This window comes from Corylus avellana, chromosome 3, assembly GCF_965113065.1.
Source record: "Corylus avellana chromosome 3, dhCorAvel1.hap1.2, whole genome shotgun sequence".
Classification (NCBI taxonomy): Eukaryota; Viridiplantae; Streptophyta; class Magnoliopsida; order Fagales; family Betulaceae; genus Corylus; species Corylus avellana.
In genome coordinates this window covers 10729704-10859396 of record NC_142492.1, presented here as the reverse complement: position 1 = coordinate 10859396, position 129693 = coordinate 10729704, and the positions used below count along the sequence as shown (strand labels likewise).

Below are 129693 nucleotides of genomic sequence, written 5' to 3'. Positions count from 1 at the left end.
GAATGGGTGAATCTACTATTGAATTTGTGTATGATTCACATGAGTTTACAAATTAAATGACACAGGGCCGGCTCAATAAATTTAGTGGCCTATGACGGCAATTTTAAATGGGGCCTTTTTCCTTTATTTAAATATTAATTAAATGCTAATTAGTTATATTAATCTAACGTTTGTACTAGGCCCTACGCAAATAATTAGTTATATTCCTCATATATGAAAATTCACCAATCCTTTTATGAAATGATTTTAAAGACTTGAAGCACGAGTTAGGAAATCATGAAATTAGAGAAGAGAATTTTCAAATGAGACTTTCCATCTTCGGATTATTTATTATTATTATTATTATTCCATTTTGAACTATGAGACTTTCAAAAAAAATATAGAAGGTTGGAGAAGATATGGGGATAGCATAGCATTAATATCGATTTTTAATAGTTTAATGCTATTGATTTTTAATACTATCTTTTTAAGAAACTTTTGTTTGTGTCTTGTGTATAATATTAATATTATACTATAATTGGAGGCTTTAATTAAGAGTATATTAACCATAATTAAAGACTTATTTATTTATTTAGGAAATAAATCTTTATTATTTGTTATTATTTGGAGGCTTTATTAAATTGAGAGCCTTAGGCAATTGCCTAATTAGTCTAATAATCTAGGTATGCAAAGAAAGAAAGAAAAAATAATGATTGAAAGATGATTGAGAAAATAATGTGTAAAAAAGAAACGATCATTGTAATTTGAGATGTAGGTAACTTTAATTTTTTTTTTTTTTTAATTATATCTCATAATCCACTAGTTATATTAATTATAGGGAGAAAAAAAAAGGACATCAACTATGATTTAAGTATATGATATAAGGACTTTTTCTTACCATTTGTATCCTCACCCTTTAACTCGAGTTGGGTAGCTTAAAATTTTGAAATTAATTTGCTTGTTATGAAAGGACAAAAAAAAAAGAAAAAAAGAAAAAGAAAGAATTCCGATGAAAAAAGAATGATTTCATCCACCAATCAAACTACGGCAGCAAGAAAATTAAAGAGAGATTGTACGTGAAAAAGACATGAGTTGTGACAGATCACCCATCACCCATGCGTACACAATTAATTACGTGCACGCGCAGAGTATATGCTTTAAAAACCCTCCAACTGATTACTTTAACAGCCGTTTACATTGATAATTAATGATAATAATAATAATAATTAATAACAATCAGCATTAAAAAGATTAAATGATATGACCTATTCTGGCTTAACAAAGATTCTTCAACCTTAGGAATTATGGGTTCATTTGTCTTTCAGTTTAGTTTAGCGGAGGTTTTAAAAACATGTGATAAATGCAAAATTGGTCCTTGTGGTTGGCCTAATTTACAAATCATTCACTGTGGTTTAAAAAATAATTTATAGGTCCATAGAGTAGGTCAAAATAACATTTTATTCCCTGAACTCATTTTCTGTTAAATGACTTAACAGAAACCGTTACATTGCCACATCACACCTAATAAAAATAAGATATGTGTTATTTTTTATTTATGCTTTTAAAAAATGACAAATAAGCTTTTTCACGTTATTTTGAGGCTCCAACACACACTCCACGTAAAATTAAATAAACCTAATCCCTCTATATCCCCTGTGCCGCCGTCGTCTTCATCTTCTCCAACGATTCTTGCCGTCGTATTCATCTTCGTCTTCATGTTGTCGTCTTCATCTTCCTCACAGATTCTTGCGTCCATCTTCAGGTGAGCTGTTGGGTTTCGTAGTACAACTGAAATCGCCGTTAGAGAATCGTCGGAAACGTCATGACGGTAAGCCACCTTGCTTTGGAGCTTTTTTACTTTCACCTTGATTTGAGTCGTACTACGAAACCCAACAACTCACCTAGAGATGGACACAAGAATCAGTGGGGAAGATGAAGACAACAGCATGAAGATGAAGATGAATACGACGGCAAGAATCGTTGGGGAAGATGAAGACGACGGCGGCACAGAGGATATAGAGGGATTATGTTTATTTAATTTTACGTGGAGTGTGTGTTGGAGACTCAAAAATGACGTGAAAAAACTTATTTGTCATTTTTTTAAAAGCATAAATAAAAAAGAACACGTGTCTTATTTTTATTGGGTGTAATGTGGCAATTTAAGGGTTTCTGTTAAGTCATTTAACGGAAAATGAGTTCAGGGAGTAAAATGTTATTTTGGCCTACCCTAAAGACCTATAAATTAATCTTTGAACCACAGGTAGTGATTTGTAAATTAAGCCAACTACAGGAACCAATTTTACATTTATCCCTAAAAATATAGTTAAGCATTAATTTGTTGTTGTCTATGCTTTTTAAAATGCACAAAGTATTTGGTCTTTGAAATTGTGCACTTTCCCACCGTTTTTTTTATTTTCTTCAAATGCTATATTTTTCACGATTTTATTTAAAAATACATGTTTGACTTGCTAGATCGCGTGGCCAAACTCAGTCAATATATCTTTTTATCAAATGCACTTATAAATGAATATATTTTTTGCGATTTCATTTAAAAATACGAGCTTGACTTGTGAAATCGCGCAGCCAAACTCAATCAATATATATCTCTTAATTATTTTCGTCAGCTTCACAACATAAATAACTCGGGAAATCTTCATCATCATCGTTGCCATTTAATCCATATATATCGGTCAATATTGAATAATAACTTTGTTTGATGATACTTTTTTTTTTTCTTAAAACAAAAATAATAACAAATAACTCAAAACACAAAGCATTCAAAATTATTTCATTATTAGATAAAAACATATTAACAAATAAAGTCGACTCTCCGGAGAAAATTCCTATTTCTAGAAAGTGGGAAAAAGGTAGCTTTTATTTTTTAATTTTTCTTTTTTTTTTGGATAAGTGGAAAACAAGTAGCTGGGTACAACGTACCTCAATATATGCTTGATGCTGCACATAGTGGGAGTAGATACGAACATATATATATATATATATATATAGCTGTTAAATCCCAAATCATGTCCTGATTCGATTTTCAATATTTTATTGTATATCTCTTTATATCATGCGTATGACCTTAAGATTTGAAAGCACTTTGGATGTAACTAAATGTTATAATTAAATATATATTTATTGACAAATGAAGCATATAGTAAAACATAGTTGTATTCCATATAATTACTGATCATTTCATTCTATCTTAATTAATTCCTTTACCTTTATCCCATTATTCACTATGTTTTTAGCATTTTATAACATTATTTCATTGAAGCAAGATCCGAAGTATCTGTCTTATTGGGTAGAATGATAGGAGAGAAAATAAAATTTGTTTTTTTTTTCCCTTTTTTTTTAAAAGAAAAAAACAAATAAATAGAGGAGTGCTACACATCCCAAATTTATTTATAAAAAGTTGGTTTCCAAATGATATGTTACCATCTCATGAGATTTATTATTTCGGAAAGTGTGTCACCAACTCAGGAGATGGTGACACATCATTTGAGAACCAACTTTTGAAAAACAAATTTGGAATGTACATGTAGCATTTCTCGATTCAAAAACCTCCAATTGATTTTTTATTAGGTATGATTAAGCCTTATAAGTGATTTTAGGGAATTCTAGTCTTAATTTTGACTACTTTTAGGGTAATAGTGCAAGAGAGCCCCATCTATCAGGGTGTGGTATAAAACCACATTTAACAGATTTCAATAGACATTTGACACATAAGGTAAAAACACAAAATATAATAGAGATGAAAATATCATATATTTAATTCAAATCAATCTCATAGACTTTTCCATTTGTTCTAACCCAATGCCCACCACCTATCGCAGAACCCGCCACCCACCTCCAACTCCTCAACATCGGAGTCTTTAAAACCAACCAAGATGGTAGATCCAATGACTTTATCAATGAAGTATTTTGTCAAGAGAAGGAAAATTATTTAGTGTGAAATGTTATATTATTTTTTGGTGTTTCAAGTTGAAGTGTTTACTTCCCATTGACTATTGAGGATGCAAAACACCAAATTTATACCACGACCTGATTAATTAAGGTTATAGTTTACAAATATGACTAACTCTTTTCTTAGGCCGTAGGACTCAATATTAGCTTTGGTAATATTTCATTTCCATAATAGTAAAAATTACTTATATTAGTCCCATGAGGTTTGCAATTGTACACTGCTGATTCCTAGAGCAAAAGTATCTTAAAGATCCATACCCCGTAAAAAGAAAATAAGAAGGAAATGACAGACTTTCTACGTACGACTTTTAACATTTCCAGCTTGACAGATTAAAATTGTAGGACCAACCCATTACTAACATTTGTGGTTTGTTATTTTGTAATTTCTATTAAGGACAAAATATATTTGACCAAAAAAAAAAATTACATGCTTTTTTTTTTTTTTTTAGGTCTCAAATGTTTAAAAATTAACAATATACCCGTATCAAGTTTCTGAAATTGTCGATGTGGCAATTTCGTTAACAAAATCTGTCTTCTTTGAGGGAAGAAGGCCCACGAGTACCACTCGTGGGTTTTTGGGGATGAAAAGTCTAAAATGCTTCCCTCCCAAAAAATTAAAAAAAATAAAAGTAAAGAAAAATAAAAGTGGCTACGACAATTAGGGGTGAAAATGTGGATGCATATGTGATTGTTAGCAATATTCGCATTCGCATCCACATAATGCGGTTATCACTTTTAGGTCTCTGTATCATGTGATTACTATCCACATCGGTGCGGTTATTATCCACTATTGGCATATGATGTAATATGTTTTTTAGACGTTGAAGTTATAAATCTTGCTTTTAGTAAATACGTACAAAAGGCATTATCTATAATTGAACACTATTATTCAGATCACACATGCTAATCATTTTGCTATAAATTACAACTCCAACAAACACAAAAACAAATATATCTGTAATTCAAAACATAAATTAAGTCTAAATGTAACACATTCATTAGTGAATGTTGATGGCAACATATCTACGGCAAACCATGAATGCAAATCAATACCCTTGCAAGTAGATATTACAAATCAATTAAATGTAAAATATAATGACAATTGTAATATAAGTAAAATATGATAATATAATAACCTTCGTTACTAATGAACTTCTAAGCATGAGCAAGAGATCATTCAATCATTGAATTTGAAGCTTAAATATATATGATATATATTATATTTAAAGGGAATGTGGATGCGGTTCCCTAAGCATGGCTTATCAAACCCTCTTGATCATGTGTCAGTTAAAACCGTTATATAACAATCATTCATATAATCATAGTAAATATGAAGGATTGAGTCCAATCAAAATAAAAAGCTTTCTAAGACAAGAGAAGAATTTCATAATGATTTAATATATATATAAACTTTAAAACCAAATCTATAAGTTATACAACTATCATGCATATAGAAAATCCCTAAATGAAAAATATAAATAAACTATTGTTACTTGAAAAGGGCTACATCAACACCCTATTACGAATTTAGCTGCTCAAGGTGGTGCTAGAATGACCTCCTACCATATTTATCTTCTCTTCAACTATTCAATCCTCCAAGAAGATATTTTCTGTCTAAAACTAAGCACACATCTCTTCAAGGTTGAAAGACCTATTTAGAGGGTGTAAAACAAACCCTAGAAGCCCTAAAAATCTAAGAAAAGCAGTAATTTAGTCTCATAGTTGAATTGGAAAACCTAAAAAAGCTTTCCTTATCAATTTCAGTATTTTCTGGACTTTCAATGCGAGTGTGATCGAACTCACTTGTGGTGTGCTTGAGTGCACTTACGCAAGTGTCCTGATTTGTGCTCAATCCCATCAGAAGTGAACTCAAGCCCACTTCTTCAGCATATCAAAAAATTATGTTTTAAGCCTTTGTATTCTCCCTAAGAACTGGAAAACATGAAAACAACACAAAATCAAAAAGATAATGATGCTAAGGAATTAATATATGCAAGTTAAGGGGCTTGAATGTACAATATTCAGTGTTTATCAGTTAAGTTCTTATCACAGGCAGGGAATGGGGTTCTTCTGAAAGCTGTTGTCCAAGCTATTCCAACTTATAGTATGAGTGTATTTCAATTGCCAGTTATTATGTGTAAAGAAATAAATGGGATGATGCAAAAGTTTTGGTGGGGGCATATAGAGAATGAATCCAAAATTCACTGGATGAGTTGGAAACATATAAGGTTTTTAAAATCTCAAGGTGGAATGGGATTCATATATCTAGTGATTTTCAACAAAGCCCTCTTGGCTAAACATTGTTGGAGGCTTCTACAAAACCCAAACTTTGTGGCAGCAACTATTATAAAGGCCAAGTACTATCCTTTGCTTGGAGGAGCCTATTTTTTGCTTGTGAGGTTCTAAAAAATGGACTAGTAATTTGGAGAGTGGGTGATGGTAGATATCAGGATTTGGGGCGATAGATGGCTTTCGACTCCAAGTTTGTTTAAGGTCCAATCTCTAAGACGGTTTTTATTGAAGGATGCAAGGGTGGTGGAACTTATTGACCAAGATACAAAATGGTGGAATCACAATTTAGTTCAAGCAAATTTTCCGGAGGAGGAAGCACAAGTCATTTACCAGATCCCTCTAAGCCTGACACAACCTAAAGACATATTAATCTGCAGGTGCACAATAAATGGAGAATTCTCAGTTAGAAGTGTGTATCACATAGAGAAGGAACTACAGACTATGAAGTAGGGTGGAGGATCCGATCAGCCTGATGAAGATGTGGTGTCAAAGGCAATTTGGAATTTTAAAATTCCAAATGCGACAAAAATGTTTATGTGGAGAGCATGTCACAAGCTGTTGCCTACAAGGTATAATTTACTAAGGAGTGGTGTTCAGGGGCGGACCCAAGGCAATGGTTGGGGGGGACGAATGTCCCTCCAAATTTTTTAAAAAGTGTCTTAAAATATGCATATTTATAAATTTATTCCTTCAAAATTATACTTTTGTCCCCCCAAAATTATATTTGTGTCCTTTAATTTATTTTTTTTTTTTTTAAGTTTTGCCCTCTCTTCCAACATTTTTTTTAAAAAAAACTTCAAATACCCCCATTTATTTAGTTTCCCTACATATTCAAAGCTACATTTTTCTTGGACCCAATAAATCATGTTTAGTTTATTTTGCTATTTGTTTATATTATTATATGTTTGTGATGTTATAAGATTAAATTTAAGACTTATATGCTTTTATTTTATATAAATACGCACAAACACACATACACAAAGATTATATGTATCGATGCATTTTTGTATTTATAATCTGTCTTCCTAATGTATCTAAAAAAAAAAATTCGTCCCCCCACTCTATAAATCCTAGTTCCACCCCTGGTGGTGTTGTTCTTGACATGCATTATGCCCAATCTTTGGAAGAGATGATGAAACAGTAAAACATATTTTATGGAGTTGTCTTTTTGCAAAAGATGTATCGAGTTGTGGACCAAGAAAAATACAGAAAGGTACGGGTGAGGGTTGTTCTTTCTTCCATGTAGTAGAGGAGATGTTGGGCAAATGTGAGTTTGAAGAAATGGAGGTCATGGCGGTGGTGGCCCAGAAACTATGGTTTCGAATGAATGATTTGGTACATGGGGGTGAATTTTCTCATCCTAATCAAATATTCCGAGAAGCCAATGCCTTTATTGATGTATTTAAGAGGGTCAACGCAAATGAGTGTTACGAGAAGATTCCCAATCAAGCAACCACACCAATATTATGGGGTAAGCCTCCCACATTTATGTTGAAAATAAATTGGGATGTAGCTGTGGATGAAAGTGTCTAGGCGTATTAGAATTGATATTATAGTAAGGGACCATGAAGAAATAGTATTGGTAGCTCGTAGTGTGACAAAAAATTTCTTGGTTGATTCTACTGTAGCGGAAGCTTTGGCAGCGTTATGTGCCTTGGATTTTAGTAGGGAGATGGGTTTATTCAATATAATTCTAGAGTGAGATGCCTTGCAAATTGTTAATGTGGTCAAAGCGGGGATAAAAAATTGGAGCAAATATGGTCATATAGTAGATGGAATCAAGGAAAGGATGCGTCTTTTACGGTCTTGTAGAATTGAACATGTTAATTAAGAGGGACGTGAATTTGGCTACCCATGTTTTAGCAAGCACTACAAAAAATCATTTTTTTACTGACCAGAGTTTTTTGACGTGTCATGGTGTTTGACACGTCAAAATTTTTTTTTTCTGACATGTGTTGAAGGTCAAAAACATAGGTGTCAATAATTTTTTTTTACTAACGTGTTACTGTTTGACACGACAGTAAATTTTAAAAAATTATTAAAAAAAATAATTTTTCTTTTTTTAAATTTTTTCTGGAATTTTTTTTTTCAATTAAAAAATTTATTAATTTAAATTTTTTTTCAATTAAAATAATTTTTTTAAAAAAAAAAATTCACCAATTTCATCGTTTCTCCATAGTCTAGCCCTCTCCCTCTCTTCATTTCTCCATTTTCTCACTTCTCTCTCTCTCTTCTTTTCTCCATTTTCAAAAACCCAAACCCAAAAAATCAAAAACCCAAATCAAAAAATCAACTTGAAAAATCAAAAATCCAAACGTCAAACCCAACAAATCTTCAAAAACCCAAAAAATCTTCTTATATTCTCTTCTCCCTTTTTTTTTTTTTTTTTTTTTTTTCTTCTGCTTCTCATCTTCTTTTCTTTTTCTTCTTCTTTTTCTTTTCTTTTGCTACTCTGCAGAGAGATTGAGAGAGAAGAGGGAGATTGAGAAAGGGAAAGAAGATCTGGAAAGAATAAATAATAAAAGAGGGAAAGAAGAGAGAGAAAGTTGAATGTCCAGCTCATTTTTTTTAGTGACGTGTTAGCATTTTACCACATTAGAAATTTTTGACGTGTTAAAAAACCACGTCAGTAATTACTGACCTGCCAACTTTGCCATGTTAGAAAAATATTTACTGACGTTGCATTTTTTGTCACGTCAGTAATTAGTGACGCAGCAAAAAGTTGTGTACTGTAGCTACGTCAGAAATTGATTTTTTTGATTTTTGATTTTTTTTGATTTTTTTTGATTTTTTGATTTTGATTTTTTATTTTTTTGGTAGTGAAGAGAAGCTATTTTTTGTGTTGTGGATAATGTTTGAATCGAAGAGATTCCAAATAACTTCTATATTGTAATCCGAGTGCAATCTGCCCTAGTTTGATCTTTGATTTATCAATAAAGTATATTCTATGTTCAAAAAAACATAACTTAATTAATACCTTTGACATAACTTAATTAATACCAAATATTATGTGATTGCTCAATCGTAATCAAGCAAACGTACATACGCGCGTCGACTTTTCAGATTGCTTGTAACGTAATTTCTAGAAATATTTAATAATCTTTTAGTTTATGGTTCGGCTGTTTTCTGATGTACACAATTAAATTACAATATATGTTGAGGAAGCAACCCTTTACGTAATCAGGAATCTATAAAATCATGCTTGGCCACCTCATCTATCTCAAGAGCTTAATTTTTAAGACAAGTTGATGATTTAATAGTACTATATATTATTTCAATTTGCTGCTTGTTTTGGTCTTCCAAACCAAGATAGATGTTGAAATATGATTATGAAATTATGTTGAAATAACAGCGAAAGCAAGAAAGAGAAAAAAGAGACAAAGAATTTATAGAGAAAGAAACAACCACGTGGTTTAATATTCTTAGACAGAATTTATAGAGAAAGAAACAACCACGTGGTTTAATATTCTTAGACACTTACATTTACCACTCTAATAGCCCCTAGGACTACATTATGTTCTCGTTAACTTAAATTGATTATTTACAATACATATGTTCATCTTTATAGTTGTATATATATATATATATATATATATATATATATATATATATATATATATATTGTAAATTGTAGGAATTTTATTGTAAATTAGTTCAACTATAATTAAAGACTAATTTTACTCTATTATTCTAAAAGATCGATAGTCCGACTTTGCTAAAAGATGAGTTATATTTGCGTTATTATTCTAAAAGGATTGTCAAAGTTACAACCAGAGTTCCTCAACTTGCCTTCAATATTGTATTACAAATTTTTAGTGTGTTTGAGAAAAAAGAATAAAGTCGAATAATGTTATAAAATGCTAAAAACACATAGTAAAGAATGGGAAGAAGGTAAAGGAAGATAGAATGAAAAGATCCGTAATTATATGGAATACAATTAGGTTTTACTATATGCTTCATTTTTCAATGGATGTATATATATATATTTTAAAAGTGCTTGCGAATCTCTAGATCATAAAAGATTGAAAATCGAATCATGATCAGGACATGATTTAGGATTGAACAACTATTTTCGTACCTACTCCCACTGTGTGCAGCATCCAGCATATTAGCAATATATATGGATTTTACTCAATTATCCAAAAAAAATAAAGAGAAAGAAAAAAAAGAAAAAAGAAAAAAGAAAAGCTACTTGTTTCCACTTTCTAGAGAGAGGCATGGTATGCAGAAGCTTAATAAGTAATGTTATATATCACATTAATATTTTACTATTATCATATTATGTTGTCCTTAAATTAATCATTATTAAAAAAAAATGGATCAGTCCTCATTAAGAAAAAAAAAATTAAAGATTAATTAACAATATCATATCAACATAATAAAATAGTGATATGAGATATTAGTGTGGTATATGACAATATTTTTATTCAATATTGACCGTTAGAATATATATGATTGTTGTTAGAACGGAAAATATCCCGAACCAGCAATACTGCTCGATCAACAGCCTCCTTCCTTTGAAGTATCTTCATAAGTTCATAACCTTCATCCACACTCGTGGGCTAAATCTTTTAATAAACTTGTAATGAAGGGAGAAAGGGGTGTCAACAGGCCGTCGGTCCTCTGACCATATGCAGTCCGACGCCCAAGTAAGCGTTTCAAAGCTATGAGGGAGAAAATTAAGAGACACCATGTGAGAAAGCTCCTTCTTAATAAAGAAGCCCCCTTGTTTTTGTGTAAAGGATGGTACCCGGAGAATGGAGGGGAAGGAGACCTTATAGGTCCTCTTGGGCCCTCCAGATGTAGGCTTCCCTTGAGTTATAATGAATGAAAAAAATTAGGAAATTGATTTAAATTTAAGATACGATATTTTTATTTTTATTATATTTAGTGTTTTTTTATTAATGTTTTCATCACTAATATTTTACATTACATTTTGATAGAATATGCTCTTTAAATAAACACATAAAATGCCTAAGGTTCAAGAGTCTTTTAATTTTAGACCACATCCTGATACGGGATTGCACAAATACAATGATGTATTCAATTTTTTATTTTAATGGGTTCATATATCATATGATTTTAATTAGTATTATTATTATCAATGTAAACGGGTGGTCCCATTTTGGAGGATTTCCTTAAAATAACAAAAAAAAAAAGTAATCATTGCGTTACTGGCGTACACGTAACACATCCACATTGGTGATAGGTCTGTCTCAAGTCATGTCTTTTTCGAGTGCACTCTTGTCTCTCTCTCATTTGCCAAAATGGGCGGGAAAGGTTAATGAATCTACTTTCCTTGCTCTTGTTTGATTTCCACTAATCCCCAGTCTCTTTTTAATAGATTTTTCAGTTGTTTTCCGCTAGGCTTTCATTTCATTTGTTAGCACAAATCAGACGTGCAGTTAACAGAGCTTATCAATTTAAAATGAAATAGAAAGTGTATATAAGATTTAAATTATTTAATTAACAATGTATATAAAGTCATTGTTCATAAGTTTTTTTTTTTAAAAAAAATTAAATTAAATAATGAGAAATTATATACAATATCATTAGATACATCAACATTAAATTTTGACAAGAAAATTATGGAATTCATCGTTCTTACATGGAATTAATTCCTTGGACAAAAATTTGCTACAAATTAGTTTGTAGCTAATTCATACAAACTCATCTAATAAATTTACATGTGTGCTCATAACTATTATAAAAAAAAAAAAAAAAAAAAAAAAAAAACATGTGAGAAACACGTGCTTCTCACATGTTTATGGACACATGTCACTTTATTAGATATGTTTGTATCAATTAGCTACAAACCAGTTTGTAGTAAATTTTTATCCGAATTCCTCGATCTCCTTTCCATCATTATCTAGGTTTTGTTGCCCATTTATTTGGAAACTAAAATTATCTTTTAGTGGGTTCAATTGAAAACACTTTTTGAGATTTTTTTATTTTTTATTAAAACTTCACAAAACCCTTATGAATTTTCAAGTATTTTAAAATTACTTCCTCAAATTCAAAAACTCTTAGTTTAGGGTATCGAGCTTTCAATTTTTTGTAATGTTCTCAATTCGTTAGGATTTTCTGTTAAATCTTATCAAAATTTCCAAACTACCCATGTAAAAAATTGCAAAGACTCATGCGCAAGTATTTTTTACAAATTCCATTAAGTCATGATCAACAAAGTTTGATACATTTAATTGAGAGTTTTTAAAGGTTGAGAGAATAATTGTAAAAGTGATGAAGCTTTAATAGAGTTAATTATTATTATTTTTTTAATTTTAATTTTTTTTACACAAAACAGTAATAAAGTACATATTTTTTACTTTTATATCACATCATACTCTAAAAACAAAAACCTTCAAAAATTAAACCCATAATTCCATGAGGTGATAATAATAATAATATGGGATGGTTGTGGGTGACAATGATCATTATATCCAGAAAAAAGATATCGATGGTGATAATGGTGTTCATGACAACACGGCACTAATTAATGACGTATGGCCATGTTGTTTCTGTTATGTTAGGAGAGTTAGGTATGCAAGTGCTCACTTACATATTAAGTGGTCTGGGTCCGTTTAGCAAATCTTTTCTGTTTTTACTGTTTAAGTCACTTTTTTTTTAAAAAAAAATAATAATATGGAGGCAATTAATTAAGACAATCACTGAAAGACTCTGGATCGATGACCAAGTGTACGTACGTTGGCCCAATTAACATGGTCGAACGTACAAATTAAAAATATTGGTTGACCTTCAAGTTATTATTATTTTGCTTTTAAAAATGAATACTCAAATCATTGAATCTATCAACCGCTAAATTAAATGTCAACTCGTTGGCTGGCTCAGCTAGCTAGCTGTGTTTGAGGATGATGAGAACTATCTGTTGGAGCTATAGCAGAGCTTTCATGGCTTCTTGAACCATTCAAAGGTTATCACTTGTGTGATCTTTCGAAGCATAAAAAAAATAAATACAAATAAAAATAATAATTAAAAAAGAAAAAGAAAAAGGAAGAGGTGCATGCACATTGCGCACCCAGCCAGAACTTTTATGAATAGGACACAGTCTCGACCACCTTTATGTTTTTTTTTAACCGTTAAAGACAATATAATTCATTATACGTATATGATTCTTTCTTGTTCTTCATTGCATGCAGATCATCCTATTAATTAAACTGATTTTCCAGATAGCCTAGGAAGATGTTACTTTAAATTTGTTTCTGATATATATATATATATATATTGATTAATACCGTTTATCTCAAGAAATGGTATGGTAGGACCCAGAAGAACTGGGCATTTTTTATTTTTATTTTTTTACTGTAAATTATTCCAGCATCATAGAGTATAAAATGTCTGCAATTATGCCATTTTATCATAACTAAATTATAAGCTTATATATGCTCATGGCTGCCGCAGCTACCAAGTCTCAGGCGCCGTCGACGTCGAGTTACATTTGCAGTAGATGTTGGGGGGGACGACACTTGTCGCCAAGTCCACAGAATCCGGGGCCGGCGGCCTGCAGCTCATCAACGGATACGCGCCGCCGGCCAAGAGCCATGTCAACCAAAGACGAAAACAAGGTGGCAAAGGCCCTCTTCTCAGTCAACGGAATGACATACTCTCCCTGCGCCGGAGTGATCGAGGAGGCTGTCAACCGGCTTCCGGGGATACGCAGCGCCGTCGTTGATTTTCTTAATTATAGGGCCCAAGTCCTCTACAACCCTGGTTTTGTCGACGTGAGTTGAATTACTATAGCATTTTTTTTTTTTTTTAAATAATTTCCAAGAAAAAACATATTTATCCATTTAATTTAATTACTTATCATGTTCGATCTCTTTAAAATTTAAACCCACATAAGTTTGTAGTACTACTCTTCTATTTTACTTTTCTTTTTCTTTTTTTTTTCAAATGCCTGCTCATTTGTTTTTGTTCATCACCGTTTTATTTTAAATAATTGTTATGCTTTTTTATTTTATATATTTTATTTAACTCTCTTCTATAAACTTTAAATTTTGTATAGAGATATATAGATGATTAAGTGGAAATTACTGGATTTTATGTTTATTGAAGGATATATATGATCTATGCTGATTGTGATATGCATTGAATATGATTTTCACCATTTGTATGGGTACAAAATTTTCATAGAAAATTTATTATCAGAATAAAAAATATAATTTTAAGTTTAAAAAGGTTTTCCACTTGAAAACTATACAAACATGAAGACCTTTCATTTAGGCCTTTTGACATTAATGTACAGAGAAAACCAAAAACTCGAAATTATTTTTACCTTTATATCACATCAGAACTTATTATTTTTTAAAAAAAAAACAAAACACATTAATAAACATTTATATTATGAGAGCTCTTACATTTTCATATCGTTCTCAACAATTAATGGACTCACAATATTGTAAAGGTAGAAAACACAGAGGCTTTTATGAGACTCATTTTTAGTTGTTCAATAATTCAAGATGTAACTTACTTCTTGTGCTCTCTATTAATTGGCCCCTCTCTTTTCCCTGTCACAAGCTTTTCCTTTCTTTCATGTTTTTCGTTTTCCAAAGACACTACTCCAGCAAAAACTGGAAATAAACCAGAAACTGCAAGCCTCTCACTTCTGCAACAAACTATACACTAAAATCAAATCAAGAACTTCACATGAATTCCCCACATATTTTCCCAAGTTTTACTAAATTTTCCAATTGCCAGATATTGCATGTAGATAGTAGTAGTATATATAGCACACCAGCCAAGTCTGCATAACATAGTCTTCAAAGTCTTTGTCCATAATTCCTTGAATCCCCAATACATCACATCATCCCAACGAATAAATTGATAAATTTCTTTTCTTTCTTGATTGCTAGAAGATGATTGAGAGACTTATAATGTTCCCCATTATTATTAAGAAATATATATATATATATATATATATAATACCACAACAAAAGAAGATTAAAGGGTTCTAATCCCCAATCTTCACTTGATATCCTTCATCATCATTATTTCTTTTTCCATTTTTCTGTATCAGACATACCATTTTACTTAATTTGGTGTCCCAAAGCCAAAGGTATGTGCTTTAATTATAAAATCATTACATACTTCTTCAAATGATCATCCTAAAAAAAAAAAAAAAAATAGAAATGTTTGGTTTTCATCTTTTGCCTATCTCTTGTCCATCTCATGTAGGTCCTACAGATTTAATGGTGAATTTAAAAGAAAATGAAAAAGAGATTTGTAAAAGAATGACAACCAAACACACCTCATAAAATTTTTTTAATTCAGTAACGTAATTTGCCAAAGTCCATGGAAGTCATTCTTTACCACCACTTTGCAGGAAAATTTGGATTGCATAGAATTGCTCAAGGTAATTGAACTGTATATTGGCTTGACATTTTATAGGAGGAAACAATACGTGAGACTATTGATCATGTTGGATTTCAAGCCACATTGATCAATGTTGACATAAACGAGAGATCATCCAGTGCAGTTCAGGTATGCAAAATACACATAAATGGAATGACCTGCACTTCTTGCTCCTCCACCATTGAATCAGCTCTCCAAGCAATTCCTGGAGTGCAGAAGGCCCAAGTGGCCTTAGCAACAGAAGAAGCAGAAGTCCATCATAATCCCAAGACTGTGAGCCATAATCAACTACTGCAAGCCATAGAAGATGCTGGATTTGAAGCCATACTTATCAGTACAGGGGATGATAGTATAAGTAAGATAGAGCTCAAAGTTGATGGCTTAGACACTGATGATCATACTGTGAGAATGATTAAAAAGTCTCTCCAATCACTCCCAGGGGTTCAAGAGATAGTAATATATCCTGAACTCAACAAAGTTTCCATTTCATACATTCCAGATATGACAGGACCCAGAATTTTCATCAGTATTATTGAGTCAACTGGGAGTTCTAAAGCAATGCTATATCCCAAAGCCAAAGGAGAAGGAAGAGAAGCTCGTAGACAGGAGGAAGTTGATCAATATTACAGATTCTTTTTATGGAGTTTGGTTTTTACAGTTCCTGTGTTCTTAACATCTATGGTTCTGATGTATATCCCTGGAATCAACCATGTGTTAGACATAAAAGTAGTCAACATGTTGAGTGTTGGTATGCTTTTGAGGTGGGAGCTGTCTACTCCAGTGCAGTTCATTGTAGGCAGGAGATTCTACACTGGAGCCTATAAATCTTTGCGCCATGGTTCTGCAAATATGGATGTGTTGATTGTCTTGGGAACAAATGCAGCCTACTTCTACTCTGTCTACTCATTGTCAAGGGCTGCTTACTCTAAAGATTTCAAGGGCACAGATTTCTTTGAGACAAGCTCAATGCTTATTTCATTTATTCTGCTTGGGAAGTATTTAGAGGTTTTGGCTAAGAGAAAGACATCGGACGCCATTGCCAAGCTCATGGACTTGACACCTGAAACAGCAATATTGTTAGCTCTGGATGATGAAGGAAATGTGATGAGTGAGCAAGAGATTGATAGCCGGCTAATACAAAAGAATGACGCCATTAAAATCATCCCTGGTGCAAAAGTGGCTGCAGATGGTTATGTTCTGTGGGGGGAAAGCCATGTGAATGAGAGCATGATAACAGGAGAAGCACGGCCGGTGGGAAAAAGGAAGGGAGACATGGTGATTGGAGGAACTGTGAATGAGAATGGAGTGTTGTATATTCAAGCAACACAAGTAGGATCAGAGAGTGCTCTTTCACAGATTGTTCGACTTGTTGAATCTGCACAGATGGCGAAAGCTCCTGTGCAGAAGTTTGCTGACAGCATTTCCAAATACTTTGTGCCTCTGGTAAGTATTATTTTTAGTGCATTTGACACTGAGATTTCGCAGATTAAAAATGCGATTTTAAACTAATTCGCAGAAAATATATTGTTTGGGAGTGCATCTTTAAAAATTGTGATTTAACGTATAAAAATCTGTGTTTTCAAATCATTGGTAAGGAATGTGTTTTTTTTAAAAAAGCAGGATTTTAAACGCCAAACTACTAAACACTTAACTGCGTTTTTAAAAATCGCATTTTCAAACTTGGTTTATCAAACCCAAACGGACCCTAGTATATAAGAAAAATGTTTTATCCTCTTTCTGGATTTATTTTTCTGAAGTTTTTCTTCTGATTATTATTTTGTAATTTGTAGAGGCCTTCCTGAGAAGAAATAGCTTTGTTTTGCAGGTCATTATGCTTTCATTTTCAACTTGGTTTGCCTGGTTTTTGGCTGGGAAGTTGCATAGCTACCCAAAATCCTGGATACCATCTTCCATGAGCAGGTTTGAGCTTGCACTTCAGTTTGGGATCTCTGTCATGGTCATAGCCTGCCCTTGTGCTCTAGGCCTAGCAACTCCAACTGCTGTCATGGTTGGTACCGGAGTTGGTGCATCTCAAGGTGTACTGATTAAAGGCGGCCAAGCTTTGGAAAGTGCACATAAGGTATAGCAGAAGAAATTCATCTCAAGATCAGTTTCCTGCTTTATATGAAAATGGCCAAAATGGGATTCCATCGACACTACTTATAGTGCATTTGGCACCACAATTGCGATGCTTAACTACGTTTTTAAAATCTCATATTTTCAAATTGCACTTCCATTACCAACTCAAATGCTTGGAGGTTTCCTAAATTTCTTCTCTTTTTATGCTTTATGTATTGCAACTACTTGACTTGGAAACAGTCCTAGCTTTGCTTCATGTGTATCTGTTTTATCTTGTAGGTGAACTGTATTATATTTGACAAGACAGGGACTCTCACGGCTGGGAAACCGGTGGTAGTGAACACACAACTTTTGAAAAATATGGCACTTAGAGAATTCTATGTGCTTCTTGCTGCAACTGAGGTACGTTTTCTGTTTTTCTGCAGAACACTCACTCTTTAAGAGAACTTATCTTTGTAGCAAGGACGGTATTATAAGTCCATTTGAGTTTACAATTTCAAAACATGCGATTTTAAAATATATAGTTTGAAAACATTTTAAAAACACAGGTAAAATTGCAGTTTACCTTTAAAATTGTGTATTTTTAAAAAATACATTCCCTTATCTACAATTTTCCTATATTTTAAAATCGTCAATTTTTAAAAACTCACTCACAAACGCGACTCAATTTAATATCTCACTTTTAATATGCGAAATCGCAATACCAAGCACATGCATTGATATGTTTGCTTGATATATATGTCTGTACTAGGTGAACAGTGAGCACCCATTAGCCAAGTCCATAGTGGAGCACGCCAAGGGATTCGTAGAAGATAAAGAGAACCCTGCTTGGCCGGAAGCAAGAGACTTCATCGCCATCACTGGCCATGGAGTGAAAGCCATTGTTGAAAACAAGGAAATAATTGTGGGCAACAAAAGCTTGATGTTGGACCAGAGCATTGCCATTCCATTGGAAGCTGAAGATATGCTTGCAAAAGTTGAAGGGATGGCTCAAACTGGCATCCTAGTATCTATAGATGGGGAAGTGGCTGGAGTTGTAGCCATATCTGATCCACTTAAACCAGGTGCTCAAGAAGTCATTTCCATTCTCAAGTCTATGAAAATTAGGAGCATAGTGGTGACTGGTGATAATTGGGGAACTGCAAAGTCTATTGCCAAGGAAGTAGGAATTGAAACTATTATTGCAGAAGCCAAACCAGAGGATAAAGCAGAGAAAGTGAGGGACCTTCAGGTATGTAAAGAACTTAGCTTCAAGAAAACTTTTCACTAAATTCAAGCTTACGGGCTGACAATTTTTTACACGACCCGCAAACTCAATAAGAAATTAGTAGATTATGGTTAAAGATCTGACCCATTTAATTAAATGAATCGTGTTAAAGTTGATTTATATAGTCTTATACTTATCCCTTATGAACCTGACAAGCAACATAAGGGTTGACAATTTTTGACACGACCTACGAATCCAACACAAAATTAACATGCCATAGTCGGATAACCTGGGGGACCAACCTAGGATTTCTCCAAGTGTTGACTCATCCAAATAAAGGTTTTGTCTTCTTAAAAAAGGAACTTGATGAAGGCCATATATATCTCTTCCTCCATGAATAGCTTTTTGTTGCTTAAATCATGTAAGTTGTTTTCTACATTCACAGGCTTCAGGCTACATAGTGGCAATGGTAGGAGATGGCATAAACGACTCACCAGCACTTGTGGCAGCAGATGTTGGAATGGCAATTGGTGCTGGCACAGACATTGCTATTGAGGCAGCTGACATTGTTCTAATGAAGAACAACTTGGAGGATGTGATAACAGCCATTGATCTTTCAAGGAAAACCTTCTCACGTATACGTTTAAACTACTTCTGGGCTTTAGGGTACAATGTACTTGGCATCCCAGTTGCCGCTGGAGTCCTTTTCCCGTTCACTGGTTTCCGTTTACCACCATGGATTGCTGGAGCTGCAATGGCAGCCTCTTCTGTCAGTGTTGTTTGCAGCTCCCTCTTGTTGAAGAACTACAGGAGACCCCGGAAGCTGGATAACCTTGAGATACATGGAATAAGGATCGAGTAATCAATAATCCTGGTTTTGATCCTTCTTTTGTTTTTTGTTTTTCTCTATATTTTTCTAGGAGTGAAGGTTCTCCTAGGAATCAATTTAGCAGCTGTTAAAGCTATATCTCACGACAGTATCATATGCTCCGGAAGACAGCATAGCCGATCCTCAAACTCAGCATAGCTGACTCTCAAATTCACCCTCATTCCTTGATTTCTGGTTCCTTGTTTCATGCTGCCATTTGAGCTCCTGGTTTCGTGCATGATATCATGGCTGCTTCTCAGCCTAAGATAGAAGTCTCTTATTTTCCTTCCCGAGTTTGGTTTCTGTTGTACACTACCTAGGCTGCTTTTGTACATAGGCACATGGCATTTCCTCTTTGTAATTTGCTCTCTCAGCACTACACACTGTTTTGGTAAGTTAAACAAATCAGTGCTTCTCAAATTCTATCAGTATCTTGGCTGATTGATGAAAAATTTGTAAATAGAGTGATTGGCTGATTGGTATTCCATGTACATAAAGGATTGTGTGAGAATTGATCAATGGCTCTTGTTCAGTTTGAGAGGTTGTGTGTGTGTGTGTTTTTTTTCTTGTCCTCAAAATGAGGAATATTTATTACTCCTAAAAAGAAGAGGAATAGATATTCCTTTCTTATTAGAATAGTACATTAATCTCAATCAGTTGAGACCATGCCTAATGAAACGAAGATCACTAGTTCGAACTTCCCTTCTCCTCTTGTTCGAACATGTAAAAAAAAAATAGTACATTGATTAATATCCCAACAAGTGCCTTCAATAGATAAAGACAGAGAAAACCAGTTCCTCCTCGCTCATTTGGGCCACTGAGACTTCCAAGCAAATTAACCAACCACCATGCATGCATGTCCCTCCTCGCTCGCCTTTGCCAAGCTCTTGCATCAAACCCCATCACCCACCACCTCCACCATCGTGGCAATTAGGGGTGTAAATGAGGATGCAGATACGGTTATTGGCAATATCCGCATCCACGTAATGCAATTATCACTTTTAGAGTCTTTTGGAATTTGAATAATCAAAGCACTTGTAACAAAATAACACTCAAACAGCTTGTTTTTCAGAAGATGAAAAGAAGTAAACATAACCCTACATTAAATCTAAAACGACGTCATTTTAGTGAATTTAGTTTATACTATATAAACAGTAAAAACCAATACAAAAAAATTGCACACTCAAACAATTGTCCATCTTCTCTTTAAGTAGTTTTCGTATCCTAACTTATGGCATTTAATCTTTAGTAAGTTTAATTTGATGTTAATATTAGTTTGGCCTTGTATTAGTGGCTTAATGATATTGGACATACCATGTGTTGCATGAGGCTTATATAGTACCACGTCGGAATTATGTAGGGACCTTAGGATGTGTCTGAAAGGAGGTTTAGAAGGGATTTTATATTTGAAATGGATTTCTGCCTAGAGCCGGAAATTTCAACCCCCTCTAGACGAACGTTTGGCCTCTTCTATCTGAATGTTTGATGGTTAGACAATAAGCCTATTTTGAGTGGTTTAGCTCGAGGTTAGAAACTAACGTCATGTATTTTTCTCATATTTTGAGGCTGTGTAGCCTCAAGAAGACCCTATGGAGGAATCGTATAACCCAAGTGAGTAAAACTCACACGGATACCTGTTATTATTTATTTTCGCATGGTATGATTATTTTATGTATCAAATGTGCACGTTTACAACTCACATTAAATATATTTTGATTAATGTGATCTTCATTTAGTGAAAATATACTTTTGTGAGTTGCTTACCATTTCTAAGGGATGGGATTTTTATCTTGAAAAATTCTAGACTTTCAATTATTTTGTTACTCTTTTACAAATTTTGACATGTATCGGCATGTGATTGAAGGGTGTTAAAAAAAAATTTGTAGGGGCCAACGTCTAATTTGACATGTGTCAATTTGTAAAATAGTTCTGTCTCTATTAACCAGAATTCAATGTGCTTCTTACAAAATAGGTTATCCACATAGTTTAAAGATCAAAATCCATATTTATTATATATTTTACAATCCTTACTGCATGAAAGATACATCCATTCTACAGATTCCTCTAACACCAATCTAATGTACATGGAATGCCATCTGACCAACTTTGCTCAGATGATATTTTATCTTCTTCAACCAACACACTGCCTAGATTTGTTCCTAAGAAAACATTACACCTGCATACATATATATACTGATATACACCAAACTGGATCAAAGCCATCATTAAGAATCACTCGATCCTTATTCCGCGAATTTCAAGGTTGTCCAGCTTCTTGGGTCTCTTGTAATATTTCAACAGCAGAGAACAGCAAACAACACTGACAGAAGAGGCCGCCATTGCAGCTCCAGCAATCCATGGCGGTAATCGGAATCTAGTGGATGGGAAAAGGACCCCGGCGGCAATTGGGATGCCAAGCACATTGTACCCTAAAGCCCAGATGTAGTTCAGCCGAATGTGAAAGAAGGTTCTCCTGGAAAGATCAATGGCAGTTATCACATCCTCCAAGTTGCTCTTCATGAGAACAATGTCAGCTGCCTCTATAGCAATGTCTGTTCCAGCACCAATTGCCATTCCAACATCTGCTGCCACAAGTGCTGGTGAGTCGTTTATGCCATCTCCAACCATTGCGACCACGTAGCCTTCCGCCTGTGAATGAAAATATATATAGATGTTATGACTAACAAGCCTTTGAGAATTGAGTGAACAACTTCTGAAACAATGTTCTTCTATCTACCTGAAACTCCTTAACTTTCTCTGCTTTCTGCTCGGGTTTCGCTTCTGCAACAACAGTTTCAATTCCAACTTCCTTGGCAATGGAATTGGCAGTTCCCCAATTGTCCCCTGTCACCATGATGCTCCTAATTTTCATCGACTTCAGAATCAAAATGGCTTCTTCTGCACCTGGTTTTAATGGATCAGATATGGCTAAAACTCCTGCAACTTCCCCATCAATGGATACCAGAATCCCAGTTTGGGCCATCCCTTCAGCTTCTGCTACTATTTCTTCAGCATCCACTGGAATGGCAATGTTGTGTTCCAACATCAAGTTCTTGTTTCCCACCATTATTTCCTTGTTCCGGACGATGGCCTTCACCCCATGGCCAGTAATGGAAACAAAGTCCCGTGCTTCTGGCCAGGCAGGGTTCTCTTCATCTTCTCTGAATTTCTTGCCATACTCAACAATTGCCTTTGCTAATGGGTGCTCGCTGTTCACCTGATGAAGACATTTCAAACCAACATTATTAACTGTCATCATGTATTATGGAAAATACTTTTGTCCAGCCAACTTTGTCGACTCGACGTACATGATAACCTCAACATTTTCTAGAAGAAGGCATACCTCAGTTGCAGCGATAAGTTCATAGAATTCTCCAAGTACCATATTTTTCAAGAGTCTTGTGTTAACAACAAGAGGCTTCCCAAGTGTGAGAGTTCCTGTCTTGTCAAATACAATGCAGTTTACCTGAAATATTGTTAATCAGTCCAAGAGAAGCAAATATTAGATTGCTGAGAGCCTCACGGGTATGACTTAACCTAGACCAGATGATTTTACGACTTAACCTTCCATGAGTTACTATAGCTAGACAAAGCCGACAGCATTGTCAGGTGAGTACAAACTATAATTTTTCATTTTCTTCAAAACTCCCTAGCTAGTGGATGCCAAAAAGAAGAAAGAAAAGAGAACATAGAAACTATACAAGCCTAGAATATTAGCCAATCATATGATACTTAAAATAGCCCCAAATTTCCCTCTATAAACTTGGTAATGAAGTAGAAAATAATGTTCATCAGCTTAATCACACAGCTAAGAGTCATTAGAAAGGAACCAGCATCACTTGAACAAAAATAGCAAACAGTGAGATGAGTGTAAATGCAAACCTTATGTGCACTTTCTAATGCGTGACCCCCTTTGATCAGTACACCCTGAGATGCACCAACTCCAGTGCCAACCATAACAGCGGTGGGTGTTGCTAGGCCTAGAGCACAAGGGCAGGCTATGACCATGACAGATATCCCGAACTGGAGTGCAAGCTCAAAGCTGTCCATGGAAGATGGAATCCAAGATTCTGGGTACCCATGGAATTTTCCAGATAAAAACCAGGCAAGCCAAGTTGAAAATGAAAGTATAATGACCTGTGAAAAAAATAATCCATTTGCTAACGAAAGCCTCCACAAACATCATATTGACAACTTTAAGCACTCTACAACATGACCACAGAAATGATGTAAATCAGTATATACTCACCAGGGGCACGAAGTATTTAGAAATGCGGTCAGCAAACTTCTGAACTGGTGCTTTAGCCAACTGGGCTGACTCAACGAGTCGTACAATCTGTGAAAGAGCACTCTCTGATCCTACTCGTGTTGCTTTTATGTGCAACACCCCATTCTCATTCAGAGTGCCTCCAATTACAGTATCACCCTTCCTTTTTGCCACTGGCCGTGCTTCTCCTGTTATCATACTCTCATTTACGTGGCTTTGACCCCAGATAACAAAACCATCAGAAGCTACTTTTGCTCCTGGAATAATTTTAATCACATCATTCTTTTGTATCAACCGACTGTCAATTTCTTCATCAGTCACGACATTTCCCTCAGCATCCAAGGTTAACAATATTGCTGTCTCGGGTGCCAAGTCCATAAGTTTAGCAATGGCCTCTGATGTCTTTCCTTTAGCCAAAACCTCTAAATACTTGCCAAGTAGAATAAATGAGATAAGCATTGAGCTAGTCTCAAAGAAATCAGTACCCTTGAAATCTTTAGAGGTAGTGGCTCTCAACACAGAGTAGACTGAATAGAAATAAGCTGCATTTGTTCCTAATGCAATCAAAACATCCATATTAGCAGAACCATGGCGTAATGCCTTGTAGGATCCAATGTAGAATCGCCGGCCTATGATGAACTGCACTGGAGTTGATAGCACCCACCTCAAAAGCATACCAACACTCATCATATTGACTACCTTGGTATCAAATCCATGCTTGATTCCAGGAATATACATAAAGACCATGGAGGTAAGAAATACAGGAATTGTAAAAATCAGACTCCACAAAAAGGATCTGTAGTATTGCTTAATTTCCTCCCCTCTATGAGTTTCTCTTCCTCCTCCTTCAGGATATATACTACCTTTGAAACGTCTTGATCCAGTTGAGTCAATCACGTTAATGAAAGTTCTCGGTCCTGTCATATCTGGTTTGTAAGAAAGGGATATTTTATTGAGTTCCGGAAATATTATTGTATCTTGAACGCCTGGAAGTGCTTGAAGAGACTCTTCGACTATTCTCATGGAACGACAAGTACGTACACCATCAACTTTGAGCTCTATTTTGCTTATGTCTTCTCCTGAACTAATAAGTATGCCTTCAAATCCAGTGTCTTTTATGGTTTCCAATAGCTTGTTGGAGCTCACAATCTTTGGATCATAATGAACCTCTGCTTCTTCAGTTGCTAAGGCCACCCGCGCCTTTTGTACACCATGGATTGCTTGCAAAGCTGATTCAACAGTGGAGGAGCAAGATGTGCAAGTCATTCCATTTATGCGCATTCGGCACACTTGAGTGGATCTATCATTCACCTCATCTTCAATCAATGTGGCCCCAAATCCAACATCTTCAATAGTCTCACGAATGTTCTCCACCTACATGATGTTAAATAGCAGTATAAAAGCTTATTGATTCAACTAGAAGCACATCTTTAACTTAATACAACAAGGAACCCAGAGGAAGAAAGAACATAAAATCATTATTCAACTAGAAAATGAACACTTGGCAAAATTGTCAAGAACCCAACCTTCCTAGCTAAGTTGTGAGAAAATTGACAAAGTACTATTAACACCAGCATTCGATCAGCAAGTTCTCTTGCTGAGCTGGACAATAGATTCTGAATGATTCAGTCACCACCTAAGAGTTCACTATCTGTAACAATATGATAGCAGAACGTTGTGTGACAACAAGTGGTGGATTACCAGGATGAAGAGGAGATTTTTTATGTAAAGCAAAAATTCATAATTGTAGTCAACTTTCTGGATTACAAGTTGACAACTAAACAAAGTCTTCAGAGCAACTATTTTCTATTTAACTTGGCAAAACTTGAACTTTGCTGGCATCAAACTGGCCTGTTCACCCCAATGAGCAGAATGAGCAATATCCAGTGTAGTGCAGAGTTAGTGTCCAAAAATCCAATCTAAGGGTCAACTTCAAATAGCTAGACCCTAAATCAGTCTAAACCCAACAACCCAAACTAGGTTGGGTATCAAATAAAAAGTTTCTATTTGGAACCATCAATTAAAGGAAATAGGAGCGATTATTTGTTATATGGAGCATGTTATATTTAATCACCTAGCCCTTATAACTAAATAGTACCAAGGTTTAACCCCATAGAAGAAAGAAAATTTGGAAGCCTACACATTGTATAGCCTACTGATTGTGATTTGTAAGTAACTTAATCTTATCAGCATAAAGAAAACTATTTTATCTATGGATAGTAATCAGTCTCCTGGCCTGGATGGGTTCTCAGCTGGCTTTTTTCATAAGCTTGGTTGATTGTTGGTGTGGATTTGGCAAAGGCTATTCAAGATTTCTTCAAGTTAGGCAAACTTCTTAAGGAAGTTAATGCCACTATAATAACTCTTGTTCCCAAAAAGCAGAACCCTTCAGTAATGGGAGATTATAGGCAAAAATCCTGCTGCAATGTGATGTACAAATGCATAATCAAGATACTTGCTAACAGGCTTTCTTTCTTTCTTTTTTTTTTTTTTTTTTTTTTTGATAACAAGGAACCCCTCCAAGGCAGGGACACTTTGTGTACCCACCTCTGTCGGGTAAACCTCATTTTTGCTGGGGCTGGATGCAATAATCAGTTCCAATCAAGCAGCTTTTATCCCTAACAGAAGCATCTCTGAAAATATTCTGCTTGCTCAAGAATTGGTAAGAGAACATCATAAGGAGAAAGGTAAAGCTAGGTGTGCAATTAAGATAGGTATTATGAAAGCCTACGACTTTGTAAGTTGGGATTTATGTGAATTCTGTCACGTTGATAAAGAAGGTGCTCAATGAGTTTGCTAAGATATCAGGGCTGACAGTAAATCCTAGTAAAAGCTCGGTGTTCTGCTCAGGAGTTAATAGAAGGGAAAAAGAGGAGTTGCTGAGGTGTTTACAGATGAAGGAGGGAGTTCTGCCTATTCAATACTTGGGTGTCCTGCTTATATCCAAAAACCTTTATGCAGAAGGCTGTGGGGTACTCATAGAAAAGGTGTGAATAGATTCATGGTTGTCTAAGCATTTATCATTTGCAGGAAGGTTGCAGTTGATCTCCTCAGATTTGTACAGCCTACAAGTTTTTTGGTGCAGCATCATTATTCTTCCCAAGAAGATTATAAGATTGTTGGAACAAAAACTTAATAGATATTTGGGGTCCGGCAATGACACTATCAAAACAAGAGCAAAGGTAGCTTGGGACCATATTTGTGTTCCTTAAAAGGAAGGGGGATTGGGGTTTAAGAGAGTAGAGGATTGGAACAAAGCTGCAATGTTGATGAGGCACATTTGGAACTTATTTGCTAGGGCAGGCTCTTTGTGGGTAGCGTGGGTGAAGGAATATTTGTTGAAGAGTGGGAGCTTTTGGCAAGTTAAGGTACCGCAGCTTTGCTCATGGAGTTGGAGGAAAAGTTTGAAGCTCCGTGACTTAGCTAGAAAATTTATACAATTCAGAGTTGGAGATGGGAGTAGCATCTTCATGTGGCTTGATTGGTGGCACCCAGATGGAGTGATTTATGAAAAAAGAAAAAAAAAAAAAAAAAAAAAAAAAAGGTGAAGATTATGGCAAAATGAAGATTTAAACTGACCAATGAAAATATGAAATTATGCAGAAGATGGAATTTATCGGCAAGGACGTTGGGAGCTATGAAGTCCAGTTGATGCAGTTTTTGAGAGTAGTTGTTGAGTGCAGATGTGATCTGCTGATGCAGCTGTTGTTCCAGCAGTTTATGTTGGAGTGCTCTATATTGATTAAGTTCTATTCATCCTTTATATATATATATATATAGCAGGCATTAAAACCGGACTGGACTCAAGCCAAACTTGTACTGGCATTATATTATACCCTTCTGCCTTCGGCCTCCTTAGCTTAATCCAAATTACAAACCTAAATCATTTTAGAGTACAAGACTATAAATTTCTGTGTATGTCATAATAATAGGAGACATAACATATATCTCAATCATCCTAAAGCAATCAATAGAAAAATAAAGAAAAATGTAGAAGTTTTGTATGCAAGGGAAAGAGAAGGGCCATTTAATGGCGGTAAACGTTTCTTCATTCTTAATATAAGATGATTATGAGGGCTAAAAAAATATTCCGGACATAATTCAAGCTAATATCCACCTTTTTTTTTTTTTTGGAATAAGATCCTCTCAATTTCAAATGAAATAGAGAGTATTCAGTTAGTATTTTTTATAAAAATAAATTTGTTATTTTAATTTTTTAGACAATTGTAACCCTTCAAAATACACTAACTAGATATTCTCTATTACGAGTCATTTTCACTATTTTCAAGGGAATCGTAGCTCAAGAGTCAAGAATGAATCAAAACGTAGCCATATCATTCAAAATGACTTCCACAAGAAGCTGTAAAGCATCAAATAGTATCAATCATTTTTCAAATGGAAATTTTATTAGATCAAATGAACGAGAATAATTCTTCCATTTCTTTCTGAAAACAATTCCTAAAAAAAAAATCCCATTCATTCCAAAAGAGTCGAACAAAAAAAAGATCTTGTCTTTTCATCTACCTTGTTAAAAATCAACAACAACAAAAAATATTTACACACCCATATATATGGATAGAAAGTAAAACACTTTCCCAGAGAGAAAACACTTTCTCCAGAAACAAACAGAAAACACGAAATCCAACAAAACCCAGAAATGGTTCAAGGAGCAACTTACATTGACGAAGCTAGGATAAAACAAGACATGTGCCTTGTTGTTCAAGACGTCGACGACCGCCTCGCGTATCCCCGGAAGCCGCTTGATGGCCTTTTCGACAGATCCGGCACATGCGGAGCATGTCATCCCGATGACGGAGAACAAGGCCTTGGCCTCCGGCCCCAGCTCCGCACTGCTTTCTTCCCCGGACACACCCTTTGGGTACTTTGGCATCGACGGATAGTGCGGCCGCGGCAATAGGCTCCCATGGCTCTCGTGGCCAATGCAAGCTAATGCCCACAACTTGTTTGCCATGAACGCGTTACTTGTACTACGTATATATATTTATATATGTCTGCCAGTTTTTCAAAAGGTTTTTGGAGGGTTTGCTTCTAGTTCTGCAAATTGAACAACCAAAGTTTAAATAGGAGGGGATGGAGGGTAAAGTTGAAATTTTTTATTTTTTATTTTTTTTAGTTGCGTGCAGATTGTTGACACCATTTTTTTAAGGATGTTTTTGAGGATCTACGCAATGAGAACGGTTGGTGTATGTTTGACCAAACAGGCACAACTTTTAAAAAATTCTTAAGCAATAACATTTTATATAGTCTTTTTTTTATTTGATATTTTAAAAAAAAAATGGTATTTTTCTTCATAATAATGACATTTTAAAAATTAAAAAAAAAGGACCATTTTTATGAAGAAAAATACTATTTTTATTTTTAAAAAAAAAAAACAAAATACCAAATTATAAATAAATAAATAAAAAGGCTACATAAGATGTTATTGCTTCAGAAATTTTTTTATTTTTTATTATTTAAAAAAAAACCCAAAATTGTGCTAAAATATTATGCCTTAATCATACCTCTCGATCAAAACGAGCGTTAGAAAAGGCAAGGGCTGAGGCTGAGGCTGAGGCTGAGGCTGGGTGGATCGTGGGGTGTACTACTACACTGACTTTTATGTAACGCCATGATTATAGTATTAGATGCGCAGGGTCCATGCTGATATGACCCGTACCACAGTATTTATTCCTCAACCTTCAGCTCCATTAATCACAGCATCAAATTTTTTGTAAAAGTAATAATTATAGGAGAGATGTTTGGTTTCCTTCTCTTTGTACATGGTAAGAGATGTGCAAATTTAATATTAAATTTGTGAGAGTTATACGTGAGTTTCATAGATTTAATAGTGAAGGAGAACACCTAACATATTTCTTATTAACCTTTCCAAATCATTCAACACTGTTAGCATTACTTAATTACCGACAATTTGGTGTCTCCAGCAAAGATGCTCTCACATTGGAAGGACAAACACAACAACTGATGTCATTGAAAACAAATTTTTTAGCCGTAACTTCTTGTCTTATGTTGGACAGTTTTCTTAACAAATAAAGGGCAGAGTCAACTAACACCTTAATTATGGTTTAATTACATGGTTCCAGGATCAGGGACAAAAGCACAGAGGGTTGGGGATATATGGCCCCCCTGGTTTACAATTTTTTATTTTTTATTAATATATAATTTAATAGATATAAGTTTTTGGCCTAACAATTAAGTTTGACCCGTCATTTATGCTTGTTTTAACTCTCTTAAAGAAAATCCTAATTCCGTTCCGGTTTGAAAGCTGCCGGCCGGCCGGCAACAATTAGAAGATAGTTTGTCTGTCTTAAATAGTTGCCAAGTAGTATTTTCTTATCTATAGAGTGAAATTAAGGAGTGGCTGAGGGAGGGGCACATCCATTTGTGTCTCATAAATCATGAGTGTGTCTGGGCACATAACCTAAGAGTAATTGGTCTAACTATGGACTTTTTTAAGGTCTTTTTCTTTTCCTTATCAAGATGATCCCAAATTAAAGGACCTTAGATTTGAATTGACTATAGTGCATGTTACTGTATGTGCTCAATTATATGTGTTCTTTTCAACCTTGGATGTAGGTTCTTATAAGTTGAATTACGTAAATTTTAATGTCATGTGTGATTGGCTTGTTTTATTCTATTATTTTTTTGCTTCTTTGTGATTTGAAAAAAGTATTTATCACAACATATACAATAATAAGTTGATATAATAGTGAAAATAAACGATATGTCAGCCCAGTAACTCGAGTAGGGTTCACTTTCCACCAATAATTTGATAGAAGGCTTCACAAAGGTCTTATGTTTTAATATCACTCTAAATTCGGGTCTATAAACCATCGAAGTGAAAAACCGGGGTCTCAAAGTAAAAGGTGCTAAAGCACAAAAAGTGGTGGCATGACTTTGTTTGATAACACTTTTTCTTTCTGTTTTTCAAAAAATAAAAATAAAAAAAATTAACAAACAACCCAAAACGCAAAACACTTAAAACTATTATGTCACACATCAAAAATTTTCCAATAAAAAAGCAAAAACAAAAAGCACCCTCTAACTAGAGGATTTGTCCATCACCAAAAAAAAAATCATTTTTTAAATGGTATATTATATTGTTCATCGACTTATATGGCATTGCTTCCATGGCTATTCTTAGAATATATTAGGACAAAAACAATTGATGTCATTGAATATGAAGTTTTTGGCCTCAACTTCTTGTATTATAATGGTAAAATACATTTTACCCCTGAACTATTCATTTATTTGCACTTTTAACTTCAATGTTTAAAAAGTGACACTTTACTCTCTTCCAAAACTTCCAAATTGTTGGAATTCAACTATTCTAATTTTTTTTATTTTTTTATTTTTCCAAAATTTCCCCACCCCAAGTTAAAAAAAATTAAAAAATTAAAAAATTAAGGGGTGGCCGGCCACCCCAGTTGGGCCTGGGGGTGGCTTCAGCCACCCCAGATCGGCCACCCCTTAATTTTTTTTATTTTTTATTTTTTTTAACTTGAGATGGGGGCAAGTTGGGAAAAAAAAAAAGGTCAGAATGGTCAAATTGCAACAATTTGGAAGTTTGGAAGGGTAAAATGTTACTTTTTAAACTTTTGGATTAAAAATGCAAATGGGTGGATGTTCAGAGGGGTAAAGTGTATTTTTTCCTATTATAATTTAGAGCCCATTGCTGAACAGTTTTTTTAACATAAGAGTAGAGCTAACATAACAACGCCATGTGAATTAAGAACACTTTTTTCTTAATACTCATACCTTGGATTGTGTGTGTATCGTAAATGTCTTATGTGATCATAAGGTTATCTATCAAACCCTAATTTTATTAAGTCAATAAGAAAAGTAAATTTTTTTTTTTTATTTGCTATTTTTATGAAAGTGGAGTTATAATTGAAGAAGGAAATCGGTCTTCTCTCTAAATCAGTTTGGTATATCGTTAGAAATCTAACGAGAGAAATTGATTTTTGGCGTTTATGCGCAATTATTTCAAATAGAGATTTACAAATGAAGGCATACGGACGTGGTTACAGAAAGCTGCCGGCAATAATTAGAAGATAATTAAATTGCAATGATATGTTTCAATAAAGTCTTATCTTGAATAGTTGCCAATTAATATTTTATTTTCTGTAGAGCCAAATTAAGGAGTGGCATAAGGTCATCTCCTCCAATACTTCATGAGTGTGTCTCGGCACATAACCTAGGAGTAATTGGTCCATATATGGCACCTATACATCAATATATGTAAGACTATGGATTTAAAAATAAATAAATAAAAACAAAAACTAGAATAAAACTATGGATTTTTGTAGGTCTTTTTCTTTTCCTTTCCTTCTCAAGGAGTCAAGATAATGCAGGAGGACTTTAGATTTGAATTGACTTTAGTGCATGTTTCTATGCCCAATTTCGGGACAAGATAGGTGTTCTTTCCCAAGTATGTTGATGAATACCTATTATTCCCTTCATTCCCTGTAGATATTTCGATTCCAAGAGTGTGTTTTGCATAGTAATTTTGTAGGTTAAATGCGCATTTTTAAATAAAATTATAAAAGTATTTTATTTGGAATTGTATTTAAAAAAAAAAAATGTGTTTATCTAAGTCGAGATTAGAGATTTTGTGCAATTAACTCTCCGTATTACATAATATTATATACAATTAATATAAGAAGGCAGGTGAGCCGTGCACTTCAAATTGCTCAATACCTGTCAATTATATAGAGCCACTTATCCTCTCACATTAACTATATGTATTACATGCAATACCGACAATTAATTATAACCAATTGAATTTCAAATTTGCATCAAGCTGACATTGCCAAGCTTATTTCAGGGGATTCCAATTACATGGCGGCTCGTAACTAATTGACACTAACCTTAATATAAGTTATTATAGCACCATGTTTGGCATCATTGAGCAACCTATCAACAAAGGGAACATTTGGTTTGGTATAAAAGCGTTGACTACATGTTGTTACTAATTAACCCATTAACTAGTCCAAGTGCATCCTCTAATAGTGAGCAAAACTTTTTGGAGGATGTACTTAACCCAATAAGTTCTCCGGTACATGAATAGTAAAAAATAATAAAAATAATAAAAAAAAATAGTAGTCCAAGTAAATGTTATCTCTATCCCAAAGCCTCTTGCTTTCGTGAAGTAATGTTGTACGTCAACCCCATCTCCCATTAGAGACCGAGAAATAGTTACTCTATTTTTTTTGTCTCTAGTGCACTAGGACGGAGGAAGGGGGGACTGGTATAGGTCATGCTTTCCTAATTCCTAAGAACAACAAAATTTTAAGGAAAAAAAATATTCCACCTACTGGCCCCTAACAGTAAAATTTGTTGAGCTCTGAATGCACAAAAGAGCTTTGCCTTCTTCATCTTTCTGCCCCTTTTTTTTCTTTTTTTTTTTTTATAACTTTTTAACTTTCTAAAAAATCGTCATTTCCAACAACCTCTTTCTCGAATTGTTTGCCAACAAATTATTGAGTCAACCCATTCATTTGACCTCTTCACAAATGTTAGGTTTTAGTCTTCAAAGGGTAGCTCAATCAGCAGTGGATTACGCCTCATGAAGCGGACAGAGGTCACTAGTTCGAATCTCCTTTTCTTCTACCCTTATGTGGGCATGTCAAAAAAAAAAAAAATAATGTTAGGTTTTATCTTGTATTGTGATGTTTGTATTAAATTGGTATTTGTTCTATAAGCTTAAAATGACCATTTAATGAATACTTTAACACTCTTCTTCGGGTATGGGCTTAAAAACAAGTTGAATATTTAATTTAAATACATGTGAATTGACGAAATCAAAGTTCAAACTCAAAACATTTAGCTCTAATATCATGTTAAATCACAACTTATTCTAAAAACTTAAGATGATAGAAAGATATAAATTTATTCATATGAATATTATAACAATTTGTACCGCGGTTTTCTACATGTTTCCAAGCTATGCTTAATTGCGACAAAGCAATTGCATTCATCTGCATAATTAAGTCTTATCAGTTGAGAAAATTGGATAATTTTATCTTGAAAAAACTGCAATAGAACAATAATTAATTAATTGGAACTATATATACTCCAAATTGGAAGCTAAACCATACTCTTGAAATTTGTGCTTTGTCTCGAGTAATTAACTTGACCATTGTTAAACTTGAGGTACACAATACTTTCTCATTTTTTATTTAGAATAATGTTTTTTTAGAAGACTGTTATATATATATATATATATATATATATATATATATATATATCACTCTAATACAATTAAGATGAAGTGACAGTGAAAATTAGTTATTGAATTTGAATTTGTCAAAAAAATAAGAAATAAAATAAGACTTATTTTCACTGTCATGTCATCATAATTATATGACAGTCATATAATAGTCTTCTACTAAACAATACTATTACTTTTTTATATAACTATCATATAACGAAGATGACGTGGTAATGAAAACTAATCATCGGATTAAAACTTGTCAAAAAACAAAACAAAAGAACTAACATTGATTTTCACAATCATGTGATTCTAATTATATAACAGTTTACTAAATAGCTTTACTTTTTTTACCTTATTTTATTTAGGAATGATTATGTTATGGGCCTTTGGAATCCACGACATGTCGTCATGGATTGCGTGTAAAGGACAGCTACCTACTTTGCAAATTGGACTTTCAGAGTGGGCCCCCATTTTCTTTTTTTTTTCCTATAATTATGCTACACGTTATGTTGTCATGGATTGCGTCCAGATCTGGACATCTACGTTATTGACTTTGGGCTTGGCAATAAATAAAGCCCACAGGTTGAGAATTTCAAATGGGCCAACCAGGCCCATCTGATCATTACGCCATTCTTTTGACTTTTAATTTTAATTTTTTTTATTTTTGAGAAAACCATTAAAAAATAATACCTAGAAGATATGACATGAAGACCTTATTGTAAAAATAATACCCACAAATGGTTTGTCGGCCCAACAAGCAAGCCCGCAGGCTTTTGATTTTAAAAATCCCAATTGCTTAGCACCTCATTTCTTTTTCTTTGACAAAAATAATTTTTCTTTCTGGTAAAGTTTTTTTAAAAGCCCAAAAAAAAATTTGGTTGAAGATTTTTTTTTTTTTTTTTTTAAGTATTAACCTAGTCTATTAAAGTAACACGTGTTTCTTCTTAAAAGGGATATGATCTTCTCCATTTCATAATCGAGATTTTATTTTGTTATATTTGACGATGTACATAGTGTCACGTCATTTCAACATATTCATTATGTGGTAACACTAACATATACACCATTAAATATGTAAAATATAATCTTGATCATAAAATAACTCCTCTACATTTTATTTGAAAGGGAGAGGATCTTGATCCGTTCTTAGAGCATGTGGTTCTATTTATCGCATGTGAGAATCACATACTCTAAGGGCCTGTTTGGGAGCGCGTTTGAGGGGTCTAAAATTGCGTTTAACAATCAAAAAGTCAATTTGAATAAAAAAGTATTTATTTGGTAAAAAAAATTGAAAGTGTTTTTAAAGGCCCAAAAAGCCTAAAAATGACAAAAATATACTTTTGACCAAAGCTTTTACCAAAAAGCGTTTTTTAACTTAAAAGCTCTATTTTTCAAATGCAATTCCAAACAGATTCTAAGAATACTCGTCAATTTAATAGACTAGGTCGGTAAAAAAAATTCCTTTCCTTTAAAACCTCTTTTTTCTTTCGGTAAGTTTTGATTTGAAGAACCTCTATTTGTTTGCTGGGCCAGAAAAACTTGGAAATGAACCACTATATCTTTGAACCTAGGCCTTGGTAGTTGAAACGAAACCAAAGGCCCTTGATCTTGGCATGGTATTTCTTTGAAGCAACCCAAAGTTTTGGGGGCCGATTCGCTCCTATTAAAAGTAGACATGATCCCTTATTTATATTTTGGCCCCTCAATTCAAAGACCTGAAAATAACGAGAAATGTTAGTTTTGTTAATGTATTCAATAAATTATTAAATTTACATCATCTTATTAGCTTAAGCTTAAGACAAGTGGTGATGAGTTCGAACCCTACTCCATCAATTCACATTCCTTTCAATTAAATTTTGAAGTGTTGGGCATCACCTAATAAAAAAAATGGACATTTCAATTAAATATGGTGACAAATTAATTTGAAGCAATAGGATCCTCTCCAATCTATTTTGGACCGGAGGGTATCCAGTTAATGGCCAAAATTTCTTATAAGAAATCAAAGGGCTACAAATTGAATACCTATCCTTAAAATAAAAAAAATAAAAAAAAAATATTATTTAAAGTTTAATAAAAATTAAAAATAAAAATAATAAAAGCTATAGGGGTGGCCAGACCACCCCATTGAGGTGGCCGGCCAACCCAAGGGCCAAATGAAAAAAAAATAAAAAAATAAAAAAATAAAAAAAAATAAAAATAAAAATAAAAAAAATTACAGTGTTGGCCTTAGGGGTGGTTCGGCCACCCCCCAAGGGCTGGTTTAGGATGGCCAAAGCCACCCCCAAAGGCAAACCCAAATAAATAAATAAATAAAAGTTGGGTTTGCCTTTTCGGCCACCCCCAAGGGTCACAAGGATGGCTTCGACCATTCCAAACTGGCCACCCCCAAGGCCAACACAATAATTTTTTTTTTTTTCTTTTTTGCAGTTAAAAATGGGGTGGCCGGCCACCCCTATGGCTTTTATTATTTTTATTTTTAATTTTCATTAAACTTTAAATAATAGTTTATTAAATAGTTTATTATTTTTTTATTATAAGGACAAGTGTTCAATTTGTAGCCTTTGGATTTCTTATAAAAAAATCTTGGCTATTAACTGAATACCCTTTAGTCCAAAATAGACCAGAGAGGATCCTTTTCCTAATTTGAAACCAAATTTTTGAAACAATCTTTAAAAACCTTGCATTTTTCAAAAATACTATAACTTGCAAAACAAAAGGCGCCTTGGTTTGAATGGTTACCATGAAAGTGCATATCATGTCACCCACTTACTCCATAATTGACATAAAAATCAATGATAATCTAGATTGTACTACCAAGTTGTCTCTAGAGCCAACTCAATGAAAAGCTATTTGGATGCCTCCACCTCCTTCCATTCTCCATCGTCAATATTGTCTCCTATTATCAACATCATTGACTCTTTATCGCATTCTAAATAGCCTTCATTTCTTTGCCATAAAGAGCTTAATCAGGCATCTCATTACTCAACTGTTGACCCATTACTTTTGCCTGTTTAAGAGACATATTGCAACACTCTAGTCATAAATTGAAAAGATTAATAACTTATACAAAATGAGTAGATTACAAAAGGTACTCGTGGGTGCAGGACGTCAAGAATTTAAATGAAGAGATTGTAACGCCCTAATCTCATCAGAGGAGGCGATTTTGAAAATTTTCCTTTAATCTTATCTATAAAGTCATGGACTATACATCATTATTAATGATTTGAATGAATCAACTAATTAAAAAGTCATAAGCTGACAAACCTCTCCCGTTGAATGCCGACGGTTGTATTTAGGCATTCTAATTCCACTCCAAGTGCAGCAAAGAAGCCACTATATCCCATCTCCATCCATAAATTTTGCTACAAGTTTGGCCAGAAATGCAACCAACTCTTTAGCTCTTACTACTAAACATCTTTTTCTTCGTGGCCAATTGCCATTTTAATGCTTGAAATTTTGTTGCTAGCTAAACAAGTGGTCTCTGGGGGATGTTTGTTGGGCCAATCGCCCAACTATTTGGCATGATTAGACATTATAAGTAGAACTGTAAAAGTGCTTGTTTTTTTGTTCCTTTTTTTACAACTGGGGAAGGCTCTTTCTGGCGTTCATGGATGGTTTAAACTTTTAGAAAGTGCTTGGATTTTTCTTATTCACATCTGCGCAGGCTCTTACTGGGGCATCAACAACCATCAACCTGGTGGCCTGAACCGCGGCGCTCACACTTATCCAGGTAGGTGGGTAGGTGGGCTTGGTGGAGTCTTTCTCATGAAGGGTTTGTATGCATCCAATACGGCACTTTATCCAAATTAGAAAACAAGATCCCCGCCGTGGTGACTATTTGTGTTTGTGTTAAGTTTGAGTCATATCGAGACATGGATAATAAGATTATATAAAATTCGACTTTTTTAATTAAACAGGTCAAACCCCTCAATCATAACTTATTAATTTTGTATTAAGTTTATGTTGAGTTTACAAGTTGCGTCAAAAATTGTAAACCATTATATCGTATATCAGGTTTAGATCATGTCGATGCATGATCTGGATGAAACTATAACTTTTAGTTTTTGGGGAAATTAATTTTTAAATGTTTATTTTAAAAATAATAATTTTTTTGGGGCCATCTTGTAGCATGGGGGGCCCAAGACCCCTTCAAACCATAAGGTGGTTTCGCCCCTGAATGCATAAGTATTAGAATATATAGGTTAACTTTAACCTGACTTATTCTATTAAACATGTCAGACCCCTTAATCTTAATCCATTCATTTTGTGTTAGGTTCGCATCAAATTTACGAATTATGTCAAAAATTGACAGCCTCAATCTCGAATATGATGAGTCAATCCCAAATAAAATTAGTCGAACAAAACAAGCAAGTTCATTGCACCCTATCCAAATATATATATAAACAAAGGCTATCTCGAACATATTGGACCAATCACAAATAATTAGTCATGTAATATGAGCAACTCATTGTGTCCTATCCGTTCCTGCATGTTGGGCCAATCTGTAATTGGTCTAATAATAGCGGATAAGTAATCCAGATCCAATCCATTTACAAGTCTATCATAAAGTTAAGGACGTTACAAATGGTATTAGAGCGTTCTAGAGTGTTACACAATCACCGACAATTAGTACGCATGATTAGACGGAAGTAGTTAGAAAAGTGCTTGATTTTTGAGGCATTATATATTGGCAACTGGGGTAGGCTATTACTGAGAGGCATGAAGATTGAAAAGGCGTCGCTTGGGTTCAATTAGAGGCCGATTTGAGTTTGGGTGTTGTGTTGAATCGTAATTAGTAGTGGGCCAGACCCACCGGCCCACCGCGGTGGCTTGATTGCTACGTCAGTGCTTGCGTTTTACAACTTTACATGCCAACTTTTGCTAACCTTATCAACGTCTACGTCCACCTCAGCCGTTAATTTTTTAATTTTTTTTTTCGATTTTTGGGAGCCAATGAAAATTATAATAAAATATCTGAGGACATCGACATCTGTTGCAGATACATTCCTAGAAGCTTCCCTTCTCACATGAACTAATGGGTTTTTTTTTTTTAATAATGTTAATATTTAAACTTCTTTATCACTTTTATACGACATTGATTGATTGACATAATGTATGTTAAGTGATTTACACTTGTGTTTTTTTTTTTTTTTTAAGTAGCTCAAAATATTTCGCATTAATCATTATCAACCAATATGACATGATAAAAGTGTGAAAAATAGCATTATTAATTTTTTAAGATGGAGTTGAGGTTAAAGATCAATACAAAAGATATTATCTCTCTTTGCAGGGCCGGCTCAATGGCTAGGCCATTGAGACGGTCACCTAAGGCCTCCAATTAGTAAGGTCCAAAAAAAATTTTAATTTTATTTTAACTTAAGGCCTAATTTTTTTTTTTTTTTTAATTTTAAATAAGGCCTAAAATTTTTTCCCATAAAAATTTAAGGCTTCTAAAATAAGGTCTCAATATAATAAGCTCATTGTTAAATAAGGCCATTTAAACCAAAAAAACAAATATGCCACATCAATTTTTTTGGGGTTAGTTAAAAGTTAAACTTAAAAGTCATGAAAAGAATGAAAATAATAATAATATTATTAAAATAAATATTATTTAATTAATATTTAAATATTATAAAAAATAAGGTCCAACTTCAAAAAATAAAGCCTCTAAATATATCGAGCTGGCCCTGTCTCTTTGCTCTGTTGTTAAAATTCTTTTTTTTTTTTTTAATCTTAAAAGGAAAATATAAACAAACAATTCAAATATAAAAACAGTTCTTATTTTTATATTACATAAAATAAATAAAAATTTAAAAAAAAAAAAAAAAAAAAAAAAAAAAAAAAAAAACTCTCTTCATTCAAAACATATTCATGGCATATTGTCTTTGTCATACTGCTGAAACGGGCCACAGTAGGAAGGAAACGTAGGAGAAAGTCATTCTTGAGAGTTAAAGGTATAATAATAAATAATAATAATATACCCCAAATTGGCGGGCCAGTTGTCTGTTTATTATTAGAAACTTCATTTATTATTGTATTTCATAATGAATTCAAACCATCCAGAACTTACTTCTTGATCTGCTGCACAAATACTGGAACAAAGTTGGTGACAACACGCTTTTGAACAATCTTTGGCCTAAAGAAACTGGAAAGAGACCTGACAAGGATGTCACAGAGAGAGAGAGAGTGCCGTAGACACTAGACACTTCTTCTACTTTTTGACGTGGCACTTACACGTCATCCCTCTAAAGAAATTTCTAACTTGTTCAACCAGCCTTCATGGGTGCCCCAATCGCCCCCTCAAGGGGTACAAAATGGTGCTACTACCGACACGAAAGAGTAATTAGACTTGAGATTCATTATTATTAAATTTTAATTAAATTATAATTTTGAAAGTTATCTCATACACATGAAAGGCTTCTAAAATTACTTACCGACATGCGAGTAGGGGCTGGGGGCTGCTACCACTAAATTGAGTGGTTCGACCAATTCTGTAGGGTAGTTGAGAATAATCAATGCCGACAAAGAGATGTGAGAGCGAAGTTTTTTGTTTGATGTGGCACTACTATATTACAATAAATGTTCGGTATAATTCGTTCTTAAAAATTGGGTTGTAAGGAGATGATGTCTAAAAATTTATATACACGCGATTAAAACTATACTGGGCTGATATAAGATAAGTTAAAAAAATAGAGAGAAATTAGTGACATGAAAATGACTTTAGGATTACTCATTATTGTATTGATTACTGTGAAGTGTGGAGATTACACATGGATCCAACCATGCATTGTTTTATGCAAGAATGTCTTCAATTATGTCGGTAGGGAGGGTGTTCCCAGCAAGCAGGTTGATGTATCCAATTCCAATGTGTTGTCCCAACTTACTAGTGCCTAGTGGCAAGTGTTTTAAAAAATTTATTCTATAAGGAAGATTTTCCAAATGACCCCTCTACACATGTACAAGAAGAAGGTTTTTTTAGACTCTATATATGGTGGTTTACGTAAGCTATTTGAATGGTGATATTATTGTTTGAAAGTTTTGAGGTGGGCTTCGGGTTTATCTTATGGAGCAGTGATTTATATAACACCGACGTGCATCAACAATATGCATGCCGGTGTTATAATATTATAAAATATAATTAAAATAATATAGTTAATAATGTGTGGCCTTCGTGCCATGTACAACTCTTTTATTACTTTTGACACTTGTTATACAAAAAATAAAAAAATAGCACTGTCTCATAATCCCTAAGGTTACACGTAATTTTCATTTGAGGAACAAGAAGAAAAGTTTTGTCCAATAGCTGAGGAGCTGCCATAAAACCAAGTAGGTGTTCTTATTTTTATTGTTTTAATTAAAATAACATTCTTCTTCATATGTTTTTCTTAAAGTTCAATATTGGCTTAAGATTTTTTTATTTTCCGCTGTACATATGTCACTTATGTAATAATCTCAATAGAAGATGAATCACACATCAAACAAAATCTATTTAACCATTCATCGATTACTTTTCCATTGGAGTACAATAGTTCACTTAAATAGATGTTAATCCTAATTTGTCTAACTTTGGGCCAAATTCATTATTGAATTTTAAAATTTTAAAATTAAATAAAACATAAAACTATATACTAGTTTCTTACTACCATGCGTGTACGCTGGTTTTGTGGCATGTTATAGAACTGTAGGTTATGTTTGGCAAGAGGCCGGATTAGAAAGAGGACCCATGACCCTAAACCCAACAAATTTTTTTACACTTTTTCTCTCAAAATCAACCATAACATTTTTACTTTTTACATCAAATCAATCATTTTTTATTACTATTCAAATAAAAAAATCACTACAAAACAAATTTTTTTTACTTTTTTATACAAAATATTCTTACTTTTTTCTCTTATATCAATCAAATCTGCTATAATACCGATCCACTTTCTAAGTACATTCCATTGGCAAACTATAATATATTTTTTTTGGGGTAATTAAGCCAGCAGTACTTATCACTACATTGACATGCATTTGTTTTGTTTATCCTCGGAAGACATAAACTTTTAGCTTCCAATGGGTGATAGAGTGAGACATTTTTAATTTGTATATTAGATATGCATTTTGACTTATATGTCTTTTGAGTACGTTGGATATGCATTTAGACTTGTGTTTTTCTAGGATATTGGATATGCACTATGCAATATCTCATTTTATATGAATCATAAAAAGACATTAGATTGGTTTCTTTTGAGATATTGGGGCTTCCATTTTGAAGCATTGTTTTTATCACATTGTTCTACAATCCATGTTAATAATAACATATTTGAGTTTACATTGGAAAATAAGGTTTTTAAAGTCAAAAATAACTTTTAAGAAATAATTTTATTTTTCAGTTTTTTTCTACGAGAGCGTTTTGACAATTCTTAAAGTGAAAAAAAAAAAAAGGAAAATCAAAAGAAAGGTTTTTAAAATTTTTTACCAAACATTTTAGCTTTTTGTTTGACACAGTTTTTTAGATAATAAAAGTACTCTTTAAGTTTCTTAACGCAATTTCAAATAAGCTTTAAGAAATTAGCATTTGTGATTATGGAGTGGCTTTATATCAAATAAATGGACATAACGACTCCTGAGTTCAATGTTAATATTCTTGTTGGACAAGTTATTCAACCCGAGCGCATCGTTTTCAAAGTAAAATATTTTTTTAAATTATACTTGCCCAAGTTAAAAAATGTTAGAATATTTTCTTAATCAGGCTTTCATTTATTGTGGTTTTACTTTGTTAAAGTGGGATGGCCGCAACTTAGAATGATAGGTCAAAATGTTAGTGAATGATTATCAAGTTTTATACATCTTACCCGAGTAGAAATTCAATATCTACTGAATGTGGGTAAACAATATGCTGCTACCATTTTTCTTTATACAATAATACTACTCTTCATATTAGATTTTCACAGGTATGAGAATCTAGATAGTACGTGGAATAAAATTACTCTATTTTATAATATGCTTGATTTAATAACTTTGGTTAATTAAGTATTTTTTTTTATATAATATAAGACGTCAGCAGATTTTTCTGCCCCATCCTTCCCATCTGTTGAAGACTCTCCTTGACCAGGACCTCGGTCAGTTTGTCTTTAACTACTTTTGATTTTTCCTTTTGATCATTTTCAATAAACGGTTAGGATTGGACCACGAAACAGGCTCAAAACACCAACCAATCAGCCATAGTGACGTAGTCCACGCGTCAGACGATAAGACACTGAGATAATTACGAGGAAGCTCGCACCACGCATACCGAGACCTGGCACACACAAACTGACCCTAAAAAAATATCAACGTGCAAAATAGCCACGTGTCAGGCTCCATCCATGCCAGCTTCATGCTAGCCTCAGGCTCTACATATAAATAACCAATCGTCCCTTGCTTTCTCTCCCAACCAAATTCAGTGCAACGAAAATGGAAAACCTAACGCTCACAGGTTTGTTGAAGAGAGCCGCGTTGGATTTCCCAACCCGGCGAGCCCTCTCTGTCTCCGGAAAATTCGATCTCACACACGCGCGGTTGAACGAGCTGATCGATCACGCCGCCTCTCTCTTGCTCGCCGCCGGCATCTCCACGGGTGACGTCGTCGCCCTCACCTTCCCCAACACCGTCGAGGTACAATTTTTTTTTTTTTTTACCTACCGAACAGAAACAAAGATTGTGTTGATGGCTGATTTTTATGAGTCATTTTTGCAGTTTGTGGTGGTGTTTTTGGCTGTAATTCGATGCCGAGCCACAGCGGCTCCGTTGAACTCGGCTTACACGGCGGAGGAGTTTGAATTCTATATATCGGACTCAGGCGCCAAGATTCTGATAACGCCCAAGGAAGGGAACCAATCGGCCCAAGCGGCGGCTTCCAAGCTTGGAGTCCCTCACGTAACCGCCACGCTCGGTGACGGCGAATCCAAACTCTCTCTCTCCTCCACGTCGGACGCGACCGCCGAGTCGAACTCGATCGCTGGAATTGTCAACGACCCGTCCGACGAGGCCCTCTTCCTCCATACCTCCGGGACCACGAGCCGGCCGAAGGGCGTGCCGCTCACGCAGCTCAATCTAGTCTCCTCGGTGCGAAACATCATCTCGGTGTACAAACTCACCGTGTCAGACTCGACCGTTTTAGTCCTGCCCTTGTTCCACGTCCACGGCTTGATCGCCGGCTTGCTGAGCTCGCTCGGCGCCGGAGCCGCCGCGACGCTTCCGGCCGCCGGAAGATTCTCGGCGTCGACTTTCTGGTCCGACATGCGCGCGTACAGCGCCACCTGGTACACCGCGGTCCCTACGATCCACCAGATCATCCTGGACCGCCATCTCACCCGACCCGAACCGGCCTACCCGAAGCTTCGGTTCATCAGGAGCTGCAGCGCATCTCTGGCTCCGTCGGTTATGGCTCGGCTCGAGGAGTCTTTCGGTGCGCCGGTGCTGGAGGCCTACGCGATGACCGAGGCATCTCATCAGATGGCTTCGAACCCGTTACCCGAAGACGGCGGGCACAAACCCGGGTCGGTGGGTAAACCCATGGGTCAGGAAATGGCAGTGTTGGACTTGAATGGTGTGCCCCAGCGAGAGGGTGTGAGTGGCGAGGTGTGTATCAGGGGACCCAATGTGACGAAGGGTTATAAGAACAATCCGGAGGCCAATAAGGCCGCTTTTTCGTTCGGGTGGTTTCATACTGGGGATCTCGGGTTTTTTGATTCGGATGGGTATTTGCATCTTGTGGGTCGGATCAAGGAGCTCATCAACCGTGGAGGTACTTTTCTTTACCTTCCATTCTTTTTTATTTCACTTGTTGTGTGCATGAAAAATGTGAATTTATTAGAATTGATGTCTCCTATTGAAGTTGATTACTGTTTAAGCAAACAGTTTCACATTGATGTAACATTGTAGACATTTTTTTATTTTTGATGAATATAACCATTAGAGTTGATGTTTTTTTTGTTGTTGGCCACCAATTTTACCGGCTAAATGTCCGTTTTTAAACAATATTGCGAAGAGTGTTCTATTTGGTATTAGGTTTGAAAAAAAATGGTGGCATGAAGAAAATGGTTGTTTATAAATGTGAACAAAATTCCATGTTCTCTGTTTTCGCAAACTAGGCAGGTGATTTTAAATAACATTTTGATTATCTCCGTTTTGAATCCAAACCGAAACAATTAAAAGGTGTATGTGTGTAGAGTTAGGTTTGATTATAGAATAATGTTATCCTTCACGCTTATTTATTACACTTATATTGGTTCAGTTCACTTGACGTGTTTTAAGTAACTTATTATGTTACATTGTTTGGAGATGGGGTTTTGATTTTTGTTCATTTGTTATTTAGGTGAGAAGATATCACCAATTGAAGTGGATGCAGTGCTTTTATCTCATCCTGACATTGCTCAGGCTGTTGCCTTTGGGGTTCCTGATGACAAATATGGTGAAGAGGTAAGAAGATGATCCTTTCCCTTTGGAGCATATAAATGTTTTGGGTTGTGAAGTAGTAATTAACTGTGTTGGTGTCCAAATTATGCAGATAAATTGTGCTGTAATTCCCAGAGAAGGGTGTCACATAGATGAAGCTGTGGTGCTGCAGTTTTGCAAGAAGAATCTTGCAGCTTTCAAGGTCCCCAAGAAGGTTTTCATCACTGATTCTGTTCCAAAAACTGCTACCGGGAAGATCCAAAGGCGGTTTGTGGCAGAGCATTTCATTGCTCAAATATCCACTGCCAAAGTGCCCAAGTTTGGAGCTTAAATCTTATATTCCAAACCATCATCGATTAGGGCTAGTTTCTAGTGCTGGAGGGAGAATATTCTCATGTCAATGAAACAAATATCATCCATTTACTTAATTTTATTGTGTAAAGTTAAAGGGATGTGTTAGAAAATTCTTTTGCGAGTTGTTGTTTACATGTGTTGGCTGGTTAATGACTCTTTCTTTTGTTCAATCTTTCTATTTACACGGTGGAATAAGCATCTTTGACCCAGATGCCACTGGTATAATCTGAAGGTTCCTTGATATTGAAGTTAGGTATCCATGACTTGGCCTACAATTCAGGCTATGGATTGAAGAGGGTGGACAAAGATGATCATGAAATTAAAAGAAAATAATACTACAATGAGAGGCAGTTGGGGCTCAACAAATACCCCAATAGGGCCAATACAGTCCTAACAGTAAAAGCGAAAAAGAAAAACTACAACTGATGGATCTAAAATGATTCGGTTTTATAGTTTATTGACCAAAAGGTCGAGGAGAGGACTGCTTTGACGGTGGTGGTATGTGATGTATAGTGCATCGACAATGACTGTGATAAGACATTAAGACTTGCTCTCACTTTAGTGACGAGGGGCGTGACAATGAGGTTTGAAAGGGCTCTCAGAAAGTGAAAATAGCATATATATATATATATATATATATATATTTCAGTAAAATTATTGCTTCAATTCTTAAAATAAAAAATAAAAAAATCTGTTTCATATGATCACTAAGAAACAAAGTGAAGGATAAAAGTTTTACACAAAATAAAAGCAAATGATTAAGAAAATTAAATTTAGCCTAATTAATTATAATATCTAGAGAGGTATGTAAGCATCAAGTAAAACAAATTCAAATATATGAATTAAAAAAATATATATATTAATTAACGGATTTGATAAAGGGCTTACAGGAAAGAACATGAATCAATAAATATTTTGGTTCAGTTTCATCCTAGTCCAAAACTTGTAAACTTTTTTTTTTTTTTTAATGTCTTTGACACGTGGAACAAGTTTAGGACACCAATCCATTGACCACAGCTCAATAGGAAAAAACAACAGAGTTGAATTAAGTATAGGAAAAATGTTTGTCGTGTAATAATTTCCTGAAGAATACAATGCTAATTGTCAACTACAATAAAATTTGAAACGGAATGATCTCATCAAATTGAAATTAGGGAAACCAACAAAATCTTTTATAGTGCAAAATCGTAAATATGAGAATCATAACCGGCATATTTATTTAAAAATGTGTCTTTAGAAGAGAAAAATAGAGATTTCTTTGGTTTGCAAGCTCTCAGAGTCTTAACTATTAAAATTGGGGACTTTTGAGACTTTTGCTGACGTGGCACTGGTTTCCTAGAGTTGGTTAGAGATTGTTGGTTTTCCTGTGGTTTGGAGCTACGCACTTTACTGAATTCGCACGTGAGGGTGCGTGTTTTTTTCGACGACTAAGATTCCAGTGAAGGTGTGCCGGCGCTTTCTGGTACTTGCAAATTACTTTGGTGTAATGCTCAATTGGTGATTCATGGCCAGACGAGCAAATGGGGGTCGTGGCAGGAAGAAGAATTCAAAGTTGATTGTGAAGGAGGTTTCAGTTGATTTGGATGATGCGTCACGGTCTTTGGATTGTGAGGTAGAATTGAGTGAGGACGAGGAGAATTGTGAGCTTTTGGCCAATGAAGATGTAAGTTCTTCGCAGTTGGATGTTCAGGGAGTTCCTGTTGAAAGCATCTCTGGTTTTGGTGAGAAATCTATGGAGAATGTTTATGTTCTTCCTGAGAGGGAGGTTATGAGGAGTTTTTTGTTTCGTGTTGAGGAGTCTGGGCTACGAGCTGCTTATCTTGTTAAGGTTGATCAGAAGAATATAGCTCAGGATTGGAGGCAATTGCTCAGATCGGCGAAATCTTCAGGCGCATTACAATATTTTGCTTCCTCTAGAGAAGATGGAAAAATTGTTGTGAAGCCACCAAAGGAAGCAATTGAGAAAGGTATCTCGAAATGGTCTCCCTTCTTGGTAGGTTAGTTTCTTGATAAACCTCTTCCCTACTATATTGTGAAACGTGTTGTGGATAGTCTTTGGGCTCAATATGGGAAAGTTGATGTGTTCTTGTTGGAGAATGGTTTGTACTTGTTCAGATTTGCTGGTGTAAGGACCTGAGATGAGGTTATGGAGGCAAAACTATGGCATAGAGCCAATAAACCTCTAATTTTGCAAACATGGACTCCAGGTATGTAGCTTCTTAAGATTTCTTTATCTATTGTCCCTGTTTGGATTAAGATGCATAATTTGCCAATTGAATTTTGGAATGCCACATGTTTGAGTTATGCGACTAGTGGTGTTGGCAAGCCACTTTGTGCAAATTTTGTTACTGGAGAGCAGATTAGGCTTGGTTTTGCTAGAGTTTTGGTTGAAGTTGACATGGAATCTATTTTCCCCAAAGAAATTAAAATTATTCGTGTTGATGGGGGTAAGGTAATCGTAGGTATTGAATATCCTTGGATCCCTGTAAAATGCAAGAAATGCAGGACTTTTGGTCATCTACCCCATGCATGTACCAAGGTTGAAAAGAAGGTTTGGATTCCTAAAAAATCTAAACTTGTCCAGAAGGGATGGTTATTTGGTAATGAAGAGTTATGTTCCTAGTACTGTGGCTAAAGAGCAATGAAATGTGGTTAGTAATGCCAAGAGAACCTCGGTGTCTAAAGCTCCTATCAGAGATAGTCAAAGGCATTGGACTAATTCTTTCCATTTGCTGGCTAGGGCTGATGGTGGTGCAGTGAGGGATTCATGTGCTTTTCCTAATTCTCTTCAAAATGTTATTGAAAATGCTTTGAATGAGGAGAGTGCTACTCTATTAAGGGTTAAGGGAAAGGGTAAAATGGGGAAAGAGGAGGAGGTCTTGATGAGGGGTTTCTTTCCTACTACATGAATTTTTTGATTTGGAATGTAAGGGGTTTGAATTATCCCTCTAAACAGAAGGAGGTAAAAAGTATGATCCAAAGGCATAAGATTAGTCTTATTTGTCTAATTGAAACTAGAGTGAAGGAGAACAAAGCTGAAAGGGTTAAATCTTGTATAGTTCCTAAGTGGGATTATGTTTTTAACTATGATCAGCATTTCTTGGGGAGGGTTTCGGTTTGTTGGAAGAAATCTAATTTTGAAGTGACTGTCATTGATAAGAGTGAACAGAGTATAAATTGTGGGATTAAATCTCTTAAGAACAACTATTGTTGGTTCCGTTCTTTTGTTTATAGAGCCAATAAAGGTGTGGACAGGAAGATGTTGTGGAGCAATTTAAGTTCTATGAAAGTAAGAATAACTAATAATCCTTGGATGATTTGTGAAAATTTTAATGTGGTTTAGTCTTTGGCTGAGAAGTGGGGTTCTACTAAGCTCAATTCTTATAAAACTGAGTTTGGTAAGTGCTTAAATGACCTTGAGGTTTTGGATTTGAATTTTAGTGGCTGTTTTTACATTTGGACAATAAAAGTGAGGAACCTCAGTTTGTAGCCAGGAAATTGGATAGGGTCTTAGCAAATGAATATTGGATGAGTTCTTTTGGAAAGACTATTGTTGAATTTCATTCTGGGGGAATCTTAGATCATTCTCCTGCTGTCATTTCAGCTGGCATTCTGTAAAGTTTTGGCCTTAAACCTTTTAAGTTCTTTAAGTTGGAGCATCCAAGGTTCTTGAATTGGGTGGAAGAAGGTTGGAATACTCAGGTTGAGGGGTTTCCTATGTATAAGTTTTATGTGAAGCTTAGAGCTGTGAAGGCTGTTTTGAAGGAACAAAATTTGGTTTGTTTTGGAAATCTAAAACATAGAGTTGTGCAGGCCCGTGATAACCTTTCACTTGCTCAAAAGGAGGTCATTGCTTCTTTTGGAAGGGTTGACTATTTACTTAAGGAAATAAAGAGTTTACATGCTTATGTTTCCATTACTAAGGCTAAGGAATCTTTCTTGAAGCATAAGGTTAGGAACCAATAGTTGCAATTGGGGGATTAGAATACTAGGGTAGAGGATGTTAAGCAGATTAAGCAAGTGGCTAAGAGTTTTTATACGAAGTTATTAGGTTCAAATCAGCTGCAGTTCACTGTTTCAAAGGGAACTCGTATTAGGCAGCTTATTTCTGCTGATCAAGCAACTATGTTGGAAAAGGAGGTTACTGCAGAAGAGATTAAGGATACTCTTTTTCACATGAAGGCAAATAAGGCTCTTGGTCCCGATGGTTTCTCTGCAGATTTTTTCAAGTCCGCTTGGTTTATTGTTAGTCAGGAAATAGTTACTGCCATTAAGGATTTCTTTAATTTTGGTATGCTGCTGAAGGAAGTGAATGCTTACTTTGGTACCTAAGAAGGTTAATCCTTCTGCTATGGGTGATTTCAGGCCTATTGATTGTTGCAATGTTATCTACAAGTGTTTTACCAAGATCATCTCAAACAAGATGTTGCCTCTTTTGTGAGATTTGGTTAGTATGAATCAATTTGCTTTCATCCCTTCTAGAAGTATTTTCTGAAAATGTCCTGCTAGCGCAAGAAATTGTTAGAAATTATCACAAAGACAAAGGACTTCCAAGGTGCACTTTGAAGATTGATTTGATGAAGGTTTATGATTCTGTTAATTGGGAGTGTATGATTCATTGTCTTCACTGTTTTGGCTTTCCAGAAAGACTTCTTAATTTGATTAAGGTGTGCATTACTTCTCCTAGATTTTTTGTGTGCCTCAAGGCCCTCAATGGTACTATGGTTGGTTATTTTGAGGAAAAAAAAGGGGTTGAGGCAAGGTGACCCTCTTTCTCCTTATCTTTTTGTCATAGCCATGGAGGTCTTTTCCAGGATTATGGGTGCTCATACTAGTGGCAGTTCTGGTTTTAAGTTCCATCCTATGTGTGTTAGTATGAAGCTTACTCATCTATATTTTGCAGATGATCTTCTCGTTTTCTCTGAGACTAGTCTTAGCTCTATAAATGTTATCAAGAATGTTCTGCTTGAGTTTGAGGAAGGTTTTTTTTTTTTTTTTCTAAGCAAAAAGGTGGGAAGGGGCGACCAGTGTAGTTTTCCCCCTTGGGCGTTACCATCGGGGTTCCCACCCGCTGTGGAATGTCCGGTTTGAGCCATAGCTACTGCCTGGGAAGGCAAGCCCGTCACCACAACCCCACAAAGGTGTGAGCCAGTAGAGCCCCTTCAAAGTAGCATCTGACTTGTTTGGTTTGAAATCTAATCCGTCAAAGAGTTCTTTTTATTGTTTTGGTATTTTTGATAGAATGAAGCATGCTTTGCTGGATGAGGTGGGCATGATTGAAGGTCATTTCCCTGTGAGATATCTTGGGGTTCTTCTCATCTTTTCTAGACTTTCTGCAGTTGATTATGGGTCTTGTTTAATAAAATCACTGGTTGGATAGACTCCTAGTTGACTAAGAATCTCTCTTATGCAGGCAGGCTCCAATTGATTTTTTCTGTGCTTTACAGCTTACAAGTGTATTGGATCAGTATTTTCATTCTCCCTAAAAGGGTTCTAAAAGCTATTGAACAAAAATTCAATAGATTTTTTTTTTTTGGAATGGGAGGACTGAAGGGACTGCTAAGGCCAAAGTATCTTGGTTTGATGTTTGTTTTCCTAAGAAGCTGGGTGGTTTAGGTTTGAAGAGGCTAGAAGTTTGGAATCAGTCCTCTATGCTTAGGCATGTTTGGAACCTTTTTGCTAGGTCCGGTTCCATTTAGGTCGCTTGGGTTAAAGAAAATTTGCTGAAAAAAAAAAAAAAAAAAACAAACAAACAAAACAAAACAAAAAAGAAGATTTTTTTGAGTGTTGGCAAACCTCAAAATTGTTCTTGGAGTTAGAGGAAGGTTTTGAAATTGAGGAATATTGCTAAAAGATTCTTGAGGTTTGAGGTTGGAAATGGGGAAAACATACATCTTTGGATGGATTAGTGGCACCCTGCTGGAGTTTTGTTTGAGAAATTTGGTTATAGGGTTGTTTATGATGTCCAAAGTAGTTTGGAAGCCAAGCTTTCGACTGTTATTCAAAATGGTAATTGGTTTTAGAGACTAGCTAGATCAGAGCCCTTGGTTGAGATTCAAGCAAGATTAACTGAAGTTGGTTTGGGCCCTTGTGATAAACTTGTTTGGGATGCTTCCAGGAAAAGAGTTTATGTCTGCTCTGATACATGGGAGGTCCTTAGGGAGAAGAAGGAGGAGGTTAATTAGGTGGTGTAAACTGGTCTAGTTCCTCTTGTTATTCCTAAGCTGGCTTTTATCCTATGGTTTGCTATGAAGGATAGACTTATCAAAGGGGAAAGATTGCTGAAATGGGGTTATCAGGGTGATGTTCAGTGCAGGTTTTGCCATCACCAATTGGAAAATTGTGCTCACTCGTTTTTTTGAGTGCAGCTTTAGTTGTAGAATTTGGAGATTTTGTATGATGAGGTGTAGAGTTGAAAATCCTTTTGTGAAATGGGATGACATTGTGCAACAAAGATGCAGTAATTGGGTCCACAACTCTCTCAAGTGTTTGCTCTGCCAACTGGTTCTGGGATCAATTGTCTACAACATTTGGCTCACTAGGAATGAACTCATTCATGCTGGCTAGCCTTGTACATAGGAGCAGTTTTTGAAGAAGATTGTTTGGGAAGTACGGCATAGAATTAATAGGAAAGGAAAATATCCCAGAACTAAGGAGAACATTATGCTCTGTTCCTTGTGGAATTTATCTGCAGAACTGCCCATGTAGTTGTTGGATTGCAGAGGTTTTTGCATTCTGGTGTGCTTGTTTCTGTTTTGGTGGTTTGTTCCTGCAGAACTACTTGTGTAGTTGCTGAGTTGCAGGTTGGTTTGTGTTTTTCTATTTTAGCCTTTTGTAAAGGCTTGTAATGGGGTTTGAGGTGTTGTTTTGTTTGAGTTTGAGCTTAATGAAATCTCTTATTCATAAAAATTAAAAAATTTAATTTTTTTTTTTTTTTTTTTTTTTAAAAAAAAAGGGTATCAAATCTCATCCAATATGGAACTTTTCTTGGGTTTGCTTTGGTTCTTTTATTGGCCACATGAGTGGAATTCTCCGTCTCTGGTGAAGATCTAACAAATCTAAACCCAAAGCAAAATGAAAATATCTTCAACTTCTGGTTATTTCTCGTTGAACTCTTGCAAATTTATCATTTGTAGGACTTTCCGCATTTTTTTTTTTTTTTTTTTTTTTAACATGTAAATTTGTTGGACCTACATCCAAGAGTTGGCGGGGAGGACCAATGGAGAGGAAAATAATCATTTCTCTTTTTAAAATTTAATCATAATGAAAATATTCTAAGTTTTTTGGAAAGATAGTATGAAATCTATGACGTTTCATTTTGATATATATATATATATATATATATATATATATAGAATTTTAGATTCCTCAATATGATTTTATTTGTATTTATTTGTTTCTTTATTTTATTTCAGCATTAATAACACTTGACGTATTAATAGTTGGATACCCAAAAAAAAAAAAAAAAAAAAAAAAAGGACAAAACTTTCATTCAAATTGGGTTGGAGAAATTTTCTTCAACCTACTTTATAAAAGTAACATGTATCCATTTTTTTTAATAACATGTGAGATGCACATGAGTTTTTAATAAAATTTATTTCAACTTTGCCCCTATTATTAAAAATACATGTGCATCTCACATGTTCAAGGAACACATGTCACTTTTATAGTGTAGGTTGAAGAAAATTCTTCCAACTCAGTTTGGAGGAAAACTTTGTTCAAAAAAATTATTTGATTTAAATTTCTAATATATTTAAAATTTTGCTTATATATTATATAAAACATTATAGGATACACATTCTCTTGTGATTCTACTATCATATAATATAAGATATATAATATAATATAATTTAAGAAAAATGTAAAAAATAAAAGTGAGAACAATCACACCAAATCAGAGAAAAAAAAAACCCATAACTGGCAAGACCTAGGCGAGACCCACGGACCCACAGGTTTGGTCGGCGATGAACGCCTCAAACCCCCTCGGCCGTGACCCACCTAAAAATCCGTTTCTAATGCCTCAAAACCCGTTTCTAATGATCCAAAACCCGTTCTAATGCCCTAAAACCCTTTTCTAATGCCTCAAAATTCGTTTTTGGATTCAAAACTAAAATCTAGAGATGAAAGGTTAACCCTTTAGGGCTTTTATCACTAAAAAATCTAGTATATTTTAATCTAACTTATTTTTGTGCATTTTTTATATTTTTGCTTATATGTCAATTATTGATTAAGACTTATAAAAAAAAATCTTATCATGATGGTCCTAATAAAAAGTTTACTGATTATTTTTCAGTCACAATTTGGTGTCGCACTAGATTCCGCGTTTGGATGATCATGACGGATTGACGTATCACTAATGCTAGCGTGAATCCATGTGTCACTGACGCTTACTTATCGTCTAATCAGCACCACAATTTGTCATCCATTGAAAGCTTCATTTCATATGCTTTTTTGTAATGGAATTTGACATCTCCTTTAATATTTTTAATGGTCCAAATTTAACGATGACTAGAAAATAAAAGCATTATTTTCACGGGGGAAGTAGATATTTTAGGGTGGGGGACAAAAAATAATTTTAAAAACTTTGGGGGTAAAAAATGAGTTTTAGAGAGTTATTTCTTTTAAGAGTAATTTTAAAATTTTTAGAGGAAATTAGCCCCCAAAGCTCTTCATAGTTCCCCACCTCTTATCATTTTTACAATATTCTAGGAAATTGAACTTCAAATAGCAGGTTTTCTTGAAAAAGGTAAAAGTGCTAAATTCATATAGGCAAAAATGATCCCTAGGATTGTAACTTGAACAATGTTTTTTTTTAGACCTTAATCTAAATTTTACATGCCTTTTTTTTTAAAAAAAAAAAAAAAATTAATTAATTTATTTATTTATTTTGACTAGACTGTGTAAAAATTTATGTGATAATTATATGTTTTATGCCAGTTTAATAGAGTGTGTTTTAGAAATTGCAAAAAAAGTATACATACTCTTTCAAATTACTAAGCAATTTGTAATGACTCTTCCAAACTATGAATTGAAGCAATTTCCCCCTTTCATAAATAAAAAAAAAAAAAAAATGACACAAATATCCTTCATAAAAAAATTAGAAAAAATTAAAAAAAAAAAAATGGTGACCCAGCCATTGTGGTCCGACTACCCTAAAATTGGCCAAAGCGAGTAGCCGAAATACCCCAAGGCCAAGGGGTGATTTGGCAATGGATTCTATCAAATTTCAAATGAAAGTTTAGACTGAAAAGTTATTTGTCATTTATAGTTACCATAGAGAGTTTTAAATCACTTTTTAAATCCTAAAAAACTTATTACAAATCAATGCAACTAGTGATTTTACATTTTTTCCGTTTCCAAGAGGTAACTCAATCGATTGGAGATTACGACTCATAAAGTAAAAGTCATTAGTTCGAATATCTCTCTCCTTGTGCGGAAATGTCAAAAAAAAGAAAAAAAAAAAGAAGACATTTTTCCCATAAATCAATCCATGGGCTCATTTGGGCGGACTAGCCCACGTCTAGGCTTAAACCCACAATCTTTTTATGGTTTTTAATGCTCCATCAGCTATCCAACATTCCAACGACTCATTCTGAGGCCACCAAAAAGAAAGAAACACGAGTCGTTTTTACTTTCTCTTTTACTTCGAATAATCTGCCTTTTCGCTGCAATACAAGGTTGTCTTTCCCACTGGGAGAAACTGAGTTCAATCTCTGCTCAGAAATGTAAGTTCTTGGAAAACCTCTGAAGTCTTTGACTAATTTCCTCTTATTGGTGGGCAAGATTTCTGTATTTACTTTACGTTTGAAGTATGAGAAGAAAATTTTTGATATGTAAAAACCCAGTCGAACAATTAAAAAAAGAGAACCGTTAAAGATAAGCTTGAACAGCTGGTTCTGGGGCATAATCTTTGACACCCACTTGGTCATATGGTCCAGGTTCACTAATTTGGATCAATAGATGGTGTATTTATTGTATTAAACTTGATCAGCTTCAAGAATCTGATAATGGGTGAAACTCATATGAGCTCATTTGGTTCCCAATATCCTAATATATTTCAATTGATAATTTTGCATTTTTGAATTTAGTTGAAATTGAAGAATCACTATTACTGGCTTATTAATTTAGATTCCATGATGTGTTCATGAAATTTATAGGGAATTCAGGTTATGGGATTTACAGAGAAGATTCCCTAGTGTGCCCATTTATGTATGAGTTCAAAATATGCATCTAGGGAGGGGTGACTCGGAATGCCATTTGACCTGTAGAAATTTATGATTAATAATAAAATATGGAGAGATTTTATTATTATCATATATATATATATATATATATATATATATATATATATATATATATATGGAGAGGAAAAGCAGAAGCAAAGAGAGAAGACAAACACAACAAATTTTGGGGTAGTTTGGTGAGACAACTACGTTCACATGTAAACAAGATTGAGACTGTGACTTACATTTTGCTTGTATTAGTATTGAGACATTGATGCCAATCACATATTCATGCACATGTACTCAATCCACTGCATGTTCACAGCCAAACCCTGAATAATGAATCTTAATGTACTTGAATTTGACAAGATAAGACTAATGTATTTGCATAGGTCTTTACATGATGTTATAAATTTCATTTTGGAAAATATGTTGCTCTGATGTGACTGTAGACAGAAATTGTGATAATCAATATGTTCCCTGTTAAGATAGAGAAACCCCTCAAAACAAGAAGAAAGTGAACTACCGAATGAGAATTAGAGTGATGGGATTTTCTTAAGGTGAAACTATTTATACTTTTTAATGTATTTTGACACTAGAACTACATTAAGAGATCCCAGATGTTACTTATCAGAACAAATTAAGAAATCCCAGGGTGTTATGCTGTTGCTTGCTAGGATAAAGATGAGGATATTCTTTTAGGAGTTACTAAAGTTCCCTAATCTGTTTCCAGCCAATTTCTAAAACCAGATTTCTTATTGGTGGTATAAATATGGAAGAGGGGGGCCAAATGAGGGGAAAATATGTGGCTGATATTTCCTCCATAAGAGAAGCTCAAGCACGCATCAATTCATTCATACACAAAACTCCGGTCATTTCATCTGAATCTCTGAATGCTGTTTCAGGGAGGCGGTTGTTCTTTAAATGTGAATGTTTCCAAAAGGGGTGAGATACTAAACATTTAGAAATGGTAAAAATTTTGGGCTTGTTTGATTTCTTTCAATTAATATTCCGTTCTTCTCTCCTTCCCTTTTGTATTTAACACTCCAATAACTATGGACCTTATCCTTTTCTTTTGGCTATAGTGGAGCTTTCAAATTCAGAGGTGCCTGCAATGCTGTTTTTTCTCTTGACAATGATCAAGCTGCTAAAGGGGTTGCAACTCACAGCAGGTTTGCTATAGATTCATTAGTGCTAGTACCTTGTAGTTAATTTCTTTGACCTGTTTTTCTGAATATCCCCTGATTGACTGATTGTGCCCTCCAAAATTAGTGGTAACCATGCTGCAGCATTGTCTTTGGCTGCGAAACTACGGGGAATCCCTGCTTATATTGTTATTCCAAAAGGTGCTCCAAAATGCAAAGTTGAGAATGTCATGCGTTATGGTGGTCAGGTTATCTGGAGTGAGGCCACAATGCAGTCAAGGGAGAGTGTTGCAAGCAAGGTGTTGCAAGAAACTGGTGCAGTTCTTGTACATCCATATAATGATGGGCGCATTATAAGGTACAAGGCTGACTTTTAATTTGTTTACTGGACCTGTTTCAAAGTTTGTTCCTAGGTAAGAGAAGGGTAAACAACTCTTATGAAAATCAATAGGTTTGTTCTGAACAAGTGTTACTGGAGAACCAGGATGTCTTTCATAGTTTACGCTACAAAGTAAAGGCAACATACATGTTCCTTTTTAGTGAGAGAATGTGTGTGGTAATCAAGGATGACCAAGCTGAAATCATTCAAGATTTTCCTGGCCACTAATACTCCTGCCTCACTTTTTTTTTTTCTTTTTTTTTTCTCTATTCCTTATGCAGAAATACACGTATTCAAAATGTTTGAAATTAGAATCTTTGAAACATTCTGTCAGGAAAAAAGAACAAGCAATGGACTTAAATTTTATGCAAAGAAATTTCTGGTCATTACCAACTCTAACATCTATAACTTTTTCCTGTTCTTTGGTCGTTTATTTTTTCCTGGCCAAAAACTGCAATATCTAAAGTAAAAAGAGATTCATGTGCCTGGAGAAAATGGGACTTCTAACATGAATGAGAATGCAGTGTGACACCTCTAATTGTTCTTGCAGTGGGCAGGGTACATTATCATTGGAACTTCTGGAACAAGCCCCTGATATAGACACGTTAATAGTTCCAATAAGTGGTTTGTTCAATTGCAGTTTTAGTGCCAAATTGTTAATTTCTTTCTGTTCCTGCACAATCTCTATCATAGATTTCTCTTTGTGCTGATTTTTCTAAGTTAAAAAGAAAACAAATTGTAGGAGGTGGTTTGGTATCAGGGGTGGCATTGGCTGCTAAGTCCATCAACCCCGCCATTCGAGTTTTGGCTGCTGAACCTAGGGGAGCTAATGATGCAGCTCAATCCAAAGTGGCCGGTAGAATTATAACATTGCCTGAGACCAACACCATAGCTGATGGGCTTCGAGCTTTTCTAGGAGATTGTACCTGGTAAAGAGAAATCTCATGTTATCAAAGTGATGTCTTAAAGTTAAAGATGTAGTTTCAATTTGTGTACTATTTTGTGGTGCAGGCCCATAGTGCGAGATCTTGTTGATGACATCATAACCGTCGACGACGAGGAGATAATCGAAGCCATGAAACTCTGCTATGAGATTTTGAAGGTTGTAGTAGAACCTAGCGGAGCAATAGGCCTTGCTGCTGTTTTATCTGATAGTTTCAAGAAAAACCCTGCTTTGAAGAACTGCAGCAACATAGGAATTATACTTTCAGGAGGTAATGTTGATCTTGGGGGCCTATGGGATTCATTTAGAAAATGAAAGCTAAAAACCAGTTCTTGTTCCACTGTGAACTGATGATGTCTTCTCTTTTGATGATGTAATGAAAAAATTTGCAAATTGCTTGTTATTTATTATGTACACTGTTGACAATGAATTAACCTCTGCATTTGCTTTTCCTTTTCAGTTACTGCCAGTCAAATGTTTAATATTCTCAAGAGTTCATATCTCCAATGAGCTATGCCTCTGATATTAAAGTTTCTAGGCTCATTTGCCAACGCTTATTAGGGTAGTTTTTTTTTTTAGCAGCAAAACAAAAACATTAACGATCAATGCAAAACTAGTTTTACCTTTATGTTACATTGACCTTGTTTGTTAAGCTGCAACACATTCCCCCACTCCCACGGTACTGTTCCTCAATCAGTAAAATCTGACCACGCTGTAGTGAGACATGGTAAACCGTGTATGTGACAAGCTTTGGTTTTATTAAAAGACATTTATGCCCTTATGAAAGATAGAAAAGCCTCATCATTTCTTCCTTTCAAAGGGGCAAAATAGGAATTACATAGACTTTTTATTTTCAAACCGGCAATTACATACTGTGTCAGTCTGTTTGGCCACAATCTGTACCTGATGGAGAGGCGCTCTTCCTAAGGTGTACAGTGGCGTGTAAAATCAAGGGGTTTGCCAAACACCCTCATTATAACCCTTAAAAAAAAAAGCATCATCTAAAAAGTGTTGTCAAACGAACCATAGGGATTTTGTTTTGGTTGTCTTCCTACTTTTCACTATTGACAAGAGTCAGTTGCCAGATTAAAAATATATATATATATATATATATATATATATATATATGACAGATTTGTTAAATAAAGGGGTTAATACAAATACAAATTTTTAAATAAAGGGGTTAAATACAAATAACTCATTGAGTTTTCAAAACTGACAAATCTAAAAATCTAATGGAACTTTTTGCTACGTGTACAAAAAGCTACATAAGACCTATAAAACATTGCCACGTCTCTATTATTACCACATCAGTATATCACTTATATATATATAACCCTCATTGATCAAATTTGTATTTAACCCAAAAATAAAAAGAAAATAACTATTATATCTCTTCTTTTATTAAATAGAAACCATTAGACATTTATAATATATATTTAAGCTGAATTAACATGCTCCATCAACCCTTAATTAAAAAAAAAAAAAAAAAAAAAACCAATGGTGAATGTAGCATGCTAATTCAGCGAGAATGTACGTGAGATGAATGCTAAAATGCAAAGAAGCATTTTTCTTTTTAATAAATGTTTGATTTAACTACAAAGCTCAGCAAATTTTGAGCTAAAGTAACTAGTCAGATGCAACTACATTTTCACCCAAATTTACATTTCTACTAGCCAAAATAACCTTTGACCAACCGGGCATAAATGCGCAATACTTAAGCTCAATAAGGATTGAGGCTACAAAACAATTCTTTACCATTCCAAGTGTTTGAAAATTGGAACCAACAAAACATTGGAACCAGCTACAAAGGCAAAGCAAAATGGTGCTTAGTTGGCTCGACCTTTCACAATATCCAAGCTCATCTCACTGGGATCAGTGGCTTGCAACTCAAATTGAATGCCGTCCAGTTCCCTCTTAAACCTATCCTTGGAACTAGCATAAACCATTTTATGCCTCACCTTTGCTATATCTGGTGACCTGCACTCACAATAAACATATATATAATTTGCAATGAATAAGTAAATAAACTAAGTATTCTTCTAAATTAAGTTAGGGCAAGAAAGTTGATAGTTATTTTTAGAGCACGTGATTTCATATATATTTTAGAATCACGTACTTTGTGGACAGATGCCACATGGTCTATTAATCATTTTACAAATGTATATGAAAATCCATGCTCTACAAATAATAAATTGGGTTGGGGCTATTGGGAGGAAAACTTTGTCAATTCCCAATGACTTATCTAAATTTCTATCTAAAATGGTTAACCAAAAGCTAGTTTTTTTTAGCTAGTCATTTTTCAAAGACATCATATAAATGTAAAAACTAGGACTGGCAAAATAGGTACCTAACATGACCCGTTTACGACCTGTTTATCATATGCATGTATTTTTATAATAAGGTTCTTGTAGGCGTCATAAAGAATAACCATTGTGGATGTTCTAAGTAAATATAAAGGAAAGAAACAAAATTTTCCTCCAAGCTAGATTGAATTAACATGCATTCAAAATTCATTCGATTCGAATTCTCATATGCATTCTCGAACCCACTTTGGAGGAAAGAAAGTCGTTTAGGGAGGTTGGCAATCATGATTTGTGTGACAACAAATGATCATCACACCTAACAAATAGTTAATAAGAAAAGCCACAATAATTAATTAGCTGTAAAGTGTAATTTGTGATGTGAAATAGTACCATGCAACGAAGAAAATCTTGCTTCTTTGAAAATTCTCTGTTGTTGTGAAATCATAATCATAGACTGCATAACGGCACTCATTGGCAGGCAAACTGGCGGCGAAATCCTCATAACTTTCATTAGGCTCCCCGAGCTTCTCCACCACCACCTGCTGTTGCTCAATCTTGAACACAATGAAACGGTAGCTCCTCTTTGCTTTCAGCTCCAAGAACCTCAGCTTGCAATCATCCTCCACAGCCATTCCTGATGCCGCATTTGCCTGCACAATTCATTTACTCATACATTTCTTCATTACCGCAAACTCTTATTGCTGCAGCTATATATATATATATATATATTACACTCGGAATTCATCAGGGACGGAACTAGGAACTTAACTCTAAACTCTAAAGGGGTCGGGACTGCATTGAAACCTTTTTGAAGGGACTTGCGAGGGGCCATGGCCGCTCTAGTCCCCCATTGGCTCTGTCTCTCTGACTGGGATTATATTAATTGTAAAGCACTTGATGAAACTGATATAATTAATATTAAATGTTAAAGTATTCGGGTGTGATTGATATAATATTTTTAAGCTCAAACGCATCGGTTTAAACTTCTGAATTAAAAACAGAATTCCTACGTAACATAAAGGTGAAAGTCGTTTTTGTGTTTTTCCTGGTGTTTTATGTTTTGAATTGTTTGTTAATATTTTTCTTTAGAGAACAGAGAACACATTTTTTTAACAAACATAGCTTATTTGAGAATTCTCGAAGATATATTATTCATCGGCAAGTGAGTTGATTGAGTTTGGGCTTAGAATGTCTGAATATTTTCTTTCATATTTTAGTTAGCAAAAATGCTAAAATATGAGCGAAAAGAGCAGTATCTGATTCAGCAATTTAGAAAAACATTAGGAGCAGAAAGAACAGAATAATGTATTGCTTTTTGTAGGTGTCCAATTAAAAAAAAAAGAAAAAAAAAAAAAAAAAAGAAGAAGAAGAAGAAGAGATTTTCTCAATTAAACAATCATGGGATTAAACAATCAAGCCATATTTATAATAACAAATGCAAGATTTCTCTATTGATTGATCAAAAGAAGAATAAAATAAATAAGTGCTAATCATATTATGATTTACAAATTCATCAAAAAAAAAAGAAGATTGGGAGAGGATGGAACATACCATTTTGCCACCAATGAGGAAAGGCCTTGGGAAATATGAGGAAAGGGAAGGAAAATGGAGCAAGAGGCAGAAAATGAGCTATTAGAATGAAAAAGAAAAAAAAAACGAGATCCTTGTTCTTTGGGGCACAAGAGGTGGAACTTTGAGGGAGGCTAAGATAGCGGGGGAAGGGAGATTTTGGAGAATAATTTACTTCTTGTCCGTTATGTTTTAGACTTTTACAAGCTCAAATTTTAATAATCAAAATAATTCTCTCTAAATCTTAAAAACTTTGTATCCTAATTGTAGGAATTGCAACCAAAAAAAAAAAATCTCTTAAGTGTCATTAAATTTGTTAAACGGTCGACTACTATAAAAGCTTAAGCTTGGGGTTGGCAATTTGTATTCGCAGGTTCGGATTGTGTCAATGTATGGGTAGAAGACGATATAAGTTAACCATAGTTTGACCCATTTAATCAAAAAGTCAAACTCTTTAATTCTAATTTGTTAATTTTGTATTGAGTTCGTGTCGGGTTCACGGGTCGTGTAAAAAATTAACAATCCTAAATGTTACGTGTCGGGCTCGAGTCATGTTGATGTATGGATATAATATTTTATGGGTCTATCTTAAACTGGCCTATTTAAATAAGCGAGTAAGACCTCTCAACTATAACTTGTTAATTTCGTGTTGGGTTCGTGTCGGATTTACAGATTGTGTAAAAAATTGCCATCCCTATTAAGCCTATAGAAAATGGTGAATTTAATCATTCAATAAATATTTTTACTCACTCTATCTCTCGTATTTGGGTTCAAACTTCTCATCGTGAACAATTAAAACCCAGCACTTAGAATATTTAATTAAAATGAAGGATAAACTGTGAAGTTAGTTAAAAACTGAAGATTACTACTTTTATATCATGTTAAATCATTAATTATTCCAAAAATATAAACTTATAAAAAATTTAATAATTTAATTAATACTCTCCCTCCCCTTTTTGTGTGCACATGTAAAAAAAATAAAAAAAATAAAAATTAATGCAAGACTGTTGAAAATGAAAATTCCAACTTAATTGTGCTTAACAATATTTGGTTATCATAGACTTTAGTTTTGAAAATGTAACAGAACATAGCATAGTCAAAGGAACAGGATAAAACCTAAGCAAATTTAACCATTATATTTAGTAATTCCATCTGGCCACATCACATTATGATATAACTTCCATAAGACCCTTTCCCAAATGCCAGTCCAAGGGCCCAGACGTTACAGACCTTTTGAGTGCAGTAAGAAATACGTAACACTATTTTTATAAAAACTTACCTAGAATTCCCTTTTGAAAATTGGCTCGTAAAATAATATATATAAATACATCTGATTAAGATTATGATCCTAATATGCTTAGGGCTAGCTTCATGGTTTAGGCCAATTAGATAGAGATGTCAATTCATGTTCGCGTGTCGAGTTCGAGTCATGTTAAGGTATGAATATAAATTTATATGAATTAATAATAATCCGACTCATTTAATTAAACATGACAAACCCCTAAATCCATCGATTCCAATTGAATGATTATTCTTTGGGATATATATGCTTGAAATTGATGTAATTAGCGGTTGATTTTGTCATAACCACCAATTCCAAAGATAGGGTTGGCTGTGGCCTGTGGCTGTGGGTGGTTTGCTACTTTGCTTGGCTCCCAAGGCTCAACTTCTTTTTTCTCTCTTGATGATCGTTACGTCTGCGCTGCGCTCACTTGATGACCTGTCAAATTTGCAACAGCTTTTTTTGTTGCCTTTTTCAGCTCCTCCTTCTACTCCTTTTGTGGGGCCCACTTTAATCACTGCACAACGCATGAGTAGAAACCAAGTCATCGCACAAAATCGAGTACCACATCTTCCATACTCCACCCCTCATCCAATCACTACCTTCACTTCACACAATTATATTTCCATTTTCCACGAACAATATATATATATATATATATATATATATATATATATACAAATAATATTCTTCATTACTATTTATTTTGATACCACAATTTTTATTATGAGTATAGGAATTCACTTTATTGTGTTTGATAATTTTTTATATGATTCCTAAATTTGACACAAATTTAATATAAAATTATGGTTAGAATTGATGGGTTTAACTCATATAATTAAATTGGTAAATTAGAAAGTAAAAATGACTTATAATTTTATACAGATATCTCGATACGACTTAAAATCGATACTCAAACACTTACATTAGCCACTAAAAAATTAAATTTACCTGTCAAATCTTATAGCTTAATTTTTTTACTCATATTAGACCATTTGACACTTGTATACACTGTCATATAAGTTTTGGAGGCCCTTCATCTCTCAATTTTTTTTTTTTTTTTTTTTTTTCTTTCCTTTGTTTATGGTATAAAAATAGGTTAAAAATGAATGAATTTACCATTTTCTAACTAGAATTTCATCAATCAACCCCAAGAGATAGGCTGATAATCAGTGGTGGAGCCACGTGGTACCTTGGGGGTGCCGTGAGAATTTAATTTATTTATTTTTTTTTTAACCCACGGCACCTTCAAACTTAACACACATCACATGTTTGATGTAATATCTCAATGATGTGTAGTTGGTCAAATTTTTTTTGTTTTTCTTGGAGTGATTATGGCCAGAGACCATAAAGTGCAGTTCTAGATACTTTTTTTTTTTTGTATTTCTATCTTTTTGATATAGTGTCGACATATTATATTTTTAATATATCAATTTCAGTATATATTTATGAACTTTTATAGATATTTTTTGTGATGCATATATTGTGTGAATTACCAAATTTTTAGGATGAAGAAAATTTTTAAGGCACAAAAAAAAATTTTAACGGCACCCTCAATATAAAATAGCTAGCTCCGCTACTGCTGATAATATATATTTTTTCACTACTGGACTGAAATCATAGAAATGGGTTTTTTTTAATTTTTATGTATTTTTATTTTCTCCTCTGAAACATCCCAGAACCGTATCCCACAACCAGTAACTCCCACGTAACAATATGTAGGGCAACATGGTAATTTCAGGATCTTATAAACTAATAGATTCACACCACGTACCCAATCTCCCCTAATTCCAACCCCTCACTCCACCACAAAAACACACCCCAATTTCAAAATTTTCAATTTCCCACTAAAATCCAACGGCCGTTACTATCCTGCCGTTAACTACTAACGGAGACCGTCACGTCCTAGACCACTATAAACCCCAGCCTCTCTCTACCCTCCTCTCTCACTTCACACACACACACCCGCAAACTTTCTCTCAAGCTTTCCATCACTTTCCCAAGAAAAGAAAAAAACACAGCCAGAGAAAATGCGTGAGATTCTTCACATCCAGGGGGGCCAATGTGGGAACCAGATCGGAGCGAAGTTCTGGGAGGTGGTTTGCGCCGAGCATGGGATCGACTCGACGGGTCGTTACCAGGGAGACACGGAGCTCCAGCTGGAGCGGGTGAATGTGTACTACAACGAGGCGAGCTGTGGGCGGTTCGTGCCACGCGCGGTGCTGATGGATCTGGAGCCAGGTACGATGGACAGTGTGAGATCCGGGCCGTACGGGCAGATATTCCGACCAGACAACTTCGTGTTCGGGCAATCGGGGGCGGGGAACAACTGGGCCAAGGGGCACTACACGGAAGGGGCGGAGCTAATCGATTCGGTGCTTGATGTGGTGAGGAAGGAGGCCGAGAATTGTGACTGCTTACAAGGTATGGGTTTACTTCTTGCTAAGGTTAAATGTGAGGGAAAGTGTGTTTTCTGGGGCTTTGATTGTGTTTCTCGCGTTATTGAGTTCGATGTGGGTTCTCTTTCTCTCACAGGCTCTCGACACATTTTTTGAGTGAATTCTGTTTGGTTCTCAGGAATTTTCGTTTTCTTTTTGTTTTGTTTTTTTTTTAATAAAAAAATTTTATGAGTTCTGTTTCTGTCTCTCTCTCACCGGATCATGCTCTTTTTATAAGTTAAATTCTGTCTGGTTCTCGGAAAAATGAGTGAAAGGGTAATCAAATGGACTCTGGTTTTTTTTCTTAATTATCATATTCATCTTTTTTCCTTTTTTTTTTTGTCAATTTCTCTTTTGTATCTCTATTTTTTCGGATTAAATTTTTGTTTGGTTCTCGAGTAAAAAATAGGAGTGGAAATAGAGGGAAAGTACCCTCTTCTTCTTCTTTTTATTTTTATTCTCTAAGACGTTCTGTATTTTATTTTTTTCTCATTCATATTCTCAGTATGCGTTCCGTTTCTCTCCCTCTCTCATTGTCTCACAGCTATTTTTATGAGTAAAATTTTGTTTGGTCCTCGAAACACTGAGGGAAAAGGGAAGAATATTTCGCAATGCTTTTCTTTCTTAATCAACTTCCCCCATTCAGATTTCGAATCCCTTCGACCAGTTCCCTTTTGAATCTCTGTCACCTTCTCTGAGTAAAATTCTGTTTGGTCCTGAGGAAAATCAGTGTAAGAAAAGAAAGTGTGTTATTGTTTTCCTTCTCAAATTTCAATAACGAACACTCTGTTTGTTTCTCGAGAAAACAAGCATAGTAAACTAAAGAAAATGGTGTGGGTTTGGTTTGAATTGCGCAGGGTTTCAGGTATGCCATTCTTTAGGAGGTGGGACGGGGTCAGGAATGGGGACCCTGCTGATATCGAAGATAAGGGAGGAGTACCCGGACCGAATGATGCTCACCTTCTCTGTGTTCCCATCCCCCAAGGTCTCCGACACCGTCGTTGAGCCCTACAACGCCACCCTCTCTGTCCACCAGCTTGTCGAGAACGCCGACGAGTGCATGGTCCTCGACAATGAGGCCCTCTACGATATCTGCTTCCGCACTCTCAAGCTCACCACCCCCAGCTGTAAGTCCTCTCTCTCCCTCTTGCTTCGTTGCATTTCAATTTTGATTTCAGTTTCAATTTGTTTGGTTGAGATTTCTGTTGTTTTCCTTTGATTTGATTGCCAAAATGGTTCTATATATATATTTCATGTATTTTTCATTACATGAGAGAAAAAGAACAAAAAAACAAGAAAAGCAAATTACAAAGGGGTCCTTCCCACTATCTAGCTAGGGAAGGTCCAGCATATAAAATTTACACTTTGGAACCTTCCTTGCTGCAAGATAAGGATAATCTTTTTTCAGGATATAAGATTGTTCGATTTTCAATTCACGTGTTCAGATTCCTTTTTCTTTATATCTGTTCGCAGAACAGTTGTTATAGCACATGGGTCTCATTTCCTAGAGCTTTTAGGTCTGTGAAGAAAGTGCTTTGTGTTGGATTTGTTTGCTGTCAATCTAGAATGCTTCGGATGCTAACTTGAGTTTTATTACATTTATGAAACAATGATCCTGGGCTTATCTGTTTATAATTTTCTATTTAACTAATAGTGTTTGTAAAATAACTATTGGATTGATACTCTGTTGGAATGTCACATGGTTCACCCTCGCCTATGTTTTTGGCTACCAATATACCAACAATTTCTTATTATCATTTATATAACTGTTGAATGTTGCCTTTGTTTTTCATGGGATCTAACTAGTTATGTTTGTGGCTTGTGTGATTAGTTGGGGATTTGAACCATCTCATTTCTGCTACCATGAGTGGTGTCACATGCTGCCTTCGCTTCCCTGGTCAGCTGAACTCCGACCTTCGCAAGTTAGCCGTAAACTTAATTCCGTTCCCACGGCTTCACTTCTTCATGGTTGGCTTTGCACCTCTCACTTCTCGTGGTTCCCAGCAATACCGAGCCCTCACTGTCCCTGAACTCACTCAGCAAATGTGGGATGCTAAGAACATGATGTGTGCTGCTGACCCTCGACATGGCCGATACCTCACAGCATCAGCCATGTTCCGTGGCAAGATGAGCACAAAGGAGGTCGATGAGCAGATGATAAATGTGCAAAACAAGAACTCATCCTACTTTGTGGAGTGGATCCCCAATAACGTGAAGTCCACTGTGTGTGACATCCCTCCCACTGGCCTGAAGATGGCTTCCACATTTATCGGAAACTCTACATCAATTCAAGAGATGTTTAGGAGGGTCAGTGAGCAGTTCACGGCAATGTTCCGCAGGAAGGCGTTTTTGCACTGGTACACGGGGGAGGGCATGGACGAGATGGAGTTTACTGAAGCTGAAAGTAACATGAATGACCTGGTTTCTGAGTACCAGCAGTATCAAGATGCAACTGCAGACGAGGAAGAAGAGTATGAGGAGGAAGGTTATGAGGAAGAGGCTTAACATACAAGTTCTGTTGGTTTTTTCTGTAGGATAGTAATGAATTTACTCTGGTTCTAGTTTGTGTTTGTTCTGCTTTGGAGTGTCTCTAAACATTTGTGGGGTTTGGTGTTGCAATGCCGCATTGCCTGTGTCTGGGTGTGCATCCTTTCTTTTTGTTGTTGTCTCCACAATTAACAGAACTTTTGTTTGGATTAATGCTTTCATATGGTAGTTTCTTTTTTCAGTTTTCATATTTTACACAGATTGCAAGATTCTTTTACGCCTATTGCAGGCAGTGTACTAGCAGGGAATCAAGCTCCTTTTTGTTGGCAACCTTTCTTCCTGTTGCCTCTATACCTGGTACATCTGAGATTTTGAATAATCATCCCATGCTTATAGGATGATGATGTATTTGGTAATGAAAGTGTGATCCCTGTTTCAGTCCTTACCAGTGAGAATTTAATTTTTTACAAGAAATTTTTGAAATTGCCTCCATTGGTTGGAAGTATTATTGTAAATACTCTCTGATGGACCTTCATCAATGCTTGATTAAGATTTTCCTTGCATTTGTCTGCCCTCTACTCCCACTTTTGAAATTTCAAATTTCTTAAATTAGGGGTGACAATTTGTGTTTGCATATCAGATTCGAGTCGTGTTAAAATATGCGTATAAGACTATATAAATATGTTTGGCAAAATACTTTAATGGCCCGGTACTATTTTTCAAAAAATTTAACTTTTTAACATTTTTACTTTTTATAGTTCGTCAATCATTTTTTACTGTTATTTAAATAAAAAAATTACTACAAAACTTTTTTTTAAAATTTTTTTTTTTTTTTTAACTTTTTTATACCATGCATTTTTACTTCTTTTTATATCAATCAACTTTTGTTATAATGAAAAGTTTAAGGCCTTTGCCAAATTTGCTTTATATATTAATTATTAATTCAATTTATTTAATTAAACGGGTTAAACTATTTAACTGTAACTCTATAATATTCTAACCTAACTCTATATATATCTTAAGTTTTGAATTATCAATATCCAACTAACTTTTGAGGTTACTTAAGGAATCCAGGGGAATAATTATTGGTGTATTTGAAAGTGTTGGAAAATTTTATATGTCTAAGGTAATTCAAAGCACTCAAAAGAGTTTAGAAGTGTGATGCTTTTACTTCCGATTAGCAATTGCCTCTAAATGATAAGTTAGTATTTTCTCTCCTATTGAGTTTGTTTGTATCGATTGTGTTCTACTGTTCTTTCCCTTAGTTCGCCGCCTTTTTTTTAAAAAAAAAACAATTAAGAGTTTTACACATCATACAAAAATGATAAAAAATCCTCTAACTTGAAAGAAGAAGAAGAAAAAAAAACCCGACACAAGTTTTTTTTTTTAAAAAAAAAAAAACCAAAAAAGAAAAAACAAATACCGGGTAACTAATATCTTTTTAACTATTGTTAAAAAAATAAAAAAATAAAAAAATAAAACTTTTTAACTAATTTTATTTTTCTTTCCAAACGACGTCGTCCTATTACTCTTCGCCTAGTACATAATTCCCTTCCCCTTGCTTTGTCTAGGGTTTAGCCTCTCTCTCTCACACTCTCTCTCTCTCCAACGAAACCATGGAGGACTCCCCAACCCCAACAGCTCCGAGCTGGAGCAACATACTGAAGAGCCAAGCGGTCCCAAAGCCGAACCAGCAAGAGCCAGCGCAAGCGAACCAAGTCTTCGTGGATAGTTGCAAGTCCACCAAAGGCATAGCCGTGGCCGTGATCGACGCCAACGCCATCATCGACGGCGGAGATGGCCTCTCACGCTGCGCCGACAAGTTCGTCACCGTCCCCGAGGTCTTGGCCGAGGTCCGTGACCCTTTCTCCCGTCACCGCCTCTCCGTCCTCCCCTTATCCCTCCACTCCATGGACCCCTCCCCCGATTCCCTCAACAAAGGTACGTGCTTTTCCTTTCTTTTCTTTCAATTTTCCCGGAAAAAAGTTTTCTTAGGAAACAAACAAGCTAGCGATGAAAGTAAGTCGAATTTTAACACTCAGGTCTAGAGTCCGTGAACGGGATCAACCCGACATCTCCATTGAAACCATGATAAATAATCATCTATCCAAAAAGTTTAAGACAACATCCATGAATGACCGGGGCCCAATATACACTCGCTCTGATTTATAAGAAACGGGATATTTAAGCTTATAAGAAAAGAAGAATTGAATCAATTGACCATTATTCTAAGACTTAGGATTTTGAGGTTTTTGTTTTAAATAATTTGGCAGTGACTTGTCCAAAAACTCAAGCTACAAGAAATAAGAAATTTAAGTGGATAGGAAAGTAGGAATTGAATTGCTTGACTTTTATTCTAAGACTTTGGATTTTGAGGTTTTTATTTTAAATAATTTTGCAGCAATAAAGTTTGCAAGGGCAACGGGTGACTTGCAGACACTGTCGGATGTTGATCTAAAACTGATTGCGTTGACATATACATTGGAGGCTCAGATTCATGGGACTAAACATATCAGGGACTGTCCTCCCCCTGTTCATGTGGTCAATGCAAAGACCTTACATGAGAAGGACATGCCTGGTTGGGGCTCCAATGTTCCCAATTTGAAGGAGTGGGAAGCTATAGAACACGTAGCTGGGGATGGATCAGATCCTTCCAATTCGAGAATCCTACCTTTGCAGGATTTGAATATGAACATTGTTGATGATGGTAATGATGAAAAGTCGGAGGATGGTTCGAAAGCAAGTTCAGAGAATCATGAGGATGTTGTAGAAGGCAGTAGGAGAAGGAGGTATTTGCCGAAGAAAAGGGAGGTGAAGATTGAAGGGAAGAAGATGGTAGCAGATGGAATTGATGCGTCGCAAGGGGAATTTGATGACGATGCTGGTGATTGGAGGCCGGCTGTTGGCCGGAGTACTCATAGACGGTATCTTAGGAGGAAATCTCGGCGTGAATATTATGCGGCATTGGCTGAAAAGGATGAGGCTGAGGATAACAATGATAATGTTGTTGTTGAGGATACTAACAGATTGGAAAATGGGGTTGCAGAAGGGAATGAGATAAAGGAGGGAAACAAGGATGGTGAGGAGAATATTTCTGTGATCTTAGAGCGAATGAGGCTGGAAGAAGAAGAAGAAGAAGATTCGATGAAGGGTCTTGAAGAAGGAAAGGAACTTGAGCCTGACGACACCGAATTGGTGGAGAGCAATGAAGCTGTGGGAGCCAATGTTGATATGGGTAATGAGGAATTGGATCACATGGAGATGTTGAGCCAGACTAATGAAAGTGTTGATGATGGTAGTAGTGAGCAGAGCTGGATGCTAAGATCATTGTCCGAGTCCAGTGTGGCCTGTGTAACTAGTGACTTTGCAATGCAAAATGTGCTTCTGCAGATGGGTTTACGCTTACTAGCGCCTGGAGGAATGCAGATACACGAGCTACACAGGTACATGTTTGGTGTATACGTCATTGAGTGATTACTGATTGCTGTCATTTTTTGCTTTGTTAAAAGAAATACAGAAATCATAAATGTCATGATGATGAGAATGTCTTAATATGCTTTGTCTGGATTGTTGTTCTGATTGGTGTATTTTGTTTTTTCATTTGCTTGACTAGGGAATTTATTTTTTCACAATGAAACAAGTAGATAATATATGTTGCTTATCTTTGAGATGTCTGTCCTTCCAGGTGGATTCTGAAATGCCATGCCTGCTATACAGTGACTGCTGAGATTGGGAAGATTTTCTGCCCAAAGTGTGGAAATGGAGGCACTTTACGCAAGGTAGCTGTTACAGTTGGTGAGAATGGAGTTGTTTTAGCGGCCCGTCGACCACGGATTACATTGCGTGGCACAAAAGTAAGTATATCTGTATGTGCGACTTGCAGGATTTGTCCTGGTTCTTGTTGTAGATTTCTGTTGGTTTCTTGAGAAACATATATTCTTAACGAGTATATGTGGATGCTCTTGCATATTCTACTCTAATTATGGTTCCTACATTTGATTATTGCGTTCTCTGCCCCTCTTTTGTCTCTTGCTACCTTTTGGTTGGAGCATATTTTGCCTTCTTTACTTGTTCGTGTCTGTCCAATTTGAAAACAATACGTTCTTGATAATTAGTATTTTATGGTGCTCTATGGTGGATATTTCATTTTCAATGCCTTTAAGAAATCCAATTTGTAAATGCCCCTTATTTTTTCATTCACATACTTTGACTTGAATAGGATGGGAGAGTATGAAGCATAAATAGAAATCATCCTGAGATGCATCCATTATTATTTCATCTCTCTCTCTCTCTCTCTCTCTCTCTCTGTGTCTTTGCGTGTGTCCGTGTGCGGATGTTTGCTTTGTCCTATTTTTTCTCTTTGTTCTTTTTTGGGAGCTTGGCTGGCTATTTGCATGTATATGTCTTGACATTTGCCCTTGTGCAGTTTTCACTGCCTTTGCCACAAGGTGGAAGGGATGCCATTACCAAGAACATGATTTTACGTGAAGATCAACTCCCACAAAAGTTCCTTTACCCCAAGACAAAGAAGAAAGCGAATAAGCAGGTTAGTTTTCTACTTTATGGTTATTGTTTCTGTTCAAGTATTTTTTTACTAAATTTGTCCGTGTATCTTCTCTTAATCATAACTGAGGCTACTGTAAATTTGATTTTCAGGGAGACGGCTTCTACAGCATGGATGACTTCGGCCAACATTCTGATAAAAGAGGCCCCCTGCAGCCTCCTGTAAGGAAGGCATTAGCAGTTTTCAGTGGAAGGAGGAATCCCAATGACAATCATTATGCTCGTTCAAAGCGCAAATAGGGGGTTAGCTAAAAATTTGTTGTCATTCATGTTGTTTTGGAAATAGTATTTAAATTGGTTTTGATATTTAACAGTAGAGTCGTGTTGCCAACAAGTGGTGAAGGCCTTGTTGAGTCGAGTGAGACCTATAAATATTTCCTATAAATATTTTTAGCACAATTTTGGTCAGGATTTCATTGGTACATTGTTTGTTTTCTTTGTCTTTCAACCTGTAAACCCTGGTGATTTGGATGCCCTAAAGCTGTAGCTACGATTATATTGATAGAAGATATAGGAAAACCAATTGCTAAAGACAATTACAATCTGATTCTTTTGTAATACTAGTTTGGTAAAAAAAATTAAAAGCGTTTTTAGAAGTTAAAAAAACTTAAAAATTGTTAAAATGCACTTTTGGTAAAAGCTTAAAAATAAAGCTTTTATTTTTTTTAAAAAAAAAAACGCTTATTGACTTAATTTTATTTTTCAAACACAATTTCAGATGTGCTGTGATGCCACTGTTTTTTCTTATAATGTGTAATTAATATGATTGGCATTAACACTTGGTGCAGACTTGTGACTTTGAAATTTCTTATTTTCCAGTTCATCGATCCAATCTATTCAAGACCAGTCTTAATTAAACAACCTGTCTTGACTATTCCCAAAAGGAATTATATCTACCAACTCATCGGGTTTCAACATGAAGCAATTTGATCGAATGTGACCAACTTTACTACAATGGTGATACTTGAGAATAAAACCTTTGAGAAGATTGTTTCTTAAGAAGGGTGCCAACTTAGACTTAGGATCATCCTATAGGGCCTGTTTGAGTGTGCATTTAAGGCACCTAAAAGTGCATTTAATGTTTAAAAGGTTTTTTTGACAAAAGCCTAAAAATGAAGCTTTTGCGAAAAATCGTTTTTGACTTAAAAGTTCAATTTCTCAAATACAATCTCAAACATGCTTTAAGAGTATGAATAAAAGCAATTTTCTTTCAAGAAGCATGAAGAAGTCAATTAAGATCAATTTTTAACAAATTGAAGGCCAGATTTAATGATTTATCAACATGATTCTTTTGAACACTGACATTTTATCAAGCTTATCGCTAAACAATTTCTTCAATTGATTTTTGAGCAAAATAACCCAAAAAATTATGTAATCCATGCATACAAGATTTGAAAGGTACAAGATTCACTAATTGCACATTACCAATATACCAGAATACAAGTTCAAGAATATCATGCATTAACATCCTTCTAATGAGCAATTAACAAAATCATGAATATTATCATCAACACATCAATCATAGTGTAACAAGCATCATGCATTAATAAAACCCTTAGTTAATGTTACACTTTTAGGTCCAAAGCTCAAAGTCAAGTGCAAGTACAAAACAAAATATAACTAGTTAATGATTGAGCAAACATCCAGTAACTCGGCCCCTAATTCTAAAACAAAGCGAACCCGTATGCTTTAAACAATTCTAGTAGTTACACTTATCCCATGTCTTTCCATCATTTCCTTCCTAGCAGACCAACACCATTCCTTTTGGGTTGGTTGTAATTTAGAACGAAGTGTCCCACCTTGCCACATCCATAGTACCAATTCTTCTCCAATCTGCATTTCCCAAAATGCAGCATGCCACACATATGGAACAAAGTACTATGGTTCTTGTTGGACCGTGATTGTTGTGGTATCATCCTTCTCGAGCTCTGTGAGTACTCTTGATAGAACTCTTCCTTGAATCAGGTCCACGTAATAGCCTCATCGCTTCTTAATTCCATCACTAGTGAGTTTCGCTTAGCGTACCACCATCGCCTTGCTTCTCCAGAGAATTTGTAGGCCATGTACTTGACTCTTTGCTCCTTAGTGCAACCCATCGCTCGTAGCAGCTCCTCCAGGTTCACAAGCCAATCCTTTGCTTTTCCAGAGTTCAGGTTCCCCTTAAACACTGAGAAATAATGCTCATAAAACTCCTTAAAAGAGCAACATTTGCTTCCACTTGGAGTCCCTTCTCTTCGTATGTTGACCAAAGCCTCCACCAGAAGACTTGCCATAGTTTCCAATGCTTGGGTGGTGTCCAGAATGTTCCTCGTCTCTACCAACGTTGCTCCCAATGTCATCGTATCTTGGTCGCGGTGACATCTCTGCAGTCACAACGATCATCAGCCCCTTCTTCAAAGCGCTACGTCATGTCTCACTTAAAACGTCAAACCTAATTGCAAACCTATCCTTACTAAGCGCCTACACAGCTTGTAACGACCTAGGGAAAAGTGCTAGCCACATCTACGCTATTATTCCAAAAGGACTAATCCATTTAGAGTTTCCTTAGAATTCATTATAAAGCTCAGTTTTACCTAGTAACTAGGCAATGTGGGACTTAGCACCCATGACTATCTCTATAAACCATCCCTCTATGTGGGCTTCTTCTCATCTTCCCAATATGGGATCAGGGTGTTACAAACTCTTCCTCTTAAACTCCTGACGTCCTCGTCAGGTCCACGTCATGCAGTGCTCTAGTACCACATGACCTGGCGTTACTAAGTGGCTTTGATACCACTTGTAACGACCTAGGGAAAAGCGCTAGCCATATCTGCGCTATTACTCCAAAAGGACTAATCCATTTAGAGTTTCCATAGAATTCATTATAAAGCCCAGTTTCACATAGTAACTAGGCAATGTGGGACTTAGCATTCATGACTATCTCTATAAACCATCCACTCTATGTGGGCTTCTTCTCATCTTCTCAATATGAGATCGAGGTATTACAGCTACCACCTTATCCAATGTAAATCTATGCTTAAGACCGTATGTAACTGTCTTAGTGCAAATCAATCCTAATCTCCAATGTTGCATCATTAAAGTGGTCATAGTCCTAACTTCAATACTATATCGAATTCTTAAAATCCTAAAAGTCCAATATCCTTGAGATCATTAGGTATCAAGATTCAAAACTCTATGTCCCTTGTATACATTTAATCCATCCTATGCTCTGGTAGATCATCTCCTAGCACCTAATAGATCATGTCCTGTGGTCCGCGGAGCCAAAAGCCTTGATAAATCATGAACTAATACTTCACAAATCCATTCTTATGGCTCGAAGAGCAACTGCTTTGATATCAACTGTAACGCCTCGGAAATTAATTAACTAGTAATTAACTACACGGTTCGTCTCCAAGCCTTATCCCTCACTAAACAAGACTCAGGGACCTCTAATCCTCGAAAAGAGAGGATACTAAACAGCGGAAAATATTAAAATTTTATAAACATTAATTGTTACAATCAGAGCATTTTCCAAGAAACATCAAAGTTGCTAGAATTATATTACACAAGTAATCTTTACAAGGGATTTACGCTATATCTTAATATGCAAGCATACATCAAAGCCCATAAGTCTACCGCATAACTCAAAAGTACTAGTCACCATGAGTACCCGCCTAAGCTTGCAATAAGTCTTCAAGCATCTCCCAAATCGAATCCTCCAAGATAACTGGATGCTTCGCGGTATCCATCTTCTGCTAAACTATCTATAGCCGTATAGTTGTACATATGGAGAAAAAAGAGAAATAATACAAGGGTAAGTTCGACGACTTAATGAGTATAAATGCACATGACGTACCCATCATTAAATGGTGAACTCAGTTGTTTATAAAGTACATGCAACATTACGATATGACAGTTTATCATAGATGTAATATAGATATAATATATGCTTATAGTCATGAGTATCAATAATAGTTCAACCATATGGTCTACCCGAGATATTACTCCCTCTCAGCAAGGTTGGCATTGTCCTGAGGGACCTGTAATACAACACCGGTGCCCCGGATATTGTACGCTATCGTCCATTCTATTAGTGGCACGATCGAGTCCGACCTCGGGTGGCCACACCATTAATGATGTTCGTCCTATAATGACCAACCATTTGGGAATGGCTACACCGGTCACGAAACCATTGGATCCAAAGCCCTCCCACACATACATTTGACCAGTAAGCCCATGACTGTTATCCCGCACGTACCGGTGTACCATGTCATACAATGCAATTAATCTTATCAGTCTTTTACATGCATAGTTTTATAAGTCTCATTATTATCTTGTTAATCAACACATGTCTTCGCAAAAGGGAGTTCACAGTAGTTCTAAAATGTATTTCATGATAATTGCAAAAAAAAAAAAATATATATATATATATATATATATATATATATATATATATATATATAGAGAGAGAGAGAGAGAGAGAGAGAGAGAGAGAAATAGACGTGTAATGCGTTAAAAGTAACAACAAACATCCATGTGAGTTTGTACTCACCCGGGTTGTAATGCTCCTCCGTAAAATTTCCTTGAGGTTCCATAACCTCGAATACTGAGAAAAGACCTATCATTAGTTCTAAATCCAACTAAAACGAACCTAGAACATGGAAACAGAGGCTATTGGACGACTGGCCAAAGTAGCCTTCCCTGGAATGCTTCTGACCGTACGTTTGGGCTCGTGGCCCTACGTCCGCCTAGAAGGTTCAGGTAGAACCTCATTTGGTTCAACCGTCCTCCTATCCTCCCAAAATTGTTCTAAAGCTACCAAAAGGATTCTTAGGACCTCCTTTCTCAAAACAGTATCTCCATGCAAAAGGAAATATGCCCAACAAGAATTAAACGTTAACTCATGCTTAAACCAAGATTAAGGGCAACAACATTACTTAAAGCTCAAAACTACCAACTAAGCTAACTATGAAAAGCACTTAAACAACATAACAACTAAGTAACATGCTAGGCTTTAGAATATTACCTCATTGAAGCGAACGAATCATCTCCTTCTCCACAAATCACTCAAACTCACAAGAACACACTCACACAGGGCAATTCAGAGAACCTGGGGGCAAGAGTGAAGCTTAAACGTTGAGGGTAGGGAGTATTTATAGGTGAGAAAAAGCTAAGGCGTTGCAAGGCTGTTCTGAAAAGTAGCGTATGTCTGGTACTATTGGGGTGTACGTCTGGTACTATTTATCTAGCAGTCCAAAGGCTGTAGCGTACGTCCGATGGTCCCCTTGCATACGTTTGTGTACTATTGTCAGTGTCCGTATACTATTTTGTAGGTGTACGTGCGGTGGTCCCACTACGTACGTCCTTACTAAAAACAAGAGCGTACGTACAGTGGTCCTCTTATGTACGTCCTTACTAAAAACAAGAGCGTACGTACAGTGGTCCCCCTGTGTACGTCCTTACTAAAAACAAGAGCATACGTACAGTGGTCCCCGGGCGTACTTTCGGTCAGAAAGTCTAAAATTTTGAAAATGCCCTTCCAGCGGTTCCTAGTGACCCAAAACTCAAATTAACCCTCTAACTAAGATACCTAAGTTTCGTTAATTATTTGAGTTACTACAACATGGTCAATTGATTAAAATTCTTACTCAAGACAGTGTAATTATGTAGGTCTACCCAAAAATCAATGTGACAGGTGTAGTTGTGTAAGTGTAATTACTTGACACGTTTTGTTCTTATTGATTTATATATTTTTAATAATCAGCTATTTTAAATTCTTGCAGGGATCTCTTGAATGATTGGATCATGCTAGAAGGCCTAGGAGTTTGGTGGTTATGTGTTGTTGATCTTGTTTGAAGCTGCTGGATATTGGAAGATGGATGTTGGTGGTTATTTTCTTCAGTTTATTATGTTAAGATGGTTTGTTTGTTAAAATATGCTTCTCAGTTTTTAAAACAAAACATTAACAAAATACTCAAAGTTATTTCGTCTTTATGTCGTATCAAAACATTTTTTCCAAAAAAAAATTAACACATTCACAAACAAAGCTATGTTCTCTTCATTTAAAATACGTCAACTTCTGATTTGGCAATGAGTTCTAACTCAATTAGTATATATGATCTTTGGATTCAAGACCCAACAAGACTTGGTACAAAATAACAAAATAAATTCACTAATGAATTTGTAAAGAAACATTACCAATAAAACTAAAGTACAGAAAGCAGTTCCCTTAACAAGATTGTGATTCAATTAATCTCAGCACTTTACTAGTCAGCTATTCCTATACAAGAGACTTGTCAGACATCAAGCTTTACTTTTCTTGCAAGCAAGCATTTACAAGGAACACAGAAGGAAAATCTTAGTGGGAAAAAATAAAAAATAAAAAAAGGAAGAAAAGGGTACTACAATTGTATACTTCTTGATTTACAGTGTGTTTGCTTCAACTCATTTAGGATGAAAGTGCAAGCTCAGCCCAAGCCAATGAAGACGCCTTGAAGTCAACCAATATCGATAAGTCAATTCTGCTCTCTAACATGTTACACACTTCCCTCATGGACGGCCGCTTGCTGGGGTCTGGATCGATGCAAAGATTTACTACTTCACATATAACTTTGAGGTCATCAGATTTGAAATGTTTCAACTCTGGATCCACCACATAAGACATAACTTCTGGTAGTTCAAGATAGTCCTTAGCCTGCAACAGAGAAAAACTTTTGAGTTTTTGTGCATCAACTTTCATAAACTTAAAGAGTGGCAATTCATGTTTGCGTGTTGAGTTTGAATTATGTCAATGCATGAGTATAAAACTATATAGGTAAACCCTAATTCAACCCATTTAATTAAACAAGTCAGACCCTTCAACTCTTATCCGCTAATTTCGTGTTAGATTCATAGTTCGTATAAAAAATTATCAACCCTAAATGTCGCGTATAGGATTCGAGTCATGTCGAGGCATGAATATAAAATTATATAAGTCAACCCTAACCCGTCCCATTTAATCAAACGGGTTAGCTCCTTAATCTTACCCCAATAATTTTGTGTTGGATTCGCGCGTCGTGTCAAAAATTGACAGCCTTATATAAACTATAAGCTTTATCGCCAACCCTTTAGATCCCCTTTTAAAGTAAGTTTTTTGACATACATTCATAATTCAGAAAGTTTCTTACCCATTCTACTAAGCACCCTTTCTCCTTGCAATTTGGAGGTCTCCCGCTTATTATCTCCAGTAGAAGCACACCAAAAGCATGCACATTGCCTTGGACATCCAGATTGCGCGCCTCTAGGGAATTTGGAAGAACACAGATAGCACCTTGATTGCCAATAGCACCTGCGTTCTTTTCTGACCTTGAAAGAATTGTCTTCCAACATTCAAAATCAACTAGCTGCAGTTGAAATGAAGATGATCTCAGAAGTCAGAATTTTCTATGAGGTTTTGAAGCTTTACCATGATATTTTCACCAGTCGTAAAAACCCACACTACCTAAAAATAAGGGAAACAGCCATAATAATATTCATTCTGATAAAGACACAGATAGATCTTAGACTACAAAGAGGGGGGTGTAAGTACTCGTTAATTTTTCCAATTCTTTTCCAATGGATTATTATTATTATTATTATTATTTTTTTTTTTAAAAAGAAAGGCTTCGCACATGCCTTGGGAGAAAAGTCTTCTGTAAGATATATGGCACTAGAATTCAACTCTGAAATGGTAAATGGTGGCTCAAGTTCTGTGTGAAGATACTTGAGTCCGCGTGCAATGCCAATACCAATTTTCATACGCCTAGTCCAAGAAAATTGGCATCCTTCTCCATCTGCAATAGAAGATAAATGCTCAGATATGATCTGAGGAAGCATGTAATAGATTTAAGTTTCCAGTGAAGTGGGTTAGAGTAGAAAAATGTCACAATAAAGAAAATTGACTTACAATGTAGGTGTTCATACAGTGTTCCATTTGATGCATATTCAAAAACCAGCATCCTTGTAAATGGAGTGCTCTCCATACAATAGCCAAGTAGTTTTCCTGTATTCTCGTGATTTAATCTTGCCAAATCAACCACCTGAATGACATTACAAGTGAAAGATTCTTGAACTTGTTTGTTTTCAATTTGCCAACTCTTACATGCTGTGATTAGTATGTATCATTAAATGATTTAGGCTGCAGTGTTTTGCCGTAATAATTTGTACCTCTCTCTGAAAATAGAGCTCGAGATAGCCTGTCCAATGCTCTTCTTTGATGCAGAGGGATATCACAGCAATTTCAGGCCCACCTTTCATTGTACCTTTGTAGACCACACTGTCTGGCGAGGAGCCGATAATATTGCTGAAGTCTTCACAGGCAAGTTCTAGATCCTGTCTGCTGTATCTTGCTACATCTTTCAACATTTCAGAATCTGTAAGAAAAACCCGCCAAATTAACCAATATATTTTTTACCAGTACACTTCTAAAACTTCAAATGCATCGAGGCAGAGGTAATATAAGTTAACGAAACCAACCTATGGATACAGTCACATGGTCCTTTCCACTTGATGATTTCTTCCAGGGGATTATGATGGAAGATTTGCTATTGCACCTCTGAAGAGCGGTAAGAATAGCAACCAGAAAGAGTGAACCCACCATGGTTGCTGTCGCTATTTCTAGAGGTAAAAGCCAGGCAGGTTTTGATGTCCCCTGATGCTTGGATCCAGATTCAGGTGGCGGGTGCTTCGAGTTGGCTCCAGGATGGCTTTTAGCAGGTGGAACGCCACCTACAAAAGGATTACTGTCACTACCAAATATAGTTATTGGAAATGAATTAATGGTCACAGGCCACACATGATTAGGAATGTATTTTTTTTGGCCAACAGAAACATTATAGGTGGATGAATTTCAAATTACAAATGTAACTGTAAGAATGAGTTCAGTTCTGGTGTGGAAACTTATGTAAGCCCTTTTGCAACCCCAAATCGAGCTTTAATTGCGTAATATACTCTTAGAAATTAGAACTAAGCATAATATACTCGTCATCGTTAAAACTCCAAGGTTTTCTTCTTCATTTTGCATTTACTGCTTGCTGAAACTTATGTGCATCTATACTTGCACCACTAGATAGTATCCCATAAGGAAAATCTCGTCGTACATACCACATTGCGAGGTTGAACGCTGTTTGGGATCTTTGTTTTGGAGGCAGTTCCCTTGAAAGCTTGACCTGCATGAAAGTTATCAAGTAAAGGAAGATTTACCAAGCAAGAAGCAAGTATGAGAAAGGCTTAGCAAAAGGAACCTTGGAAGATATTCCAAGCACTTAGGTATGCTCCCAACCAAGAAGTTGAAAGAGAAATCCGCAACAATAAACTGAGTTGAGCGACAAAAGCCAGTTGAGATTGCGTTTGCCGCATACCTGAAGAAGAAATGAAGTACATGAGAGTCGCTTAATAAAATCAAAACCTTCAATAATATATATATATATATATATATATAAGCAACTCAATATCTCCAAATGATCACATTAAATGCCAAATCTAAATGAAGCCCCATTGACTTCTCTCCATATTAGAACACCATAATAGTATATAAATTTGAAAATTCACATTCAAAAGCCACAACAGTTTGCCACATCCAATGCCAAAGATGTTCATGAAATGTAAAATGAAGTAAAAATACAAAAACAATAAGAAAGAATCTTTTTGATTAGCTTAATTGACCCTATGATACTAATGGGTACAAAATTATGGACTCAGCAGCCTTTTTTACACACGCTTGACATTATTTTTATCCCAGCATCCAATATACAAGTTAAGTCACCATGAAACAAATAGGCTAAATTTACAAAAATGATAAGAGAATCTAATTAAATGGTATAACCTTTTTCATGACACCAATGGCTATGAATTGTGTACACTTCTTCTGTCCTTGACTTACTCTTTTAACCATCAATCCTGTCTAACAGGTGAAACTTGCCATATACTTAAATGATTGAATAGAAATATTCGGTGGGGCTATCCTGCCTGACTATGAGCTACCTATATTATACGTGCACATTGAAGTTTTAACCATTTTCAAGGAAGCAGATTATACAATGCATACTTTGTATGATCAGTTTATCAATTCATCTAATATTTGTTTGTAACCATCTTCACACACCTTTCAAAAGTTTGCACAAATACACACATCCACAACCAAAATTGCATATTAAGAGGGGTATCATCTGCAGAACTTAATCAAACATTTCCACTGCAAGAATCTACTACTTACTTTCCAGTCTTGTTAGATGAAAAATCTTGATTGCCCACAACAGGAAGAGATCCTTGAAGCTTATTCCTATCCAGCCAAATTTTCTTGAGATTTTTCATATTGCCAAGCTCAGGAGGTATCCTACTAGTCAACCCATTTGACCCAAGGTTTCTGCAACAACAAAAGTTAATTAAGTCAGAGAAGCAAAAAGAGCTTAACGCTAAAGTCAATCACGCAAAATAAAAAGCCAAAATCATTTTACAATGTCTCAAGAATAGTCAAATTTCCAATCTCTGGAGGAATTGGACCCGACAGTTGATTTATCCCCAAATCCAAAACCCGGAGGGATTTCAACATGCCAAGTTCTTTAGGTATTATGCCAATCAGATAGTTCCCATGCAGTATCCTACAAAACACCAGTACATCAAATTCAGCTTCAACCCTCATATTGTCAAAAAAGAAAAAGAAGGAACTTCTGTTCGATTATGCAAAAGCAAAAGCATACAATTCTTGCAAATAGGTGAGTTGCCCCAATTCTTGGGCCAGAAAGCCCCTTATGGATGAGCCAGAAATGTTTCTGCAAAACAGGTTTCCATTATGAAATGGTTAGGGCAAATTAGCCGAAAGAAACACAGGTCATATCTACCATCAGATGGATTTAATTGTGAATAGAATATTATGTGACTGTGCGCTAAGATAGGCAGATGAAATCTTACAGCTTTATAACATGGTCCCGCTGCCCAGTACAAGAAATGCCATTCCAATCACAAGGATCTGGATCTAGGGTGTTCCAGTTGGACAAAACCAGAAGTGGGTCTTCATATATAGCTTCCTTAAAGGTTGTAAGGGCTCCAACTGCGCAAAACCCAGAGTTCCCAGTAAGAGAATTTATTTGAAGTAGAAATTAAGTAATGAATGCAGTATTTTTGGTCTCTTTAATTCTTTGTTAAGCAAATCTAGTAAAATATCAACAACAAAATCCAAGACTTATCCCAAAACAGTAACCAATATTGTACATTAATTTTTGAATTCCACAATTAAGCTCAGACTACTTCAAGAACACTAAAGCTCCCTTTGGTAAGCAAGAAAAAAGTAGGAAAGGAAAAGAAAAGTTAGTCAAACTCTGAAACTTAAAACCAACTTTTAAAGTTTCACGCGCTTATCGAGCTAAGTTTCTTTTCTAAATGAAGTTCAGAACACACATTGGCAACTTTGAGTTTCTCATCCGCACGTTTTCTCAGCAACCAAACGGATCTTAACAAAGAAATAAAGATCTGAGAAACAAAGTTACTAAACAAAAGAGCGCGTACCTTCATATGATCCAAAGGAATCACATTTCACAAAAAGAAGCCCAGATATCAGACACAGAAGCAGAAATGAAGTATATGATCTCATTTTCTCCTTAGTTTTCCTCAAGAAACAAGAACCCAGAAGAACTCATCAAATGCCACCCCCAAAACAAGAAACAAGAAAGAGTAAAAGAAGAAAAGAAAAAAAACCCACTTGGTTGAAGGAGTGGGGTTTTATGAGAGAATAAAACTACCCAACCCAAAGTTCCAAGACTTTAATACTCTAATCTACCAATGGAATGCGTAGGTTTGGGTATAATGAAGCTGGAAAAGAAATGCGAACTACAAGAAAGAGACATGACATGAAAATCAAAGAATCAATATTTAGGGACTCTAAATCAAAGATTTGATGACTACCCCACAAAAGCAAATCAGTGGATGAGTGGTAAAAGAAATGTAGGAAGACTGAATTTGAACGAACCCCAGATGTGGATGAAACTTGGATTCAAAGAGAGCTTTGCTACAAGAAAAAGTGCTAAAAAAGATGAAAGATAAAAGATAAAAAGAAAAGAAAAGAAGAAGCAGACTTTGTGAAGCAAAATAATTGCATTATTTGCATAACGAAAATGACAGAGTTTTGGAATTTCTTCTTAAAGAATGAATTTTGTGCTTAGTAGTCTGCTAATGATTGCATTAGCATTAGCAGAGGGGTTTGATTGCTTCTCGTGAGAGATAAGGAGCTAAAATCTCGGCTACTTTTTTTTTAAAAAAAAAAAAAAAAAATCTCGGCAACTCTGGTCTCTGGTAATCTCTTGGTTGGACTTTTGGAGGATTTTACAAGGAGTGAAAATTAGTGTTGTTTGTTTACAAGAAAGAAAAAAAAAATAATAATAAAAAAATAGTGTTGTTTGGTTCGTATGAATGTGACACAACTTATTTAATTAATCCGTTAGACTTATTAATCATAATTTGTTGGTTTTGTATTGGATTTATGTTGGATTTATAGATTGTGTCACAAATTGCCAATACTAAATATTATATATTAGATACAGGTCGTGTCGAGGCATAAATATAAAACAATAAAAGTTAGTATTAATCTGACTCATTTAATTAAATGGACCCGACTCATTAATTCTAACCCACTAATTTTATGTCAAGTTTACGGTTTTATTAGCCTTACATTTTTTTTTATGATTGTTCTAATGTTCTAGGCTTCTACATGGATGAGATCTATAATAGATTCTATTTCCTTATTATAATTGAAGAAAAAGTAGAAAATAAAACACTAAGTACCAAAGAAAAAAGAAAATGTCAGGTGTTTTTCTAGTGTTTTCTTAGCGTTCTCTTAATTGTGATGTGGCTTTTAAAATTACCGTTGAATGATTATTGACTTTTAATTTATTGATGATTTTAAAAGCCACATCACAGTTGGAAGGACACCAAGCATTTTTTTTAAAAAAAAGGGGGGTTATATATGATGCCAAACTTGATATAGAAGTTGAGAGGAAACAAACCTTAATTCAATGAAACTAAGAAAAAAAAAAAAAAAAAAAAAGAAAAAGAAATGGATCTGTTGAGAAGAATAAACTAAGATTTTTTCTTTTTTTCTTTTACATTCCAATTTCAGTGTCTATTACATAGGATTTCTAACCATAATATATTTCATCAAATTTTAGAGAACATAAGCTACTAAATAATTAAATTTATTTGCTAAATTTTGTTGGTTAATTTATTCCCCCATTTTGTGCCATTTGGCACTTATGTAAACAAAGTGTATTGTTACCGTGCACAACAATAATGAATAACATGGAATCGAAAAGAGAGAGATAAAGAGAGAGTTGAGACACAGATTTACATGGTTCGATAATGTACTTACATCCATAGAAAAAAGTGGGGCTATATTTTTCTATTCAATAATTTAGGATCACAACATAATATATTTATAAGAAAACCCTAATTATAAGTATTTTGAAAAATCTCAAAATACCCTCCACAACTTATTTGTCTCTAAGCCCTCATAAACTAATTACACCCAATGGGCCAGTAGTAGAATATGAGCCACTTGTTCCAACAAAGTGTATTTGTAAAAATGTTATAGTAGAAAATATAGCACCTTAAGTATTTTCCATAAAACAATCTTAAATTTTTAATCCCAAATAATCTAAAAATTATAATTTTACAACAGAAATGAAGAAAATATTAATAATATATCCTTTTTTTTTTTTTTTTCCCAGGTATAACATCCAATACTATTAGTAAGCTCACTCTGAGTTGTAAAAGTAAACCATTGGTTGCATGTGATATTTCTAGAATTAATGAATCTTAGAGCAATTGTTCATCCCCATCTATAGGACCGCAAAAAATAAAATTGTCTTTTCATCAATAGCTTATGATGTTTTATATTTGATTCTTTAAGCAGAAATAGGTGGATAGAAAAGTACAATTAAAGCAGTTTGAGCAAGACAAAGAATGAAATCATTTTTTATTATCTCATATTCAAGAAATGTGGCTCCCAATTGGGAGGCACATCACTTTTATAACTAGTTTCATGGAGCTAAGCTCCAAAGTCCCTTGGAGGCAAACGTTTTGAAATTTGAATATATTTTTTTAATGTGTTATTGATAATCCAATATAATAAAAAAAAAATGCCAAAAGTTTTGATTTATTTTTTTAGCTCAAAATATATGATTTTTTTTTCCTCGGTGAAAATGGCATATGCTTTTTTAAGTCCAACTGAGTCATAATATGGTCTAGTTTTAGGCCACTGTGGAGATTTCCATTACCATTATGAGATTTGAACCCATGTAACATGTCAAACCTCTTGAATTTTTTTTTTGATGCCAATGAACAACCGGCACTCGATAAAGTTTTTCTCGCGTGCATATTTAATTCAAACATCATTTAATTCAAACATCATTGAATTATATGTAGGATAAAGTTTTCCTCTAAATTAGATTTTAGATAATTTATTCATCCCATTTTATTACGTGAGAATCATATGTTTTATTACAATTTCATTTGAGTATTAAATACCCTCAAATTATAGCAATTCAGACAATAAATATAAGAAAATTAATATTTGTAATATTTGTAATTTGGACAACAAATTTTTGTAAACTTGAATCTCAAAACACGTATTAATTTAATAAAGTAGATTAAAAGAGTAAAGTTTATCTTTATTCATGTGATGTTATCTAATAAAATTAAGTTACTTCAATCATGCAATTTTTTTTTTTGATGTGTCCGCACAAGAGAGAAAGAAAAAATTCAAACTAGTGACTTCCGCTTCATAAAATATATTTCTCAGCCGATTGAGCTTTCCCTTAAAAACATCATGCAACTATTTAAACTTGTAGAGTCCCATCGTCCAAACATTTTATAATGAATCAACTGGTAATTTATGAAATAAAAAAAATGTCATAATTAGTAATTATTGTGAATCCAGTTCAAAAATACCTTCAAATTAAAAATACACCCAACACTGTATTTAGTAAAGGCAGACATACGTCGTCGTTTTAGCATGACTACTCTGGGCCCCACGCTTTATATTGTAATCAGCATTAGTTGGCAGAGAGGGGCCCCTCCGAAATCTACGCTAGTAATATGTGCCGCATTCTCAGACCACGTTTGGATCACCACCATTATTTATTAATTGTTTTTTTTTATAGATCACCATCATTTATTATAAAAAGCACTAGATTGAGATTATTATGGGTATCACTCCCAATTTTTTCACAAAAATACCATGAGTTAATGAGTGATACCAGGAATACAATTTTTATTATATGTCTGTTATAAACGGATGCGGCAACACATGTGTTACTTATTACGTCAGCTATTAAACAATTAAATTTGATTGTGATCCATTTGACAATGGCATGCAAACTAGCACACTAATCAATAAGTTCAGGTAAAACTTACTATATCAACCACCAAACAATTAATTTTGATTGTTGTTAATGTGTCAATGTCATGCCCGTTTGTAACAAATTGTAATAAAAATTATAGTACCCTATAGAACGTGGGCTAACACATTTCTTGATTGACCTAGCCTTTGAGTGAGGAACAACTTAGGTGCTCGAAGTTTACCTGTGCATTAACACAATATAATCCTAGGATTAGTTATGCATGTAAACTTTATTATGGTTATTTAAAATAGATTGAGATTAAACAAATTTTCAGAGAGTTTACATCGAATCTACACATCAAATAAATTTTGAGTTGCCCGATCATTTATTCGAACGGATTGGTCTCATGTGAACTCTCTCACATGTATTGCCAAACTTGCAGTAATTTGAACAACAAATAGTTGTTGATCATTATCAACAAGCAAAAAAAAAAAAAAAAACCCCTTTTTGACCATCAATGCCAAAATATTCGAAGACATGTAACCATTGCTTTTTCTAGGTTGAATTGCCAAAATACACCATGCACAAGCAACAGTACCCAGATGCTGAAATGCATTGATTTCTTGTTGGATATCTTCTTTCTTCCTCTTGCTTTTGCTTAAAGGTTTTTCTATGTTGAAAGTCATCTCATTTCTTAGTATGGCAAAGTAACAAAAAGGAAGTCATTTCATTCAGAATAAGACCATTTTTTCCATTTGAATTATTCTTTTGTATTGTTTAATTAATGTTTGGTTACTTGAGCAACCCCCCTTTTGAAAAAAAGGGCTTCAAATCTGGGCTTCCTTCTCAAGTTCCCACATTCTACAGCTGTCTTGCATTTCTTTTTCTGGTTTTTGCTTTTTGGGTATTATGAAAAGACTAATAATACCTAAAAAAAAGTAAATTTTACTATATTAGTGGATATAATAACTATTTTATGGATTAGGTACAACAATAAAAAATATTAGGGCATTATTAAAGAGGCAAGTAATTTAATATATAGACAATGTTTTTTTATTTTTTATTTTAATTATAAAATTTTTTAATCTAATATTTTAACATAGTTTGGTTTGCCTTTTCTGTTTTGGCATGGGTGAGTCTGTGTCATATAGACATGGAGATTGTTTAAGCAAGAAGGCTCCTCTCACTGACAATGCTTCCAAGCAAGACACTATAAAAGTTGTTGTATATTTAAATGAAGGAGGACTAAGTTGTCTCATGATTTTCAATTAAGATTGCAATGATCGTATGCTTTCCAAACCAGCTGAACTCGGACACATTTCAAGAGCCGGTGGGATCAAGATCGGCTACAATCCCATATTCGAATTGCAGCTTGCTTGATAAACTGTAATTGTGAGAGGCTTCTGCTAGAGTTTACTTGCCTAAGTACGTGTTTGAACAATTCAAAATTCGTTTGAACGCATCGAAGACCTCTCTTAATTACCTAGCTGATCGCACTACAATAGAGCAACATTTACATGAGCTCCTATCCGAGCCGCTAATTATATCATAGAATGAAATGGTCAAAAGAAGAGTGAGTCATAGGACCATATTGCTAATGAGTAATGTTACTCATCAAATGTATTTATTACACTTATTTTATGTTGACCGACGGTATTTTAAATAGCTTTTTATATCAACTACTCCCAAAAAAATTTTACTTAATATAGTTAATTATGACACTCCCTTGGTCGGTCCTATCAGATTATCCATCAACTTCGAAAAGAAGCAAAAGACAAAGTTGGGCCCTCCATGGCTAGGACTTTCCAAGCTGAGATAGTTTTCTGTAGCTCTTATAAAGCCTCATTTACGTTCATGTTGGAAAGGACCAAGAAGACCCCCATGCCACCTTCCTCTTTACTTGCTATGAAGTATGAAAATGGACAATCCACATGTGCTACTTTTTTTTTTTCTTTTTTTGACAAAGACCCTCTAGTAAATAATGCATTTTCTTGTTTTGATAGACACATGTAATTAATGAATTGTTTTTCCTTAAAATGATTGGTCGGTAATAAAGTTTTCATCTTTTTTAGATGTCGGTATAAGAGGGGGAGGTAGACTTGAACTAGTAACCTTCGCTTTATTAGGTGGTCACCAGCCGATTGAACCACCTCTTAGGAACAGTAATAAAGTTTTACTGCAAAGTAAATGAAAGAAATTTTTTCAAATTTAGCTTATTAAAAATGCACGTGAGAATCACATACAGTAAAGACAAAAGTCAGTTTAATAAACTGTATCTCTAACTTAATTTAAAGAAAAATTTTATTTATCCTTTCCTTGATTGACCATTTTGCTAGGTTTCTACATCAAGTTGGTAGCACTTACTTTCTTTTCCTTCACTTTCCATATATATGTTGAAGATGAAAAAAGAGAAAATGATTAATTGGTAGGACTTACTCTAAAACCTTCATTTCAAAATTTAGTACTAATTAAGGAGAAGGATAAACTTTTCTACCAAATTAGGTGAGAAAATTTTTCTAATTCTTTTAACTTAGTTTATTAAATTAACATATAGCTTTAAAACATGTGATTCTCACGTATATTTTTAATTTTTAATTTCATTTTTAATAGAACATGTGAATCCCATATAAATAAATAAATAAATATTTTTGAAGCTATTTATTATCCCTTGCTGAAATGAATATAATAGAGAACCTTGTCATGAGAATTTTTGCCGTCTACCATCTAACCATTATCTATTCTGGGTGCTGGTTTAAGTGGGAAAGTTAGATAGTCTGTCCCCTTCAACATCATTGCTCAGCAAAGGGGCAAAAATAAATTAATTAAGTGTTAATAGAATTTTTGGTTAAGTATTATGAAAGCAAATGTCGGTTGTGAATTGGCTGAGAGTAGCGTACTGAACTCATTTTCTTCACAAGTCCCAGAAAGGTTGACGACTGATGAGTGGAAATTTTATTGTTGAAGTCTTAAAAGTAGAGGAAAAACTTGCCTTAATAGATATGCTTCCATGTGTAGCTTGATTTTCCACCACCTTCCAAAGATATTTCATATTGGGTGGGTGGATTGTATATATTCAGTGGGTGGATAATTATATTAACTTTCATATTTACGAGATGAGATTAATGATGACAATTTTTTAGATGATTCGTGAACTTGACACGATTCTAATAGGAAATTAGAGAATTAGGGTTATTGAGGGTTCTGACCTATATAGTCATATATTCATATCTCGACACAATCTAAACCTAACATGCAACATTTAAGACTAACATTTTTTTACGCAATTCGCGAATCCAACACGAAAAAAGTGGATTAGGGTTGCTATTAGGATCATCTCCATTTTATTTGAACTGAATATTTAGTTAGTTATAGTGGAGAGGTATTTTTGTCCCATCAAAAAGTGAAAAGTCAAAAATACCCCTTCACTATAACTAACCGGATATTATCTAATTCATTTGAACTGGATATGATCCTCTTCTATTAGGATTTGTGGGTTTTAGTTGTTTAATTAATTTTAATTAATGAGTCGAATTATGATTGACCTATATAATCATATATTCATATTTTGACATGACCCGAACCCGACACATGAACACTAATTATCATAAAACTGAGCTTTATAACTAATTATAACAAACTGTAATTATAACTTAGTTGGCCATTTTAAAATAATTACGTAGATATCTGTTGCACTATCATTGGAGTACTTACAAAGTCTTGCAAAACTCAATAATTACTCATGACCACAAGGAAATAACTATCAGCGATATTTGTTGTTGATGCTGAGTGGTGACTATGGAGAAGGTAACTTTTCAACCAATTTTGAGTGTCCAAAAAGGATTAACCTAGGCTCACCGACACATTTGACTCTTCTTATAATCAACTAAATATTCATGCCCATAAATGATAATAGACGTAAAATTAAAACTAAAACAGGCCTAGCTTGCACGCAAAAATATCTAGCTTTTTTTAATTTTTTTTTTTTTTTTTTTTTTTTTTTTTTTTTTTTTTCAGATGAAAACCAAACAAACTATACAACAAAGAACAAGACCACCGATGTGGTGGTTCAATGATTCAAGGAAGTTCTTAAATGGTTAGGGCATATATTAAGGCGTGGGTTCTAATCTCTGCAATGGAGAATCCACACATATACCTGATTAGTATTAGTCGTATTGAATTCCTATTAATACCTTGGTGGGACTAGGTCAAGTTAAGCCTCAGTTGGACTTGATCAGGGAGCGCCTGCAGTTCTCATCGTCTAGGCACCTCATGTACGGCTCCCAGTGGGTAGATACTACTATGGTCACGCCCAGATAGGATAGTCACAATTGGTCTCTCCCGGCCTATCCTTTTTGCTAAAAAAAAAAAAAAAATTCCAAAAAAGAACAAGAACATGATTGTAGAGCTACGCATTTAATTTGCCTGAATGTGTTTTGTGCATGAGCTCTTCATGGGAGAAGTTGGTAATGGCCATTTATGTCGATTTCAGTCTGTTCATCTCTATTCTGTTCAGAGACAAGAATATGTACGACAGCTCCCATTAATACTTTTTTGAAAGAATACGAAAATTAAAGAATTCTTCATAACTTGTGGTAGAAATTGAAACAACTACAACCCCAGGTAGCTCTTGCATTGGATTGAGTTTGAAGCATTAATCAGAACTCGAACTGGAAAGTTTTAATTTGTTTCATGGAACCCAGTGGTTTAAGGAGGCATATGTTTTTAGAATAGATGACCCTTGAGGCTCGACATTGGCTGCAATTCATTGACCAAGTTGTGGCCCGATCCCTATAAATGCCGATTTGGAGTGGTCCTTCAAACAAAAAAAATTCATTTATATTTACCAAATGCTGCTATGAGGTACATACTCAATTAGGGGTGTCAACCTAATCTCGATTATGATTGACTTATATAGTTTTATATCTATGTTTAAACACAACTTAAACTCAACACGCAACATAAGAACTGTCAATTTTTGTTTAGGGTTGGATCGGGTTAGAATTGACCTATATAATCTTATATACATCCCTTGATATGACTCGAACTCAAGCAAACACAAATTGCCACCCCTAATCAAAATCCTTTCTCAATTGCTTGTCCAATTTGTAGCGCTACTGTTATGATCCCTTGATCGGGGAATAAAATCTCTGCCTATCTCTCTCGGTGTTTTATTTTATTTAGATTTGTCTTTATTTTCATGTAAGAGTCTTACTGACTCAATCCTAATTATCCTATGTAATATATAATGAATTTTCTATTTAAAGGGGTGTTATATGCTATGAATAAGAGGAATATAAGAATTAATTCAAAACCTTGTGTTTGAAAAAGACTTTCAATTTCCTTAGAATTTAGTTTAAGTTTCCCAAAATATAAAATCTAGATTTCATCCAAACCTAATTTATCTCACTGTAAATTTAGGTTTGGAATAGGTACAATCTAAGCATGCAATTGGTAGGATTCTGGTCCCAAGTTTGTCATACTTTTGTGACACAATTCTAGAATCCCATCAATTTACCAACATGGTCTCTATAAACATGCTCGAACCACTCAAGCATTGGCTGTCAATTCCTCTTAATTTTTCTGACAGCACTGCACTGTAATCATAATTTCATCGTCCGTATTGGCATGGTGAACCTATTTAATTGATAAACGCTTGCACTCTTGTGTCTCACGGTCAACCAACTGAAAGTCTTCCACACAAGAAAATTGTCTTTGCTCAAGGTAAGCTCTAATACAATGTAATGTAATGCACATAAGATGTTTGTAAAAATGTTTCCCTCACCGTTTTCACCAGGAGCTCCCGGGTTTTTTAATCTTTTATTTTTTTTATTATAGAATTTCTTTGATTAAAGATCCGTAATTATTATACTACAACTATAATTTATCTCAAGTTCTAACCACCAAGATAATGTCTGTACAAATATTAGTCATCTCTTTATGTTTCCCACCAAAAAGTCTAGGCTTTCTTTTCCTGCAAATGACATCAAGAAATGAATCAACCCAGCAAGAATAAGCATAACTCGAACTAACATTCAATTTGCAATATCTCCTGAACTTTAGAAACGCGATGCATTGAATTTTGACACTACCACCATGAGGAGAAGGAGGCTTCCCATACAAATCCTTGTCTAAAGAGCGATCCTCCTAAACCTCCAAAGTTTTAACTAATCGTAGTTTAACTAGAAGCGTTTGCTCTTGGAATTTCTCAATGGTGAGATAGAATGCGAGAAGGTGGCACCTTCTCGGACCCATCATACATACTACAAGGACAAATGTCAATTACGTGCTCTGGCAATAATGTTAAAAAGACGTGATAATCACATGCTATAAGAAGAAATGTCATATTAATAAACTTGGGTTCCTCATCACCCGCCACAGCATCCTATTTCTTTTCTTTCATTTCCCATATGTTGAAAATGAAAACGAGAAAATGATTAATTGGTAGGACTAGCCTAAAGAGTTTAAGAAAGCATACTAAGTTTGGAAATGGCAGAGTACTTTCACTACTGACCATAGTTTTTTCTATTTATAAATGTATAATTACAATTACACCTGATGATAATTCCAGGAAGCAAATGTATATCTCTACAAGATAAGAAATTCAAATACTACACTTGACTAGTTATCCTTTTGCAAATCTGTCTTGAGTTTTATCATAATCTGCATATGATACTTGAGCTGAGATATCATCAGATTTTGAATTGTATGATGAGCTACGAGGAGGATATGTATGAAGAGTCACTTAATTAATGGCTGGATTGCTATGTAGAGGATGCTGACCGGACCATAAACTGGTTTGCTGCATGGGGTGATTTCTCTGTATGAGCAGCAGAGGATAATGCAGAGCTATCCTAAATAAAAAGTTCTCTGTATCATCAGCAGAGGATTTCTCTGTATGTAGAATAAATAAGTAATTGAAGCAATTAGCCCTCAGTGAAATTAACTATGTCATACTTTTGAATATCAATTATGTCTGCTGATTCAAGTGGGAAAGTTGGATAATATGTCCCCTTCAACATGATTGCTCATCTAAAATTATAAGGGCCAGAAAGAAATTTCACGTGTGTAGAATTTTTGGTTAAGCATTATTAAAGCAAATGTGTCAGTGATTTGGTTGAGAGTAGTGTACTAAACTTTCTTTAGTCATGTGTAGGGTATTAATTGTTGAAGTCTAAAAGTTGAGGCAAAACTTAACCTTTTTTTTTTTGTGTTCAAAAAAATGAATACCTTACCATTATCCTACACAAACACATACACAGAGGCAAACAACAGAGAGAAAACCCACTCTTAGGACAGTTGAAGTCTACTCAACACATTTGAATCTTCATATAATCAGCTCATTAATGACCATAAATGTTAATTGACATAAAATTAAAACCAAAACAGGCCAAATAATCTGCTTATATGGCATATTAGCCTAGCTCCTTGCAACTTGCAACCTCAGTTTTGCAACAATAATTGCATTATAGTTTAATGGTAAATTGATTAGACAACTGAAGAATCAAAATGATTAATTTCAAGCAATAATAATGCACAAGATAATAATTCCAGAACTTCATCTGATTTTTTTTTTATAAAATAATAGAAAACATTCCTCAAAAACATTCTCCAAAGATTCTAAAACGAAAGACATGAATGAGATGAACATAAAGCAGATTAGTGACCCTTATATAGACAAATAACTTTGTCAAAAATTATGCCAGTAAGTAAAGCAGAATATTGTCCTGTCCTTTACAACGCAGGTTTAGATTGCAATCTAGACCATGGTCAAAAAACTTTTACAACGGTCTTTGATGGCACAAAGTTCCTCATCCCCAACACAAAAATCAGATCTTAACTAATTATTCTGTCCTCCAGGAAAGTGGCTGGAAATCAAAATTTGATAGAAACCCAAAGGACTTCAAATTTAAAACTTGTTTCTCTGTCCATACAAAGTTCAGTTCATGCATTGTCCATACAAAGTTTAGTTCAAGCTTGTGATAAACAATGAACCATCAAATTGGTGAAATCCCATATAGAGAAATAACTCAAAATTATGCATCTGAAATGAACCATAGAAGGAGAAAAAACTCAAAATCACCACATTTTAAATCACAACTTCAAAACCCCCAAATTATCCAAAAATTAAACAAAAACAAAAATTATATTTAATAAACAAAAACAAATATGCTCCGTTTGTTAATGTATTTTGGACGATGTTTTTAGTTTTTGGTTTAAAAAAGTGTTTTGATATGATATAAACGTGAAAACAGTTTTGAGTGGCTTGTTTGTTAATGCTTTTATTTTGAAAAGAGAAAACAAAAGCGAGAAGAAAAAAGGTTTAACAAACAAAGCCAGATATCTCCCCATTGGGAAGCTCAGCCAAGAAGGGTTTCGACTTCACCGTTGGCCAACACCTCTGACAAATTCCTTTGCAAAATTTCCACAGCTAAACACTAACAACAACGTGAGAGGAAAAGCTCAAACATTCAAAGTCAATAATGAGAGAAAGTTCAATCCACCATGAGAAGGGTGGCCAAGTGTGAGAGAGATTTTAGGTTAAATGAGAGAAAGTTCAAAGAGAGTTTGAGAGCAAAAAGGCATGCGGTGAGTTAGAGGTGACAAATTTTGGTGGAAACACTGCCACAAATAATGCAAACAAGAAGAAGATATCCAACCAACCAAAGCTAATACCAAGTGAAAGATGCCCTAATGGGAAATAGAAATGTCAACCAAAGAAGAAAACATGATTCCACAAATGCACAAAACAATGAACCCAAAAAAACACAGCCCAGAAAAAAACCTCTTCAGAAGATGTAAAGGTGCATTCTACAAACTCCTCATCTCTAGGATCCTTCACGAGAATGAAGGAAAGATAATGACACCATGCTGCCATGTGATCAATGCAAATGCTTAAGATATGAGGAAGTAACCACTTGTAGAAATTCTCCAAATTCAACAAAAACACACATTATTCAACGAACCTTAAGTAATTTGAATTTGACATTATGAATTATATAAATTAAAAGGAAAATAACATGTTGTACTTCTTGTTCCATTATTGTCTAACTAGGATTAATAGTTTATGTACCAACTCCAAAACTGTTTCCAATAAAGCCTCAGAACCACTACAAGCATATCTTAAAGATTCTAGCCAAAATAAATGAATTTTTCTAAATCAACCCAACTTACAGTTTGTTGTAAACTTCTACTGAAAATTAGCTGTGACAGACACTTGAAATGAAACTAGTGTTAACCTTTCACGAACACTCATTCTGAGACAATCAAATATATTTGCCTTCAATTAACTAAGAGAAGCACAATTATAAGATTTTTTCAAGAAACTGATTCATATTTTATATTTTAACTATCATTCACAAAGGCTAACTACCCCAACCCAGCCCTGTTTAAGCACTTCATGCTCTCGAACGGTTTGTTATATAAACTTGAAACACTGAAACTGAAAAGAAAGCATGCCCAAGGATGAAATATTTGTATCCTAGGCAAGAGCAATGATCATATCTGTACCATCTATCTAGGTTTTATTAAATTCCAATTCCAATTTATGAAACCTAAAACATGAAAATGAAAGAGCAGGCCATTACTCCATCAACCCTCAGTTCTTATGTCACTCAAAAAATTATATGGCTTCTAAAATCATTATTGGCCTTATGATTAATTATTATTGAATTTTGATTAAATTGTGATTTTAGAAGCCAAATGTGACACAAGAAGGTCACAAGAATAACTCTAGAATTACTCATAGCATAGACCTAAACATCCTGTGAAGCCTAAGAATAAGGCATAACCAAGAAAGAATATTTTTAGGTCCAAGAACAAGTTCCTGTCCATTGTTTACCGGTCAAAGTAGGAATTTTAGTCCTATTAGAAAAGTTGAGATCTAGAGTCTATATAAATTTGCCTTTGGGCTGAAACAAATTTGAGATCTAGGAGTTTTAGTCCTCTTAGAAAAGTTACACTATTTAGTCCTATTAAATAATGTAACTGCATCTTGCCAATCATTAGTCACAAGACTGCCTCATATGCATAAAAGAAAGCACATTATCAAAGCCAGACAGACAGTTACCCGAAACTTTTTTAATAGTTTATGTACTAACTCCAAAACAGTTTCTAGTAAAGTCTTAGAACCACTGCAAGCATAATATCTTAAAGATGCTAGTCAAAATAAATGAATTTTTCTAAATCAACCCAAATTACAGTTTGTTGAACTGCAATGGAAGTGGGAAAAAAATGCAACCAAAGATATCATATTATACTTAAAAAATATAACAGAAATTCTTTGAGTAATTTTCATATGCTTCTATTTCTGCAAAAAAAATTCCATTTTTATTAAATAATCTGATAAGAACAGAACAGAAGCAAAAACAATGAGACATACCAAAACAGAAATCTATACATACTGAAAAAAATGCAACCAAAGACATCAAAAGCTCCTGCTACCTGTTCAGGCTAAAAAAAATGCAGTTGATAACGAACATGTAACACTAAAAAAAGGCATTCAATAGATACTATCACCATCGAGGAGAAGGAGGCTTTCCTCACAAGTCCCTGTCCAAATCTTGTTGCGAATATGCTTCAGGGTAAAACTGCCTGCCTTTTTTTTTATATCATACCAAAAGAGATTCTTCTCATAACCCATCTCCATCATATCAGCCGAAAACGGATTCTTCTCGTAATTCATCTCCATCAGAACCTTTTGGCCGTCCGGCGAGAACACTACTCGCTGGAAAGTAGTCAGAGGCACAGTAAAAAGGAGGCTCCATCTAGTCTCCTTCCAACTAGTCTCCTTCATCATCCAAAAGTCAATGGCCTGTGCCTCCCGTCTATATGCGGAAACACACAGCGATCCTCCCAAAACCTCCAAATTTTGCGGTTCAACCGGAAGCGTAAGCGTCTGAATATAAAATATCTCCGTCGTGAGATGGAATGAGAGAAGGCGAATCCCTCTATTCGCGCTCTCAACCAACCAAATCAAAGCACCGTTCAAAGAAACCGGCCCCAAAGAAATACGCGATTCCCTGTAAGGGGATTCGCCTTCTACTCTTCTCCAAGAATGTGCTTTCAGACTATATACGTGAACTTCAACGGAAATCCTTAAAACCTTGTAATCGTCGTTGATTGAGTCATACCCGAAAGCAAAATTGGATCGGAGACCAGGATCGCCTACGGTTGGCACAGAGGGTAATTTCTTGTATTTTCTGATTGATGGGTTCCAAATCACAGTTTCACCATCACATGTGCGGATGCAAACCAAGCCATTGCAACAGTCGATGATTTTGGAGAATCCGTATGGATTGTGGAATGGAGGGAAGATATTCATGGCCTGATTCTCATCGGAAAACTTCACCAAGTAGTAATTTAGCGGCCGATCAGCCTTATAGTTCCATGTCTGCACAATGAGATCGCGTTCTCTGTCGCCGTCGAGATGAATCTTGATGAAATCTGAATCGTTGATTTGGGCGAACCATTGCTTCGAGACGCATTGAAAACGTACGAGAGACTTAGCGGGGAGGTCGGATAGTCGGCAAAGTATTTCGTTAATTACATCTTGCGGTATACTCATCTTTCGCCAAATAAATTTTGCCGGCGGTGGGTTTCACCGGATTGAGTTGAAGGAATTTGGCCGGTGTTATTAGGGGTGGGCAGATTAACCGGTTACCGATTACCGGCCGTGTACTGGTTTCGACTGAACCGATATCAACCGTAACCGATTTACCAATATCTTTATCGGTTAAATTTTTTATATAGGTATGCTTATCAGTTCGGTTTGGTCCGGTTAGAAATTTCATATCGGTTAACCGTTTAACCAATATAAACCGTTAAGTAGGGATGTCAAAACGATGTAGTTTTGGGATTATATATATACCTATGTAACCATATCCTAATTTCGGATTGGGTAGGTTTGACTTTTTTTTTTAGTGATGGCATTGGATGAGATTTTCTTTGCCTTTGGTCAAAACATTTTTCATTAACTAGTTTTGTTAGTCTAATTAGCATTCATTATGTTAATTAGTCCATTTGCTTTGGAAAAAATGTATTTTATAATATATATAAAAAAAAAAAAAAATAGTTGTGGTAGATCAATATAAAAAATCTTCAATTTTTAGCCCAAAAAACAAATATTTGGGTCTCAACAAAAAGTATTTGGGCCATAAAATAACTTATTTTTTATAAGTTATTTTAGCCCAACAAAAAGTATTTAGGCTCTCAAAAGTCAAAAAAACTCATTTTAGCCCAATAAAATAAATCAATATAAAGCCCACGGTTAAATTGGTTAATCGGTTTAACCGAACCGTTTAACCGTGTACCGTTATAACCAATAATTTCGGTTAAAATTCTTATTGGTTCGGTATCGGTTAATAAACCATTTAACCGAAAATTATCGGTTAATCCAACACTGGACCATTTTGACCGATACCCAAGCCTATAGACCGGTGAAATCCGTGTCATTATCGTTACTTATTATATATATTTTTTTAAGCTAAGAGCCTAAGATTGAGTCAAATGTCAATAGATACCCACGTGGCAACCACCCACATAGTCTTTTTTTTAGTCTTAAGAATCCTAGTGTGAATTGTATCAAGGCGTGGAGGTGATAGTGGGTGTCTCGGTGTGGTCAGACCATTGCCCAATTTTCGTGAGATTAAAGGGCCAACATGCTGTCCGTAGGGGACCCAGAAATTTCAAATAAGAAGCTGGATGGGAGCTGCACGACAAATGTCGGGATGTCATCAGGAATTCGTGGAAGGGGTCATCTAGCCAGTTGGATCCGTGGCACCATTTGATGAGTAATATGTCAGCATGCAAACAGTCCCTGCAGCAATGGCAACGTGATGAGGTGGGAAATTCGACCAGACTAATGACACAACGTCTCAAGCTAGCTGAATTACAGGGTGAAGACAGGGAGCCGGACGTGGGGCAAGCTCTCGAACTCCAACAGGAATTAAAAATCCTGATGGAACAAGAGGACTTGAGGTGGCGGCAGCGTGCAAAAATGGACTGGCTCAAGTATGGTGACCAAAACTCAAAATATTTCCATGCATGTGCAAACCAACGACGGAAGGTAAATTACATTCATCAAATCCAAGATGAAAATGGAGGTTTATGGAAGACTCAAGAGGAGCTTGGGAGAACTTTTGAAAATTATTTTACAAGTTTATTTTCCACGGGAGGTGTAGCAATTGATGATAGTTTGTTGGGTGCAATCGAAGTCAAGGTGATGGAGTCTATGAATGAGTCGCTTATGAGACAGTTTGGGGAGGAAGAAATTAGGGAGACACTTTTCCAGATGGCTCCATTAAAAGCCCCTGGCCCGGATGGTTTCAATGCTGGATTTTTTCAGAAGAATTGGGACATTGTGGGACCTGAGGTTTGCAAAGCCCTACTTTTTTCCCTTAATAATGCTGTTATTGATAGCTCTTTAAATTCCACGCATATAGCACTCATTCCCAAGAAAAAAAATCCCTCTTGTGTCACGGACTTTAGACCGATTAGTTTGTGTAATGTGTTGTACAAAATTATTTCAAAGGTTTTGGCTAATCGGCTAAAAGGGTTTTTATCCCATATCATTTCCCCTTTTCAGAGTGCTTTTATTCCTGGACGTCTTATCTCTGACAATATTTTAGCTGCGTATGAAACCCTTCATACCATGCATTCTAGAATGCGGGGAAAGAAGGGCTACATGGCAGTTAAAATTGACATGAGTAAGGCCTATGACAGGGTGGAATGGGGGTTTCTGGAGGCGGTTATGGGTAAAATGGGGTTCACACCCTCGTGGACTAAACTGGTTATGATGTGTGTTTCTTCTGCAAACTATGCCATTCTGGTGAATGGGATACCGACGGGAAGGATCATTCCTTCTAGGGGCCTTAGACAAGGCGATCCTATGTCCCCATATCTATTTTTGATCTGTGCCGAGGCTTTGAGTTCATTATTAATGAAGGCGGATAGAGAAGGTGGTTTAGCTGGGGTTCCCACATCAAAGAGGGGCCCTCGGATTAATCATTTATTTTTTGCTGACGACAGTTTACTGTTTTGCAAGGCAGATGTGGCTCATTGGCACAGTATTTCTACCACCCTCAAAACTTATGAAGTGGCATCGGGTCAGAAACTGAATATTTCCAAGACGGCCATCTTTTTCAGCAATAACACCTCGGCGGATGAAAGGAAAAAAATTCTCGATGTTGCGGGAATTGCTAGCTCACAGAGATACGATACATATCTAGGGTTGCCAGCTTTGGTGGGCAAGTCCCGAACGAAGGAATTTAAAGGTATAATTGATAAGGTGTGGAAAAGATTGCAAGATTGGAAATTCAAACTTTTATCCCAGGCGGGGCGGGAAATACTGCTTAAGGCGGTAATTCAAGCAATGCCAACCTATTGTATGAGTGTGTTTAGACTCCCTAACACTTTGTGTTCCAAGATTAATTCTCTTATGCAGCAGTTTTGGTGGGGAGCTTCAGGAATACATTGGATGAGTTGGCATAAAATGGGGATCCCAAAGTCCAAAGGAGGGATGGGGTTTCGGGATTTTAGAAGCTTTAATAAGGCTCTACTAGCTAAGCAGTGTTGGAGATTATGGCAGTATCCGGACAGCTTGGTATCCCGAATATTATCGGCAAAGTATTATAACCATCATTCTATATTGGAGGCAAAACTGGGATATAAACCTTCCTATGTATGGAGGAGCCTATTGGGTGCATGTGACCTGTTAAAAGAGGGACTTTTTTGCAGGATAGGTGATGGAGAAGGTACAAAGATTTGGGGGGATAAATGGATCCCTCGCCAAACCACCTTTGCCATTCAATCGACACCTAGGTTGCTCGGAACGGAAGCAAAGGTTGCTGAGTTAATTGACAGAGACTTGCAGGGGTGGAATAAAGGTTTGCTAGAGAGAATATTTTTCCCGGAGGAGGTAGAGGCAATTCTGTCGATTCCTATAAATTTACACAGAAGGGACGCTGTCATATGGCGAGAAACAAAGAATGGCCTCTTCACAGTGAAGAGCGCTTATCACGCGGCCATGCGCAAGGAAATACAGACGAAGGCAGGCAGTTCCCATACGGAGAAGAAAAAGGAGATATGGGGCAAGTTGTGGAGATTAAAAATCCCAAATGCGGAGAAGAACTTCCTTTGGAGAGCATGTAACGAGATCCTCCCCACCAAAGCAAACCTCTGTCGTAGGAGGGTAACAAGGGATGCATTGTGTCCGATCTGTGCACTAGACAATGAGACAAGCTTCCATATCTTGTGGGACTGTCCATCTGCTAGGGATGTGTGGAGCGTAAGTCTGAAGAAATTCCAAAAGAGCTCTTTCAGTGGTCCAACGTTTCGGGAAGTAGTGGAGGTTTTATTCCAGGTGTGTACCGAAGAAGAACTGTGTACGTTTGCAGGGACAGCACGCCGAGTGTGGCATAGGCGAAATGAATTGATCCATGGGGGGTCGTTTCTTCACCCGAACGTCTTGGTTCAGCAAGCAAAAGATGCACAAAAAAATTTTTATGCAGCAAGGTGTCAATATGTAAGATCCCATCCTGTTTTCGAAGAACCTGGTGGGGGTACTGGAGCTGGGTAGCCTTCGGGTGGCCCGCACCAGTGCCTGTATTCTGCCAGGGAGAAAATGGGACCATGGGGTAAGGATGGATTTGATATGTTTTGCTTTACTGGAGAGTTGTAATGTACTGGAGGGATGTTTTGACATTATTGCTCATTGATTAATAATACAATAGTTTGATTATCAAAAAAAAAAGAATAAACCTACTGCTTTATAGTTTAAGGAAAAAAATTGTCAAAAAATAATTTATATATATATATATATATATATATATATATATATATATATATACTCTATTTTTTATAATGATAGATATATTTTACACAATTGGCTTATTTTATTTTCGCTTTGATTTCTCACAACAAAATCCTCTGGAATTTCAAGGAATGCACTCAGAAAGTGGCTTATGATAAGCTAAATCACATGCATTTAAACACATATCAACACATATCGGTTTAATAGATTGAATATATTTTTGTGTGTGTGTTTTTTTTTTTAAAAAAATACTCTAACTCAATTTAAACCAAATCTTTATTCATTATTTTTCAAGCTTAGCTACACAACCTTAAAAGATATTTATTTTAACCTTTAATCATGCTGCCCAATGGACTAATTCCCTAATGTTGATAATTATAAAGATAAGGGTATTTGTATAATAAGTTCCTGAGTCAACCCTTCAAAAATTTTAAATTCTTAATTTTTTTTTTTTCGAAAATTTACTCACTGGGTCAATGGAAATGACAATAAAATCCCTACCGTAAAAAAATTTTAACAGTTGTTAGTCAAATTTTTAGCAACCGTTAGGCTCCATTCCAGTCCAAGAAATTATGAGTGAAAGGAAAGTCATCTTATTGCTTCCATGTTGAGAAATGAGCTTATTTTCATAAGCATTTGAACAACTTTTCTTTCGGTTGAGAATAATATTGAATCACACTAAATCATGTATAAAAGAGGCCTATATATATAGGCTAATAAGACAGATAATAAATATACATAACCCATGTGGGACTACATTACATATAATCTAACAGCTCCCCTCAAACTCAAGGTGGAGTAAGAGAGACCAACTTGAGTTTGGAAACAAGATCATAAAAACGTCCTGAAGGATGTGACTTTGTAAAGATGTCTGCTAGCTAATCATGAGACGTGACAGAATGAAGCTGTAGTGAGCCCTGAAGAAGATGATGATGGACAAAGTGGCAATCAATCTCAATATGTTTGGTCCGTTCATGAAACACGTCATTATGACCAATCTGAATAGCACTCCTATTGTCACAGTATACAAGAGTAGCAAAAGAAAGACAGACACCTATATCATGTAACAGCCATCGCAACCAAAGAAGCTCCAAGATTATGTCAACTAGAGCATGATATTTCGCCTCGGTGCTAGATCGAGCAACAACAGTTTGTTTCTTATTTTACCAAGAAATAAGAGAGGTGCCAAGTAGGAAATAGTAACTGGTGGTAGAACGATGATCTATGGAATCACCTGCCCAATCCGCATCAGTATAAGTAATCAGCTGAAGAGGAGACTGAGAGGAGAAATAGAGCCTATGAAATAATGTCCCCTTTAGGTAGCGAAAGATGCGAAGGACGGCTGAGAAATGAGTGGAGCGAGGAGCAGCCATAAACTGACTCATCTGATAAACAGCATACGAGATATTAGGCCGAGTGACACTAAGGTAAACAAGACTGCCAACTAAATGCGTATATAAGGTAAAATCACGAATAGGCTCTCCATCATGAGGAGTGAGGTGAGCATTAAGGTCAGCCAGTATGTCAACAATCTCACTATCTGTGAGATTGGCCCGAGAAATCAGATCAGAAATATACTTGGCCTGTGTCAAGTAATAACCATCAGAAGAAATCTCAATGCCAAGAAAATAATTAAGGGGGCCAAGATCTTTCATCTTAAAGTGCTGACTGAGGAACTGCTTAAGTTCCTGAATACCAGTGGTATCATCTCCAGTGATGATCATGTTATCAACATATAATAAAAAAAGTATGGTGCCCTGGTCTGTGCGGCGAAGGAACAAGGCTGAATCATAAGAGCTGATGGAGTATCCAAGGCTAGAGACAATGGTGCTAAACTTAGCAAACCAAGCTCGAGGAGCCTGCTTAAGTCCATATAGAGCTCGACGAAGACGACAAACCTTGTTTGTAGGCGGAGATAGTCCAGGAGGAGGCTGCATATAGACTTCTTCACTTAAATCACCATTAAGGAAGGCATTTTTGACATCTATTTGACAAAGGGACCAATGTCGAGAGGCGGCAACAGCGAGCAAAGCATGCATAGAAGAGAGGCGAGCAACTGAAGCAAAAGTCTCCTCATAATCCACATTGTACTCCTGAGTAAAACCTCTGGCCAGAAGTCGAGCCTTGTACCTGTCAATAGTACTGTCGGAACAAGTCTTGATTTTGTAAACCCATTTACACCCAACCACAGACTTTCCAAGAGGCAAGTCAACCAGATCCAATGTATGGTTCTTGTGTAAAGCATCAAGTTCCTCCTTCATCACAGCCTGCCAAAGAGGGTGAATGGAGGTCTCACGAAAGGAGTGAGGCTCATGAAAGGTAGTTAAGACATAAAAGCAATGAAAATCCTGTAAATGGGATGGGAGAGATCTTACTCGGGTGGATCAACGAAGGTCAGGTGGTGGAGTGCAGACCGGATCCTTGGATGAAACAGAACTTGAGGACGCAGGCGGAGCGGCGTCGAGAGCATCAAATGACTGTTGTTCGAGTGAGAGAGACTCTGGCAAGACATTGCAACTACGCATGTACCCTCTGTCTCTACTGCCTTCCTTTTAGCAGTTGCAATTGGTACGGTCAAGGCTTTGGCAATGTACTTAGGAGTATTTCTTAGCATGCATGATGGGCTTTTCAACTATAAGTATATATTGATGGTGGAAAATGTGGGTTTCCATTTTTCTTCTTAGTCAAATAAGAACTGCTTGTTGCATCACATCAGCTAAGGTCCACCATGGTGTTTCAATGGTCTAAAAAAAACTTCTAAGTAGTTGTGCATGCAATGAGAATATTTTCACACAAGCTTGATTAATGTTAATCAATATCTGAGAATATTGGTATTGGTATATTTTATAATCTGACCGTTTGAAATTTATTTAGTCAAACCACATAGATCTATTTTAGACGGTGTTTGACTTGCTTTGTTTTATTAGAGGTTTGATACGGACAAAACACAAATTCAACTCATGGCTAACTTCTCTCCTACGTGTAAAAAAAATTTGAATTTTAAACCAAACAATTTTTTTTTTTTCCCAAATTTTTAGAATTTCAAAATCTTCTATCTCAATTTTTTTTTTTAGATGACACGTAGGAGAGAAGTTGGCTATAAGTTAGATTTGTGTTGTAACCTTAATATTTTCCGTTTTATTATGATCCAATTTCAATGAAAACCCTATTCATTTTTTAAGCTTAGTTACACAACCTTAAAGATAATATTAATAATGTTTGACTGAAAAAAAAAAAGCAATGGCAGAGCATCGTTTTTAGCTACACGTGCATAGCTGGCTGAGAAGATTTGGTTGAAGTAGAAGCTGCAAATAAGGAGCTGGAGTTATCTTTTGCTAAGAAACGTAAGATGCATGTTGGGCTCTTGGCCTCTCAGGCTATTATTATTATTATTATTATTATTATTTATTGTTATTTTTATATTTTAGTTCTAATTGTTATCCATTGGATTGTAGGTTCATTAAAGTCACTATTGAATAATAAAAACTATGCAAAAGCTTATCCTCAAACAACGTGTCTGTCATGGGGTTTAGGTTCATCTAAAAATTTACTTAATTTTTTGAGTAATAATATAAAGAGAACTAAAATATTATTACTCTAATCTATCTCATCTCATTAGGAGTCTCGTAGACATGTTAAGCGAACAATTAGTTTGGGATATGTCTTACTTTTATGATCTTTAAACAAGCACAATAATAGGACCCAAATTGAGTTGAGAGTACAATAATTTTAATTGATTTTCTTAAAATGATAAGGACATGGTTCTTTTTCAAATTGGGTTGGAATTAATTCTTTTAACCTAATCTATTAAATTGACATATGTCATTAGAGCACGTAATTCTCAGTGATATTTTTACTTGCTATGAACATGGACACTCCAAATATGCTATTTTTTGATAAACCCCTTCAAGTACATGATTGCTCATCGTAGGGCCAAAAATAAATTCTAGTGTTTATAATTTTTGGTTGGAGAGCGCTCCCACTAGCGGATGCGGTGTAAATACACTCATTTACAACATCCACTAAAAATTAAACACATCAACTTGAAACACAAAATAAAATAAGTACGTAAACATGGGATCATCCAACCCATCGTTTTTCCATTCAACAAAACCACCAAATCCCCCTACATCCTATACCCTCCTCCTCTGGCGGACACAAAAACTAAGGGTGTCAATCCGGTGCTGGTTCCCCAATAACCGGAATTGGGGTACCCAATTTTTTCTTATTTTGGAAAACTGGAATTGGAACCGGTTACCCGGTTATACAATAACCGGTTGGTACCCGGTTATCCGGTAAAAAAAAAAAAAAGGCTTATTTTTGGTATTGGGCTTAATTTTTAGGCTTATTTGAGGTATTGAGTCTAATTTTTGTGCTTAATTTAACAATTTTTTACCCCCTTTTTTTTTATAAAAAAAATAGCATTTTTTCCAATAAGTTGGGCTTTGTTGTGATTGTTAAAAAATAAAAAAAAATAAAAAATAAAAAACCTAAAAAATCCCCCAAAAAAAATCACTGTTTTTGGCTTTTTGGGTCTAATAAAATAAAAATTCAATGTTTAAAAATGTCTTAAAACTTCGTTGTTTAAAAATGCCCTTAAAATCCAATATTTATAAATACCATAAAAATTCGATGTTTAAAATTGCCTTCAAAATTTAAAAAATAAAAAATATTATCTTTTATATATACCCGATTACCCGGTAATAACCAGGTGCCAAAAACCGGAACTAGAATTAGGTATCTACTTACCGGTTTGGTTTCCTGGTTACAGATTGATACCCAATTTCCCGGTTTTTCAGTTAGTACCTAATTTTTTTTTGACACCTCTAGCAAAAACTGCCGTCTTTATCACAAAGACTTACAAAATAAAATAAGCTTATATTATTATTATATGGCATATTAACCAAAGTGGCCGGTATATGGAGAAATTAGCAGGAGAAGCAAAAACATTCTACTAAGAGCATTCCCAGCAGACTCCCTATAAGGGGTCTGTTCCCTATGTTTAGGGAATATGTCCAAAAAATCGTAAAAAACGTCCAACAACAGATTCCCTATATGGTTCCTTAAACCATCAGATGTTACAGTAGAACCCAATGTATTGGGTTCCACTGTAGCGTTCCTTTGCCTTATTATAATCATAAAAAAAAAACTCTTTCTCCTCTCACATCTTTTCACGCCCACTATTTTTCTCCGTTCTTCTTCTCCGCCCTCTTCTGCATTTCATCTCGACACAAAGCAAATCTCCATCTTCAATACTCCATCTTCACTCTCACAGCCACTCAAAAGATTTACACCCAAAATTAAACAACAAATAAACGAACCAGCCCTCTTCCGGCGAGATGAAAAAACGAAAAAAGGTGCAGAGAGGGAAATAGATGCAGCAAAAACCCAGACCGATCAAGACCCAACAGAAACCCAAAAACCCAGACCGATCAAACCAAACTTCAAGGCTCTCATATATGCTGGCAGAGAGGGAAATAGGTGCTGCGGCTGGAAGGGAAAGAAAGGAAAGAAGAAGATGGAGATGAGATGAGATGAGATGAGAGGAGAGAGAGAAATCATATATGCTCACCAGACTTCACCATTCAAGGAGATCAAGAGAGTGAGGCAGAGAGTGAGATGGAGATGAGTGAGGCAGAGAGGGAAGTTGGTGCTGTGGCTGGAAGGGAAAGAAAGGAAAGAAGAAGACGGAGATGAGATGAGATGAGAGAGAGAAAGAAAGGTTAAATTAAATGAATAAAATATAAAAAAGGTAAAATAAAAATAATAATATTTTAATGGTATAAGGAAGCATTAAGGGAAGTTATTGAGGTGCAAATTGATATAGGGAAGCAAAAAGTAGTTTGGATCCTTAAACTTAGGGAATATGACCGGGTAGCTGCTGGGAATGCTCTAAGAAGTCAGAACCAAAGGATATATATATATATATATATATATATATATATATATATAAATAAAGGAAATCTCTTGTTGCTTCTATTTCTGTGAAAACATTGTATAATAAGAAGAGAACAGAAGCAAAAACAATGAGATATACCAAGACAATCTTGCATTGAATTCAATGGACACTATCACCATCTAGGAGAAGGAGGCTTTCCAAACAAGTCCCCGACCAAAAATGCTTGCCAATATGCCCGATGAAGCGTGTCTTCTCTTTTATATCATACTTGAAGAGATTCTTACACCCGTAATCCATCTCCATCAGAACCTCTTGGCCGTCCTTTGACCACAACACTACTCGCCACCCCATGAGAGGCATCTCCAACTGGAAATCGAACTCGAAAATCGGCACACTACGAAACCGAATCCAACTCCACTCCTCATTCAACCGCCATAAGACAATGGCTTGTGCCCCTGGTTCATATGTGGAGACATACAGCGATCCTCCCAAAACCTCCAAAGTTTGCGGTCCGACCGGAAGCATAGGCCTTTGCTCTCGGAATTTCTCTGTCGTGAGATGGAAAGCGAGAAGGCGGATCACTGTCGGAGTTTTAACCAAAAAATATAAATCACCGTTCAAATAAACCGGCCCAAAAAAAATACGCAACTCCCAGAGAGTCGTAGGCAAACTGCCTAGACCAACTCTGCTCCAAGAATTGGGTTTCAGACTATATACCTCAACTTTAAAGATCCGTGCAAAGCTTACATCGCCGCTTCCAAAGTATTCCACAATGCTTACAACCTTGTAATCGTTGTTGACAGGGTCATACCCGAATCCAAAATTTCTTCTTTTCAACCCGGATACGGTTGGCAGAGAGGGTAATAGCTTGTATTTTCTGATTGATGGGTTCCAAATCACAATTTTATCATCGTAAGTGCGGATGCAAACCAAGCCATTGCAACAGTCTAAGATTTTGGAGAATCTGCATGGGTTATGGAATGGCGGGAAGACCGCCTCTCCATTCTCGTTGGGAGAGTTTCCCAAGTAGTAATTTAGCGGCTCCTGATGATCAGTGTTACAGTTCCATATCTGCAGAAGGAGACGGCGTTCGCTGCTGTTGTCGTGATGCCTCTGGATGAAACCTGGATCGTTGATTTTGGCGAACCATGACTTGGAAACGCATTGGAAACGGACCAGAGACTTGGCAGGTAGTCGGTGTAGGTGGGAGAGTATTTCGGGGAATAGATCGTGCGGTATCGACATTTTTTTCTCAGGAAATTCTTTCTGAATTTGGTCGGCGGAATTTGCAGGATTAGGTTGAAGGAATAGGGAAGCTGGACTCCATTAGGCGGTGTGTTCTGTTCTTTATATCCAGATTCCAGAGTGTGGTGGGAGACGGGGAAGTCGGTGGCTTGGGTCTTGCTTGGGCTCACGGGTTTCCTAGGATTTGGGCTGGGGGAGTCCTACATTTGAGTCCATGGCCTGCTAAAATGTTACGCCAATATATATAGGCATTCCCTTTAAAAACATGTTTTTTTTTTTTTTTTTTCATTGTCTACTAAAAAAACATATAGGCCTCATTTGGTAAGTGTAATGAATATTTTATTAAAAAAAATAGTTGTGATAAAAAAAAAAAAAAGGTTATTATTAGAAATGGAGTTGGGCTGAATGAAATATAATTATTCATATTACTTAGTTTGACAACAACACCTATGCTTTTATTGGAATTGAACCAAAATCACAAAAAAATTAAAAAAAATCAACATTATTTCTTATTGAAAAAAAAAAAAAAAAAAAACACTAATCTAGCAATTTTGTGGGTGGCAGATACCAGTAGAACTTGGGGGTGGCCGCAATACCCTGGGAGGCCCTTAGGGGTCCACCACTAGGGTCTCCGAGGATAGTGCGACCATCCCCGGGTTTTGTCGACTACTCACTAAATTCCAACATTACAGTTTTTTTTTTTTTCAATAAAAAAAAATTAAATGAAAATAATTAGTTTTTGTTTTTGTTTTGTTCTTTTTTTATATATATATATTTTTTTAAAATTTTCAAAACGGTGTTTATTCATATAGGAATTGTTATTCATATGAGAATAGTCATTCCTAAGAATAGGTCTATACCAAACAAAATAATATTTCAAAAGTATAATCATTTTATTTGAGGAGTCTATTCCACCAACAAAATGACTATTTTTGTGATTTTATTTAAAAATGTATGTTTGGCTTGCAAAATTATGAAGCTATATGCACTCTAAGTTATGACTCAAGGAGACTTAATCAACCGAGATGCTTTTAGAGTTTTTTTTTTTTTTTTGAGTGATTTATTTATTTATTTATTTTGTGTTATTATTTATACTGTATTTTTTATAGTGAAATTATTTTCTTGTAAGCGTAGACGAGTGTCAATTAAAGTAATGATTAAGTAATTAAATTTATCTATTCTTATAAGCTTAAACTTTTGGGATAACCGGTAATTTAACATGGTATCAGAGCCAAAGGTCTTGATTCAAACTTTGACTCCGTTAAATGACACCCCATTTAAAAAATTAAATATTCCACATGTGTAAATCAACCATGATACTCTAAAATGACTAGTCAATTTGAAATTTTTCAAGAATTCATTATAAAGCCCAGTTTCAATTCATTATAAAGCCATGCTTTACCTAGTAACTAGGCAAGTAAGACTTAACACTCATGATTATTTTTATAAACCACTCATTCTATATGTGCTTTTTTCTCATCTTCCCAATATGAGACCAAAGTGTTCCAAGCCCCCCATCTTTTTTTTTTTTTTTTTTTGACATGTCCACACAAGAGAAGGGGGAAGGGGGATTCAAACTAGTGACCTTCGCTTTATGAGGCGTGGTTCACAGCCGATTGAGTTACCCCTTAGGGACTAAGCCCCCCATCTTAAATTGTACTTTTGTATAGTTTCTTTTGATCCTTATGAAAAATGTGCAAAGGCGAAAGAAGATATCCAAAAAGGAGACCCCCAAAAAAGCAAAAATTAATAATGAAAGTTCACATGAGAAGCCTAATCCCCACCACTTCTGATGTGGATTTTTTTTAATTACGTGGCAATTATTTCATCTAGTCGGACGTGTCTATTTGGCACTCGGGACAGGTATCGACATTTTAAAGGGCTTAGTGGCATGGATTTCCGTTAGCTTTTTGAATGGCAAACTAAGACAAGTACTATTTTTGTCTTTATCCATTACGCAGGTACCATTTATGATATTGAAATCGATGGGATAAAAAATAAAGTAGCTAAACCATAGGGGCTGAAAGGTATTTAACCTTAAAAATTATTTGAAGAATGCTAAACATTCCAAATTTTTGTTCCAGAAGTTGGTTCCCAAATGATGTGTCACCATCTTATGAGTTGGTGACATATTTTCCAAAATAATAAATCTTATGAGATAGTGACACATCATTTGGGAACTAACTTTTGGGAAGAAAAATTAGAATGTGTAGCACTTCTCAAATTATCTTGAACACATGTCATCATTTTAATAGACTAAGACTAGAGGAGTTTCGTCCAACTCATTTTATTTAACTAGCATGCATTTAAAATGGGACAGAGTTTGAAATGCATATATAGATTAAATTAAAAGAATTATTTTCGATCCAATTTAAAGGAAAACTTACACACTCAAACACAAAGAAACCCTAGCCGAATGCAGAGAGAGAGAGAGAGGCGTGAAATCTAAGATGCCATGGGAGGAGGGAGCTTTCCTCCCTTCTACTTCCTTTCTCCCCCTCTCCTTCCCGCCTCTTTTGAGGCTCTATTTTGCTTCATCGGAAGCGTTATCCGCCTCTTTTGAAACCCTATCCCACATATCAAACCCCTCACCATAGTCTAACCTCGGTTTTCCAACATCTCTACTGTATTTATCGTCGGATCTATCAAGGTTCTCTACTCGAAATCTTTTGAAGCTAGATCTACGTTTCTAAGCCAGTTACAGTATAACACGCGCCGCCCCACTGTGTCCCACATGGCCATCTGCCTCTGCCAATACCAGCAGCATCACCATCGGCCATCCATGCGCCGGCGAGTAGCTTGCACTTGTCGGAGTTGAATACACGAAGTGGTCCTATGTTAGAGGTTTTTCTCATTAAAAAAAAAAAGACTAGCTGAGTCAAATTCTCAAAACATAGGCTAGGGTATTAAGCATTCCTTTCGCAGCAAGCCGCAAAAAATTACAAACATTATTTGTTTTTAGGCATCTATTCTCTCAAACCAACACTCAATTTGTAATATTTCTCGAACTAAAAAAATGGGATGCAGTAAATTCAATCAATCGACACTATCATCATTGAGGAAAAGGAGGCTTCCTGTACAAGTCCCCATCCAATTCGTTCACTTCTTATTGTCAATCTCAAATCAGATTACCAGGCGAGATGCCAAGATTTACATAGGTTCTTTCTTCTTTTTTTTATTATTTATTATTTATTGATTTATTGATTTATTTATTTTTTCAGAAACAGAACAACTCTCTTCCTTCTAATCCCAAGTTTCCTTGAGATGGAGGTAAGAAACCATATTATTCACTCATCTGGATTTTCCTCTAATTCATTGCAGGGAAACTATAGTGAAAAGCCTAATAGACTCCAATCTACACCTATAAAAAAGTTGAATAGGTGTTTAACCAACAATGTGCAGCATTAAAAATAAACAATAACAATATCATCAACAAAATATCTAGAAAGACCACAAATCATAAAGACATGGATATTTGGTTACAAAGAAGAAATCATTTAGAGAACACTCTAAACGTAAAACTTTTCCGAAGCAGCCAAACCCAAGAAGTCACTTCATCATAGAAAAACAAGAATTTACACAATGTCGAAGCATACAAAACCTTTGTTCTTGACAATATTCCCATGTACTAGACAAATGAACCACTTGTCTGCTACCGTAGTAATTCTTCCAAAACCTTTGGACCGTTTATTCTATGTGATCTCCTTCATTGGAACTCCAATTGGCTTTATGTGTTGCTCATTGATTTGTGGATGAATGTCTTCTGGATATCCAGACACACTAGACTAAAAAACTCTGATTTCTTCGATTCTACATACTATAACTCATTTTCCAACTGATTACAAACATACCACCGAATGAGCCAAAATAAAACTAAAATATAGCTATCATATTAATTTGGAGATGCAAAATTAAGGATGTTCTAAGACATGGAGCAAACAGAGAACACCATCACCACAACATCTTGAACTCTGTTTCTTGTTTTGATATGAATAAGTTCTTCATTCACAAACAACACAGTACAACTCTTGAGCAAATAAGCTGAAACACAATGATACTACATAAACAGCCACATTTCAACCAAATCAAACTACAAAAATCAGCAAACACCTACATACTTAAGTAATTTGTTATTTAATTACGAATTATTTTGTTTAAAAGGAAAAAGAACATGTTGAACTTCTGTTCCATTATTGTCTAACTATAGAATTAACAGTTTATGCACAAACTCCAGAACTGTATCCAGTTTGTTGGAAATTTCTACTGAAAATTAAGTGTGATAGGCACTTGAATGGAAATACTCAGAACCAAAGTGATATCCAAAGTGGTATCCAATCTTTGCAACCCTAAATCAAATCCTTTCCCCTACTATAACGGCTACATTCTGAAAACCACTCTCTCAGTCCTCACCATCCTAACAAAGACAGTAGAAACTTCAAGATACATGACCTACTATTGACCCCTAATTGATTACCATCCTCAAGCAAAATGCTCAGAACCAAAGTGGTATCCAATCTGATATAGAAGTATGAATAGAGAAATACTCAGAACCAAGGGAGAAAGAAACACCAACCACATGAAAAAAATATATATTAAAAACTTAATGACAACAAGCACCCATGCGCCAACAAAATTAAGGATGAAAATTTATTAAAAACAAAGGAAAAAAAGAGAGGCTCAACAACATACCAAACCTCCAATCAAAAGATATTCCACTAATAAACACAAAGTGTAACACAAGGCTATGCATTGAAGTGGCCCTACGTTAGAGGTTTTTCTCATTAAAAAAAGGAGGAGAAAAGAAAAACAGGTTAGGTGAGCCAAATTCTCAAAACATAGGCTAGGGTATTAAGCATTCCTTTGGCAGTGTGCCGCAAAACATCACAAACATTATTTGTTTTTAGGCACCTATTCCCTCAAACACACTCAATTTGTAATATTTCTCGAACAAAAAAAATGAGATGCAGTAAATTCAATCAATCGACACTATCACCATCGAGGAAAACGAGGCTTCCTGCACAAGTCCCCATCCAATTCGTCCACTTCTTATTGTCAATCCCAAATCAGATTACAAGGCAAGATGCCAAGATCTACATAGGTTCTTTCTTTTTTTTCTTTTTTCTTTTTTTTTTTTTAAATTTTTTTTTTCTTATTATTTTATTTTATTTTTTTAAAGAAACAGAACAACTTTCCTCCTTCTAGTCCCAAGTTTCCTTGAGATGGAGGTAAGAAATCATATTATTCACTCATCTGGATTTTCCTCTAAGTCATTGCAGGGGAAACTATAGTGAAAAGCCTAAAAAACTCCAATCTACACCTATAAACAAATTGAATAGGTGTTTAACCAACAATGTGCGGAATTAAAAATAAACAATAACAATATCATCAACAAAATATTTAGAATGACAATATATCATAAAGACATATTTGGTTACAAAGAGTAAAACATTTAAAGAACTCTGTAAACATAAAAGCTTTTTGAGGCAGCCAAACCTAAGAAATCACTTTACCATAGAAAAACAAGAATTTACACAATGTCAAAGCATACAAAACCTTTGTTCTTGACAATATTCCAATGTACTAGACAAATGATCCATTTGTCTGCTACTGCAGTAATTCTTCCAGAACCTTTGGACCGTTTATTATATGTGATTTCCTTCACTGGAACTCCAATTGGCTTTATATGTTGCTCATTGATTTGTGGATGTATGTCTTCTGGATGTCTGGACACACTAACACTAGACTGAAAAACTCTAATTTCTTCAATTCTTCATACTAGAACTCATTTTCCAACCCATTACAAACATAACACCGAATGAGCCAAAATAAAACTAGCATGTAGCTATCATATTAATTTGGAGATGCAAAATTAAGGATGTTCTAAGACATGAAGCGAACAGAGAACACCATCACCACAACAGCTTGAACTCCTCTTTTTCTTTTTTTGATATGAATAAGTTCTTCATTCACAAACAACAACACAGTACAACTCTTGAGCAAATAAGCTGAAACACAATGATACTACATAAACAGTCCCATTTCAACCAAAGCAAACTACAAAAATCAGCACACCTACATACTTAAGTAATTTGTTATTTAATTACAAATTATATTGTTTGAAAGGAAAAGAACATGTTGAACTTCTGTTCCATTATTGCCTAACTATAGAATTAACAGTTTATGTACAAACTCCAGAACTGTTTCCAGCTTCTTGTAAATTTCTACTGAAAATTAAGTGTGATAGGCACTTGAATGGAAATACTCAGAACCAAAGTGGTATCCTATCTGATATAGAAGTATGAATAGAGAAATACTCAGAACCAAGAGAGAAAGAAACACCAACCACATGAAAAATATATATTAAAAATTTAATGACAACAACGACCCATTAAAACATAAAACCATGCGCCAACAAAATTAAGGATGCTTCAATGGATCCTAAACATCCAATCAAAAGAAAACACAAAGTGTAACACAGGGCTATGCATTGAATTGGTCAATCAAACACTATCACCATCGAGGAGAAAGAGGCTTCCGACACAAGTCCCTAGCCAAGTCTTGTCGCCAATATGTGCGAGGGCATTACTGTATGTCTTCTTCTTTATATCATACCAAAAGAAATTCACATTATTGTTGTTATCCATCTCCATCAGAACCTTTTCGCCATCGTCGGTTGAGCACACTACTCGCCACTGTATCCCTATCCCCATCTCCATCAGACGCTTGTTGTATCGCAAATTCAGAGGAACAGGCAAAGTACAAAGCTGACTCCAACTAGTCTCCTTCATTATCCAAAACTCAATGCATTGGGCGTCCGGTCTATATGCGGAAACACATATCGATCCCTCCAAAACCTCCAAAGTTTTAATCGCCCGGGGTTGAACCGGAAGAGTTTGCTCTTCGAATTTCTCGGTGGTGAGATGGAATGCGATAAGGCGGATCCGGTTTGTCACATTCCTAACCAACCAAAGCAAAGTACCGTTAAAATAAATCGGCTTACCAAAAACACTCGAGTCCTTGTAAGGCCATTTGTCTTCTACTCGTCTCCAAGAATGTGCTTTCAGACTATATACATTAACTTCACATAATTCCATAATCTTTAAAACCTTATAATCGTTGTTGACAGAGTCATACCCGAATGCAAAATTTTCTATAGGGTACCCAAATTTAACTGGCTCAAAGGGTAATTTCTTGTATTTTCTGATTGATGGGTTCCAAATCACAATTTTCTCTTTATCATAAGTGCGGAAGCAAACCAAGCCATTGCAACAGCCAATGATTTTGTAGAAAGATAATGAATATTCAGGACGATAGAATGGCGGCAATACCTCCACCGGCCGATCCTCCGAGAAGTTTACCGGTACCGAGTAGTATTTGAGATTAAGCAGCTGATCATTCTGATCAACGTTCCGTGTCTGCACAATGAGATTGCGTTCTCTGGTGTTGTGGAGATGGATGTTGATGAAAGTTGGGTCTTTGATTAGGGCCAACCATGCCTTGGAAACGCACCGGAAGCGCAATAAAGACTTCACCGGCAGTCGGGAAAGTATTTCAGAGAGTAGCGCTTGAGGAAGTATTATCGACATCGATCTTTCTTCAACTGTAAATTCCAACTTCGTCTCTTTCTCTTGAGTTTCCAATTCAGCCGGTGGCTTTAATTTGCAGGCTGCCAAATTACGCAGAGATTAAGAAATATATACGCCGACACAGATCCGTCTACGATTTGGGTTCAAGGAGTTGAGAACCCTTCTTTCAATAAAATCACCCCTTTTTAGGTTAAGGAAAAAAATTGCTTTTAAAACATTGCCCTTAAAATTGGTAAAAAAGAGATAATTTTTTTTTGCCATTCACTTTAAACCCATAAATTATCATATCTTTTGAGAAGATTTTTTAAATTTTAAAAATTTTCAATTTAACCCCTTAAGCTTTCAATTTGATTCAATTGACTCATTGGTGAGATTCAACCATTAACCCTAACAAAAATGACTAAAAATACCAAAATACCCTTCAATTTTTGGTTTTTGTTTTTTAATTTTAATTTTTATAATTTGAAATTAAAGATAAATTTGAAATTTATTAAAAAAAAAAAAATTAAGGGTATAAAGGTTATTTTATCACTTTTAACGTTTAAAATCTAACAGAGAGGTACATTGCATCAAATTGAAAGTTTATGGGTGAAATTGAAAGTTTTTGAAATTTGAGGAAGTCTTCTCAAAATGAGTGGTAATTTGATTCTTATTTTCTTTCAAATTGCTTTAGTTGTTGTAGGAAATAGGGGTGAAAAGGCGGTTACGGTTAGCAGCGAAAACCGCTAACTGCAACCTCCTAGGCGGTTAGTAAGTTTTACTAACCGCCTCTGCTAACCACTAGGTGGCTAACCGTCCGGTTAGCGGTTAACCGCATCCAAATAACCGCTTTTTCACTAATCGCTTTTTTCGGGCCTTTTATTGGGCTTTATTTTTGGCCAGTTTTGGGCCAGTTTTGGGCTCACTTTAAACATTTTTTGCTCACTTTAAATAATTTCTTTTTTCCTTTAGTATTAAAAATTGTTATATACCAAAATCTTTGTTGGTAATAAAATTACAACAATTCTTGTAAATTATCACTTCACTTGTAGTCTTGTACACAAGATACACATAAATATATATAATAAAACTATATATATATATATATATATATATATATAAAAGTGGTTAGCAAAGCGGTTATAGCGGTTAGCAAAGCGATTAGGAAATAAGGAGTATATCTCCAATGCATATCTTAGTAGCTTAGGTATTGTAATTTTTATCTTTTCGTTTCAATTTTCATCCATTGTATTGTGGCTTTATTTAAGTCAAGATTAAATAATAAAATCTATGCAAAAGTTTATGAGAAAAATATAAAATTATGGTTTTATCTAATTTATGATTAACTTTTTATGGTATCAAAAGGAATTTAAAAGTTTATAAAGTATGCAAATAATAATAATAATAATAATAATAATAATAATAATAATTTATTTTCTACAATCAAATTTCACATGATGGCATTATGTTATGTTAGTCTTCATTGTAATGTTTTATTTACCACACTTAGAAGTTTCATTTGATCTGTTTTAATTTAAGTTAAACTTGATGCAATTCCATGTGGTTTTATTATAAATTGGAATATTAAAATGAGTTAAAATACAAAATAACAAAGCGAAATCAGATTACAATTAAGGCAAGATCTACATTAGGTTCTCTCTTTTTTTAGGCCAAGGCAAAGTCAAATTATAAATGTAAAGAAGCCAATGCTAATACATTTTTCTTCTTTATAATTTTTTAGTGGTAATCCCGTACGTTTGAGTTTCTTGAAAATCAATGTTAAGCCGGCATAAAATGCATTGTAACCGGCCGTACTCTCCCTCGTATAAGGGAGAGGCGAAGAAGGGATCATCATGCGAACCCATCACTCAAAAATAAATTATAAAACAAATATAATAAATATTAAAAATTAAGGATATTCCAAAAGAATTTAATTTGATTACATCTATGGGAGTATATATGAAACTAGCTAGCCATCACCACGTGCTCTTCTCTTTGATGAAAAACATCAGAACAACTCTCCTCCTTGTAGCGATTAGCCCTTGCGGAAGGCCGATCGACATCGACATGATCATTCAGCCCTGCTAGAGTCTTCTTTGTCTCGTTGACGGCCGTGTAGGTTAAAGGAAAAGGGAGGAAGTTGGGTTTGAAAACCTAAGGCTGAATCAATAATTAAGATTCCTAATTTAAATAAAACTCGATTAAATTGTTTTCAGAGAGTTTGGATAATGATTTGACTCTGTTTTATATAGTTTGAATGTTAAGGTAATGATTAAGTGATTAAATTTACTTTTTTTCTATCAGTTTAAACTTTTGGAATAACTAGTATTTTAACATTAAATGTTTTATGTTTTGAATTATAAAGTGCGTAAGCAATTTCATTATAATATAATGTCTATGATATTGTAGAAGGATAATATATGATCTTCTTGATGAGAGGATGGCGGGAGACCTCCTTGGACTGATATTCCTCCTCGTTGGAGAAGTTTAATTTACAGAGTAGAAATTTTTATTTTGACCACTCTTCCATGTCTTCACAATGAGATTGCGTTCCTAACTTAGCTAGTCCTTTTTTTTTTTTTTTTTTTTTTTTAAACTTTAGTCTATTAAATTAAGGTGTTGATATGCATTTTGAATATATATATATATATATATATATATATATATATATATATATATGGAAAATGCTAGGTGTTCTACTAGTATTCTCCCAATTGTGATGTGACTTTTAAAATTAACGTTGAATCATTATTGACTTTTAATCTATTGGTAATTTTAAAAGCTACATCACAGTTGAAAGAACACTAGAAGAACATTAAGCATTCCCATATATATATATATATATATATATATATATATATATATATAAAGTTTTAATAGAATAAATTGGAGAAATTTTGACCAACTCTGTCTATTAGGAAAATGTCAGGTGTTCTTCTAGTGTTCTTCTGTGATGTGGCTTTTAAAATTATCGTTGAATTTAAGATTATCATTATTGACTTAATCTATTAGTGATTTTAAAAGCCACTTCACAATTGAGAGGACACCAAGAGAATACTAGAAGAGCACCTAGCATTTATACTCTTATTAAATTGACATGAATTCAAACGCATATAAAAATTAGAGAAATGGTAGGCGTCAATAAATTCTCCATATTTGGCTCATATTCCCTTACAATCAACCATTAGATTTGTGGGGTCCACAATTGACTTGTATGAGATCTACATAAGTCTACAAATCCAATGACTGATTGTAAAAGAATATGAGCCAAATATGAAAAATTTATTGACCCCTAGTATTTCTCTAAAAATTATTTTGAACACATGTCATCATTTTAATAGAAAGGATTGGAGGAGTTTCGTCCAACTCATTTTATTAAACTTACATGTATTTAAAATGCATATATAGATTGAAGTAAAAGAATTAACTCTGATCCAATTTAAATGAAAACTTACACACTCAAGACAATGAAACCCTAACCATACGCACAGAAAGAGGCATGAAATTTGAGATGCCGCGGCAGGAGGGAGCTTTCCTCCCTTCTTCCTTTCTCCCCTTCTTCGCGCCTCTTTTGAGGCTCTATTTTGCTTCATCAAAAGTGTTATCCACCTCTTTTGAAGCCCTATCCCACTTATCAAACCCCTCCCCATAGTCAGCATCAGTTTTCCACCATCTCTATTGTATCTATTGCCAGATCTATCAAGGTTCTCTGTTCGAAATCTTTTGAAGCTAGATCTATGTTTCTAAGCCAGATCCAATATAACACGCGCCTCCCCGCTGTGTTCCACGTCACCATCTACCTCCGCCAATACCAGCAACATCACCATCAGCCATCCACGCCCGGGTGAATAGCTTGCACTCATCGGAGTTCAGCCACCTCCCACCCTGTCGTTCACCGATTTTTTATATTTTGTGGGTTTTGTTTATGTTTTATTTTCTCATGTGTATTTTTTTGTTTCTTTGTATTTCTTTTTTGGGTTTGTTTGTCTTCTCTATATTTGATTTCAGTAGCTATCTATGAGGTGAAGGTTTAGTCATTTTATAAGGTTTTGTTTATACGAATTCTTGAGAGTAACAGTGTTGGGTTTCTGGTTTGTCTTTTATTTTCTCTTGGTTCTTTTCTGAAAGTAAATCATTAACCGATGTGGAGGAGTTTTTAAGGGATATAGAAGAATTGTCACTATGGTAAAGGCAGTTAAGGAGATTGCGTTTGAAAATGAACTTGTAGCTAATATGAAAAGCTTGGAAATCAATGACCGCGCAGAGAACAGTGACTAAAGACGTGATTCGTTGGAATTAATTAAGACGGTGATATTCATAGATATTGTCTTGTAAGTAATAGCCCGAACCATATTTTGTGTGTATAGATAATGTTTGAGCTGTGGAAAATTCAAATTGTATCTTTAACAATTTGCCCTATTTAATTGTTATATCAATGAAGATATATTGCTAAATAAAAAATAAAAAATTAAAGGAAAACTTCATTCTTTATTTTAAGGTTTGTACACAACCTTAAAAGATATTTATTTTAAAATCATTATTATTGGCCGATGAGACATGCAAAATTATAATTGATATATATTTTTTTTGTAAGATATAATTGATATTTTAAGTTGCTTCTATTACAATGATTATGCTGCATCATGGAATAATGTCATCATATATTAATGGATCTGGTTTAGTAAAAAAAAATTATTAAAAATAGAAAATGGGAAACTATTTCCTGCCATATCTGATTGGCAAAGGAAAAAAAAAAAAATTACGTTTATACGAACCAATAAAAGGAGACTAATTGGTGAGGAAAACATCTGCAGATGGGTAGGAGCTAACCATAATTCTATTGGCGTAGTTAGGCTCAAAACAAAAAGAATTTATCTTAAGTCTAACCACCAAGATAATGTTCGGGCGAAACTCGGAGAAACTAGCGTTTGGAGTTTGGGGATAGAATTCTAATTTTTAAAATTTTTGGGAAAAACATGATCCTTTAGGGGGAGGCCATGTAGTTCCGTCCTACATATTTTTTGAAACTAACACTCAATTTGCAATATAATGGAAAAAAAAAACAAAAAACAAAAAACAAAAAAATGCAACCAAGAACAACAAATGCTGCCTAAAAAAATGTTGATAGTTAACTAAAAAAACACATTCAATCGACATTATCACCATCGAGGAGAAGGAGGCTTGTCTCACAAATTCCTGTCCAACTCTTGTTCCCAATAGGTAAAATCGGAGTGAGGGCATTGTCGTATGACATCTTTTTTATGTCATACCAATAAAGGAGCCCGTCAGCCAGCTCCATTAGAACCTTTTGACCGTCCGTTGAGAACGACACTAGTTGCCGGAAAGGGTAATCCAGAGTACAAAGCGGAGACCAACCACTCTCCGTCATTATCCAAAGCTTTAGGAAAGGTTGTGTCTCCCGCCCATATTTGGAAACCAAAAGGGATCCTCCCAAAGCCTTCAGAGATTTAAATGACAGCGGTTCAACTTCATCCGGAACCGGAAGCGCGTGCTTTTGGAATTTCTCATCGGTGAGATTGAATGCGAGAAGGCGGATCCCTCCTGCCGCAGTACTCTTCACCAACCAATAAAAAGCACCCTTCAAATAAACAGGATTCGAAAAAGTTTTCGAGTCCTTGTAAGGCCACTGGTCTTCTACTCTTCTCCACGAATGTGCGTTCAAACTATATAGCTTAACCTCAAATTCTTCTCCAATCCATAAAACCTTGTAATCGTTGTTGACTGGATCATAGCCGAATGCAAACGCTTTCTCGAGGGGACGACCAGCGTGTACGGTTGGCTCAAAGGGTAATTTCTTGCATTTTCTAATCGATGGGTTCCAAATCAGAGTTTTATTATATTTACCGCCGTGAATGCAAACCAAGCCATTGCAACAGTCTATGATTTTGGTGATGGAGGATATATCTTGTAGACGAAATAATGGCTGATAGAATGGCGGGAAGACCTTCACGGGCTGATCGGAAAAGTTTACCAAGTAGTAATTTAAATTAAGGCGCCGATCTTTCCCACCAACATTCCAATCAACCTCCCCTGTCTGCACAATGAGATTGCGTTCAGATCTGTTGTTCTCGAGATGGATGTTGATGAAAGTTGGGTCATTGATTAGGGCGACCCATGTCTTGGAAACGCACTGGAAGCGCAACAGAGACTTCCCCGGCAGTCGGAAGAGTATTTCGTCGATCAACACTTGCGGAAGGCCGATCGACATCGACATGATCGTTCAGCCCTGCTTGAGTCTTTAAGGAAAAGAGAGGAAGTTGGGTTTAAAAAGCTAAGGATGAATCAAGAGATAATTAATCATAAATAGCTAAGAGTCCTAATTTCAATAAACCTCGATCAAATTGTTTCCAGAGAGTTTGGATAATGATTTGACTCTGTTTTACATAGTCTGAATATCGGATTATGTTTTGAAATATAAAGTGCGTAAGCAATTTCATTATATTGCCACAGTTAATGATATTGTAGAAGGATAATATGTCTTCTTCTCGATGAGAGGATGGCGGGAAGACCTCCTCTGAGTTTTGAATTCGGTCGGTGGGTTTTACAGGCAGCCGCGTAGGTTAAGGAATATATTAGCTGGCCGTACATATGAACTCCATTAGTCGGTGTGTTTTGGGCTTTACATGGGCTCAGCAGAAATTAAATCTATTTTTTTTTTTTAAATTTTTTTTAACAAACTAAAACTTTAGTTTATCCGTAAATAAATACAATTTTAAAATATGGTAATGAGGCGACCTTAGACCCGTCCCTAACTAGGATAAATTTTTGGGTAAAGTCTACTTAATCCTTTCAAATTACCGCCCAATTGACAATCTACGCTCCAAACTATCAATTATGACAATTTACCTCTCAAACGACCAAAACAATGACAATGTACCCTCCAATATTAACAAATTGATGAAATTACCCCTATAGAATTTTCAATAAGACAAAAATACCCTTAAAAATTTGAAAAAAAAATTTAAATTTTAGTATTTTTATTTTTATTTTAGTAAGGGTAATTTCGTTATTTTGTTAAAATCCGGGGTGCATTATCATTGTTTTGGTAGTTTGGGAGGTAAATTGTCGCAATTGATAGTTTGGAAGGTAAATTGTCATTAGAGTAGTAGTTTGAGAGGGTTAAGTAGACTTTTTTTTTTTTTTGTTACTCTAGTCTATTAAATTGAGGTGTCTTTTGATATGCATTTTGATAGAATGCACTGTAGAAATTTTGAACAACTCAATATATTAAACTAGCATGTATTTAAAATTAATGTATAAATTAAATCAGAAGAATTTACTCCAATTCAATTTGAGTTTGACATGTCCTTAACTCAATTTGACTAGTTAAAAAAAAAAATAATAAAAAAAAATTGAAATTTGGCTAAGATTTCTATTTTGGACCCCCTTTTTCTTTTTTTTACTCCGCCTTGTTAAATTGACATGTATTCAAAATGCATATAAAAATTATTTTGAACACATGTCATCATTTTAATAGACAGGATTTGAGGAGTTTCGTCCAACTCATTTTATTAAATTGGCATGTATTTAAAATGGGACAGAGTTTAAAATGCATATATAGATTGAATTAAAAGAGTTACCTCCGATCTAATTTAAAGGGAAACTTACGCACTCAAAACAAAGAAAACCTAGCCATTCGTAGAGAGAGGCATGAAATCTGAGATGCCATGGGAGGAGGGAGCTTTCCTCCCTTCTACTCCCTTTTTCCTTTCTCCCCCTCTCCTTCCTGCCTTTTTTGAGGCTTTATTTTGCTTCATCGGAAGAATTATCCTCCTAGTTCCCTATCCCACAGATCAAACCCCACACCATAGTCAACACCGGTTTTCCAACATCTCTATTGTATCTATCGCCAGATCTGTCAAGTTTCTCTGGTCGATATCTACGTTTCTAAGCTAGACACAGTATAACATGGTGAGAAATAGTCCCACATTACGAGACAAATATACCTTACGAGAGACCGGATCAAAACACCTATACCCTCTATGGTTGGAGCTAAATCCAAGAAAAATGCACTGCTTGCTTTTAAAGGCAAGTTTATGAAGAGTATAACGACGAATGAGTGGGTAACATGCACATTCAAAAACTCTAAGTGAGGAGTAATCTGGTTGTTGATGATAAAGTTTAAAAAATGGAGACTCATTGAATAATATGTTAACCAACATGATAAGATACACGTCCCCACATCTGTTTCTAATTCAAATTCAAATTCAAGTTCATCAAGATAGGATATACTTTGTTATCTCATATTTTGAATTGTAGACTCAATCTTTGATTACTATCCAAACTCTCAATTTTATATATATATATATATATATACACACAATACCCACGGTTTGGTTTTCCACAGGATGAATGGGAGCTCACACTACTTACCTGAGAAATAGTCACACATTGTCTGTGGACAATATCTTGAGTGAACCGGTTTTATGAGATGAATTAGGCTCACGAATTTCTTTATAACATGCGCCTCCCCACTGTGATCCACATTGCCATTTGCCTCCGCCAATACCATCAGCATAACCATCGGCCATCCATGTGCCGGTGAGTAGCTTGCACTCATCGGAGACACCTCCCGCCTTGCCGTTCGCCCATTTTTTCTATTTTGTGGATTTTGTTTATGTTTTATTTTTATCATGTACGTTTTTGTCTCTTCGTATTTCTTTTTTGGGTTTGTTTGTCTTCTCTATATTTGATTTCAGTAGCATCTATGGGGTGAAGGTTTAGTCATTTTATAAGGTTTTGTTTATACGAATCCTTAAGAGTAACGATATTGGGTTTCTAGTTTGTTTGTTATTTTCTCTTGGTTCTTTTCTGGAAGTAAATCATTAACCGATGCAGATGAGTTTTTAAGGCATATAGAAGAATTGTCACTATGGTAGAGGGAGTAAAGGAGATTGCGTTTGAAAATGCACTTGTAGCAAAGATGAAAAGGCCTGAAAATCAATGACTGCGCAACGGCTAGAGACGTGATTCGTTGGAATTTACTGCAGATCTAAAATTGATTAAGACGGTGATATTCAAAGATATTGTCTTGTATCTTTGACATTGTACTAAGAAATCAATTTGCCTCATTTAGTTGTTACATCAATGAAGAGATATTGCTAAAAAAACAAAAAAATTGAAGGAAAACTGCATTCTTCATTTTAAGGATTGTACACAACCTTAGAAGATATTTATTTTAAAATCATTATTATTGGCCGATGAGACATGCAAAATTATAATTGATATTTTAAGTTGCTTCTATTACAATGATTATGCTGCCTCATGGAATAATGTCATCATACATTAATGGATCTGGTTTAGTAAAAAAAAATCATTAAAGTAGAATATGGAAAACGATTTGTCTGCTACCGCAATAATTCTTTCAGAACCTGGGATCACCTTCACCGAAACTCCAATTGGCTTTATGTGTTGCTCATTGATTTGTGGATGAATGTCTTCTGAATGTCCGGACACACTAGGCTGAAAAACTTTGATTTTTTCAATTCTTTATGCTAGAACTCATTTTCCAACCGTTTACAAACATACCACCGAATGAGCCAAAATAAAACCAACATATAGCTATCATGTTAATTTGGAGACGCAAAATTAAGGATGTTCTAAGACATGAAGTGAACAGAGAACACCATCACCACAACATCTTGAACTCTCCTGTTTCTTTTTTTGATATGAAGAAGTTCGTCATTCACAAACAACAACACAGTGCAACTCTAAAGCAAATAAGCTAAAACACAATGATACCACATAAACAGTCCCATTTCAACCAAAACAAACTACAAAAATCAGCAAACACCTATACTTAAGTAATTTGTTATTTAATAACGAATTATATTGTTTAAAAGGAAAAGAACATGTCTCTCTCCCTTTTCATCTAAACAACACTAAGAAGAACAAAAAGAGGAGGGGAGATCTAGATCCATATCTTCCCTCCTTCCCTTTTATGATAGCAGTGCTCGGCGTCTTCTCTGTAAGCTTCACCGGTCTCCGTTTCTGGCGGGTTGCTTTAGATCTAGTTTATAGATCTAGATCTAGATCCAGATCTATTCTCTTCAACCTTAGATTAAGTAATTTGTTATTTAATAATGAATTATATTGTTTAAAAGGAAAAGAACATATTAAACTTCTGTTCCATTAATGTCTAACTATAGAATTAACAGTTTATGTACAAACTCTAGAACTGTTTCCAGTTTGTTGGAAATTTCTACTGAAAATTAAGTGTGATAGGCACATGAATGGAAACTGGTGTTGACCTGTCTCGAACAGAACAGAAACAAAAACAATTTATAAAATAATGAGACATACCAGAACAGAAATCTATAATATAGTCTGCTTGAGATATTCCAGCAATAAACACAGAGTGTAACACAAGGCCATGCATTGAATTGGTCAATCAAACACTATCACCATCAAGGAGAAAGAGGCTTCCCACACAAGTCCCTATCCAAGTCTTGTTGCCAA

At 35.2% G+C, this 129693-nt stretch overlaps 12 protein-coding genes and 1 pseudogene across 13 annotated transcripts; 5 read left to right on the top strand and 8 right to left on the bottom strand.

The window, feature by feature from the left end:
• Positions 1–13636: 13636 nt before the first annotated feature.
• On the top strand, positions 13637–20128 carry LOC132175859 (putative copper-transporting ATPase HMA5). The gene is made up of 6 exons (XM_059587934.2): positions 13637–13976; positions 15643–17049; positions 17432–17686; positions 17965–18087; positions 18437–18916; positions 19338–20128. The coding sequence occupies exons 1-6, from the start codon at positions 13638–13640 to the stop codon at positions 19752–19754; spliced, it is 3021 nt and encodes a 1006-aa protein (XP_059443917.2). The 5' UTR covers position 13637; the 3' UTR covers positions 19755–20128.
• Positions 20129–21743: 1615 nt separating this feature from the next.
• LOC132175379 (putative copper-transporting ATPase HMA5) lies at positions 21744–29046 on the bottom strand. The gene is made up of 6 exons (XM_059587319.2): positions 28706–29046; positions 24010–25401; positions 23643–23897; positions 23104–23226; positions 22498–22977; positions 21744–22409 (listed from the first exon to the last, which is right to left on the bottom strand). Exons 1-6 carry the CDS (start codon positions 28997–28999, stop codon positions 21993–21995), a joined length of 2961 nt encoding a protein of 986 aa, XP_059443302.2. The 5' UTR covers positions 29000–29046; the 3' UTR covers positions 21744–21992.
• Positions 29047–43662: 14616 nt separating this feature from the next.
• LOC132175555 (putative CoA ligase CCL9) lies at positions 43663–46206 on the top strand. Its single transcript, XM_059587528.2, has 4 exons — positions 43663–43900; positions 43982–45032; positions 45603–45706; positions 45795–46206. Exons 1-4 carry the CDS (start codon positions 43700–43702, stop codon positions 46011–46013), a joined length of 1575 nt encoding a protein of 524 aa, XP_059443511.2. The 5' UTR covers positions 43663–43699; the 3' UTR covers positions 46014–46206.
• A 9465-nt stretch (positions 46207–55671) lies between these two features.
• Positions 55672–59185, top strand: SR (serine racemase). Of its 2 annotated transcripts, none has more exons than XM_059586816.2 (7): positions 55672–55761; positions 56993–57204; positions 57345–57431; positions 57532–57762; positions 58334–58407; positions 58526–58712; positions 58795–59185. In XM_059586816.2, exons 2-7 carry the CDS (start codon positions 57032–57034, stop codon positions 59039–59041), a joined length of 999 nt encoding a protein of 332 aa, XP_059442799.2. In that variant the 5' UTR covers positions 55672–55761; positions 56993–57031; the 3' UTR covers positions 59042–59185. The 2 variants fall into 2 exon arrangements, with proteins under 2 accessions (XP_059442799.2, XP_059442801.2); XM_059586818.2 differs by having other exon boundaries at positions 55681–55761; positions 57010–57204.
• Positions 59186–60375: 1190 nt separating this feature from the next.
• Positions 60376–62652, bottom strand: LOC132175632 (actin-depolymerizing factor 12-like). Its single transcript, XM_059587634.2, has 3 exons — positions 62584–62652; positions 61423–61682; positions 60376–60706 (listed from the first exon to the last, which is right to left on the bottom strand). The coding sequence occupies exons 1-3, from the start codon at positions 62584–62586 to the stop codon at positions 60556–60558; spliced, it is 414 nt and encodes a 137-aa protein (XP_059443617.1). The 5' UTR covers positions 62587–62652; the 3' UTR covers positions 60376–60555.
• Positions 62653–65837: 3185 nt separating this feature from the next.
• On the top strand, positions 65838–69058 carry LOC132173734 (tubulin beta-8 chain). Its single transcript, XM_059585321.2, has 3 exons — positions 65838–66307; positions 67179–67448; positions 68153–69058. Exons 1-3 carry the CDS (start codon positions 65914–65916, stop codon positions 68824–68826), a joined length of 1338 nt encoding a protein of 445 aa, XP_059441304.1. The 5' UTR covers positions 65838–65913; the 3' UTR covers positions 68827–69058.
• A 1335-nt stretch (positions 69059–70393) lies between these two features.
• LOC132173733 (RNA-binding NOB1-like protein) lies at positions 70394–73779 on the top strand. Its single transcript, XM_059585320.2, has 5 exons — positions 70394–70749; positions 71210–72251; positions 72494–72662; positions 73235–73354; positions 73465–73779. Exons 1-5 carry the CDS (start codon positions 70425–70427, stop codon positions 73609–73611), a joined length of 1803 nt encoding a protein of 600 aa, XP_059441303.2. The 5' UTR covers positions 70394–70424; the 3' UTR covers positions 73612–73779.
• Positions 73780–79557: 5778 nt separating this feature from the next.
• LOC132175728 (putative LRR receptor-like serine/threonine-protein kinase At1g63430) lies at positions 79558–85484 on the bottom strand. Its single transcript, XM_059587756.2, has 13 exons — positions 84871–85484; positions 84277–84415; positions 84066–84137; positions 83823–83966; positions 83582–83731; positions 82611–82727; positions 82471–82535; positions 81844–82095; positions 81535–81740; positions 81275–81407; positions 81004–81161; positions 80517–80732; positions 79558–80044 (listed from the first exon to the last, which is right to left on the bottom strand). The coding sequence occupies exons 1-13, from the start codon at positions 84953–84955 to the stop codon at positions 79799–79801; spliced, it is 1983 nt and encodes a 660-aa protein (XP_059443739.2). The 5' UTR covers positions 84956–85484; the 3' UTR covers positions 79558–79798.
• A 13597-nt stretch (positions 85485–99081) lies between these two features.
• Positions 99082–100294, bottom strand: LOC148586780 (F-box protein CPR1-like). Its single transcript, XM_088514961.1, has one exon. The coding sequence runs from the start codon at positions 100258–100260 to the stop codon at positions 99196–99198; it is 1065 nt and encodes a 354-aa protein (XP_088371087.1). The 5' UTR covers positions 100261–100294; the 3' UTR covers positions 99082–99195.
• Positions 100295–110563: 10269 nt separating this feature from the next.
• LOC132174342 (putative F-box protein At3g16210) lies at positions 110564–111688 on the bottom strand. The gene has a single exon (XM_059586013.2). The coding sequence runs from the start codon at positions 111647–111649 to the stop codon at positions 110564–110566; it is 1086 nt and encodes a 361-aa protein (XP_059441996.2). The 5' UTR covers positions 111650–111688.
• A 6295-nt stretch (positions 111689–117983) lies between these two features.
• LOC132175614 (F-box/kelch-repeat protein At3g06240) lies at positions 117984–119397 on the bottom strand. The gene has a single exon (XM_059587613.2). It carries the CDS (start codon positions 119233–119235, stop codon positions 118150–118152), a length of 1086 nt encoding a protein of 361 aa, XP_059443596.2. The 5' UTR covers positions 119236–119397; the 3' UTR covers positions 117984–118149.
• Positions 119398–124360: 4963 nt separating this feature from the next.
• On the bottom strand, positions 124361–125449 carry LOC132174343 (F-box/kelch-repeat protein At3g06240-like). The gene has a single exon (XM_059586014.2). The coding sequence runs from the start codon at positions 125447–125449 to the stop codon at positions 124361–124363; it is 1089 nt and encodes a 362-aa protein (XP_059441997.2).
• Positions 125450–129625: 4176 nt separating this feature from the next.
• The window catches only part of LOC148586779 (F-box/kelch-repeat protein At3g06240-like), a 1095-nt pseudogene continuing 1027 nt past the window's right edge, over positions 129626–129693 (bottom strand).

Coding starts and splice junctions, on each gene's coding strand:
- LOC132175859 (XM_059587934.2), top strand. CDS start 13,638: ATGCTCATGGCTGCCGCAGCTACCAAGTCTCAGGCGCCGTCGACGTCG. Junction 13,977..15,642: donor ACAACCCTGGTTTTGTCGAC/GTGAGTTGAATT, acceptor GACATTTTATAG/GAGGAAACAATACGTGAGAC. Junction 17,687..17,964: donor CTTTGGAAAGTGCACATAAG/GTATAGCAGAAG, acceptor TTTATCTTGTAG/GTGAACTGTATTATATTTGA.
- LOC132175379 (XM_059587319.2), bottom strand. CDS start 28,999: ATGGCAAACAAGTTGTGGGCATTAGCTTGCATTGGCCACGAGAGCCAT. Junction 23,898..24,009: donor CTAAATACTTCGTGCCCCTG/GTGAGTATATAC, acceptor TTTTTTTCACAG/GTCATTATACTTTCATTTTC. Junction 22,978..23,103: donor AACTTATCGCTGCAACTGAG/GTATGCCTTCTT, acceptor TGTCTTCATCAG/GTGAACAGCGAGCACCCATT.
- LOC132175555 (XM_059587528.2), top strand. CDS start 43,700: ATGGAAAACCTAACGCTCACAGGTTTGTTGAAGAGAGCCGCGTTGGAT. Junction 43,901..43,981: donor CCTTCCCCAACACCGTCGAG/GTACAATTTTTT, acceptor TCATTTTTGCAG/TTTGTGGTGGTGTTTTTGGC. Junction 45,033..45,602: donor GGAGCTCATCAACCGTGGAG/GTACTTTTCTTT, acceptor TTTGTTATTTAG/GTGAGAAGATATCACCAATT.
- SR (XM_059586816.2), top strand. CDS start 57,032: ATGGAAGAGGGGGGCCAAATGAGGGGAAAATATGTGGCTGATATTTCC. Junction 57,205..57,344: donor TGTGAATGTTTCCAAAAGGG/GTGAGATACTAA, acceptor TTTTGGCTATAG/TGGAGCTTTCAAATTCAGAG. Junction 57,763..58,333: donor AATGATGGGCGCATTATAAG/GTACAAGGCTGA, acceptor TTGTTCTTGCAG/TGGGCAGGGTACATTATCAT.
- LOC132175632 (XM_059587634.2), bottom strand. Junction 60,707..61,422: donor AAGATTTTCTTCGTTGCATG/GTACTATTTCAC, acceptor TTGTGAGTGCAG/GTCACCAGATATAGCAAAGG.
- LOC132173734 (XM_059585321.2), top strand. CDS start 65,914: ATGCGTGAGATTCTTCACATCCAGGGGGGCCAATGTGGGAACCAGATC. Junction 66,308..67,178: donor GAATTGTGACTGCTTACAAG/GTATGGGTTTAC, acceptor TGAATTGCGCAG/GGTTTCAGGTATGCCATTCT. Junction 67,449..68,152: donor CAAGCTCACCACCCCCAGCT/GTAAGTCCTCTC, acceptor TTGTGTGATTAG/TTGGGGATTTGAACCATCTC.
- LOC132173733 (XM_059585320.2), top strand. CDS start 70,425: ATGGAGGACTCCCCAACCCCAACAGCTCCGAGCTGGAGCAACATACTG. Junction 72,252..72,493: donor CAGATACACGAGCTACACAG/GTACATGTTTGG, acceptor CTGTCCTTCCAG/GTGGATTCTGAAATGCCATG. Junction 73,355..73,464: donor AGAAGAAAGCGAATAAGCAG/GTTAGTTTTCTA, acceptor TTTGATTTTCAG/GGAGACGGCTTCTACAGCAT.
- LOC132175728 (XM_059587756.2), bottom strand. CDS start 84,955: ATGAGATCATATACTTCATTTCTGCTTCTGTGTCTGATATCTGGGCTT. Junction 83,967..84,065: donor CTCACCTATTTGCAAGAATT/GTATGCTTTTGC, acceptor GGTGTTTTGTAG/GATACTGCATGGGAACTATC. Junction 81,408..81,534: donor AGCTCTATTTTCAGAGAGAG/GTACAAATTATT, acceptor AATGTCATTCAG/GTGGTTGATTTGGCAAGATT.
- LOC148586780 (XM_088514961.1), bottom strand. CDS start 100,260: ATGAGTATACCGCAAGATGTAATTAACGAAATACTTTGCCGACTATCC.
- LOC132174342 (XM_059586013.2), bottom strand. CDS start 111,649: ATGTCGATACCGCACGATCTATTCCCCGAAATACTCTCCCACCTACAC.
- LOC132175614 (XM_059587613.2), bottom strand. CDS start 119,235: ATGTCGATAATACTTCCTCAAGCGCTACTCTCTGAAATACTTTCCCGA.
- LOC132174343 (XM_059586014.2), bottom strand. CDS start 125,449: ATGTCGATGTCGATCGGCCTTCCGCAAGTGTTGATCGACGAAATACTC.